Below are 120,483 nucleotides of genomic sequence, written 5' to 3'. Positions count from 1 at the left end.
CTTATCAAAAGGCACTCTTCCATTATGAGAATGTGCTTATAACCCCATCAGGATTGTTAATTTTCCTCTGTGTAATATGTAATTTTCATCGAAATATTGGGCCCGGAATCGTGTATACAAAATCTAAAGGGAACATCATATCAGGGCGAGATGGAACTACAGCTCCTTTTTCTGTGAACGATTGTCGAACGTACATTACGTAAGTTACTGAATGGCGATCGTTTCTTTGTCGTTTCAGATCAGCTGCATATCATCTAATTCGTCAACAGTGACGAATTCTAGTTCTTCTTCTTCTTCTTCTTCTTCTTCTTCTCCTCCTCCTCCTCCTCCTTCTTCTTCTCCTCCTCCTCCTCCTCCCCTCCTCCTCTTTCATCTCCTCCTCCTCCTTCTTCTTCTTCTCCTCCTCCTCCTCCTCATCCTCCTTCTCCTCCTTCTTCTTCTCCTCCTCCTCCTCCTCCTCCCCTCCTCCTCTTTCATCTTCTTCTTCATCTTATTATTATTGCCAATATCATATATTTAGGTCCCATGCAGTGATACCTCATTTGAAGAAGGTGTCTGGTTTGATCAACACTATATTTCCGAACTATCAGGCAAAAATTGGGGTCTTTTTGATACATGTGGTTTTGACCAGTTAACACATATCATGGCGAGCCGAACAATAAAATTGACCGATTTGTGTGACTGAAGATTAGAAAATTCAAATACATACAGAAATAAAGAGAGAGAGAGAGAGAGAGAGAGGGGAGAGAGAGGAGAGAGAGAGAGAGAGAGCGAGCGAGGGCGGAGGTAGAGAAAGGGGAAAGAGGACATTTGAAAGAGGAAGAACGAGAGGAGAATACTCTCGAGTCATGTCACCACTTTCTCCTAAATGCCGCCATCGACATCTCTACCACCATCACCACCACCCCACTAATATACCCCTCGATCCACTTTCTCCTTTAAAGATCTAGACCGGTATAGTGGTAAAATTGCGGTTCAAGGGTTTGGGGTGCAAAATATCCATTAAATATTGTTTAAATATTGCCTTCAGAGGTTTAGATGGCAATACTTCAACCTAAATTCGCAAAAAAGCTGAAATTATGCCAAGTGTTCAATGTTGAAGTGTATTCGCGATATCTATCCAGCCGGATCGATATGATAATTTACCAAATATATCAATTAGTAGGCGGTTTCCCGGCAAATTTTGTATCATCACGTATTAGTCAAAACATATTCTTTCATAAGATTGGTAATAAGAGGTTTCATTTCGTTTTTGAGGGGTGAGGGGGGGGGGGGGCGTTTCGAATAATGGTGTATACATTCAACCTTTATCCTACCCTGATCTGTTCTTAGTGATCCCCCCCCCAAAAAAAAGAGAAGAAAACAAGCTCAGCAGCTCCACCACCGCAACCACCACCACCACCACCGACACGACACCGACGACGATGATGACCACCACATACTCAAGTTCGCAGGAAATCACACGAATCTCGTCCTACCTCGGGCCGGGAACGGAATTCACACGAATCTCGTTTTACCTCGGGTCAGGAACGGTATTCACATGAATCTCGTTCTACCTCGAGCCAGGAACGGTATTCACACGAATCTCGTTCTACCTCCAGCCAGGAACGGCACGAATCTCGTCATACTTCAGGCCAGGAACGGATCTCACAAAAAAGGTTTTGACACATCAAAGTGTTATTGACGCACTTCAATCACGCACGCTCGATCCTCACTACAATAAAAAACAATTGAAAGGCGCCAAAGAGGAGAAGGGGGAAGCAACATATGGTTGGTTTTACAAGATGAGTGTGTATAGAGATACACAGAATCTATTGTGAGAGCCTATTGTGAATATAAAACATCTGTCATCCGTAAATAGAATAAAATATTTTCAGATGATGACAAAAATAATTGTGTTATGCAATGGAAGTGGGTTGATGATAAGGTGTTGAATTGCTCTTAGTTGTATGGGGGAAACCTTAGACACTAGCATACCTCCTTACCCCAGAAAGATTTTTTAATACAAATTATTTAATTGAGTTACTAAAGTTTATAATTATTCTTCATCTTTAACAAAAATTAAGGTATTGATATTCTGAGAGAATGGGAATATAGTGTCACAGGCTCCACGTATGCTTTCGCTGTCAACGAATGGAAACAAAACAAATGAAGTTAATACAAAACTTGATAAAAGATTAAAATCAAGTCTAAAATAAATGAAAAGTCTCTTGTAACACTTTATTCATTTCAATTCGAAATAGTTTATTAGACTGGTTTTGCGGGTTCTCTATGCTTTCTCATTGAGGTCAAATTTACAACATGAATCTGACAATATTTTTTGTTTAAACAGCAGTGAATTGAATTGAACTTCATAAAGGTATAGTACATGCAGTATGTATTATAAACACAAGGGACCACAAACGCCATATCCATCTAAGCTTACATGTACAACAAATATCCAAACAAAAATTAGAGCTAGCCGACCCGTTGTAAGCGCCCACTTCCCAATCAGGACTTGGATCAATAGGCCTAGAGGTTACATCGGTAAAATAATATTGACCGCCCCGCCCCTTTTCCCATCCTAACTCCAAACAATAGATGCGTCATTCGCTTGTGAGACGACAGACTGTTATAACTTAAGATCTACCTTAGATGTATATAGAACCAGCTTAGGAATATTCTATGGATTATGATTCCCTTTTCTTAGACGCTCGATATCCATGCTGTGTCAAAAAAGTTTGTAAGGAAATTGCAACCAGATCTGAACTTAAATATCCGCATGTGTGTATCTGGACATTTTTTTTTTGCGTAACACTCTGTGTACAGTTTGACAAACGCACGATATAGAGGTCAAAAGAGACGGGGCACGTTATCGAATAAAAAATGGTAGGGTGAGAGTGAGGTAGAGAGAGGGAGAAAGAAAAGGCGGGAAGACAAAAAGAGGGGCTTAGAGAGAAGAGAGAGAGAGAGAGAGAGAAAAGAGAGAGAGAGGGAGAAACGGAGGAAGGGAAGTTAAATAAGTTAAGAGAAAAAGAGAGATTTTTTCTGTTAATAAAGAGAAAAATTGAAAATAATGGAAAGAGAGAGATAGACAAAATACGAGAAAGTAGGGAGAGGGGAGAGAAAGGGGCAAGAGAGAGAGAGAGAGAGAGGGAGGGGGGGGGGCAAGAGGGGAACATATGAGAAGAAGAGAGAAAAGAAAGAGTAGGAGAGTGAGACTGAAAGAGGTAGCGAAGAAGGGGGAGGGAGAGAGAGAGTGAGAGAGGCATACAGAGACAGAGAGAACAACATGGAGAGAGACAGAGAGAGAGAGATAGAAAGAGAAAAAGAAAGAAAGAGAGAGAGAGAGAGTTTGTGTGTCGGTGTATGCGTGCATGATATGCATATAGGCAGAGAAAGACCGGAAGAAAGGGAAAGATAGGTAGGATAATAAAACAAAAGGGCTATGAACCTCATTTGGCAGAAAGAACTATTAGATTGCAATATATTATGATTCATTTGTTTTTCACTAGATTCATCCATTCAAATGATTTTTAATTGGGCCGTGGCATAATTCCAAACCATCTGTTGTTATACCTTCCCTATAAAGATTGTCCTACATCCATATAACAGCTGATCAATAAAGATAATAATGGCAACGCTTAAAATAATAATATTGGCGACTCAGAGGCGCTAAAAAAACGACGAGTAATATAGACCAAACAGGATGGAAAGAAAGATTGAAAGACCATGGAGAGATAAGGAAATGCAAAAAAAGATACCAAAGGAGTTGAATGTAAATAAATTAACTGCGGAAGTATGTTTCTAAAGGTCTCTTGAAAGTGACGAGACAATTTATTTCTTTGATATAAGTGAGGAAAGATAAAGCATTGTCAGTTTAGGCTCATATGGGCCACTGTTTTATAAAGAGTTGCGATTGATCCAACCTAATCGCAAGTCCTCCAATCAGTCAAAAATTTGCCGTCTGCTATATCTCCTATGTACATAGTTGCGATTGAATGCAATAGGTAATAAGTTGCGATTAATATAAACTCTTTACAAGACGGGCACATAGAAATGATCTGGCGTTTTCAAGTGCCTATAAGACACATTGGATTCATTATTATGCTGTAGATAATAGTTAACAACTAAATGAATCATAGCCTAACCAAGTTTTGTAATTTGTTCAGTATGTGAAAATATGATTTGTCCTGACTTATTTTTCTTGAGAATGTGACATATTAAAGCTTACAAAGGCCCTAATTCAACCAGTTCATCTTTCATTCTTGAGTTACGAAAAACACAAAAACCCTTAGATTCACAAGGGGTATAAACAATTTAGTTGCTAACTGTAAATGGTTTTGGTTTAGTTTAACTTGATAGAAATCACTTTTCACTGAAGAAACGTCCTGCATTGCCTGACACGTGGTCGATCAGGGGCCAGTTCCTCGAAACCGCCATAAGTCCAAGTTCGTGGACATCACATAGAAACGCGTGTTAGTTCTATGACACGCATTTCAATGGGATGTCTAAGAAGTTGGACTTAGGACGGTTTCGAGAAACGGCCCCCTTGACGACTACGTGTAGCTTAGTTATTATTAAAAAAATATTCTCTTTCTTTGCGCATTTCTCAGCTAATAAACATTTTCTACCAAAATCGTTTTTCAGATAACATTTGATTGTACTACTGCCAGACTTTGGGGTAAGAATGGTTTGGAATCTATGAGATACTATTTTTCCATCAGTACCAAAACTTGAGACTGCTTTAGAAAGTGTAAAAACGTTTGAAGAATCATAACACACACATAGACTACACACACATACATACAGTATATAAAGATAGACAAGAATGTGTAAGGTAAATTGCATTTATTACATGAAAGAACATTAATCTGGATAAAAAGATACATACATGTTAAGACAACATAGTTTACACACATAAATGACAACTTCTCTTTTTTGATTCTCGATTCCACATACTTATTTAGCAAAACACAATATACAACAAAACACTTTTCATTGATTTCTGTTTGATTCACACAGACAATTGATAAAAATCTTTGCTTCTGATAAAATATTTCCAGTAAATGCTGATTAAAAGAATGGAACAAAGATGCTTTGTGAAAATAATGCTTGTAGATGTAACATTCATATAATCTGTGTAATATGATATAGAGTGATTCTTTTAATTAACACACTCTTTAATTTAAGTTTAAAACATCATTTAAGACAAGGAACACATGCATGATATGACAAGTAAAAGATAAATATTGAAATATTTGAACATGGATACAAGGAACAATAAAATGAACAAAATAAAATAAACAACCAAGAATTTACAGAATATTCGATTTTAGAAGAAATACTGTTTATCAAATGTAATCATCTGTGTGACACGCAACTTAAAGGCATGATGCACTCTAGACCATATATAAAATTCTTCCAAATGAATACTAACAAAATTAAAATTCAACAAACTTGAACAATTCATCACTTTTAAAATCTCAATGAGACGATTGAAAGACAGTTATGAAAGACACAGATATACAGTATATTTTTCAAGATAAATTCAAAAGACAGCCTTTGGATAAGCAGTATTTTTCCATAAATGCATAGATTAATCCATTCCCTTGCAAATTCAGCCTCGTTTAGTTACTGCAAATGAATATTTTTAGGCTACATTATAATGAAATGTATTTGGTGAATATTCTATAAATGAACTGTATGATTCCCTTAATGCTATGACAAGTGTATTGTATATTCTTGTATGTACATATAGGTCAGGCAATGCAACAAAAACTCATGTTACATTTTAAGACAACTTCCTCACTCATATTACATCATCCAGGTGTATAATTTATTTGGAGCAATAAGGGTGTTACATCATAAACTTCAACACAGAGTTGTGGCTTCAAACAGACAATATATTCATATGTGTTCAAAGTAATTTGTGAACTTTGATGCTCAAGTCAAAGAAGTAAATCTTTAAAATATTGGATGTGAATATATTATCTAAATATAGACATACATAAATGAAAAGAGAAGAAGAGAAGGGGTAAAAGTACAGTGAATTAAACGTGAAAGACATTATATTCAGCCTTAAAAGAATGAGATATGGAAGAACTTGATTTTGGTCTACTTTTTGTTTCTTTACTAAAAAGGTACACATTTTTGGCATAATATTGCAAATATACAAAAATACGCTGTACAGTAGTTATTTCAGAACAAGAGATACAGGTATGTACTAAGGATGCACATTCTAAAAAGATTAATGCATGCAGCTTCTTATTTTTGCATAACTTGTGTAAATAAAAATTCTTAAAAGTATTTTGTATAATTAATCGACTTCATGACAATGCAATTTCATCCAAATGGTATGGAACATACACATACAGTGTATATTACGATAACTGCCCCATCTGTATTATTTATGGATCATATATAAACAGGTTGTTAAGATCCATTTCCATGTTTTGGTCTTGGTTTTAACAAATGTGATTGTGGATTCAAGGCATACAGATTATCTATATCCTGTCTGTTTATTAACTTCACTATACCATCGCACTATTTTCAATTTTAATAAAGCAGATTGCTGCAGTTGATGTAACTACATTTATCATCATTTTTTTTATGATTGGACTTTGCATCCTAAAATTCTTGTTGACAGTGACACATGACGAGTAGCTCAAAGTAAAATAAATGCAAGATAATATAAATGAGTTAATATAAAAAACAAGAAAATTATATGACACTTCTTGTAGTATTTACAGATAATCTGTTTCTTTGGAGTATTTACAAGTACAATCTTACAAAGTAAGAATAATAGAGTACTGTTCATTTCTTTACAAGTTTGTACATCACATTTAAATCTATATAGCATCCCCCTGCAAATAGGTGCATGTTTATCACAGTCTTGTCTTCATTTTATATAAATATAAGTCTCATCATGCCCAGGATTTAACAATATATCATGCTGTAAATTGTTGTGTATCTTGCCACCCCTCATTGTCCAATAATTTGTAAACACTAGCAAATTTTTGACCTTCAATCCTAAAATCTATTTAATCTAACAACTCCTTTTCCCTGTTTGACAAAGTGAGCAAGTACAGTGTATCGCAGTTTTATCACAATACCATCTTCCATGAAAATCAATAAAACGTGTGTGAGAAACTCTCATAATAGACAAGGCAACGTGGCCACCTGTCATACAAATGCAGCATCAGATATACAGTAAAAAGCATCACAGTGAAATCCTTCATTTTCACAATAAAAATTCATCATTGCCATACCCAAAATGCTTCAAATTGGCAATGATCGTATGCACCCCTCAATAACAGATATTTATGCAGTTCTCTTTACTTTGCATGAAGTCAATTTACTAGACAACAATTGAGTTAGAAAACTTTTAAAATTCTTCTATGAATATAATGTTAGTCGGATATCGTGCTAATGACAATACCTTTATTTCCTCATGTTTGGGTTAAACACTACCCCCTATTTTAACTAGCCCGATCTCAAATTAGCCAGCTAATTTGCGGCTTCATCAACCCGCAGTTGCCATCAGCCAGTTATTTGGTCGAGAAAATATCCTGAGAAATTTGGTCTTGTTTTATACAAAATAGCTCGCTATTTCCCAAATAGCGGGCTAATTTGCGCCCATCTTCATCTAGTTTGTAATGAGCGTATCGGTCTGGTGGGGATGCAATTTCAAGCTTGGGGAAAATATCCCGAGTCTGAAAATAGTGGGTTATTTTGCAACTTTGGTCTGATGAAAACAGACCTTTTGATAAAAGACGTAATCTTACAAGCGCTCCACAAGCACTCCATGGCCTTAAGATGTTGGTTGATGAACTTCTCTTTACTTAGAAATAGGAAGATGGCACTGATCAGAGATGAGCTGATGCAAGGCTTAGATCGACATCCATATATGATTCTTAGCCTTGTCCATGCATAGCAACTCCATGATGAGAAACATGATGGGACCTTACAAACCCCAGTCCATTCTCATATTGGTGCTAGGTTGAATCAAATTCAAATGCATTACCAGATCCCAAGTGCCACCTCTTTCGACAACGTAACTCAGCCTTTGGTCAAGCCCATACAGTAAGGGTTTAACAAGTATTTATCATGGAGACAAGTTGGTTTCATCAAAGGGGCATCAATCTAGGCATATGGGATCCCCATTTGATCCTATGTGTAACAATGTGGAGTTTGAAAAAGCCTTTAATGAAAGGGTGATGGGGGCCTGAAAATGTCTAAAGCCTACAAATTGGCATCACTGATTTCATAAGCCATGGTAATCAAATGACTCCCTATAGCACCATACGTCCTCCACATGATCAACTCTCCATTTAGTTCTGTCAGATCTATGTAGACAACCATTGCAGGACCCACTGTCATATTTCACATTGCAAGACTACAACGGACCCATCTGTATCTCTCACCTCATCAATGTCATGTTTCACAATGCAAGATTTCGATACACACATCCTTGTCTCTTTAAACTGAGGTCAGCTCATCGTCTTCATTGGTGGCATCATTGAGCATCGGGGTGTCATCGTTCACCGTGTCTTCAGAACCGTCTGCGGAGCTGCTGTGGACGTCGGGCGTAACCCGCCTGTGCACGGCCGCATACAGCGGTTCATCAGAGTCCATCCCGGATACAGGCGATGAGGAAGCATCGCTGGAGTCCATCCCGGTTGCGAAAGGGGACGACGTATCGTTAGACGCCCTCGTCAGCTTCAGGACCTTAAGGATACGCTTCTGAAGATCGCGAGGAAGCTCGGAGACGACACCACTGCCTGTGGGGGTAAACAAGATATAGTTGGGTTTCATGATGAAGTGATCCGACATTTTGCTCTGGCGACAACTGATCTGGGATTTCTTTTCCCTCAAATTTTATAAGGTTGAGGGTGGTCAAGAATTTGAAGATAAGAATTAATTTTATTATGGAAAATCAACGGCAAAGCATTTGTCACGCGAGCATGCCTTGTACAACCCTTGACCCTTTAGTCCCTGAACAGCCCACAACCATCCTTATCAATTGATCCGTAAACCATCTGTGTCTGCCCCTCACCTAAGAAAAAGTTGAAAGGTTTCAAATAATACACCAGGTATTTTTCTACACTTACATGTTCAATTCTTTTAAAGGAATTAATAAATACCAAAAGTGAAAAGAATTGTGCATCCCTCGATTTTCACTGCCAAACGTGTATTCTCTGACATATCTTTCTTATCACTCAAGGGTTGGAATAAGATGACAAAATTGCTATATTCCTACAAATGGAAAGGAAATAAAAGGAAAAACTCTCTTACCATCCCACTCCATAACAGAGTCTTTTATGATGCTCATCATTTCAGCTTCATTATCCTGAAATCAAGAGAAAGATTGAAAAATAAACATTGTGAAGAAAAGTCTGGTTTAAGCTGCAAATATTTCATAGCTCCATGTGCATGTGATTAAATAAGAGCAAAATATATTTTCTTTACCAGGACAAAAATTCACAAGCAGTCTTTCTTGCTAGTTCAGTTAAATCTAAGATAAGCTTATGAGCTGTTAGGTATTGTTGTATATGAAATTTTGGGGAAAACATGATGCATACCTTTTATAAATATGTAATGAACATTCAATGGTAGTGATATCAATTTGTAGCTTTTTAGAACATCCATTTAAATTTCATGCATTATGATCACAGTTTTCAAACACACCACTTATATTATAATACAGATCCTTATTAACCTACATGTTGTGAAGAATGTACAATTTCATATTATCTGGAGCAATTTTAAATGTTAAACTAAAGCATATAAATTGCTTTGATAAAATACACTAAACCATTCCAATAGCTACAGTACTTTCTATACAAAATCCAGATAAATCCAAATCAGGTATATTTCACAACTGCAGAAAAAACCATTTCAAACAAAAACAGAATACTGTTGTAAATATTAGCTAAAATTTAGAATCAAAATAATATGAAGGGAAACAAAATTCTTACCTGAATACTTTGATTGTGCCTGAATGTCTCAAATAGGACTGTTAACATAACAGCTATTGCCTGGAGGAAATAGGGAGAAAAAGAGAAATATAGTCATATATGTTTATATATCTCACTATTAGATCAACTTCTCTACATTCCTCTGTTTCTTCTCTTCATCAGTCTATCTGTCTTTCTTCTCTGATCGTCCTCCTCATCTCTTTCCTTCTTTCCTTCTCTCTCTCCCTTCTCTGATTGTCCTCCTATCTCTTTTCTTCTCTCTCTATCTCTCTCTTTCACCCTCTCAACTCTCTTTCTCTTCACTCACTCGCCTTTTCTCTCTCTCCCTCTCTCTCTCTACACTTCTCTCCAAAAATAAATGTCTTTGTATTTCTTAAACACAATGTTACACAACCTGACTGTGTGTTGATTACTGTCTAAATATAATCATTAAAATGCTTTTGCAGCCTCAATCGATGCAACCACAAAAAAATACAGCCAAAATACTGAACAAATTACAAATTGTCAGTTTGGAACCCAAAGCATACCTGCCAACATTTGAAAATGAGAATTAAGAATTTTTAGCACGGTATGTCTTCGAAAATAAGAAATCTGTACCCTTAACAGGCGTTCGCACATGCAGCGGCAGCGTAACTGGCAATATGCAGTAAATCTGTGCAAAAAAGCGAACACAAATTCACTGCTCAATCATGCAGCCCTTCAATGCACGCAATACGCGAACTCTCACATCGCGGCATATGATAAAACGAGCTTAATTTGGCTTAAGCAACACACAAAAAAAAAAAAAAAAAAAAAAAGGTATGCCAAAGGATATGCCAAAGGATATCAAATCTGTGTTTAAGTATGTGAGGTTTAGCCCTTCTGACTCCCATGGCTGGGGGGGGGGGGGGGGGGGTGTTTCATAAAGCTGTGCATAAAGTTATGAATGACTTTACAAAGGACTTGAATATGAAGAGCCAAATGGGATGCCCAAAGTTTTTTCTGACATTTTAACAAGGTGTGTCTGTATTTCCCATAATCTCAATTAAAATTGTAGTCAAAAATACACTTTGCATTAAAATGTTTTGTTAATAATGATAAGGTTAATCTACATCTGCATATTTCAACTTTAGCTTATGCAATTAAAAGGATTTGAGAATCACGTTTAGCTCTTCATATTCAAGTCATTCGTAAAGTCATGCGCAACTTAAAGCACAGCTTTATGAAACACCCCCCAGATGGAATATATCCTTTCATCTTCCTGCCTCAAGAACAGTTCCTCACCTCTTTTTCATCTGAGTTGTTTGTCTCCCGCCGATCCGTGAGGAGGGTGTCTAGGAGTGCCTTGAGGGACCCGTTGGTGGGCGTGGCCCTACCGAGGGGTGTGGTGCTCTCGTCCAGCCAGGGGTCCAGAGCAGCGGGGGCTGACGGCCCCTGGAGGGCAGTGGATAGGACATCGGCAAGATGGAACTGGAAGGGGAAGAGTTCTTCTCTGCTGGGTGCTGAGATCTGCGCAAATATGGAGATAATAATTGTCTTTGCTTTATTTTAGACATGACAAATGATATTTCTATCATTTGGATTGATAAATGATATTTGTGCCATTCAGAAGTGACAAATATATTTCTTTCAGTTAGTTTCTACCCAAACAGGCAACAAAGTTCTAAATTTGAGCAGCATTCACTCTCTGTATTTAAACCAGAAACTGATTTGTGCAGACTCACTCCCAAGCTTTGAATGAAAACGAGTAATTACATCAACAAAATATTATAAAATAACAAAAATGATTAGATCACGGAATGAAAATGCAAATTTCAAAGGCCTTTTTTCTTCTTTTCTATATAGTTACTGGAATCATGATTTTTAAAGGATGAAGAAGTTCAAATTTGATACACTTTAACTCCAGGCATTTGGGGTGGGTTCAAATATGTCCCAAAGTTGGACGACTTTTAAGAATATGGTACAATGAGGTTAATAGTTCTCAAGGCAGTGCAATTACCTTAAGACCCTTGGGTAGTGCTTCTAAGACAAGCTTGCTGTAAGGGAACTCGGCCTCTCCTACCATCAGATGGGCAAGGGCTTCGGCTGCTTCCTTCTTCACCTGCATGAAAGTCATAAAGTTTGTGAAACTGGAGGTTTGTTTACAGCAAAAGTATGTTTTTGATTTGTTACAGCCAGCCTTACATTATTCTACATACATTCTTTTGTCATGTGTAAAATTTGCAATGTTTTGTTTGTTATATATTTGTAAAACTGCAAAAGAAAAAGAAAATCAAACAGAAATAAATAAATCAAATCAAATAAAACTGATGAAATGACAAGCCATCACATTTCCTTACCTCAAGCACGTAAAGCACAGAGTCTCTGGTGAATATATCTGTCAGTCTCTGCACGAGACTCAGCTTGGTGGGTCCGGTAGCACCGTTCTTGCTCCTGACCGAGCCTTCCGAGCTGCCTTTGGTGGTTGATCGTCCATTGGTCTTACCTCCCTTGGGCAGAGGGATGGGGCCGTTGCGCCCGATCTCCGCTATTGCTGTACAGGCCGCCTTGACTATGGTGGGATTGCTGCTCTCCAGTTTGGCAACTGTGAATTGACAGAAGAAAAAAAATCAGTCAGCTGAATTTTTTCAATGCCGATCACTTTTTATCGCAATGGCAGGTTTTGTTGTGGTTTATGCTTGATATTATCATTATTTGGTTACTTTTTAGGCTAAGGGGAATGATGTAAAATTTACAAAATGCTCAAAGTCAGTGGAGTCATTATTTACCAATGATAAATAAATTATTAAAGGCTTGGATTCAGGTTGTTATCGGGGACCATAAAATGCTGTCTCTTTTCTTTTTTAATTCATTTATCAAGAAACACATATGTAACATAAAAAAGTTTAAAAAACGTGTATATATAGAAATTACAGAACATCATGAGAACTCGACCCATGACTAATATTCAAATTAGATTATATTAAGCAACATAAGCAAAGTAAATTCAGGTACATAAAAAAAGAAAATCCAGTTTCATGCACCATACTGTGCTAAGCTGGCTATACTAACAGAAAGCTTCAGTATAGTGCACAACATAGCTTACATACTATTTAAATTCTCTTCCAACTGTACAACCTATTTTTATTCCATGTTGGAGGGGGGGGGGGAGTCATTTTAACAAATGGGCCCTGCTACGTCACCTTACGTTTTCTCGAAACCCTCTTAATGTCAAGCCCTCCTCACATACCTATTGCTTCGGTGGCTCTCCTGTAGATATTTTCTCCCAGGTTGTGGGTGTCGGTCAGTCTAGAGAATGTGTCCTTGTTGGCTTGTATCTCCTTCTGCATCTGTCTTCCGATGGTGAAGCCCAGAACCCAGAGCATAGCTTGGCAGCTCTCGATTGACTGCATGAACAAAAGGAAAAGTTTGATGTACGTATGACATAAAGAATTACTTGATTTGGTTCTCTCTACTTTGATGGCTAACTTGAAACAATCATTTTTTTTTGTTACAGATAAATCTTAAAATGTCAAAAGGGGATGAAAATTTCCATATATTTCCTTAGCAACAACTACCTGTACAGGAAGACCTCCTATACCGTGTATATTTAAACAAGTATACCCAAACTTGGTTAACTCCCATTAAAAAGTTAAAACATGTGTGACCTTCACTTATATTTCATTTTAAAGAGTCACTAATATTCTGTCTAATGATACCATATTTATAACTCTGAAGAATGAGCAGCAGCCTTTTCAAAAAGTGTTGTCAAAATCCTCTTGTACCAAGTTTGGGCTGAAGCAATGAATTTTGATCAAAAGCCCTTATGCATAGTTATTTTAGTCCTAAAACAATTGCTGATTTATTCACATTTATTTTGTTTCCAAGTAAACACGTTTTAAAGGAACCTGTAATTAAAGATCACCTGCCTAAAAAGACTGCTTTTCTTGTCTAGTAGTTTTTCATTCACAGATTTAAATTTACTATCCACAGGAACATTTTACAGAAGTATTAGGGTTGAATTTCGACCAGAACTGAATTTGAATACCAATGCCAATACCAATCAAACAGCAAGAATGATTGAGGGATGATTGAGTCTCCACAAGACTTGATCTGTATCACTATCTGGATCATTCAGTGGCATAAGTGTGGTAAGACTAAAAGAAGGGAGGGTTTGGGAGAGTGAGGAGGGGGGGGGGGGGTACTTACATCTGAGTCCAGTCTTGAGGTGAAGGACATGATGGTATCGACCACCAGTGTAGGTGGGGCGTAACAGAGGACCACGCCCAAAAGCTGAGCTGCGTAGAGGCGCACTGCTTCCTCATCAGAATACAGCAACATCTGAGGGTAAAGTGTATTATTGAATATTATGACATGAATTATAAATGAATTGTCAACTCTGAATGAATCAGTGATTGAAATAGGGTGAATATGAAATTCAAGAAATTCTTAGTCGTTTAACGTAATGTCATAGTTCAGTTCAGTCTATTCAGTCTATTCTGCCTGTATTCTGTATTCCTTGGTGTCTGTCTTGTCAGTGTAGTGGGGTATGAAATTGTCAGAGATATTGATAAACAGGTACATCGACAGACAAAGACATTGTAATGAAAGGGGGTAAAAATAGAAACATCAAAATGTGTGTATGTACCTTCAGACTATCTGTCTTCTTCACAAACTGTGGCGCCAGTTTATCCGGCGCCATAGCAACGACCTCCAGGAGAGAGAACAAGCCCCTCCCACCTCCGATGGCCGACACGTACTGCCTCAGGAGACCGGTGTAGGTGGAAACGGGGGCGCCCGAATCTCCTGCGTACATCTCCACGAGGTCGTTGACGTAGCGACTGAGGGCCGGACCTTGTTTCTTCATCTCGCTTGTCTTGAAGACGTTGGGCGATACCTCTGCAGAGTAGGCCAAGCACATCCGCAAGTAGACGCCGATCTGGGAGAGAGGGATGGTACAAGAAGTGGTGATAACAGGCATAGCACAACTATTACCCCCTATACTTCTGAGGGAATGTGAACCTTTAAGAGATGGCCTACAGCATAAGCTTGACAAACTGCAATGTCATGCAGGAAAACATCTCCATTTTCCCTTGAAATTGAAGGCTCTACATATAAATTTCAAAAAATTAAAAAACATATTTTATGAGAAAAAAATCGTAATTTGGAGAAAAAAACAGAACAATTCCGGGATAAACGTAATGGTTGGCAGCTCTGGAAATGCCTTGTGAATTGATGGGCTTACCTTTTCATAGACGAGGGCTTTGAATGGTATCGTGAAGACTCCAAGAGGTCCCTGTGACTTCTGACTAGAGTGTGGCAAGTTATCAAAGGCCTGTTCAAAGTGGATATAAGTTTGAAAATCAACAGAAAATAAGCATGGTAAACTGGGCAAGTACACTCTATTTTGTTTCTTTAGTTACCGACCATATCTCAGATTGATAGTATATGGTCACTGTATTCAGTTAATAGCCCTACAAGAGGTTTGGACTACTAGACCAAATATGAAGTGTATGGGCATATTTGATGTCAATTTATGTTTAGAACTCTACACTAAAATAAATGAATACTTTGAACTTTCCCAAATTCATTAGATATACAAGTATTAAATAATAAGCAGCCTATTTCATCCTCATAGGATCTGTTTAACATTACAATAGGACCCTATAACTTGAGAGAGAGAGAGCGAGAGAGAGAGAGAGAGAGAGAGAGAGAGAGAGAGAGTCAGTAAAGATATGATAATGTGGATCACATTTACATGACACACAGAGAATACTGAAGATAGTCCCCCCCCCCCCCCCCATCCCATCCGACCCCACCCACCCTAGCATAGAGTACTGACGATATCCTACCTTTGTTCTGATTTGGTTAATTATCAGAGGGAAGGCTGGGAGCATCTTCCCCAAGGGTGTGTCTGATTCTAAATCAATCACAGCTACCCTACCCTACCACGCTCACCACGCCCAATCCCATCGACCCCACCCACCCTAACATAGAGTACTGACGATATCCTACCTTTGTTCTGATCTGGTAAATCATCAGAGGGAAGGCTGAGAGCATCTTCCCCGAGGGCGTGTCTGATTCCATGTCCATCTCAGCTACCCTACCCTACCACGCCCACCACTCCCCATCCCATCGACCCGACCCACCCTAACATAGAGTACTGACGATATCCTACCTTTGTTCTGATTTGGTTAATCATGAGAGGGAAGGCTGGGAGCATCTTCCCTGAGGGTGTGTCCGAGTCCATATCCATCTCTGCAATCTTAGCCTGCATCTTGATAATGTTGTTGGCTTCTGTCCTCACAACTTCAATCCTGTTGTAGGAACAACAACAAATGGTTTAAAATTAATGGACAGTTGTATATTTCAATAGTGAAGGATTGTGCTTCAAACATTGTGCTTCTCCTGTCAAGCAAACATTTGATGGCATTTCTTGTTGCTATTTCAGACAAGTCTTTGAGGTGATGGATAGAATCAAACTATAATCGAAAATGTATGGCTTCTCTGTTGAGTCTAATAAAAGATTCAATATGATTGCAAGAGTCTGAACATGATATTTGCTCTTTGAGTAGCCAAGTACATTACTCTCATAATCCACGATTTGTTATAACTTACAAATGTAGCCCTTGATTAAATATACACATAAGTCTCATATGGATGGTGATATTAATTGATTATGATTTTTTATTATCATTCGAGGGATCAGCATTCAAAACACATAGAACTCAGATATCTACATAAAGTGTATGAAGACTGATAAAAGTTTAGAACTCACTCGTCTCCACAAGCTGAGAGTAACGTGTACTTGGAAGCAACGTGACTGCCAGGGAACGCCGTGGCAGCATACTGGACAGCCATTAGCCTAGCCTGGGCTAACTCCTGTTGGTAGAAAGAGAGACAGAATGAGAGACAGATGGAAATAGGAAAGATGTTTTCAGAGGTGCATGTACAGTTAATTCTGCATCAGTCGTATCTATTAGGACTGCAAAAATATAGTTTGACTTACGCAAAATTATGTCAAAAATATTGGTTTGACTGTGTGAAGAATCACCTTGAGAAAGTCCACAGGTCTGGAGTGGATGAAAATTTGCCTACGAAATATTAAGGTTGGTAGAAGCCTAAACTACATGATACAAATATATGGTTACCTGCAAAATGTATCTATTCTAAAGACATGCTCTGAGTCCTTTCCTTATTTCATCCAACGAGGTATTTCTAAAGTCCTGGGCGGCGTTTCACAAAACTTGTCATCAGTGACAAATGACAGTTGTTGTATAAGCTACTGAAATCCTTGCTTCTGATTGGTTATCAGGAGATTTGTCACTGATCTTTGGCATTTGTCATTGGAAAAATGTTTTGTGAAACGGGTCCCAGATGAACTTATGGGGGGCATTTCACAAAACTTGTCATCAGTGACAAATGACAGTTTTTGTTATAAGCTACTAAAATCCTTGCTTCTGATTGGTTATCAGTAGATTTGTCGTTGGAAAAATGCTTTGTGAAACAGGTACCATATGAGCCCTTACCTTATCTATATTCCCATTGACAAGCATCTCCATACTCCTGATCTGAGGTGGGCTCATGTTGTCATGGTTATCACTCAACTGGGCGAGGGATTGGAACACCTCAGCTCTCGTCTCTTTGTCCTGAAAGAGAAGAAAGAGAAGGATTTAAATCAGATGACACATACCGGTAGTATATACTTGTACCTTAAATAATCTTGCCAAAGTCTGTGAATTAAATTTTCTCTGTTACAAAAATGCAGCAAGAAATCATGTTCTTTTCAATAACTGAAATATCATAGATATCATCTCAAGAAGCACAAACAAATGTTTCACACATTAAAACCTACTGAAGAACTACTTCTGCAACAGAAGAAAATATACAATGTACATGAACTAGACACTCATTCCAAAGCAGAAAAGTACATGTAAATGTACAGTAGGCTTGCGGGTGCACCATGTGAGAGAGAGGGAGAATTGAGGAGTCTTGAGAAGGACTCTCTGTAATTTTTCTTGAGGGTTTGTAGTCCTGAAAATGACTGTTTGGTATAGTCTTGAAAAAGACTGTTGGTTATCTTTCTTAGCTTATAGTTCTAAGGAGAACTATAGCGCTTGGAGAGGATGAGTGGCGGCAGTGGTTCGATGTTTCGAACAGGTTGACTATCCATAAATCAATGAAGTTTAATAAATACAATACAAAATACATGTACAATGACTCTTAATCCCTCAATTGACATTTTGTGCATGACCAAAAGTCGCGCAATCATACTCTACAAAAGACTAAGGGGAATATCCTTTTCACATTACCTGTAACTTGATGCTCTGGTATCTCCTTACTAGTCTAGCAACCAGACTCCTCAGATTCGGTCTCTCGTCGGGTTCTAGTCTCAGACAGTTCTGGATGATTTCATATCTTCATAAGATTTGTAGAAAATGGAAAATTAAAATAATGTCACAGATTTGAATTTTTTTTTTAATGTCTGCAAGGATTTTCAAAACATATGTTTGAAGTCGAATATTGATGAAAGAATACAACATTTAAGTTTTCTGCATACAACAGAAAACCCAAATTATTTTTTCTTTATTAATATTTGTCTTTAAACATATTTTCAGCGTTAAATCTTTGCAGAAGTGTGTCTTAAACGTCATCCTCTTTCACATCATGTATTTAAGTGAAATTCGCCATCAAATTTGTTTGCGAATTTGGGGCTCGCAACACTTTCAGGTTGACCTCTTATAGCAAAAGCTCAAGGGAAATGATAATTAAACTACTTTATGATACAGTAATAACTATATAAGAAATAGTATACAAAACAAAACTGCAATGAGGATAATTGCAACAAACAACAAACTAGAAGTCATGTCTGGTGCCTCAATGCATTTATGATTTGTAGAAAAGAAATATATCTCAATATATATATGGCAATATGGCGTAAGAATTGTGATAATTAAAGCTAAATTTAATTTTTAAAATCAATAGAAAATTCAAACTTGATATAATATAAATGTAAATGTAATAGGCTATAAAAATAATCATCCAAAGAAAAGCTTATAGTTGCCGAACATTATGAAAGGATGACAGCAATCACGTATGATAAGCCTTACTTTAACATAATCCTCCATTACACAATACCAGTTTTTAAATTTTGTTAAGACTGGAATAATAATAAAAAAATTAAAATTCCAAAATCAAAAGACATATAATGTAAGCTTACATGTCGTCTAAGCATCCATCTGGTTGGTTCAACGTGTAGCCTTCTGTCAGTTTTCTGCTCAGCTCATCGACAGGGTAACCATTGAAGGGCTCAGAACCTGATAATGCAAAACAATTCACATTTGAAATCGACTACTGAACACTGGTTGAGCCATGAAATATTAATTTCAAATAAAATGGGAGACAAAATTGTTATATGTATATCGGGCGATAATTTGTAGAATTAGTTTTTAACAGTTCATCCAATATTTAATTAATTACAAAAAATCCCATGAAATAAAAAAGTCTGGACAGTCAACTTTAGAAAAGTTCCAAATTTACAAGCATGCTTCATTTAGCTTGAACAAATATCACTTTTTTTAAAACAAAAGTATCAAAGTGGGGGAGGACATCGTGCCAAATGACATCCTTTTGAAAAAGAATCATGTTTAAATAGAAATAAACATGAGGAAAATTTACTGTGATTAGAAAACAGTCTTTTGTGACTTTAAAACCAAGAAATGAGTTATTCAAAACATTTTGAATGTTATACAGTAGGCTTGCGGATGCACCATGTGAGAGAGAGAGAGAGGGTTGAGGAGTCCAGGAAAGGACTCTGACTCGGTAATCTTTTGTGGGGGTGTGTAGTCCTGAAAAGGACTGTTTGTTATCTTTCTTTGCTTATAGTTCTAAGGAAAACTATAGCGCTTGGAGAGAATGAATGTTGAATATTATAATAAACCAATAAGCAGTCTGAGGAAAGAGAAAAAGAACATGTATACTCACCAAATGACATGATTTCCCAGATTATAACACCAAGAGACCATCTAAAGAGAGTAGAAAAACATTGGATTATTCTCTTGATCAGACCTAAAATCATATCTCGATCTAGCAGATGATTAGCAACAATTTTAAAATCAATACCATTGTGCAAGTTTGAATACATACATGCTCCACAAGAGACAACCAGCATATGTCTTCAAAAAGGAAATTCTATCTACTTATTTAGGAAAAATGCTTTTCAATTTGTATCTTAATTTTTTGTTTACAATTTTTATTTAGAAAAAACAATCTCAGGCTTTTCAATAGAGGTTTTGATTCATAACATTTGAATTATTACCTATATCAACCAATCAACAGTGACAGCTCATGCTACAACTGATAAGTTATGAATTCTACTTTGTTTGCTTCAACATGTACTTGTGTATTCAGGCTTACCCATTACAAGCTTTGCTTATCAAGATTCATGCCTTATTCCTTGTAATACCAGTTCTTTAATTATATTTATGTTCCTAAGTATAAAGTGTATTGTTTGAACAGATGTCAAATACGTCGTCAAATTGAATGGAAGAAAAGAAATGTTCATTTGAATTTGAATTTGGGCTTGATAAAATGGTGAGCTCAATATTTCATCATAATACTTACACATTACTCTTTTCTGTACATGTGCTGAATACCAGTGTCTCGTAGGCCATCCATCTTGCACTAGATGGGAATGATGATTGCTGTAATATTAACAAAAATACATGTTTGTGAAAATATAAAATAGCATTGGAGAAAAAGAGTATGACAATTAATGGCTGCATAAGGGGTCATGATTTTCGTTTTCTATAAGATTATATAATAACTCTGAAAACTCCTAGTCCTCTATAATAAAATAGATTTCCATTAAATTTCAATCATTATACTATTCAATTTCTTACATTTTTCATCCTCTTCAGTTATTTTTTCTCCCTCGTTATATATATATATCTCTCATCTATTTCTCCTGCTCCCTCCCCCACCCCCTCTCTCCTTCCCCTTCTCTCCTTCTCCCCTCCCAGCAATCAACACAAATAATTCATATTACCCCAGTCAAGTCCATAATTATTCCCCACATTTCTCTGCTCTCATTCTTGTTTGTACAATTCTGTAATTCTTTCCTCTCTCTCCCTTGTCTTTCTCCCTCCCCTCTCTCTCTCTCTCTTTCTCTTCCTCTTTCTCTCACTCCCTCTCCCTCCTTTCCACCCTCCCTCCATCTTCCTCCATCCCTCGCCCCCTCCATCTCTCTCCTCTATCTACCTCCACCTCTCTCTCTCTCTCTCTCTTATTCCCCCCTCTTCCCCCCCCCCCTCTCTCTCTCTCTCTCTCTCTTATTCCTGTCTACATTACAATAAATTTCCTCTCTACTTACCGAATCTCCGTTCACAGCTCGTCCCGTGTTCTGAGTCTCATCTTTGATGGCGAAATCGGTTACCTTGGCAACGAGATCGGCAGTCAGTGCAATATTCCTCACCCCTAGATTGTGCTGCACGATCTGTAACAACAAACATCCAAGGCCACATCATTAATATCTATCCTGCATGAGAATGAACCATATTTTTATCACGTGTATTTTAATATCGCGTTTGAAATATATTGCCTGGCCCTTCTTCTTTTTTCCGTACATGAAAGTCTACATTGTATCTAATCTATTTCCCCCCACTTCAAAAGGAATATCTCATCCATCACAGTTGGGTTTTTGACCTGTGCTGTCATTGTCTATGTAAAACCATTTTTTCTATAATTCTACCTATTCACCTTTTCCAACTTCCTCTCATGACATGTACTATAAGTTATTTATTTCAAATTCAGAATTTAATCCTCTACAAGTGACTCTTGAAAGCACTGAAAAGACAAAAATTCAACTGAAACACTTTTCAAACAAACTGATTATTCATGGGGAAGGTTACATTGAGGCTATATATCTTATATCATTTCTATCTTTGCATGAATTTTCATAACAAAATATTAACATTAACAAAGTTTAACATCTATTTAGTCAGAAAACAGAGGGGTGGAGAAAATAAATACTTTGTATTTACTATTCTCAATCTAAATTACAGTGAAATTGTCTTCCATCTGTAAATATCATGATAAAATATCATATTTTCTATACAGATGTGGTGAAACAACAATCAATCCATCCTTGACATTTTGATGGAGAAGGATATACATGTATGTGTAGCAACAATTACTACGGCGCCATTGAATACAAGTCTTTTGTCAGTAATTGAATATAGCATAATTGAAACATAACATAAGAACAAATTCATGTAAACTTTGACTTTAAGTGATTTATGTCTGCTGTTTCATGTATTAAAACCATTATATTTTCAATGTTTGCATTTAATTATAACATTGGTATGATTCCTGTTAACAATATTACATGAAAATGGCCTTGAGTAGGATACAAGGGTATCGCACACGCTAATGGAATATTTTATGAGGCGGCACGACAAGCCCAAATTTGATGTATGTGTAATATGTACCGGTATTGTGTGAAACGGTGCAGTAATTGTGATTTATTAACATAATGCACAGTAAATTGAACCAAGTGTAATGGAGTAATAAAAAGGAACCACATATTTCATGTAATAAGAAAGAAATAGCCTTCAAAAAGCATTCACCCACACAATGTTCTAATCATTCACATTTCCGTTTTCACCTAAATTTCTTTCAGATTGTGATAGAAATTTTCCTTCATTTTTCCACTTCAAAGGAACAAACACTGATCAATGCAGGAGACAGCTCCAGACATTGCGCAGGAAATCAAAAGAATGCTCCCCACTCCCATGCATAAACATACCCCCAAGAGGGCTTTACAGGTTAAACCACAACAATATTACTTTGTGATCGGATGTTAGACCACAAAAATAAATGTTCTATCGCAATATGTCGATGAACTATATATCTCAGTTCAATGTCTCCCAGACAAGTCTCCATTCTATCAAAGGTCCAGGAATAGGAAAAACCGCATTAAAGGGTAGTCAACTATTTTTCTTTGTCGTCTTTATTTGCAATTTACACCACAATGATAATTGTTGTCTATGCATCTACATACCTCTCTACTGTAAAAAGAGATGTACATGAATACACCTACGCAAGAGCCCAACATGATATTAGCAAACTACTTATTTTTTCTGGAAGGAAAAATTGCTTGAGGCTTGTATTAGTAAGATTTTTCACCCAATTACATTTAACTAGATATCATTGTAAGATTATCTGTTTTGCATGAAATACATGTACTTTTCTCTATTAAATGGGAAGAGATGAGGGAACATTAAATACTTTGCTCTGCATAAACAAAATAACAACCCCTACCCAATACCCCCCCCCCCCCAACTTCCAAAGATACAGCCTTGTCTGAATATGTTAGTATTTTCCTAAAGAAGAGTCTTTACTTCAGACATGCAAAATGAGTTCATACATTAAAATTTTTTTTTTTGGTCAATTTTTCAGAATTTCCTATCTAATGCTAAAGGACATTTTTGCACAGGTAATTTTAGGTTCCTTGGCCAATTGGTGGTATCAGATTTTGTCACCTAGCTCATCAATCTTTTTTGATATTGACTGAAAAGTTTGGTCATGCATGAAATATTGACACAAAGAGAGACAATTTCTCTTTTAACAACCTAAACAATCATATTCATGCAAACTTCTTTAAAAGAAAAACTTGGTCAGGCAGTTCGGGATAGTTATACATGCACTATTTCACCATTTCCTATCTATATCAAAACATTTTCCAAGTTCATTCATGAGCTATTCTTACCCTCTTTGAAGCAAGGTGTGAGAGACCCGCTGCGATGTCCGCTGCAAACTTGAGGAGCAGGGGCATGAGGGGCGTGGTGATGTTGAAGTCCGGAACATGCATGGTGACCGGCTTGTGGACATCTTGGACGGTCCTCAGGAAAAAGTCCAGTCTGACCGGTTCCATACTCTCAAATGCAAGATAGACTGGACCTGAAGGTGATAATTAAGAGAAGGGTTTAGTGTGTGATGATGCAAATATTATTTGGTTGAAAAGCATGAAGGGACCTGTTAACCACTGACAAATACTTGACAAAAGTGGAAAGTTAAGAGACCTGTAAAAATAAGTATATATGAATTGTATTTTATTTTTTTGATTTTATTTCTGCATTTTTCCAAATATAGCATTACTGAATAACAAAGAACATATAAATGTAAGGTACAATACAACATATACAAACAATAATTTCTTCATGTCAAAATGTTTTTTTTTACATAATACATGTAGACATAATAACGAAACTTAATATTTCCACGACGTATAATCATAAGTTTAAAGTATTATCCAAACTATTCTGTTGAGCTGTACATTGTGCACATGCAGCTTCTTTATGTTTCCTTGTGGCAGGTATCACTTTAACTCATAGATTAATCCATTAATTAAGTGATTGATTGTAATTAATTTGTTTTTCAATTTATTCATCCATCTATTCATCTATTCATTCAGTCAGTCTTGCATCTATCCATAATTCATGCATCAATCAATCATCTATCCATCTATAAATTCATTTATTCATTCATCCATATTTCCATCTATAAATTCAATCAATCATTCATTGATAACACTGACTGCACTAGCTAGCATGACCTGCCTGCATATGGAAAGCGCTAATTAAACCATTGCCTATGAGAACCTGGGCCTCATTTCACAAAATCATCATCAGTACAAGTTCGCCGACATCACATTGAAATGCATGTAAATATTAATATATAAGTTTCAATGGGTTGTCGGCGAACTTGTACTTACAATGGTTTTGTGAAACGATGCCCAGGTGGCAAAACCTATAATGAGACAATCCAGTATTTAATGGGTTCATATCCATAACCTACAGGTTTTCCTCCTCCACCAAGCTATAGCACAACCAGCATAGAGACATATCAGCAAGTAATAAAATTACACGTATTGTCAAGGTGTTTTAAGGTGAAAAATATGGTTGCTATGACTACTGTCTTTAATTTGTCTTTTAGTATAATTATATATCCGTAAAGTGTCAGATATACCACAGACAAACATGATGCAATTACCATCACACCCTCTTATAATCTCATCAATTTAACCTGATCAATCACCAGGTATCATCAATAAATTAGGTTTTTCACTTAGCTTGATAGTAATTAAAGGCCTGGCCGACACCTTCTGCAGGCCCTACATTTATATGTATAAAATGTATTCATTGCCTCTTCAATACCACCACTGCTGTTTTCATTTATATTTTAATGCTTAGTATTTAGGTTCAGTGAACACAGTTTGTAACACAGTGTATTCTATTACTAAATAAATACATCAAGATAGGCCATATCAGAAAGAGATAATTTTATTTTTAAAAAGACACCTTTGATTAAGCAATACCTAGTAGCAAGCTGAACTTTGTATGTTGTAGCGATTATACATGTTCATGCACTTGGGTGTAAGTTTTATATAAGTTAGCTTTTAAAGTAAGTTTTTTTCTTAAATATCTTGAATTAAATTTTGAAAATGGCCGATCGCAAGGCCATGAAATCCCATTTCAAACACTAAATTACTACTGAGCGTCACATACATGTTCATGCATTTGGGTTTGTAAAAATATATCTTGAATTAAATGAATTAAATTTGCAAATTTTGAAAATGGCTGATCGCAAGGCCATGAAATCCCATTTCAAACACTACATTACTACTGAGCGTCACATACATGTTCATGCATTTGGGTTTGTAAAAAAATATCTTGAATTAAATGAATTAAATTTGCAAATTTTGAAAATGGCTGATCGCAAGGCCATGAAATCCCATTTCAAACACTACATTACTACTGAGCGTCACATACATGTTCATGCATTTGGGTTTGTAAAAAAATATCTTGAATTAAATGAATTAAATTTGCAAATTTTGAAAATGGCTGATCGCAAGGCCATGAAATCCCATTCCAAACATTACTACTGAGCGTCACATCCGCCATTCCAACACTTCATTCAGGCAACTGGATCATGAACTTTGAATGACACTCGGAAGCAAAAAGTGTTCTAGAATACACAATCACACTTTTAAATCTTCTTGAATGATGTATAACGACATATCATTGTATAAATTAAATGACGTATCGACAACCCACACCCTGTCATACTCAGATGAACGTGCATTCCAGAGCTATTCAAGAACTGATCAATGTATATTTGCTTTATCTGATTTGTTATGAAACTCATCATACCACAAACTGGACATGCATGCGTACGTTTGCTTTCCAAAGAAGAGGCTTCAATAAATATCTTAAACTAAGACCAGTGCAAACACAATTTTGTGTGAGATCAGGAGAAGAAAAGGAAAAAGAAAAAATGAAATTCTTATCATCACTCTGATCCTCTATTCAAATATAATGGGACACAAGGGGAGATAGAAAATAGGGCAAGAATTGCAAATAGTAGAACAAATACCACAAATGTTTGTCAAGATACAACATTACACTGGAACTTTCTCATGGCATATTTTTGACTGAATTTGACATGTACATACACCCAGGCCTTGAGTTTTGAGTCAGCTATCCAAGTAATATGTTATTTATGTAAATCTAACTATTCTTATTAATAGGCCACCTTTCAATATATACCAATGCAATTTCAATACCAGGTTTACACAAAAATTAAATCAAGCATGAGCAGACCTTTTATCCTCCATTGTGCCAAGAAAGGAAACCAATTAAAGAAAATGCAGTGTTTACACATACATCATGCAAAAATGTTATACAGCATCAAATTTCAATGACTAACGTCAGCACAGTACAATAAGTATTGTTCAAAAGAATTTCAATAAATAAAAGCAGTAAAATGACCTTCGCTTGATCGAAATCTACAGGCTTGTGCATGAGAAAAGTGGCAGAAATGGCAACTTGGGGAGTATTAAACGCTCTTGGCGGGGGAGTTGTACCTTATAAGGCTATTAATTCAGACCTTTTCCGCTTCTCAAAAGTACACTGTCCGCCTTAAATGCCCTTCTAATACAATATCAACCTCCTACCGTGTCATGGGGTTTGCCCTTAACAAAATGTTTACATAAATGTGAATCATGCTTTCTATTTTTAAACACTTTAATGAGGTACATCTCCTTAACCACACCTAACAGCTTCTTAACAAAATGTTGAGTAAGCGAAATTGGGGAAATGAATATTGTAAGATTCTTTACAAAATATTATATTTTCTGAATAAATGTTGATACTATAGTCAAATTAAATTGAGTATACAGTACTTTGGGTTCCTTATTTTTTTTACTATTAAATATCCTGTACTTGCAAAATCTGGATTTTCCTCAGAAATAATAAAAGTATGTTGCTGTTTCTTTGATATCTTAAATGCCTGGTTCAAGCTTAAAAAACATTGGTCATCACATACAGTCTTGCTGGTGGTAATTTAACATAACCTTGTTTGTTGGACACAAGCAAAGCAAGCTTTAAGAAACTTTTAAACATTTCAAAAGGTAAAGCAAGGTTGAAAGAGAGAGAGAGAGAGAGAGAGAGAGGGAGAGAAAGAGAGAGAGAAGAAAAATAAAGTTAGATAGATGGGAGACAGAGAGAGAGCAAGAGAGAGAGGGGAAAGAGAGGGGGGAAGAGAGAGAGAGAGAGAGAAAAAAAGTTAGATAGATGGGAGACAGAGAGAGAGCAAGAGAGAGAGAGCAAGAGAGAGAGAGAGAGAGCAAGAGAGAGAGAGGGAGAGAGAGAGAGGGGAGAGAGAGGGGAGAGAGAGGGGAAAGAGAGAGAGAGAGACAGAGAAGGAAAAAAATTATAGAGAGGGGAGAGAAAGAGAGTAAGAGAGAAAGAGCAAGAGAGAGAGAGAGCAAGAGAGAGAGAGAGATAGAGAGAGAGTGAGAGCAAGAGTGAGCAAGAGAAAGAGAGAGTGGGAGAGAGGGAGAAGGAGAATAAGATCCAATGTGGTATTTACACAAGCAATCAGACTCCAACTGTGTAATCAGGCCGACTACGGTATGCTTGTCCTTGAGCACTGTTCACTTTAACCTACTTTTAAATATCATTTATCGCTGATATTTTATATATACTTTCAATATACCACAATACAATTCCCCAAAGTTGGTAAGGTATGGACATACGGTGTTCCTTGGGCTCGCCCCCAAACATTAGACATGGGTAACAGAACTCAATGCAGACATGCCCCAACAGCCCATTTGAGTAGGTTAATTTGAATGGTGTTATCCAACAGCTTTACAAGTAAAGCTTCTTATCCCCTTTATAAAGTGCTTACATGCATGCATGCTTACTATTTCCAAGCCTTTAAAGTCAGTATAGGCAGTTAGATAAAGCCTATTGTAAGTTGGATCATACATGTACGACCCCACTTGATTGATAGGTTTTGTAAGTCAAGTTGATCATTTAACCGTAGCTTTGTATGTCAATTCCACGATCTTGCAATCCAAGGAGTACAAATCAATACTTTCGATAACTCTGCTTCGAAAAGAGCTTAAATGCTTTGGCTACTCCCAGAAAATCAAAGGGCATTACATCTAACTCTCTGCAAAATAGTGAGAGGTATACTGTACTGGACCTCAGCATACCATACAAACAACATGTAGGTGTCTATCAACTTTTTTTTGTTTTTTTTAGCCAAAAGGGCATTAAACTCTGAGGCCCATATTCTACCAAAAAGTTAAACCAGACGCTAGGATTGCACTTTTGTTCATTATTGGGTTTCAACAAGGAAGAGCAGTTTTCCTAAGCCTTCCTTTGGTAAATGTGATCTAGCTAACACCAAGACTAAAACTAAGACTAAGACTAAGAGCTAGGATCAGGTTCAACTAAATGAGTAGAATACAATCCATATGACACAAATTTAAAGGCTAAGTCCATTCCAAAAACAATTTGATTTTAATAGGTGCAGAAACAGAGCCAAAAAAAAAATTGAGTAAATTTGATTGGTTTGTCTGATTTGTCTGCTTCTATTAAAAATAAGATATTTTTGGAGTGGACTTAGCCTTTAATGCCCTTCTGTCTCTTCACAGATGATTTATAATTGTTGGGGACCATTTACTTACCGGCCGTTTTGGTACAAGCCCCAACAAGATTGAGAACGTTGGCGTGGCGACCAACATGACTAAGAACAGACAGCTCTGCTAGCATCTTCTTCTTATCCAGAGGAGTATTACCTAAAATAGATAGGAAGAGAGAGAGAGAGAGACAGAGACAGACAGACAGAGAGACAGAGAGAGACAGAGAGAGATAGAGAGAGACGGAGAGGGGGGAGAGAGAGAGAGAGAGAGAGTGAGAGACAGAGAGAGGGAGAGAGAGATAGAGAGAGAGAGAGAGAGAGAGAGAGAGAGAGAGAGAGAGATTTTGTACAACGTTTGAGTTATCCTGCATCACACTCAACAATTTATCTTTCAAGATGAACAAATGACTTGATTGCATGCTCCTGATGACAAGCTACCAAGGGACCTACAGCTATGTGTCTGTACGTGCCAATTAGTACACTGTACGAGGTACATGTGTATGTGTAATGAAGCTTCTTGCATACAAATTGTGATCAAATTTTCAAAACTTTACAAATCAAACACAGCTAACTTTCCACCAATAAGACCAAGGTATTATATTTGTATTGCGGCCGGGGCATGCATTTAGCCATAACATTTTTAACCAAGGAGAATTGATGCCTAGAATAATGCTGAAGTAGTAGTCACAAAAAGGAGATTATGATGACATTTACATGTTGTTGGTGGTGTTGTTGTCTTTTTTAACTTTATTTCATCTTACATGAAATACATCATGCGGATACAACCATTGAATGATAGTAGGGACAGCAAAATCACCATTAGTCTATGGCCATATCATGAGAATTTTCATTTTTTGATGAAAAAAAAATGGCTAAAGTCAAATGCCGTCCAGGACATATTGCAATGAATTGCTTTAATATTGACTGTGACAGGGTTTGCTTATTAGCTCCAAATATCCTTTCAGCTTGTTATTCACAGGCATTCCTTAATCCAAGGATATTTGGCAAGCTGTCCTTTCTTTTTTAATCTGTATGTTTTGGGTGCCATGTGGGTACCCTATTATAAAAATAACAGCTTTGAATAAACATCTGAAAAATACTGAAAGCTTGAATGTCAAAACTGCCTCCTCAATAAATCACTAATCTTTTGTAGATCGACTCATCAACAGTGAACACACTAATGTACCCTACAGTGTAGCTTGCACTAAATTTAACAATTATGGAAATAACTCTGAATTAATTTCATTAATGTAAACATTTGTTTTATTGTTATGGCTTTGGATCATAAACTATTATGGTATGGAAACTAATAATAAACATTATTTGGGTGTGTGTGGTTAACTACTTCTTTTTAAAGAACATTGTAAACAAATGATTACCGGTAACAACTCAAGAATGCAGAAAAAATATGGCTCATGTCTTTTTCAAATAAAAGATGCTTGAATTAGACAAATGAAAACCAAAAAAAACAACACTGGTATTACTCATCTACCATCACACACCCAAAAATGTCGGCATATTTCTCACATCATCAAATGTTTTGTCAACGATTGTTCCTTTGAAGCTACCCACACTGCTTGTAATTGTACAAAGAAAAGATTCAATCAGGCAGCATGCTTGAAAAATATCTCCAGAAATATTTTTCACAATTTCCTGTTTTTGAAGGAGTTCTAAAGAGCATTTATGTTTGTAATATGATCTATTCAGAGCCAGACGAATGTTAACTCATGTTGAATTATGTGAGTAAGCACCCTTCTGGCTCTTAACAGATAATGTAACCAGGGGGGTGTTTCACAAAGATTCTAAGTCAAACTTAACTCTAAGTTGGTCTTAAATATTATGGAGAGCCATTTGTAGCCTTAAAATAAAATATATTCAAAAGCAAAAATTCAAATATTTTAGACTTTTTATAAATTCCACATCAAGAACATGAAATCTCCCATGATAATAGGAAATATGAAAGATTTGAATCAACATTGTATGCCTTTTTAAACAACTTTTACAAAATATTTTCAAAGATGCTAATGGCTTGCCATAATTGTTAAGTCTTACTTAGAGATAAGTTCAACTTAGGATCTTTGTGAAACACCACCCAGAAATAGTTAATTGTTAAAATTACTACAATCAAACTTAATGTTAGTGGCAGTGTCACCTATTTTTGTTTGTGATTTCACAGTTTCAAAGATTTCTATTTTCTATTTTCAACTTCTATGTTAGACCATTTTATGTCCTTCATTTTTCTAAATCAAGCATTCTTTATTTAAAGAAGAAATTAGGCATTTTTGTTCTGCATTCTTGAGTCAGGGTAAAAGATTATAACAAAAATACAAAAAGGCACCTCCAAGTCGAATGAAGCCAAAGATATTCTTTTATGCTTTATTATGTTTAACCCCTCTGCCATTTCTGCCTGACAATAGCATGGATTTAAAATTTAAAAAGTCAGAATGGTTGCCAATTCAATACTGAAAATATCTTGATCTTACATCCTGTTATCTGTTAATGCCTTGGATTTCTGCAATTACATTTTATTTATCTTCAGAGCCTGAATACCGATAAGTCTTTCAATAGAGCAAATATTTTTCTTTAGTACAATCGTCACATTCCGGTGAGCAGGAATCCTTTGTAAAAAGTGACAAAGATTTGCTCTCTGAAATGCTTTGGAGGAAAAAAACTCAAATTCGTATCCAAATTCGTATCCTTATTCGGTGTCTTTGAAATGAGGAAATTACAACTAAATATACAAGATTCACATAAATTGGACACAAGTACAGTTTTCTAATGAACAGTTTGATTGCACAAAATGGCGCAATCAAAAATGGAACTTTTGAATAGCATACATTGAATTCATTAACAACTGATAAAATGCAAGAATATATGACAGCAAAAGAAGTATGGCATTCCTTTGAAACAACTCTACAAGCTAAAATACATATACACTGTACTTATTACAAATAAAATAGATATCTTAATCTTACCAACAAAAAATATTGATTTATGTCCTTATTTAAAAATATAAGCTTTTTCTAGGTTTAAGGTGTTCTAGTTTGCATTCTAACATTATTAAATAATTTCACAACTATGTCAAATATATGCAATAGTTAAGTGCTTACAAGTCAGGTAATGCACTAGTTCTTGTTTTGTACAAATATTATGCAATTTATTGGAAGCATATTATTTGCTATACTTTAGTGTTTAATCTTATCATTTAAGAGAAACAGAATGTCACTCATTTGGAAAATAAAGGCATGAATTTTGTTTTGAAAATATAATGATTTGCTCACCTCTTTGTTTCTTCACATCACTAGGCAGGCTTTGATTTCCGATTAGAACCTTTCCAAAGTAAATCTCTCCAAATCGTCCATACTGTTTCCTATTGCCGACAACCAGTCTATCTCTGGGGATCTCCCAGAAAGCGGTGCTTGGTCTTCCACTCCTATCAGATCCTAGAGCCATGGCAGAGACTGACGGAGGGGAAGGTGGTCCACCCTGGATCTCAAAGTCATAGGCCACATTATCCTGCGAACGAGATTTAGTATTAGAGTAAGACGGGGGTAACTTGTGCTTGGACTTGCGCCCAAAGACTTTCGAGAGAGACCCGCTCTTCATGGGTAAGCGTCGGAAAATATTGAGGCTCTGCAGAGAGGAACTGCGCTTCATGGTGCCGTTGCCATTGCCGTTGCCATTCATCGTAGGATGGGTTCCATTGCTGGTTCCGTTACTGGGCAAAGCAGAGTCATCAACGCTCATCTGCACATCGAATGACTGGCGCCAGACCCCATTTTGTTTCTTGGAGGATCGGCGAGACATGGTGTTGAGCTCACCTTTTGTCACACTCCAGACTCTTGAGCTGAGTTACACACCTTCAAAACTTTCGGGAAGTGTACACACTTAACCTTCTTAATTTAAAACATCCATGAGCGTGAGAACTGACGATTAAAAGTGCACCCTGATCAACCTGGAACCACACTCAATCTAACCGATTGTCAACAAACAGTAGCAACAACTTCCTATTTTCTTCAGGATGATGTTATATGACTTCACTCTGCTCATAAATCAAACTTTCCATTAACACCAATCCGTGTTTAATACCTGCCATCAAGTTTATATCACACACCCATGCTAAATATACCCCGCAAAATGGCCTGAGTTCCGTAAGCCTGTCATTCGGAGAGAGATTTTGCACCCTAATAACAACAGAGTTGTCGTTGTATGGAGGAGAAAAGCTGTAGCCTGAAGCAGTTACCGTAGTGGATATTAGACGAGATCGTCATGGATAAGTGAACATCGCTTCTGCAGCGTACTGTGCTGAGTTAATTTACATATGCCTCTGCTACCCCTCTCTCCCTCAGTCTCTCTCTCTCTCTCTTTCTCTCTCTCTTTCTCTAGCTCCCTTTCTCCGGTTTCTTTTCTCTCTCTCTCTGCATGATCTCTCCTGAAGGCAGCAATTGTTCTTAAACAATAGAGGCTCTAGCTGAGACACAGTTTGCACTGGAGGAATGGCAGGAGAGGAAAAAGTCAACACAGAAGGCAGACATTATGACGTCATAATCTTGCCGTAGATGCTTCGTGGGCTACAAATGTTATAATATTAAGACAGTTAAAGGCTGATCGAAACACCGATTAGCGGTTTTAAGGATTCTTTTAAGGATTCTTTGGACAATATCAGACATTATTATCAGATCACATGAAGTAGATCATCAAGTATACATGTGTATGTACCTGGACAGACTATCACAGCTATATGTCAAAGAAATTTGGAGTACCGGTAATGATTTTATCACTTAAGTCTTTATCTGAAGATCGAAAGCCAAAAGGGAGTGAATAGGAGTTAACACCCTTTTGGCTTTGAGCAATCAGTAACTATAATTATTTTCAAAGTCTTCTCACTTAGAAATGTATGTATTTTAGAAAGAGCTGGTAGTAACAAAACAAACAAAAAATCTAATTTTATTTACAAAACTTGTACAATACAAAGGGTCAGGTCAAATTAAAGATAAGGAAAGCGGACAGACATCTTTTTTTTTTTAATTGCGTGTTCATGCTTCAGAATATCACCTTTTTGTGATGTAAGATCATTGCCTCTGAATTTGCAATACTTTATAAAATGTTCTACACACATTAAAAAGTGATGCTTTCCTTAGTAAATACATGTTATACAGTAGATACTTACAGTCATCTGCATCATTAAACTATGAATTAACTCCGTTTGTAACAATTAAAACAAGTCTCAAATATGGATCTGAAATACACATTAGTTGTACAAAGGTTTCCTTGTAATCTTTTCATAATCATTTGAGCACATTTAAATTGAAGTGCCATTAATTGCTGGGTGGCATATTATACAGAATACACGTGCATCATACCCTTTAACAAGTGAGGCATTGAAAGTGGTCTATTCACACGGCAGATTAAGTTGGGATTAGAGATTTCTATTAATGTATACCTCAAGGACCTAGAGATAAAGCTCCTTTTCTGTAACACCCACTTGGCTACAAGCGAGTACATGATTGTTCCGTTTGAGCACCTTTGAAGACCTTGGCAAGTTTTTTTCTCTCGGATGTGCCGAGATATATGTGTGTATGTGGAGAAATGTGAGAGAATAACTGTAGAAATATTGATTGTCATCATCATGTAAAATGTAACTAAAAAGGGCATGACAATTGTTTACACAGGGAAAAATACAAATAATAATACAAGTAACTTCATTATAATTGAAATCGTTTGTAGTTTTTCATTTTCTGCGCTAATGCATTTGTGCAGTTGTCATGAAATTTCATGTATTAAAAAATAAGAAACCTTACTATCAAAGGAATAACGACAAACAAGCTGATAAAGAGTCATGAATGTGAATGAGTTAGGTTTAGAGCAAAACTCCTTTCTCAAGTTAAGACATGTAACATATTCCTTGTGGAGTTACCCAACTGTTTAAAGGTAAAGACCAATTTGGGAAACGCCCCCCCCCCTCTCAAAAAACAAAATGGAAGCTCTTATTACCAATCATGTGAAAGAATGTTTTGACTATTAATATGTGATCATACAAATTTTGCAGAGAAACCGCCTGCTAATTGATATTTGGTAAATTATTATATCTATTTGGACCTCATAGATATAACGCACATGTCGCGCACGTGTCGCAAAGTCCCATATACACTTTTTTGTGTACAGTGCTTGTAACTTTACCAAGACTTGGCCAAATTTCTTATCATTTTGATGATTCCAGAACCTTGCAATACACACAAATACTTATATGCTAGATGATCAACCTTTTCTGATCGATTCCACATCGTTTCTATCACAATGCAATCGCATGACCATAACTCAACTTTATCTTTAAACTGCTCAGTGCCTAAAATCTACTTCCTAAAATGCTATTTTGAGTACATTTTTGGGCAGAGATGTGCTTGATCTGCATCAGCTGTCCTTGAACCAGTGAATCCGTTATTATGAATCCAAACCTCTCAATATGATGGACAAACATATCCCGCTGGCTTTTGCTTTTGAATTACTCGCTTATTATACCAGTGAGCTGATTCATAAACATTCCATATGCCTATATATAGAAATATGTGGAAATCTGAATTGAATTTGAGAGATGCAGCGTTGTTGTTAACTTTTTAACATGAAGTTGCTTAGAACTATAGTTCTTTACTAATTTCAAAAGTGAGAAGAACAGAAAGAGAAGATTTAACTATAAGGAGATTTAAACAAAAATCTGAACTGAAAGAATAGAAAAATCCAAGTGAGAGGAGAATTGTTTTATCGATGTCAGCAGTGGGATATGTTTCACTGCATCTCTAGATAATGCATCCATGTCCAATCAAACTTGACAACATAATAAATTCCGCTTGTAGTTTTCACACAAATATTCAGGATAATTAAGGTCATTTACTTCTCTGAGCATTGTCTCTCTTTAGGGATATCGGTCAACCGAGATAGCCTAGCCCTATATTAAATCAATAGTACCTTCAATGAACTGGGGCTTTAAAAAAATTCAAATGGGGTTGTGTTTCGCAGCTCTCAGAGCAAGTCATGCCACACAGACTATCACAAAGAGGACAGTCCCACACAGAAGTTTATCAGCAATCATCTGTGACATGCTTCCAACGCTAAATTCCTTTCTTTTTGTCAAAAGAGGTGCAGGGGATACTCATCAAATAGTTTTAATACTGTTTATCATCGAGATCTCACAGGTCATTGGTTTAATTGTGAGTTGAATTTAACGGCATTTACAGGGTCGTACAATTTGAATGAATACCATAATCTTTTCTAATGCTTCATTTATATAGGAGTCTATAATGAAATGGACCTTCAATTTGAATAGAATCAGCTACATAAAACTTAACAATGATTGATTTATGATTATTTACTACCTGTAAACATGATTCTCTTCTCACGCCTGTTGAACATGCTCTCATAAACAAGGCAATAATGATCCATTTTTAGGTTTATTGCATCTTTCATTATTTATTTCAATCAGCTATAAGAATAGAGTATAAAGTTTTAAGAGTAAAAAAATAGGATGGGAGCTGGAGAGAGCTTTGAGCAATTAGCATTGGAGTAATGACACCAATTGAAAAGAAAAGAAAAGCAAAGCATACATTTCTACCAAATGTTGCAAGTACAGCACCATTCATCACAATTAACACACTCTATATTTGAGTCCTTAATAGACATTCCTGTTTCTAATTCCATTATTAACAATTTGGCATATATCCTAACCCATTGACTACCAAATGTTATCATTCTCATAAGCCATCCAGTTCCAATAGGAAATGGTTAATTTTTCTTACCTCTTCCTTAAATATTCATCTGGATTGAGGGGTTAAATAATGGCCACTTCGCTGTTTTCATATCAATCTTTGAAAGAGTTGAGCTAAGTAGGGGAAATTCCGAGAATGTATGAGCGCATTATCACAGTAGATACCGTACGGTAGGTAAAAGCTGAGTAATGATGTGATTCCAGGGCTCTTCGTGGACAGAATAGTATTAATACCCTGGGTTACCCTGGGTAAACAAGACATATTATTATCATCATATCATTAAAGACCATATCCAAACTGAAAGATGAAATCCATGAATTATATCAACAGAAAGCCTATAAGCCATACATTACATTAATATTATATGCCATTTTAGTGTCACTCAGAATAGTATCAGCTCTCTTAAAGGTAATACAAAGTTTTGGGAAATTTATAAATTGGGTGGATAGTGATTCTTTACCATTTTAATATATTTGGATGCCCCTGTGGATGTATTATAAGCACTAGAAAAATTACCCCCTTAAACACTTCTGCTTTCGAGAAAAATTGAATATAAAAATTTACCGGTGTTCCCGGTAAATTTTGATAAATTACCATTGGCGCCTATATGCCCGTACAATGTTAGCTGCGATCATGAAAATCTCAGAATATGTAGTTGTGATATATAATTTCCAAACAGGAAGAGCTAATCGGTCGATTTTAGTCAAGAAACATTGTTTTATAGCTTAATTAATTTCTTGACCTTGAGAGGGAGCTATACAACATACAGAGTTTATTATTTACAATTTCAAAACTTTAGACTCGTTTTCAACCGCAACAACGATCACTTAATATTGTAGAATCGCATTTGCTTCCATTTTGTTCATTTGAACCAAATTCATGACCACATACCAAAACTTTGTATTACCTTTAAAACTCAAAATCCAAAGCTTTGAAAATCGGAAGTTGTCGACCTAAAAACTTGCTATCGTCTTGATGACATCATATTATATGGAGTACACATATTCACAATGACTTTGCCTTAATTAAGCACGGCTCATCGCCTCAGCTATATAGGTGAACCGATGGGGTCAACATATTAACTTTGGCAAATTTGACCCCTCTTGACAATTGGACAGGTGCCTCAAATGAGGTTTTAATTTGGTTTTGTGAAATAATGAAAGGGTAAATACTTTTTATTCCTTTTTTATCGTATTCTACATTCATACAGTTTTCCATTTGAATAGAGTTGTATTTTCAATGGATAGGGTCTTTAAGATAAATTTTCTTCAGGCATTTTTTATATTTCTATTTTCCTTCCTTGAAAATACCTAGGGTTATTTTTTGTGTTAATTTTCAGTGACTGTTAACAAACAAAATGCTGGAAAATGCTATTCAAAATAAATCAGGAATTCAATTTATATAATCTCCATCACTAAACTTCACTTACCTTTACAGAGTACTACAGTAGAGTTAGTTTTTAATAGACTCCATCGTGGATACAGCCAACAAAAAGAACGATATACAAGCAAACCAGACTATTGTTAGTGGCTTTCATTATAGCGGGCTGCTGCGATATATTGATACATTTGTTTAAATCACAATTAGCTGAATAGCTTTTGTGATAGGGTGCATCAATTCAATAGCTTGGCTATTATACCATCTCCCTGACATCAGTGACTTTGCACAGTATTCGTGACCTAGAAAATGGTATGAACTAACGACTGGTGGATAGCAATCAATATCAGAGTCTGCTAAGTGTATGCATGGTGCATTCATTTCACACATGAAATTCTATTCATACATTGAATTGTATAGACTTATTGTTCGATCGTGACAACATACAGTGTATTAGAGTTGAAACACTGATAGAATCCAGAATTAACTTCTGATTGTTGTGTATGCCATTGCTAGGCAATATGGAAAGCTTCATAAATATGCACAAAACCTCTCAGATATCCACCAATATAAATTGCATTATTATTGCCGGTACCTGTTGCAAGTTTCCAGATAATGCAATTCCCCGACTACAATATAAATATATTTATATTAAATGTAATGGACAAATTTATTTCTAGATATTTCAATAATTATAACCACATTTCTCTGAAAATAACTCTAAAGAGAACCATTTCTTTTGCCGAAATCTGCACATATTTCTTTATGCTACATGCAAAACACTTTACTGAAGAAATTAAGTGTTGTTGATGCAACATATTTCATATTGATCAAAGGAAAATAGAGAGCAGGAAAATAGAGAGCAGGAAAATAGAGAGCAGAACTTCTCACACGTGTGAAGAACATTTGATTTACAATAATTAAATCCCCCAAGAGCAAAATATATACCTGAATTCTTTACTAAATTCTTCAGTTTCAATCCATCCATCATTGATATGTGAATAATTGCACAGGTTATTAGTATTCATTCCTCATCAGACTATTTTCTGAAGAGTTACATGCAGGCAGATACATTTTACAAAAATTACTCTTACCCTTACCAAGTTTTGTAATTTGTTAAGTACTAACTATGTAAAAAACTGATTTGTCCCAATTTCAGTTTCTTGAGAATGTGACATATAAAAGCTTACATCTAAAAGTATTCATCAAAGGTCTTATTCTACCCAGTCAACCTTTCATTCTTGATTTCTGAAAAATACCAACAACATCAAAATCAAATTTACAAGGGGTATGAATAATTTAGTTATCAACTATATACTTAATTGATGTATCATAATCTACATAGTCCCAACCTGATTAAAAGTACCTCCATTAATGTGAAACCAACTACATTTATCAGTCTATTTTAGGGGGTGGGGGAATTGGACAAATGATCTTATGTCTGAGAGACAACAATTCACTAAATTGGCAATTCATCATAATTTAATATCCTAAGAGTGATAAGGGAATTTGATCTACCGGTACATGAAATCACATGAGTAAAAGCAATTAGGTTCTTGGCAGCCGATAAAGCGTTTCATTGAATGGTGAAACAAGAACTAATGGGTATCAAAAGAGATCTGCTCACTTTTAGGAGGATAAAAAACGAAATTTGTCATTTTTAAAAATCTGAGGCTGTATGACTAATAATACAGAGTACATTTGTTATTTATGAGCATCTAATCATTCTAAGATAATGCTTTTAATTAAAAAAATATGCTGTATTAATATTCCATATTCCCTAAACAGTACAACCGTGAAATATGTCAATCCAGACTCTACAAATCAAAGGCAGGTCAAAGTATTTATGGGTGCAGTAGAAAACAGGTCATCGTCACTGCAAACAAATGTATCACAATCCTAGCAAACTAAAGAGATCGAGCCATATCTCAAAAGCAACAATAACAACAAAAATGGTGGAATTCACCAACCGCAACTTCCAACTGCCTTGCTATTGGAATAGGGTGTGGTTCATGATCATTCAAATTATTCATATTCTGCCTACATAAAGCTATTATAGGTGAGGGGTGTGTGTGTGAGTGTGTGGGGGTTGGCAACAAAAGGGTTGACCCCTTGTGCCCTCTAAGCGAATATTGTCACAGTGTTTGAAGAACCAACAATAAGGGAAACTCTAATTCCACTCAATCTACTCATCACAGGTAGGTATGTCCCGTTTCACATGTAAAAAATGGTTTCAGTTTCAAAAAAGTATGATTCAGAAGGTTCTGATATTGCTTACTCCTCATTATTTTAAGTATTACCACTGTAATATATATCTTGTTATTGGTTTAATGCATACACAATTATATTGAAAATATGACAAAGAGAAGTATATATCTCTCTCTATTTAAAGGTAAAGACCAGTATTGGAAACGCCCCAATTTCAAAAAATGAAATGGAAGCTCTTATTACCAATCATGTGAAAGAATATGTTTTGACTAATACATGATGATAAACAATTTTGGCGGGAAACCGCCTACTATAATTGATATATTTGGTAAATTAGTTTATTGGTATGTGAGAGATAAACGCACGTGTCGCGCACGTGTGCGTATTCCAATATTCATCTTTCTGTGTACAGTGCTTGTAACTTTACGAAGACTGGGCCAAATTTCTTATCATTTTGATGATTCCAGAATCTTGCAGTACAAACCAATACTTATGTGTTAGATGATCAACCTTTTCTGATCGATTCCACAACGTTTCTTTCACAATGCAATCGCATGACCATAACTTAAAGTAAAATATCAAAAATTGTAACGTTTTTACATCATGCACATGTACTTAAAATATCCTAAAACATTTATAAATCATAACAATTCTGACACCTACATTTTATTGCCAGGCTGTGAATTATTATCTTGAATTCTTTCGATTAAAATTTGTCGTAAATCATATTCAAATGGACATTTCATACCATTACATTGTACATGAACATGAAGAAATACATAACATTTGTTTGAAAATGTGTATCATTGCAGAGAAAATATGGAGTTTTTTTGTACTAAATCCTCTTAGAAGTGCTATTTTTAGATTAAAACCCAATAAAGGCAGATGTGTCTAATCTTTCAAATGTGAATGGGGAGCAGGCCAGGTTTGCATTCTCACTATTCACATGGTTGTTTGTCTCAAACAGACAAAAGCTGTGGGATGAATAGCATTGATCCTCCCACAGTAGATAGACAAATAAAACGAGAACAAAACCAGATACTGGTATGTTTAGACCTTTGCACACAGCCAGGGCTTCCATGTTTGAAGGGGAGAGAATTATGTCAAAGTTGTACAAAGGTTTCCTTGTAATCTCCTTATAATCATTTGAGCACATGTACATTTAAGTGTTAATGCTGGGTAGCATATTATGAATATGTGGTTATGTGAATGAAGTGTTTTAACTCATTTGCATTCTTGCAAGGAATTTGTTATGAAAGACAGAGAAAGAACAATATTTCATGATATTTTTCTTCGTTTCAAAATGTATCTCTTAAATTTACGTCTACATCATTGTCTTCAAACAAGGGCCCTTGAGTATTTTTATTAAAACAATGAAAAATGGAACATGTTGCCAATACAGTCAAGCAACAGTCAGAATTTTATCATAATTTTCTCTTGTATTGTAAAATAATCGTTCCATTACAAATCAGAATGGCTAGAATTTGTAAAAAAGTCATCTTTTCACAGTTTCATCTATAGTATGACATATGCATCATTTATCCACTCTTTGAATAATACATTGTTTAATCATTGATTCAATAAAATTGGATGAACTTTCCCACGATAGCTAAACATGAGCAAGGTCTCTGTACTATGTACATGTAGGCCCAGTGACTTTTCAGAAAATGGATTCTAAACGAAAGGATTTTCAGACTCCCATTACATAATGAGGCCAATAATGCCCTTAGGCTCAACATTATGTGAGGTAATTCTAAACATGTTTTACAGACCATTGGTCAAGATGCTAATCTTTATCACTTTTTGTTCCGATCTCCTCCCCACCTATTTTTGTTCGTTAGCAGTGAGCTCAAATGAAACTGGGAAGCACTCATTTGGCTTCATCCTGAGGTAATTCACAGGTTTCAGGCCTGGTCAGACCTTGCAAATAACGATAAAAAGATGCTACATGCTATATATTGTACACCTGGATAACGATATGCATATTATAATGATAAAGATAGAGTTGGTCCGACCTCATTGATTTTTCCAATGATGAAGTCATTGAATCTGTCAATCAAACACTATGGAAAATGCCTCTATCCATATTTCGGCCACTCCTTCAATATGACGTCAGTGGCCGAAATATGGATAAATACTAAAGATTTAAAGGACATAACTTTTGACAGTTTGAAAAGGTAAAAGGTTTAAATATTTAGTAGAATTAGAATTTACTAAACCAAACTGAGAACATGTATATGCTTACAATGAATATGAATATTGGTATTTTTCAATTTTAGTAGTTTAAAAGTACGACAGACTGAGAGTTATAACCTCAACTAAAAACATCACTAGATGGTAAAGAAAAGAACACATTTTCAAAATATATCTTATAAGTTCTTTTGCTATTTGAGATTGCATTAATGTACAGGTTTCAAAGTCTAGGTGCATGTTCTATTAGTATGACTAACTGTGTGACATACAACAATCGTTTCTTGCTTCTGAAATGCCACTGAACCCCCCCCCCCCCCCCAACTTTTGAGGATTTTTTGTTGTATTTACAAAACTTGCTTCATTCTGTACATTTCATAGCATAATCTGACACTTTTAATGTCCGTAGAAAATCAGTCCATGTGTTGCATTTTCCTTTGAATCAATTACCATTTCCAATTTCTTATTCCTTACAAAAATGAAATTGCATGTTAGAGAAATTGTTATATATTGTTACAAAGCATTATAGAAATTGATTTACAAGTCGATGGTAAAAAATAGGGGAAGTTGCTGTTCAAATGTTTAGTTTTTGAATCCAAGCTCATATCTTTTATTCCATGCACAGTGACACAAATGTTGTGCAAGATAATGATGAGCAGACATGCTGTATTTCAGTAAGTCCTCCCATATAGTGTACTCTTCTCCATGTTAAATGTGTGTCTCCATTACTCTGTCATAAAAAGATGTGTACATTTTGAAAACTCTGCACACATCAGTACATTTGAAGATCACACCCTGTTTGTATACATATCACGAGTCAAACCAGTGATATGTACATGAAGAAACAGTTCATTGGGGAAGCTCCTCCCTAAATATAATGTTGAGTCATGCATATGAAAGGAAAATGAAATATTAAGAGGGGACACCCCCCCCCCCCCCCAAGGAAAAAAAAAAAAAAAAAAAAAAAAGAGGGGAAAGATTGAGATAAGGAGTGAGGCATGCCAATGATTCAGTACATAAAGAGAAACGGTTATTTCATATCAGGGCTGGCATAGAACATTTACTTGGAGTTAGCATCCATGCAGGTGCATGCAGGTATAGTATTCAGCTATGTTTTTTTATAAGTCAATTAAAGCCCCACTGTACTACTTATAGCTACTTGCGCCCTCTATATAGCAAACAATGCCTAATCGGTGACCATTGGTCCCCCATGATCTTCTTTTTCTTATGTTAATTGAAAGCTGATGAGATACAGTGTATATAACCACCTGCCAGTGACCATGCTGGGAGGTCTAATCCCTCCTGGCCAACTTGTGCATGCAGTGGGCCGCTTTAAGGATTACAGAACATACATGTAAATGAAATAGTCGATGTCAAGGCCGGCATGGAACATTAACTTGGAGTTAATACCAGTGCAGGTGCATGCATGTACAGAGTCCAGCCAGGCCTGTCACAGGTTTTTCATAACTTAATATAGAGTGTATATATGCTCATTCTGTACAGAAGTACTCTTGAATAACATAAGTATAATGGCTCGAAACCCAAACAATGAAATAAAGTACTATCGCTTTGTCAGGGCACAGCCAAGTATTATTAATCTGGGACCCGTTTCACAAAGCCTTTTTTCAATGACAAATGACAAATATCAGTGACAAATTTGCTGATAACCAATCAGAAGCAAGGATTTCAGTAGCTTAGAACATAGCCTGCCATTTGTCACTGATGACAAGTTTTGTGAAACGGGCCCCTGATCCTATAACATGAGGGTATTCGGTTTTGAGATTATACTTCATGAACTTGGAAGGTGTGTCAAAACTCATAGATCATTACTCCTTTATAATTTCATTTTCGACAATTTTTTTCCCTGAATACCGTTTTATGTTTACCACATTCCATCATGCACCAGGCTTTAGAAATGGGAAGAATGTTGGTGCACTTTTGCATGAAGAAAAAAAATCATATTATGACGTAGTCATTTTTCAAACTTTTGAAAAGAATATTTGGAACGAGGAATTTAAGACATACTTTCATTTGTTCATGTATTAGTTCACTGTTAGCCCACTTCCTTCTGAAAAAGTGTCGTAATGACAAAGATTCCCTTCTACCCACCCCACATTTTTACACATATCTCAGAGTAGCTAGAGCATACTGCTTGATGAAAGCCAGAAGGGCATTCATTTTTTTATTTTAATTAACACAGACAATATCCAAAAAGTCAGTGAATTATTGTGGTAACAAGCTCCTTGGGGCCACAGAAACTTATAGTTTTTGCCCAAAATAAGTTTGTCACGACATTGTTCTTCACATCAAGGTTTAACATTTTGCTTGCTTTCTTCACTTCTCTGCATGGTTGTTTCTTTGCAACATGCATGCATTTTTGCACAAAAATTGAGGGAAGGATTACTTTTTGTAACACAATGATTTTGCAAAATAACTCAAAATCCGGTCTTAATTAGCACCATGAATATCCTTTTACCTCTAGTATAAATTAATATTGCGGTGGGAACAGTTCACTCACCTTGAAGCCTTTGGTGTTTCTATATCCCATGATAAATACTTTGTGGCATCGGGAGATTATTTGTGTGGCATATAAAGATTTAAGTGTAAAAATCCCTGTATTATCAATTAAAGTAGATTATTTGTTGGTGACCTCAAGGTCATTTCATACACATATCTCTCTCTCTCTCTCTCTCTCTACCTCTCTCTATACCCCTATCTCTCTCTCTCTCTCTCTACCTCTATTACTCTCTGTCTCTCTCATTCCCTCTTAAATGTATTTAAAAAAATTATACTGTATCCTGTTGCAACAAAATATATGCAGACTTCCTATGCTGGTATCTCTTTGCTATTACTACACAAACAATAGGAAAACCACATTTTTACATTAATAATAAACAGAAAATCAGGTTTGGGGGCAAATAATTTTTTTTTTTAATGGGTCAAACCAGCATCGAATGAACATTGAATACCTTTTTTCTTAATCACCTCTGAAAAACATTCCCAGAACTCAATACTTTTATGATGGGAAATAATGACAAATTTACCTATTCTGGTTTTAACAACTTTCTTAAAATCCTAAATGACTTAATTCTCTTTGCTTGAACATCAGGACACTTTAACCCAAAAACCATCCAGCAATTGTTACAATCCGGAATACATAAAATAATCTTTAGAACACAGACGATGCCTGTAAACTTAATGATACGTACCCAGAAATATTTGTACATCTCAACTTCTTGAATCCCTTCCAACTTCAAACAACCAATTCCATATTACTTTGATAAAAGAACAACTTCCAAATTTATAGACTTTCTTACTGGAGTATAGAAAGCTAAATGGTGAGTAAATATTCAAGTGTGTCAGGCTGTTACAATCAATTTGCAGCATGTATATTTTGTTTCAGAAGTGCATTTTTGTTCCATTCATTCGTTTAGTCATGGGCTATTTCTTATTGTATTATAGCTGGCTCACAAAAGTAGCGGATTATTTGCCCATGGGCGGTTTCTCTTTACTCTTTCTTCAACGCGATTGTTCAAAGCTCCATACAACGAATATTTACACAATTGGTAAAAACTTAGTCACTGCATGTATCAAAGTTTTTGAGTTATTTTCACTCTTTTGAGGTTTAGTCAAAGTCTGCCCTCTAGTGGCCATTAGTCAGCAGACTACACACTAAATCATAATCTAGTTACTGGTATGCATTTTTGCAGTACCAAGGTTTATGCCCAACGGTAGTAAGCCCTCTTGTGGCAAATAGAAGTAATTATAGAACTATTTTTTTTTAAAGATATGGTTGCAAAATACAGAGCAAAAGAATCAGAGAACACAATATGGACGTTCCTTTATGATAAATATTGAAAATGAATAAATCCATGGTAAAATGATAGTATTTAAGGTCTTCAAACAAATTATGATATTGCGTAAAAGCTAAACAGAAAGTAATCATGTTTGAATTGACTTTGCTGCTTCATTTACTCAATGACTGACTTCTCTCATTCTACAAAACCCAATACAGGAATCATCCAAATCCTGTAGACGATGTCAACATGTTTTAGAACACCTAGAGATTACAAGAGGTAACAATTAATCCCCATAACAAAACAACAAAATAATAAGCAACAAATTTCTGAACACAAACTCATCATTATTACCTTCAGAAAGGCCTTTAAAATACATTTTTTTTGGCAGTTTGTAGTTGTTTTTCTTATTATATGTATTTGTGTAATTTTTATTTTCATTCACTGTGAATTTTGGGCCTTAAAGGTAATACAAAGTTTTGGGAAATTGTAAAATTTGGCTGGATAGTGATTCTTTACAACTTTGATATATTTGGATGCCCCTGTGGATGTGTCATAAGCACTAGAAAAGTTAACCCCTAAAACACTTTTGCTTTTGAGATAAATTGAATATAAAACTTTACCGGTGCTCCCGGTAAATTTAGTTGAATTTCAAATAGGGCCTATGGCCTTACAATTTGCAGCTGTGACCATGTAAATCTCAGAATATGTAGTTGTGATATATAATTTCCAAACGGGAATAACCAATCGGTCGATTTTAGTCAAGAAACATTGTTTTATAGCTAAATTAATATATTGACCTTTAGAGGGAGCTATACAACATAAACAGTTTATTATTACAATTTCATCACTTTAGACTCGATTTCAACCGCGCAAACGATCACTGAATATTGTAGGATCGCATATGCTTCCAATATGTTCATATGAACCAAATTCATAACCCCATACCAAAACTTTGTATTACCTTTAAATGAAAAGCGCGGTATAAGTAATAATAACAATAATAATAATAATTTAAAAAGCAAAGAAGGGTAACCATCTTGCACTTACCCTAACTCCGACTGCAAAGCGCCCCTTGAAGTCCCTGAAGGGTAAGGTCACAGAGTCATGACGACGTCGATAGACCATCACGACCACGAAGATGAAGAGAACAAAAGCAATGAGGGCGACAACCACAAGAATCCAGATGAGAACGGAACTGGAATACCCCTGGGGTGTGATGGATTGACCGGTGTCTGGAACATTGTCCGCTGTATGATGGAAAATGAGAAAATCATCTCACTGATAAAACGGATGCATGTAATAATAATAGTAATAATAATAATAATATTCAGCTTTTATATAATGCTCAACACCTGGGTGGAGAGTAGCAAGTGTAGGTTAATATCTTGCCAAAAGATATTAGTGCCTTGTCATATGACTTACAGGTGCAATGTGACATATCCTCTGTTACTGTCTGTATGATGGAAAATGAGAATATTATCTCACTGATAAAAAGGATGCATGTTTCAATATTGTTTAAGGCAATTACTTCATTACTATATGACATTCAGGTGCAATGTGATGTATCCTCTATTATTACAGTCTATATTCTGTTAACGTCTGTATAATGCTGCTATATATACATGTACAGTCAAACCTGCTTTAGTGACCACCTGTCTACAATGACCACATTTTTTGTTTCCGTTAAAAAAGGTTTCTTATTGAAACATGTACTAAAGGAACATGTCTAAAAAGACCACTTTTTGTGTATTCCTTGGGCGGTTGCTATAGACAGGTTTGACTGTATCCTAAAAAAAATAACGATCAACTATCATCATCCCATCAGTGATTACTTTAAGAAGCTAGACAAATTTTGTTTATTTCATGAACATCCTATGTAGTTTTCTTTCAATCTCCTTATTGCTATTTTGCATGCACCTCACAAAAGAGTTATTTACTGGTTCTTATCATGATGTATACAAAGTCCTTTAAAAGTACATGGATAAGTTAAATCACACTATGATACAGTATGAGGTAGAAAAGAAAAGAATATCATTATTATTCATATCTCATTATATTTGATGTTTCTAGCGCTTTCTCACCTTCAGTTGTTATAAAGGCCTTCTGAAAAGAGATCACCTTGGTTTCCTCGGTGAAAAATCCAAGAAGTCGGACAAAGTACAGCGTGCTTGGATCCAGGCCGGAGATGGTGTACTCTCTCTCTGATTTGCTGATGAGGGTGGACAACGTCCACGAGTCTTCCTCGGATCTCCTGTACTCAAGGACGAAGGCAACCAAGTTGTCTGCATCAAGAAAGTACCAAGCCAGGTCGACCATGGTGTCACTCGTGTCAATGACGTCCAAGACGATGAGGAACTCTGCATGGGCGAGAAGGATATTTCAATGGATAGATTGATAAAAGATGTTTGAGACTTAAGCTTTGTTCAATAGACTAGTTTACTAACATATCCAAATTGTATACATACTGTTTAAAGAAAAGTTGTTCCTGACAACCCAAAGCTTGCCCGAGGCTACCCCTACATAGCAACAAGTGATATATGCAAACTGATTTCCAAGTATTGTAGTTCATTCATTAATAAACAGAATAATGGAATACCTCGTCCCTAGGTCCCCAGGAAAGAAACATCCATCAATTTGAATATGTAGGTAAAACGGTCTATTTACAAACTGCATATTAAACATAAATACAAACCATCGACTGGAATGAATATAACTTTTAATCACTCTATTCTCACTCACTTTAGTCAACCAAAGGGACTAAGAAAGGACTGCTACAGTTAATTTGCCACACAATCTACTTGATATGGATCATGTAATTGAAAGAATGTGGCAGTCTAAAGATTCAATACGTAGCACATAGAGTTCACAGTATCATGGACAGGTGTAAAAACTTTAGTCAGGGTTAAATTCTTAGCAAAAAAGTATCCATACTTCCTCCAAATTGGGTAAACTAGCATAGCAGCTTTCCATTGAAATGGTTTAGAATATCTAAAGCATTTATCACCATCCTTGTCAGGGAGAATTTACAAATGGTAATTTCGCTTTCTGATGTCCCCAAACTTGGAAAATACACCAAATATGTTGTGCACTTTTGGGAACCCTTGTACAGTCAAACCTGCTTTAGAGATCACCTGTCTACAAAGACCACCTGTCTACAAAGGCCACATTTGTTTTTTCCCTTAAAAATGGTTTCTCATTGAATCATGTACTAAAGGAACCAGTCTACGAAGACCACCTGTCTACAAAGGCCACTACAGAGGCCACTTGTTTGCTAAGAACCCTGTCGCTTTAGACAGGTTTTACTGTATAACCCTCTTCAACAATATAAGTTAAAAATTGAAAAATCTCACCATTTTCACACGTATCACCCGACCATCCATCAGGACACCTGCATAGACATAAAGATGAGTAAATCATTGGTATCGTTTAACAATGTTAAATCTGAGATGCACGGCCCGACGTCTTATCAGTGTCTGTGATATGGTGTAATATTGAAGCCCTAAAAAATTGCGCTTCAAAATTATCAAGAAGTGCCTCAAAAAAGTAAAAATCTTTGAGTGACCGGTTTTACCATATTGTTTTCCCCAATAGACTGTATTGTTATGAAAACCGTTAGGAAAACGCAAAATTTAGTTTCGATTTCCAATCATAAATATCTTGATAATCAGACAGGCGATCGGCTTGTAAAAGTCATGGGGTTCCTGACTGACCTAAAGGTTTATAATTATGATTGCAGCATGAGCTAAATCCAGGATTTTGTTTCAGAATCTGAGACATTAAAGTTACCGGATCCTGAGATATATGATCTAAGGTAGATGATTAGGACTCTGGGTCTCCATCGAGGAGGCGCGGTAGCTCAGTTGGTAGAGCAGTGGTCTCGTAATCCGGTGACCCGGGTTCGATGCGCTAGTGCCCTTTGGTAAGGCATTAATCCTCATTAGCAGGTCCCTCGGAGAGGACCTAAAGCCCTTGGCCATCTGGTTGCTTACTAACAAGCATTTACGCTTTCTTAGCAAACAGATAAAATAACCACCACCACCACCCTACTCAACAGTTTGCTTTCAAGGACACCGACACTCAGAAAATATCATGAACGGGAAACAACAAAATCATTATATATACAATACATAAAAGGTGCATAAAATCAGTACAATGATGATTAATAGATCACCAGTATCTAAAGTTAGGCTCATAAATATATCGGGTAGCAGTACTTTTGCTCACCATTTTTGATTATGAGCCCCCCTCCCCCCAAATACAAGGAGGTAGCAATAGTTTTCCTTTTTTATTAATTAATTAAAACCAGTATATACATGTACCTCCTACTGACTGCCACAGTTAACAATCTGGCTTGGCTGACATAGCAAAATATAAAATAATTGATTTCTAAATACCACTTTTACAGAAAAAAATAAGACAAAGAGATTTTGACATTGGTGTATATATTACTAACATGGTTGCCTACATTATGTTTGTTCAATAGGACACTAGGACCAGTGATTTTTCACCCATTCCTCTACAGTAACCAGTACTCATGTACAAGTAGTGACCATTTGATTACTTACAGACACATGAATGAATTGTAGCCAAGTCCACGACAAGTCCCTCCATTGAGACAGGGTGTCTCTAGCCCACATACATCTACACCTGGAAATATAATAATAAAATATATATAAATAATAACGCTTGATGTAAATAAACAAAACAGTTTCTTGTGATGTGAGGTAATTGTGAGGTAATTGTCTTAACATGCATTATTACAAAATTCTGGCCAACATGCATTTACAATGATGAACATGCGACTGTACAAAATAGCACACTGTAACAATATGCAAAGATCCAGGACAGTTTTATAGCACACGTTCTTCCCCCCACAAGTTTCCCCTTTTGATATCTACATCCCAATAGATTTGTGTCACCATTATCTTCTTTTCCCTAATACACTGGCAAAGAAAACACACTGTACAATAAGCCAGTTCACGGTTGTAGTCTGAGCATGAGCAGATAAAGGTCATTGCAGAACAAATTTTGAAATACACAGAGACGAAATACTGGATACGTGTTCATGAAAGTTATGTATTCATTATTCATTCATGCACATTCAGTGCACTCCATGATACATAGGTGGAAGTATTCTTTGAAAAGGGGAAACAAAGGCTATTTATGTAGCACCTCTATCGCTATAGGAGTGATTATTTCACAATGTACAAAGTGGGACCTCTTCATGTTTTGAAGATCTGTGGATATTCGGGGTCATTGCAGAGTAATGTGCTAACCATGAACTGGTCTATTAGGTATACATGTACAAATATGGATGAGAAGCCTTGTATAAGGATATAATATACAGCATTTGTTATGCGCCATCGATCTAGTAAACTATTCTGAGGCACAGAGGGATCCCAATTATTACCCTGGCTTTAGCACGGTTGCCATTACGGTGCTCTAGCATTTCAAGGAATTAATTCCTGCCAGGTGCCCATGTACATCGCCTGGGTAGAATGTGGCAAATGTAGATCAATGTTTTGCCAAAGGACATTATAGTGCTGCGACGGGACTAGAACCGCGGACTTGTGATCGACAGTCCGGCGACGTATCCACTAGACCACAACATCTCTATTCTCCAGCCTGATCTTGAGTGAAAGCTGAGAGACTGACTCCCTAAACGACAGTGCCTCCAGCAATCTATCATACCATTCAATAATTTGAGAGTACCGTATGTTTGTCTTTCATCACCAGTTAATCTATGAGAGCATGTCTACGCCATCTATTTGAACTTGAAATGTTTGTCAAAACAGTTTTATAAATATCAAGTCATTCAATTTGGATGACTTTCAAAAGCGATTTTTTTTTTTTATGTTTGATGTCAATTGGCAATACAGAAACCAAGAAAAGTAATAAGTAATATCAAGATGTATCTTTCGTAGTTGAGCCTTTAACGCATTTTTATTCATGCCGTGATCTTTCTCTTCCACTTTCTTTTTTTCTATCTATTTAATTTTATCAGTCTGTTGATCAAACTCTATATGCAATGTTGTAAAAATGATATAAAGTAATAAAATGCCTTGTATGAGGTAAAGAGAGAAGAAAAAAAAGAAGAAAAAACCATCAATGCTACATTGTTAACTCACCGTCCACCAAGAAGCGTGCAAATGTAAAGACATTCCTGCTCCTCGAGTCGATCAGAAACGCTTCGGACATGAACTGGGCATTGAAGATGTTTTCTGCAGTGACTAGCGCCCCCTCCTGATTGACGTCTGTCACGTTGAACTCTACGGATGCGATAATGCTGCCATTCACTAGGTTCGTAACACTGCACTGGATGCCGTTTGTATCGAAGGACAAGTCTTGGAAGTATTCGAACAGCTGGAGACAGAAAGAATCATGGATGAGACATGGATAATAACGATGTTGATGCTCTGTTTTTCACTTGAGAGCTACCATACATGTAGAGTCGCAATGCATGCACTTTCATGAATGAATTCCTAACTTCTTGACTCTACACAATGCATGTACGTGTACATTACTCTTAACCTAACCTAAAACAAAATAGCAGCCCAAGTTCCAACCCTATATCTGTGACCAAAAAATGCCCTCAGCAAATATCAATGGATGAGATGTATAATCATCTGAGTCACATCGTAAGAGATATAAGAGAATCTGTCCTGGTAAAAGGAAGGCAGTATTTCAACATAGGTTTGAATGTTGAATTAGAAACATTCTTCGAGCGAAGCAATAGAAGACATCTCTATAGAGAGGAAGTTACTGTAGCAAATTTGCTTTTTACAGGTCAGTAACCAGAGGACTTTAATATCCAGGTGATCCCAATAATATCCCCTATTATGCAGAGCAATATTTTGTTCAGTATTTGATTTGTCCATAACTCCTGAGCAGAATTTGCATCATTATATTTTAAATACTGAATAATAATTCTAAATCTTGTCTGAAACGCAAACATAGATGAAAACAAGATATTGTTTTTTGTTCAATTCCTGTTTTTGTGACTTACTGCATTGCAGAGGGCCGCTTGGAAGTTGAGGAAGACTGGGTTTGTAGGGTCTTGAAGTGGCACCGAAAGAAAGGCTTCATCCCCATTCAATTCCAGAATTGTAGCCGTAGCTCTTACCACCTCGGTATCTGCAAATCGATGGCGAAAGATGGAAGAGAAAATAATGAGGTAAAGCATAAAGCGTAAAGCACATTAAGAACCCACTGCACTATTCATTTAAGAGTAGGGGAAACCCCTGTGAATTTTTAATTCTAGTACTCTGTTGGTTGTCTATTATATGTTTTGAATCTTTGAAATTTTTCATCAATATTGAATCTTTAGATAGATATCTACGTACATGCAAATTTCACCAATCAAGATATACTAGGTATAAAGACAAATCGTGCTAACAATAAAAAGAATGATTTTATAAACACTTATTGGTGGCGGTTAAAATATGAAGTGGCAATCCCTGCAGAACTTTCAATATGATTGCTGGCACTGACATGACTCCTTTTAATTTATGCGTTATAACAATACTTCAGAATAGTATATTGCAACAAGTGTCAAACAAGAGTTGTTCAATGAACACACCTTTTGTAGTGCCTGTTGTATATCTAACTTAGACAATTCCCTTGCAATCTCCTTCATGATTAGAGGAGAACCAATATTTCTTTTATCATAAGATACAGAAAATAATCACAGACTTACATGGCACAGGTATTGGACTTGTTATGTTTGTCATATTCATCGTCTGTGAAGTGGTGAAGGAGGGAGAAGATGTTGTTGTTACATCTGATTCACTGATAGTTCTGGATTGTGGACTGGTTGTTGCTTGGTGATCTCTAGTGGTTCCTGAGGAAGCTTTTGTGGATCCTGCTGGACTGTCAGTTGCAGGTTTTGTTTGTCTGGTTGTAACCATTTCTTTGGTGGTACCACTTTCATCTTGGGTGGTTCCTTTAGGTTCCTGTGTAGTGGTAACAACTATTGTGGTAGCTACAGTAGCTTCTGTGGAACCTACTGGTCTCTCAGTGACAGAGGTCGTTTGTCTGGCTGTAGCCATTTCTCTGGTAGTACCACTTTCACCTTGGGTGGTTCCTTTAGGTTCCTGTGTAGTAGCAACAACTATTGTGGTAGCTACATTAGCTTCTGTAGAACCTACTGGACTGTCAGTTGCAGGTTTTGTTTGACTGGTTGTAGTCATTTTTTTGGTGGTACCACTTTCAAATTGGGTGGTTCCTTTAAGTTCCTGCGTAGTATCAACAACTATTGTGGTAGCTACAGTAGCTTCTGTAGAACCTATTGGTCTCTCAGTGACAGAGGTCGTTTGTTTGGCTGTAGCCATTTCTTTGGTGGTACCACTTTCATCTTGGGTGGTTCCTTTAGGTTCCTGTGTAGTGGTAACAACTATTGTGGTAGCTACAGTAGCTTCTGTAGAACCTTCTGGTCTCTCAGTGATAGGGGTTGTTTGTCTGGCTGTAGCCATTTCATTGGTGGTTTCACTTTCACCTTGGGTGGTTCCTTCAGGTTCCTGTGTAGTAGCAACAACTATTGTGGTAGCTACAGTAGCTTCTGTAGAACCTACTGGTCTCTCAGTGACAGAGGTTGTTTGTTTGGCTGTAGCCATGTCTTTGGTGGTAACATTTTCACCTTGGGTGGTTCCTTCAGGTTCCTGTGTAGTAGCAACAACTATTGTGGTAGCTACAGTAGCTTCTGTAGAACCTACTGGTCTCTCAGTGACAGAGGTTGTTTGTTTGGCTGTAGCCATTTCATTGGTGGTTCCACTTTCACCTTCGGTGGTTCCTTCAGGTTCCTGTGTAGTAGCAACAACTATTGTGGTAGCTACAGTAGCTTCTGTAGAACCTACTGGTCTCTCAGTGACAGAGGTCGTTTGTTTGGCTGTAGCCATGTCTTTGGTGGTAACATTTTCACCTTGGGTGGTTCCTTCAGGTTCCTGTGTAGTAGCAACAACTATTGTGGTAGCTACAGTAGCTTCTGTAGAACCTACTGGACTGTCAGTTGCAGGTTTTGTTTGACTGGTTGTAGTCATTTTTTTGGTGGTACCACTTTCAAATTGGGTGGTTCCTTTAAGTTCCTGCGTAGTATCAACAACTATTGTGGTAGCTACAGTAGCTTCTGTAGAACCTACTGGTCTCTCAGTGACAGAGGTCGTTTGTTTGGCTGTAGCCATGTCTTTGGTGGTAACATTTTCACCTTGGGTGGTTCCTTCAGGTTCCTGTGTAGTAGCAACAACTATTGTGGTAGCTACAGTAGCTTTTGTAGAACCTACTGGTCTCTCGGTGGCAGAGGTCGTTTGTCTGGCTGTAGCCATTTCTTTGGTTGTAACACTTTCACCTTGGGTGGTTCCTACAGGTTTCTGTGTAGTAGCAACATGTTCTGTAGAAGCTGCAGTAACTATTGTAGATCCGAATGGTCCCTCAGTGCCGGGGTTAGTTTGTCTGGCTGTAGCCATTTCATTGGTAGTACCACTTTCACCTTGGGTGGTTCCTTCAGGTTCCTGTGTAGAAGCAACGTTGTCTGTAGAAGCTGCAGTAACTTTTGTAGATCCCACTGGTCCCTCAGATGAAGGAGCTTCTGTAGAACCTGCTGGTTCCTCAGTGGCAGGGTTTGTTTGTCTAGTTGTAGCTGTTCCTTTGGTCGTAGTACCTTCACTTTGAGTGGTTCCTTTAGCTACAACTGTAGAAGCAACACCACCTGTAGAAGTTACAGGAGATTCTGTAGATCCTTCTGGTCTGTCAGTTGAAGGGTTTGTTTGTCTAGTTGTGCCCGTTTCCTTGGTGGTAGCACTTTCAAAGTCAGTGGTGCTTGTAGATTCTGCTGTAGAGACAGCACCTCTTGTGGTAGCTAAAGGAACATTGGTAGATCCTAGTGGTACCTCAGATGAAAGGCTTACTTGTACTGTTGTAACTGTTTCCTCTGTAGTAGCACCTTCACCTTGAGTGGTGGTTACATCCTCTTCAGTAGAAGCAACTATTCTTGTAGTAACAACTACTACATCTGTAGATGCTCCTGGTCCCTCAGATGAAGGATTTATTTTTACTGTTGTAACTGTTCCCTTGGTAGAGGTACTTTCACCTTGAGTTGTCTTTTCAGCTTCCATCGTAGAGGCAAGACTACCTGTAGATGCTACAGGAGCTTCTGTTGAGCCTGATGGTCCTCGCGATGATGGATTTACATCTACTGTTGTAACAATTTCCTCAGTAGTAATTTTGTCACCCTGAGTGGTACTTGTCATAATTCCTACTGGATTTGTTGTTACTTCCTCAAAAACAGTAGTACTCTTTGCTGCTCCAGTAACTTCCACTTCACTAGTTGAATATTGCGAAGTTACTTCTTTCTCAAGCGGTGTACTCCTTACTTCTTCAGTAGACTGCTCTGTTGTAGACTGGAATGGTGATTTTGTTACCAACTCTGTAGCTGCCTCAACACTTGTTGATTCTGTAAATTCAGTAGACATTTTATCAGACTCTGTTGTTACTTCAACAAGGCTTGTTGTTATCACTGATCCTGTAGCTTCTTCTGTGTTAACACCCGTTGTCTCTGTAAATTCAGTCGTCATATCATCAGACTCTGTTGTTACATCAACAAGGCTTGTTGTTCTCACTGGTTCTGTAGCTTCTTCTGTGTTAACACCCATTGTCTCTGTAAATTCAGTCGTCATATCATCAGACTCTGTTGTTACTTTAACAAGGCTTGTTGTTCTTACTGGTTCTGTAGCTTCTTCAGTTTCAACACCAGGTGTCTCTGTTAATTCAGTTGTCGTTTTCTCAGACTCTGTTGTTACTTCAACAAGACCTGTGGTTCTTACTGGTTCTGTAGCTTCTTCAGTTTCAACACCAGGTGTCTTTGTAAATTCAGTTGTCATTTTCTCAGAATCTGTTGTTACATCAACAAGGCTCGTTGTTCTCACTGGTTCTGTAGCTTCTTCAGTTTCAACACCAGGCGTTTCTGTAAATTCAGTTGCCATTTCCTCAGAACCTGTTGTTACTTCAACAAGACCTGTGGTTCTTACTGGCTCTGTAGCTTCTTCAGTTTCAACACCAGGTGTCTCTGTAAATTCAGTTGTCATTTTCTCAGAATCTGTTGTTACATCAACAAGGCTCGTTGTTCTCACTGGTTCTGTAGCTTCTTCTGTGTCAACACTTGTTGCCTCTGTAAATTCAGTCGTCATATCATCAGACTCTGTTGTTACATAAACAAGGATTGTTGTTCTCACTGGTTCTGTAGCTTCTTCTGTGTCAACACTTGTTGATTTTGTAAATTCAGTTGTCAATTCCTCAGAATCTGTTGTTACTTCAACAAGATCTGTGGTCCTCACTGGTTCTGTAGCTTCTTCTGTGTTAACACCCGTTGTCTCTATAAATTCAGTTGTCGTTTTCTCAGACTCTGTTGTTACTTCAACAAGGCTTGTTCTCCTTTCTGGTTCTGTAGCTTCTTCTGTGTCAACACTTGTTGTCTCTGTAAATTCAATTGTCATTTCCTCAGAATCTGTGGTTACATCAACAAGGCTTGTTGTTCTCACTGGTTCTGTAGCTTCTTCAGTTTCAACACCAGGTGTCTCTGTAAATTCAGTTGTCGTTTTCTCAGACTCTGTTGTTACATCAACAAGGCTTGTTGTTCTTACTGGTTCAGTAGCTTCTTCTGTGTCAACACTTGTTGTCTCTGGAAATTCAGTTGTCGTTTTCTCAGACTCTGTCGTTACTTCAACAAGGCTTGTTGTTCTTTCTGGTTCTGTAGCTTCTTCTGTGTCAACACTTGTTGTCTCTGGAAATTCAGTTGTCATTTCCTCAGAATCTGTTGTTACATCAACAAGGCTTGTTGTTCTTACTGGTTCAGTAGCTTCTTCTGTGTCAACACTTGTTGTCTCTGGAAATTCAGTTGTCATTTTCTCAGAATCTGTTGTTACATCAACAAGGCTCGTTGTTCTCACTGGTTCTGTAGCTTCTTCAGTTTCAACACCAGGCGTTTCTGTAAATTCAGTTGCCATTTCCTCAGAACCTGTTGTTACTTCAACAAGACCTGTGGTTCTTACTGGCTCTGTAGCTTCTTCAGTTTCAACACCAGGTGTCTCTGTAAATTCAGTTTTCATTTTCTCAGAATCTGTTGTTACATCAACAAGGCTCGTTGTTCTCACTGGTTCTGTAGCTTCTTCTGTGTCAACACTTGTTGCCTCTGTAAATTCAGTCGTCATATCATCAGACTCTGTTGTTACATAAACAAGGATTGTTGTTCTCACTGGTTCTGTAGCTTCTTCTGTGTCAACACTTGTTGATTTTGTAAATTCAGTTGTCAATTCCTCAGAATCTGTTGTTACTTCAACAAGATCTGTGGTCCTCACTGGTTCTGTAGCTTCTTCTGTGTTAACACCCGTTGTCTCTGTAAATTCAGTTGTCGTTTTCTCAGACTCTGTTGTTACTTCAACAAGGCTTGTTGTTCTTTCTGGTTCTGTAGCTTCTTCTGTGTCAACACTTGTTGTCTCTGTAAATTCAATTGTCATTTCCTCAGAATCTGTGGTTACATCAACAAGGCTTGTTGTTCTCACTGGTTCTGTAGCTTCTTCAGTTTCAACACTTGTTGTCTCCGTAAATTCAGTCGTCATATCACCAGACTCTGTTGTTACATCAACAAGGATTGTTGTTCTCACTTGTTCTGTAGCTTCTTCTGTGTCAACACTTGTTGATTTTGTAAATTCAGTTGTCAATTCCTCAGAATCTGTTGTTACTTCAACAAGACCTGTGGTCCTTACTGGTTCTGTAGCTTCTTCTGTGTTAACACCCGTTGTCTCTGTAAATTCAGTTGTCGTTTTCTCAGACTCTGTCGTTACTTCAAGAAGGCTTGTTGTTCTTTCTGTTTCTGTAGCTTCTTCTGTGTCAACACTTGTTGTCTCTGTCAATTCAGTTGTCAATTCCTCAGAATCTGTTGTTACTTCAACAAGACCTGTGGTCCTTACTGGTTCTGTAGCTTCTTCTGTGTTAACACCCGTTGTCTCTGTAAATTCAGTTGTCGTTTTCTCAGACTCTGTCGTTACTTCAACAAGGCTTGTTGTTCTTTCTGGTTCTGTAGCTTCTTCTGTGTCAACACTTGTTGTCTCTGTAAATTCAGTTGTCATTTCCTCAGAATCTGTGGTTACATCAACAAGGCTTGTTGTTCTCACTGGTTCTGTAGCTTCTTCAGTTTCAACACCAGGTGTCTCCGTAAATTCAGTTGTCATTTCCTCAGAATCTGTTGTTACATCAACAAGGCTTGTTGTTCTTACTGGTTCTGTAGCTTCTTCAGTTTCAACACCAGGTGTTTCTGTAAATTCAGTTGCCATTTCCTCAGAACCTGTTGTTACTTCAACAAGACCTGTGGTTCTTACTGGTTCTGTAGCTTCTTCAGTTTCAACACCAGGTGTCTCTGTAAATTCAGTTGTCATTTTCTCAGAATCTGTTGTTACATCAACAAGGCTCGTTGTTCTAACTGGTTCTGTAGCTTCTTCTGTGTCAACACTTGTTGCCTCTGTAAATTCAGTCGTCATATCATCAGACTCTGTTGTTACATCAACAAGGATTGTTGTTCTCACTGGTTCTGTAGCTTCTTCTGTGTCAACACTTGTTGATTTTGTAAATTCAGTTGTCAATTCCTCAGAATCTGTTGTTACTTCAACAAGATCTGTGGTCCTTACTGGTTCTGTAGCTTCTTCTGTGTTAACACTTGTTGTCTCCGTAAATTCAGTTGTCATTTCCTCAGAATCTGTGGTTACATCAACAAGGCTTGTTGTTCTCACTGGTTCTGTAGCTTTTTCAGTTTCAACACCAGGTGTCTCTGTAAATTCAGTTGTCGTTTTCTCAGACTCTGTTGTTACATCAACAAGGCTTGTTGTTCTTACTGGTTCAGTAGCTTCTTCTCTGTCAACATTTGTTGTCTCTGGAAATTCAGTTGTCGTTTTCTCAGACTCTGTCGTTACTTCAACAAGGCTTGTTGTTCTTTCTGGTTCTGTAGCTTCTTCTGTGTCAACACTTGTTGTCTCTGGAAATTCAGTTGTCATTTCCTCAGAATCTGTTGTTACATCAACAAGGCTTGTTGTTCTTACTGGTTCAGTAGCTTCTTCTGTGTCAACACTTGTTGTCCCTGGAAATTCAGTTGTCATTTTCTCAGAATCTGTTGTTACATCAACAAGGCTCGTTGTTCTCACTGGTTCTGTAGCTTCTTCTGTGTCAACACTTGTTGTCTCTGTAAATTCAGTCGTCATATCATCAGACTCTGTTGTTACTTCAACAAGGATTGTTGTTCTCACTGGTTCTGTAGCTTCTTCTGTGTCAACACTTGTTGATTTTGTAAATTCAGTTGTCAATTCCTCAGAATCTGTTGTTACTTCAACAAGATCTGTGGTCCTTACTGGTTCTGTAGCTTCTTCTGTGTTAACACTTGTTGTCTCTGTAAATTCAGTTGTCATTTCCTCAGAATCTGTGGTTACATCAACAAGGCTTGTTGTTCTCACTGGTTCTGTAGCTTTTTCAGTTTCAACACCAGGTGTCTCTGTAAATTCAGTTGTCGTTTTCTCAGACTCTGTTGTTACATCAACAAGGCTTGTTGTTCTTACTGGTTCAGTAGCTTCTTCTCTGTCAACATTTGTTGTCTCTGGAAATTCAGTTGTCGTTTTCTCAGACTCTGTCGTTACTTCAACAAGGCTTGTTGTTCTTTCTGGTTCTGTAGCTTCTTCTGTGTCAACACTTGTTGTCTCTGGAAATTCAGTTGTCATTTCCTCAGAATCTGTTGTTACATCAACAAGGCTTGTTGTTCTTACTGGTTCAGTAGCTTCTTCTGTGTCAACACTTGTTGTCCCTGGAAATTCAGTTGTCATATCATCAGACTCTGTTGTTACATCAACAAGGATTGTTGTTCTCACTGGTTCTGTAGCTTCTTCTGTGTCAACACTTGTTGATTTTGTAAATTCAGTTGTCAATTCCTCAGAATCTGTTGTTACTTCAACAAGATCTGTGGTCCTTACTGGTTCTGTAGCTTCTTCTGTGTTAACACTTGTTGTCTCCGTAAATTCAGTTGTCATTTCCTCAGAATCTGTGGTTACATCAACAAGGCTTGTTGTTCTCACTGGTTCTGTAGCTTTTTCAGTTTCAACACCAGGTGTCTCTGTAAATTCAGTTGTCGTTTTCTCAGACTCTGTTGTTACATCAACAAGGCTTGTTGTTCTTACTGGTTCAGTAGCTTCTTCTCTGTCAACATTTGTTGTCTCTGGAAATTCAGTTGTCGTTTTCTCAGACTCTGTCGTTACTTCAACAAGGCTTGTTGTTCTTTCTGGTTCTGTAGCTTCTTCTGTGTCAACACTTGTTGTCTCTGGAAATTCAGTTGTCATTTCCTCAGAAAATGTTGTTACTTCAACAAGACCTGTGGTTTTTACTGGTTCTGTAGGTTCTTCTGTGTCAACACCAGGTGTCTCTGTAAATTCAGTTGTCGTTTTCTCAGAAAATGTTGTTACTTCAACAAGACCTGTCGTTTTTACTGCTTCTGTAGCTTCTTCTGTGTCAACACTTGTTGTCTCCGTAAATTTAGTTGATATTTTATCAGACTCTGTTGTAACTTCAACCAAGCTTGTTGTTCTTACATGTTCTGTAGCTTCTTCAGTTTCGACACCAGGTGTCTCTGTAAAATCAGTTGTCATATCATCAGACTCTGTTGTTACTTCAACAAGACTTGTGGTTGTTACTGGCACTGTAGCTTGTCCTGTGCTGGAGTTCGATTGCGAAGTTTCCTCTCCCACAAAAGATGTGGTTAGGACCGAACCAGTAACTTCTTCAGTAGTAGTAGTAAACCGGTCTTGTGATGTCCCAGTTCCAACATCGGTGGTGGTAGTAAATTCAGCAGTAATTTTTTCAGATTTTGTTGTTACTTCAACCAAAGTTGTAGTTCTCACAGGTTCTGTAGTTTCCTCTGTGGTAGATTTAAATTCCGATATTACCCCTTCCTCTGTGACAACAACACCAGGTGTCACTGGTAATTGAGTTGTCATTTGTTTTGACTCTGTTGTCACTTCTTCTACAAAACCTGTGGCACTTATTGGTTCTGTAGCTTCCTCTGTGGTAGATTTGGATTGAGGTGTGACCTCAAATGGTGTACTTGCTTCAGTAACTTCTTCTGTTGTGGACTGGTATTGTGAAGTTCCAGTTCCAATATTGGGTGTCTCAATAAATTCTGTAGCCATCTCTTCAGACTTCGTTGTTACTTCATCACCAAATCTTGTGGTTCTTACAGCTTCAGTAACTTCCTCTGTTGTAGACTGGAATTGTGAAGTTCCAGGTCCAGGTGTTCCAGTAAAATTTGATGTGATATCTGCAGAACTTGGTGTTGCCTCTTCCTCAAAAAAAGGTGTAGTCCTTATTAATTCAGTAACTTCCTCTTCCCTTGTGGTAAACTGGTACTGCGATGTTAACTCTTCATCAAAATATGTAGTTCTTATTGCATCAGTATCTTCCTCTGTTGTAGAATTGTACTGTGAAGTTGCTTTACCAGCACCAGGTGTCTCAGTTAAGTCTGTTGTCATTTTTTCAGGCTCTGTAATTTCTTCTTCAAAAGGTGTAGTTCTTACTGTCTCAGTAACTCCCTTTGTTGTAGACTGGTAATGTGATGTCATTTCTTCCTCAAAAGTTGTGGGTTTAACTGCTTCAGTAAGTTCCTCTACCTCTGTGGAAGATTGGTAGGCTGATGTGGTACCTAGAGGTGTTTCAGGAATCCCAGTTGTGCTATATACCAGTCTTGATGTTACCTTTTCCTCTTCCTCTGTCGTAGACTGGTATTGAGAAGTTACCGGTGCAATGCTAAATGTCTCAGTAGAGCCAGAAGTGATATCTGTAGGACTTGATGGAATTTCTGGTGATGTCCCTTCCGTTGTTCCACTTTCTGTTGAAAGAACAGTAAATGATGTAACTGAAGCAGTAATTTCTTCCTGAGAAGTGGCTTCCTCTAATAACGTAGTTGAGTCTTTTTCTGTTGCAGGGACAAGTGTTGCATTGCTACCTGCATTTGATGTCATATCTGTTACAACACTAGCATTATCAGGTGCAAAACTTGCTGTTACTCTGGTAGACATAGTGCCTTCTACTGATGTTGAGGCTTCTGCTTCTGATGTTGTGACTTGTGCTGCTGGTGAAGTAACAGCTTCAGAAGAGACAGTATTTTCTGTTGAGGGAGTATATGTATATGTGTCTCCTTCAGGTGTGGTCGCTTCAGCATTAGTTGACACCTCATTTTCTCTGGTTGTCCCTGAAACATCTGTGGTACTGGTAGTGTCGACTGGTGTAATACTCTCTGAACCAGCAGAAACTCCTGTTTCCAAGCGTGTAAACTCTCCCAAAGTAGTTTGTATATCTCCCGATGTAGTTTGCCTTGAAGTCTCTACAGTGCTTACAGGTTGAGAGGCAGAAGTTCCACTAGATTCTACGGTTGTCTGTCCAGAAGATGTGGTGACTTCAGAGGTAACTGTTCTTACTACACTACTTGTGTTTTCCTCTTGAGAAGTGGATCCCAGGCTCGTAAGATCTTCTCCAGTTGTAGTCATCTTTCGCTTAGAAGTTACGGTAACTTCAAGAGTTGTAACTTGGGTAACCTCCAAGGTAGAAGTGTCTTCTGCCACAGATGTGATCCCTTTAGCTGATGAAGTAGCTTCCTCAGAAGTGATCTCTACTGTGGTCATCCGAACTGTAGAGGCTTCTTCAATGATCGTACTTCCCTCTACAGGTATCGTAGTTCCACTAGAAGTAGCCTGTTCAATGACTGTACTTCCTTCTTTAGATGCAGTAGTTCCACTAGATTCTGTAGTTGCTTGTCCAGCTGATGAGGTTACTTCAGCCTCTTCAATAGTGGTTAGACCAGAGGAGCCAGATGAGGTTGCTCTTGCTTCAGTACCTGTCACACCTAATGTTGAAGTGGTATCTTCATATTCAGAGGTCACTGTTCTTACTGCACTACTTGTGTTTTCTTCTTGAGAAGTGTCTGTGGCTCCCAAGCTCGTAAGATCTTCTCCAGTTGTGGCCATCTCTCTCTTAGAAGTTAATGCAGCTTCCAGAGTTGTGACAATGGTTCCTCCTAATGTGGTAGTGCCTTCTACAACAGATGTGGTGCTTTCTACAACAGATGTGGTCCCTCCAGATGGTGAAGTACCTTCCTCAGATGTGATCTCCATTGGGGTCCCTCCAACTGTAGTGGCTTCCCCAGTCAATGTAATTCTTTCTTCAGATGCAGTAGTTGCACTAGAAGTAGCCTGCTCAATGGCTGTACTTCCTTGTTTAGATGCAGTACTTCCACTAGATTCTGTAGTTGCCTGTCCAGCTGATGAGGTGACCTCTTGAATAGTGGTTAAACCAGAGGAGCCAGACGAAGTTGCTCTTGCTTCAGTACCTGTCACACCTAATGTTGAAGTGGTATCTTCATATTCGGAGGTCACTGTTCTTACTGCACTACTTGTGCTGCCCTTTTGAGAAGTGACTGTGGCTCCCAAGCTCGTAAGATCTTCTCCAGTTGTGGCCATCTCTCTCTTGGAAGTTAATTCAGCTTCCAGAGTTGTGACAATGGTTTCTCTTAATGTGGTAGTTCCTTCTACAACAGATGTGGTCCCTGAAGATGGTGAAGTAGCTTTCTCAGAAGTGATCTCTACTGGGGTTACTACAACTGTAGTGGCTTCCCCAGTCACTGTACTTCCCTCTTCAGATGCTGTAGTTCCACTAGACCTTGTGGTTGCCTGTCCAGTTGATGAGGTGACTTCAGCCTCTTGAATAGTGGTTCGACCAGAAGACCCAGATGAGGTTGCTCTTGATTCCGTACCTGTTAATACTGTACTACTTGTGCTGCCCACTTGAGAAGTGACTTTAAATTCCATACTTGTAAGATTTTCTCCAGTTGTGGCCATCTCTCTCTTGGAAGTTAATTCAGCTTCCAGAGTTGTGACAATGGTTTCTCTGAATGTGGTAGTGCCTTCTACAACAGAAGTGGTCCCTTCAGATGGTGAAGTAGCTTTCTCAGAAGTGATCTCAACTGGGGTCACTCCAACTGTAGTGGCTTCCCCAGGCACTGTACTTCCTTCTTCAGATGCTGTACTTTCATTAGATCCTGTAGTTGCCTGTCCAGCTGATGAGGTGACTTCAGCCTCTTGAATAGTGGTTAGACCAGAAGAGCCAGATGGGGTTGCTCTTGCTTCAGTACCTGTCACACCTAATGCTGAAGTGGTATCTTCATCTTCAGAGGTAACTGTTCTTACTGCACTACTTATGGTTTCCTCTTGAGAAGTGACTGTGGCTCCCAAGCTCGTAAGATTTTCTCCAGTTGTGGCCATCTCTCTCTTGGAAGTTAATTCAGCTTCCAGAGTTGTGACAATGGTTTCTCTGAATGTGGTAGTGCCTTCTACAACAGATTTGGTCACTTCAGATGGTGAAGTAGCTTTCTCAGAAGTGATCTCAACTGGGGTCACTCCAACTGTAGTGGCTTCTCCAGATAATGTACTTCCTTCTTTAGATGCAGTAGTTCCACTAGATTCTGTAGTTGCCTGTCTAGGTGATGAGGTGACTTCAGCCTCTTGAATAGTGGTTACACCAGAGGAGCCAGACGAAGTTGCTCTTGCTTCAGTACCTGTCACACCTAATGCTGAAGTGGTATTTTCATCTTCAGAGGTAACTGTTCTTACTGCACTACTTGTGCTGCCCTTTTGAGAAGTGATTGTGGCTTCCATGCTTGTAAGACTATTATCTCCAGTTGAGGTATACTCTGAGCCAGATGATGTTGCTCTTGCTTCAGTACTGGTCACGTCGGATGCTGAAGTGGTAGCTTGATCTTCAGAGGTCACAGTTCTAACTGCAGTGACTGTGTTAACCTCTTGAGAAGTGGTAGATCCTCCTGCTGCCTCAGATGTTCTCATCAATTTTGTCGATGTACTACCTCTAGAAAGTAATGTTGTGGTTTCAGGTCCACTTATTCCTCCTGATGAAGATACCTCTAACCCTGATGTTACATTAGTAACACCAAGAGTATTAAGAGTGGTGGCCTCTTCAGAAACTGTAGCGCTGTCATCTCCCCGAGTGGTTGCCATCCCTTGTTCTGTTGTACTTTCATCAGCTTTAGTAGTTCCTCCAGCTGCCAAAGTAGTCACTTCAGCAACAGTGGTAAATGTTCCAGTCACAGCAAATGATGACATTTCTGCTTCCTCTAATGTAGTAAAGATTGGAAAAAACTGAGTGGTGATTTCTGAGAAGTCGGTAGTTAATCCTCCAGTTGCAGCTGTTGATAACATTGTCCTTATAGTTGATACTAGCTGTTGTTGCTCTGTAGTTTGAGATATGGTCGATTGATCACCAAGGGTTGTTGCTCCTTGGGGACCGTCACTGACAACAGTGGTCTGACTCTGAAAAGTTGTACCAAGATTTCCTGCCTCAGTTGTTTCCATGACGCTGGAAGTTGTAACTGAAGTTGGCAGAAAACTGGTCTGTTCTGCAGTATCTGGTGACCCTGTTCCACCACCTTTGGTTGAAAAAGAGTGCGATGTTTGTCCCAATGTGGACCCAACCTCTGATTCAGTTCTCTCTGTTTGTATTGCACTTGATCCTGACTCATCAGTTGTTCTTGCTGATGACAAATCAGTAGATGCTGTGTTTCCACTTGCTGTACTACCTGCCTCTGTAACAACTGTGCTTTGTGGATTGGGTGTTATTTCACCAGTAGAAGATGGCTCTGTGCCTACAACAGTTGGACTTGTTGCAGGATCACCTGTGGATATTGAGGTGGGCTTAGAGGCCCCTTGAGTACTAGGTCTACCCTCTGGAGAGGTCTCCGGAACACTTTCTGTTGTCACTATAGTAGTCGCTGATGAGGTAGACATAAGACGAGTAGTTGTAGAGCTGGCAGGCACATTTTGAGTAGTGGACATTGATATTGTGGTAGCTCTTGCTGAAGTCGTGGCAGGTTCTGTATTTGGTAGCGTTGTGGAAGTATCAGGCATTTGGGTGGTAGTTACTGGTAGTGTCGTTGTACTTGGGGGTTGAGTGGTAGTTGCTGGTTCTGAAGTGGTACCTGCTGATTGAGTGGTAGTTGCTGATTGGGTGGTGGTACGTTCTGGTTGAATGGTTGTTGCTTGTTGAGTGGTGGTACCTAGCGATTGAGTGGTAGCTGATGGCTGTGTGGTGGTACCTTCAGGTTGAATGGTAGTTGCTGGTTGTGTTGTGGTACCTGGAGGTTGAGTGGTAGCTGCTGGCTGTGTGGTGGTACCTTCAGGTTGAATGGTAGTTGCTGAATGTGTTGTGGTACCTGGAGGTTGAGTGGTAGCTGATGGCTGTGTGGTGGTACCTTGAGGTTGAATGGTAGTTGCTGGTTGTGTTGTGGTAAATGGAGGTTGAGTGGTAGCTGCTGGCTGTGTGGTGGTACCTTCAGGTTGAATGGTAGTTGCTGGTTGTGTTGTGGTACCTGGAGGTTGAGTGGTAGCTGCTGGCTGTGTGGTGGTACCTTGAGGTTGAATGGTAGTTGCTGGTTGTGTTGTGGTACCTGGAGGTTGAGTGGTAGCTGCTGGCTGTGTGGTGGTACCTTCAGGTTGAATGGTAGTTGCTGGTTGTGTTGTGGTACCTGGAGGTTGAGTGGTAGCTGCTGGCTGTGTGGTGGTACCTTGAGGTTGAATGGTAGTTGCTGGTTGTGTTGTGGTACCTGGAGGTTGAGTGGTAGCTGCTGGCTGTGTGGTGGTACCTTCAGGTTGAATGGTAGTTGCTGGTTGTGTTGTGGTACCTGGAGGTTGAGTGGTAGCTGCTGGCTGTGTGGTGGTACCTTGAGGTTGAATGGTAGTTGATGGTTGTGTTGTGGTACCTGGAGGTTGAGTAGTAGTTGTTGGTTGTGTGGTGGCATCTGGAGGTTTAGTGGTGGTACTTGGCGGTTGTGCAGTGGTACTTGGTGCTTGAGTTGTGGTTGATGGAGGAGTTGGTGCTGCAGTCGTAGGCCCTGGAATCAGATCAAAATAGTCAATCAATTCACAGTTCTTTGACATGTCATATTTTCAAGTACACATTAAAAGGAAGAAGTGTGGGACAATGTTAAATAATTGAAATATCAAGAATCATCCCACTCTATATATTGTCAATTTACAGCCACAAAAGCATTTCCGTTTAACAGTGGCTCCAAATAGACAATAGAAGAAGTTTTTCAGCTTGCATTTGTAAAGAAAATCAACTAGGTCTTTGGAAAATTCTGAAACTTGCCAGGTCAAAGGGGGTTGGTTCAACTACTTCAACAGAAATTCATTTTGCCAATTTTAGTGCTGCACTAATCAAGTGCCAATTATTTTATAAATTCAAACATAACAGAAACGGCCCCTTCATCACATGTATCTTCCCACTGTTTTTTACAATGAATCAAAAACTTACCAATTTGACATATGACACCACTGTAGCCAGGAGGGCAGAGGCAGAAGCCAAAGGTCTGGAAGTCCACACAAGTACCTCCATTGAGACAAGGAATAACTGCACAAACATCCCAAGCTGTAAGCAAAAATTCAAAATGTCATCTATGTGCTACAAAAGAATGTCTAAATTCTTATCATCATTATCATTATTTTTATTACTATTATTAATGTTATTATTGTTATTATCATTATTATCATTATTATCTGAAATTATAAACGGCGCTTTGCAAGTAAGTCGCTTTGCAAGTAAGTAAATAAAAAATGTGGAAACAATATATGCGTATTGTCATGGTGGTGACAATGGTTTCAGAATCTTTGAAAGGCATTTACATAGACACAGTTATACTAAGTTATAAATATTATCAAATGATGAAGGTATCAGCAAAGATGCTTTTCACATTTTCCCTCTTGAATGATACTTTTTGTTTCACTGCTTTATGATGAAAATACATTTGCATTCGATATCTTCAAGTAGCTATTACAAAGCACATGGTAGTACAGACACGATTACATCTGCCCCCACCACCAGGGAAACTTCACCCATTTGAAATTTAGTAAATGAAACAAGAAAATGTTGAAATTGCAAAATGTCTCATAACATTATTCATCACTTCAATCATGAAGATGATATTTGTTTTAATTAAAGTAGTCACCCAAAGAATCAAAAGTGCTTTGAATCAATGCAAAATTCAGATCATTGCGAAGGGGAAGCCAGCATTACTGATCAAATATAACAACTTCCCTCTTCAAAATATGTCATTTCTCAAAAATGCTAATTTTGAGATCCAGATTGTCTGCCTTCAGCGATCCTCTCTAGAGCGTCAAGATTCATGACGTCACATGCAAGACACAGCTAGCAGATTCGTTCATAATTATCGGTTGTCGTGAATTTTCTTCGGGTGACTATCGTACTTTAGCATATCTATTGCAAGAAACTTGTTTTTCTTCATTTTTTTCTTTTTAAATATTTTTTTTAATCAGATAGCAGAAAGATGGTATAGCGTGCAGTGGGCTCTAGACAGTCCTCATCATTGAGGAGATAAAGGTGTGACTTACGTGTTTCACAGTTAAGGCCCGTCCACCCTCTGTCACACTGGCAGTCATAGGAACCATTGGTATTCATACATGTCCCTCCATTTAAACACGGAGCACTAGCACACTCGTCGATGTCTACAAAGCAAGCAGGAAAGAAATATACAAGATATCTGTCACCATGAGAAGCAAAGAAGATGCACAGAAAATGCCCAGATAGTGCAGATTACAAACAGCAATGTACAAAAATGGTATGGTTATTACGAAACTGGTTCAATGTAATGCCATATTCATTCCGACAACAAATGTTGAGTTCTTGTAATAAAACAACTGTTTGAGAGAAAGTTGCTACATATACAAATAATTGGAAGTAGTATCATCTCAGAATTGACAAAAAACTTAACTCTGTTTCATTGACAATCAGCTATGCATGAAGTCTTTCGTCTATGGCTGATCTTCAATGAAACAGAGTTAAGTCTTTTGTCACTTCCGTTTGTTGCTACTGCAGGCAGCCAATGAAAATGAATTTGTTTAATCAAATTATGGAAATGCAAGCACTACTTTAAACAAACAGAATTTTGTAAATCCTAGCTCATTTTTCCTGATTAAGGTGTCATATAAAAGGGCAGAAACTGAACTTTCAAGAAATTTGATTTTCTCTTTGAAATTCAGATACCGTCCGCCAAATGATTTATGGGTTTCCTGTCTTCAAATTAATTTTACATCACATGAGTTGCATCACATGAAAGAGGAGGATCTAAGCTTTACAAACATGTGTCATTTATTAATTATCATTGTGATTAAGTTATGATAAAACATCAATAATTCTCAGTTTCGTTTTTTCTGGGACGCACTGTATAGGACTTGGATATCCATTATCATTACCTGCGTCACAGAGAGTACCAGACCATCCTGTAGTACACTCACATCTGAATCCATCAATCTCATCCACACACTGTGCTCCATTCTGACAAGGGCTGCTGGAGCACTCATTCACATCTGATAGATAACAATTAGAATTAATGTAAAAACGCATGGCAGCTAAGAAAAAAATAAATTTCATGAAAAAAAAGTTTGATTAAGACATCAAAAAGTTTGATTTTGATATATGTAAAGCTACAGTCCCATATACGTCCCGGACCGTCCCGGACCATCCCGGACCCCATCCGGGGTGATCCGGGATTCGGTCCGTGTTGACACCGTGTTGGCACCGGGTGGTCCTGGATGGTCCTGGATGGTCCTGGATGGTCCTGGATGGTCCTGGGCGGTCCGGGAGTCGACCCCGGATGTTTTTGACGGTCAAAAACTGCCGGGGTGGTCCGGGACGGTCCGGGACAATAGTTTGATCCGGGGTGATCCGTGTAGCCACCGTGCTGGGTCCGGGGTCATCCGTAGTGGCGCCGGGGCGGTCCGTGTTGATCCGTGGCAGTCCGGGAGTGAGTTATTGACCGCCCAGGACCATCCAGGACCATCCAGGACCACCCCGGTGCCAACACGGTGTCAACACGGACCGAATCCCGGATCACCCCGGATGGGGTCCGGGATGGTCCGGGACGGTCCGGGACGTATATGGGACTGTAGCTTAAAAGCATCACACTTTTTTGAACAAAACATCCCGGACCATCCCGGATCACCCCAGACCATGGTCCGGGATGGTCCGGAGTGGTCCGTGCTCGTCCGTGCTGGTCCGGCTTTATATGGGACTGGGGCTTAACAGTTGATAGAAACACTATGAACATCTATGCCCCGATAAACTGTTGCTAGGTAGGACAAACATTATGGATTGCTCTACCTAACAACACGTAATGAATGCAATTTGCTTTCTCACTACCAGTATTGAAATGGCAGTTAACAAAGATTTGTGCAATAAATTTGATTACATTATGAAATGGCCAATTTGGCAAGAGCTGCTGGTGCACTCATTCATGCCTGTAGAAGAATAATTATCATGCGTGTCATGCGTGTCAAAACATAAATCATCTAGTACTCTTTTTTTTATTAAAGAACATAATGGTTGGTTAAGCTCTGGAAATTGTTTTGAAAGGATATCTAAAAAGAGGACCTAGGACTTTAAGTCCTCTCTAAGGGACTTGGTATGAAACCTAGGACCTTCCAGTTACAAGACCCATAGTCTCCAACTGAGCGAATCCCTCAATTGTTGGAAATGAAATTTAAGGTCATGATGTCCTATAGTTATGATATTTGTATTTACTTATTTATTTTTAATCTTTTGTTTATAAACACAAATAAGTTGAATCTAGAATTATTAATAAATCCATCTATTGCAAGTTAGGTAGTAAGTTCAGGGCTATGAGGGCTATAGATTACACATTCCGTATACTGTCAAATAGAACATCTGGGTGAATGAAAGCAGAAAAAAATTAGAAAAGCAAAACATTTTACATGTAACTCTTCCTCATTCCACACGATGCAGACACCAATAATTACTTCTTTCATTTTGACAAAATCATGTGAAAACGATTTTTTAATGTCTGTTCCTATTCATCCTGTTTTACATTAGCACTAATGAGCATCCACCATTGTGTAGATTTTGGTTTGTTAGCTCATATGGCTGATCAGCTAATACCAGGGTAAGAACAATTAAGTACAGCCATTAGAAACATAAGTATCAAGTGATATTACTGCTTTATAAATGTTACTACTATTACAATATATTATTTTTGTTAAAATTGCATTTGTCATACTCAAATATGTGCAAGACTGTGCCATTCAAACCCAACGCTCACAGCAGAATGCAGTCAATTACCTGATTCACAGGTGGTCCCAGCATATCCAAGAGGGCAGATGCATTCAAAGGTTTGACCAGTCGCGTCCTCGGTGCAGGCGCCTCCATTCTGACATGGGTCACTGCTACAAGGTCTCACATCTATAGGAAGAGATTTTTACAAATGTAGAGAATCACTTTCAAATACTACTTGTGATGATGCAAAAGGGTAATGGCACTTGTATTTTGCAAGGGAATTCTTATTTTATATAACTATTATGACTCGGTTATAAAACAGTGGCCCAATGGCAAATGAAGCCTGCAAAATGATTTGATAGGCCTAATAAAAAAATTGAGTAAAAATCAAAACATGAGAAGTTGATAAACTCCATTTTTATGCCAGCAGTAGATACATAATACACTATCACTACCATATATGAATAAAAGTCTGAATTTTACTCGCACCCTTTGCTCGCTTACAAGCAGCCACTCATTATCTCTCATCAAATTCTACAATTTATGATTTGAATAACAATATTACTGGCAATAAGGAACACAGAAAGATGAAAGTTTTCAGTTAATAAAGTAGAACCCAAGAGGGGATGGGTGATTAGTCATTTTTCCGCCACACCTAAATGGGCAGTTGGTGTGTATTTGTAATACTCAATGGCCCCTAAGATCCCTTACTATTAATTATAAGTTATTATCGAAACATTTATGTACTGCCCGACAAACTTTTGAAAAGCCCCAGTATTGTGAATTCCCTAGTTCCTTTCATCTGGCACATGCTGAGATGAGATACTCACTGGAAGGAGGTGTAAAGGCCTTGCTGTATTTGTCCAATTTTTTACTCTAATAGCAAAATGCATATGCCTGAATACACACAACTTGTCCTCACCGGTCAATTATCCTAACTTTATCACCTGGGTTTGTGTATAGTATGGAAGCCATGGGATTAAATGCATTATGCCAGTCTTTTCAGGTGTACAAAATGTCAGATAACAAGACTATCAATTGGGAAGAGAGTCTAGGAGGGATTCCAAACTTTTTCTCTTTATTGTATTCATGTTGGCACTGCTAAGAACTGATAGAGACAATCAATTCTAAATGTTAACATATTTCAATATATAAACAATAACTTAAAAACAAATTACAGCTCCATGCAGGCACCATGTAATGACCACTGCTTAATTCTTTAGTGCCTAGCTTTATGTAAATCAAGGTTATGCTTTGAATGAAACTGTAGACTGTATGCAACAAAGTAATCTCTTTCTATAGTTATTCAAAAGTTATTATCTTTATTTGATCTGCATCATCAGTTAGAGAAAATCTGTTTTCTTGACTATTCAATTGCAAAGTCCTTTGAAAACCGGAATGCAAATAAATTGCTTCAAAGTTTTGACAGTCTTCAAACATCTACTGTTACAGTATTGAAACTGTCTGAAAGGTCCCACTTCTAAGATGTTCTCTTTCAAAAGTGTTGTCTTTGAAAATTTTGAACACTGTCTTCCTGATGCTACAAAGTTTAATAAATCAAGTTAAAATCAACCATTAAACAAGGCTTGCTGTGTTTCGTACAAATCAAATTAACTTGACTCAGGTGACCTTTGTTCACCCTAGTCCTGGTGCATAAAGAAATGAATTTCAACAGAACTCCAAAAACTAAATAGAGTTCGATTCTGACCGAAAAATAAACTGCATTAACGTTCTTTACTTTGTTTTGTTCAAAATACAAAGGGCTAATGATCTAAGTTAGTCGAACACAAGATCCTTGAATCTATTGATCAGAACAGTTTGCGTTCAATCATAGCTCTATGCCCTCAAGGTTTGGATGTCTCTCTATTCATTAACTGGAACATTCTCATGAATCTCTACAGGGTTCAGGAATTCCAGAATGATATAGGGATCTACAAAGAGTAGACATAAATATATTATAGGAACTATTACCAACTCAAAGTAATGACTAATGACTAGGTACCAAGTATACACTGCAAGTACAAAGAAGGTAGCGAGTTGGCTCAGTCGGTAAAGCGTCTGCCTGTCGAACCAATGATCTCGGGTTCGAATCCCACCCAGGCGGATGACTGAAGCCTGTGTTGTGTGTAAATGTGCCCCTCCCCTTGTTTAATAGACGCGGGCTATGTTAACTTGAAAACACCCCGTCCCTCGGATAGGATGTTAAATGGAGGGCCCCGTTTACAGAAGAGTCACCCCCCTTGCATGTTAAGAACCCACTGCACTTTTTGTTTAAGAGTAGGGGAAAAACCCCTGTGTAGTGGTCCACCTGCACACCCCAATTTGGCCAAGTATACAGCATCTGCAAGAATCTTCAGTATTGAAGAAGGCAGATTATCTTGAAGAAGAAGGTTCAACTACAAGTGACAATACAGGATATGAATATGAAGGAATAGTATAAAGAGGGAATGTATTAATGCAAGTCTTTAAAATTCTTTTTGCTTATTTTCTTTTTCCAGTCTGGTACAGTTTGCATATTACCGTTCCTCATACTTATCAGGTACCAAGTATACAGTGCAAGTACAAAAAGTTTGAATTCCGACACGGCACTAATATCCTTTGGCAAGATATTAACCTGCACTTGCTACTCTCCACCTATGTGTTAAATGGGTACCCGATAGGATGTGACCGTTATTGTTGGTCAAACAGTTTTTGAGCATCAAGTAATGCCTGGTTGAAATGCCCCCCAGGGAGTGGAGATTGTGCATAGTGTGTGCAGGCAAGTATTGAATCCAATGACCGGGGTAATAGTATATATCTGTAAAGCGCTTAGAGACATCGTAGATGTATTAAGCGCAATATAAAAGTGAAACATTATCAACAAATGACAGATATCACAAGAAAATTGAGTGTGTTTCATCTACCGTTTGAGAGCTAAAATATTAATTTATTCACTTACCTATTTCACATCGAGATCCACTGTAGCCTGCAGCGCACAAGCAGAAGTAGAAGTTTGGGAAATCGAAGCAGGATGCACCGTTCAAGCAAGGGTCACTGGCACACTCGTCGATATCTGCAAGAACAGGTGAATATAGCCAGAGAAACAGTATTACCAGGACACTGCTGGGATGGGTTAGTAGTAGTCTACATGATCTGTTCCTTAAGTCCCTAGACATACTAATGGCACCACCAATCACTTCCATTGGTGACCTACACCCGCTTCAAGGTATGGTAAGGGTCAGAACGTGGGTCATGTTGGGTCACTTTCGCCGTGATGACCTCTACAGTAAACAGTGTACTTGCTGCTTTACGCAATACTAGTAGCAGTACACTCCCACAATAGAGTAGTGTTATACTGTGCAAAGTCAGCGTGGATATGCAGGGCCAGGGGCGGCGTCATTGTAACCATCACTACTCAATGCGCATGAATGGGTGAGAAGAGTAAAGCTGGAAGCTGTGGGAAAACTTCCATTGTAGGAATCCCCCCTTGTGTTGACAAATCACGGTTGGATGATCGCATAGTACCCCTGACTGAAAGGGGACTTTGACAGCAGAATTATACATGAATGCTTCTTTTTTATCACTTTTTTGACAAAATTGAATTGTGTTCAGCTTTGCAGAAGTCGTGGGAATGCTTTCAAAATGTATGTCATGCCCTAACCGAGAGAGAGAGATTCTCTTTTAAGCTTGAATACCGGTACATTACTTTTTTCCAGCCTTAGACTTCAATTCATGCACAGTTTGACATCAGTGTCACTGACCTGAATTTAACTAAAGAAATCATGGATTCTTGTCAAACAATAAACATTGTTACTTTTTGTTTGTTGGATACACATATGAAGGTAAAGCATATCCTCTAAACAAAAACACTGAACTTTTTTCTTTCTTTTGTAGCTATCATAGCTTCAATCATGTACATTTGTCCCCAAAAACTGCTTCTTGATTTGATTTGATTTTAATTTGGATAACTACCGATAGAGTTGGATCAGGAACTCATGGTGTTTTCTAAATGGCAAATAAAGTTCTTGGTGGTTTTAATTTAGAGAGTCTCTATATATCTATTTACACCTCTCCCCCCTCTAGAGTCCCAAGGATTTCCACGGGTACTGCTACATGTTTATATTTCCTTTAAATTCTGTATCCCTATATTGCATCCAAAGTTCCACTATTAGAACACAGTATGTTAGGATGCACAAGCTGATAGATATATTATCCAGCTCTAACAAACAGTATTGCACTTTACCTTTTACAGTGCACAATCTACTTCATACTTCATAGCAAGAACGTGACACACAGAAAGTGCTGTACAGATCCTTCTAAGATGGTTTTTGTTGCTTTTGTTTCGCTTTGTTTTTTTTTTCTTCTCTTTTGCTTTCCATATCATTTTAATTCATGAAAGAAAAAAGGGGAAATCAAAGTTAGTCTAGGTTACTTGTTATCCAGAACAATGTACAAGACCATACCAAATTTTAAATGAGGAAGTGCATAGCATGAAAATCACCTTATTTTGCATCATCATTCATCAATTTAATTGTATGATTTTTCCTTATGTCTCTTCCCCTTTTCCAAAGAACAATGAGACTTAACCTTGTATAGTTTGGTACACTAGACATAAATGGTGATTTTCTATTCCATGCAAGTTTCCACGAGGATTAATTGCCTTAAATGGGATTCCCCTCTACATATGATAGCGTTGGAATTAACAGCGTGTCCAATGGAGCATCCAATAAATACATCTACCCACTACCCCCCCCCCCCCCCCTCCATTGATAAGTCATAGAACATGGGCAAGTGATTTCCTTTATTTGGCGACAATAAAGTCAATGAATTTTCACCTGATTTCATGAGAACTGGATGTAAGGATTGCAAAGTTTCGCTTCATCCATTCACATGCTATTGTAATCATGGACATTATACTATTGCGCAATAGTGTGCCATGCGTGTCTTGATTTTGTAAAGGATACTGGATAAACTCGGGATTGCAATTATTTCTCACTAGTTCCATGAATGAATTTTACATTTCAGTACAGGCTGAGCTGATCGGCTGGATGGGCAGGATTAAAACTTGGCACTCATGTTCAGCAAACTCGATCCAAATTTAACTTTAATACAATACAATACAATAGAGTCATTTATGTAGCGCTCTTTCAAACTAACTGTTGTTTCACAGCGCTTTACATAAAAATTATCAAAGAATACGTTGTTGATCATGGTCAAAGAGGAGAGTTTCGAGACTTTTTTGGAAGACATCTAGAAAAGGTGATAAACGAATAAAACGTTAAAACTGTCATTTAAGAAATGGAAATGGTCTTTGACTGAAATGTGTTTTTCTTGGCACATCTTGATGATCTGAGACAAAATTTGTCCTGCTAGATAAGATACACTGAACATCTTCCTTAATTCCAATGTGCCAATTACTTTAACTGATGTTCTATTAACATTAAAAAAAAAACTCATGAGAAACGTAAGTTCTATTGTGATGGCTAATGTTAAACACTCATGAATGTACACATTAAAATGAAAAAAATGAAGAAATATATTTTCTCTTTAGTTTTGACCCCTGAAGTTTTCAAACAGTGTGACTTTCTATGGAAATGAATGCATGTCTAGTCTACAGAGTAGGTCTACAGGATAACAAAAGGTTTATTAAGGGAGTGTTATCAAGTCTTGGCAACTACACTACAGTCTATAGCCCATGTCCCTTGGGCTATTGTTTCTCAAGGAAATAGGTAACTGCAGTCTTTCAACTGACCCCACAGATTCAACTAGATCTAAGTAGATTTTGTCAGGACTCAGGCCTTGTAATTTGTTTAGATTAGTCTTTTTTAATTTATCAAATTTAAATTTAAACTTTCAACCAAAGCACAGATATTGATCATTGGTATATCAGCATTGGTTCCGCTTTACCTGATCTTGGATTCATGCACAGAGACCATTGATTACTTTAAAGGTTCAGTAGACCCTATACTATATAGTCTAGGCCTACACACAAAACATTTCTGGGCTTTGCTGACTGAGCTGGGAGCCTTGGAAAGAGTCAAGGAAATTCCATGAATCTTCCCACCCCAAATATGGAACATTCAGTACCTATAAGTACTATTTGTGGTACCACAAATATTCCATAACAATCTTAAAATGGTAATACAATGTTATTAAAGATAATTAATCACCCTGTAGATCTATCTGTATGCGTAGAAATTAAAACAAATTGAGAGCTGTATGGATCAGTAACATAGAATTTAACAAGTGGGACTGAACATAGGCATTTGCAATGTGGACAACGCTAGAAATGTTACGTAGAAACATTTCACACCTTCCATTGATCATTAAAGAGATTATAGCATATAATAGTTGTTTAAACAACCTTTTGGCAAACCCGGACTTTAGTGCCCCAGCTGAAAATCTCAGTTTATTATGGATTTAATATCAATAATATTAATTATGCTAATATATGCAAATATAAACATACCAAAACTTGATGATTTTTAATCATTTGACGTCATAAAAAGCAATTTTAAGCCAAAAATAGCAGCGAAGTAGGGGATCTCCTCTTTGCTTGATGCGAGATACTAGCGAACTGAAATAACCGAATAAAAACTATGGTGAACTAAAAAAAGAAAAGAAAAAATCAAACCACCTCTGAAATTACCTTTGAAATGTTTATTAATTTTTTCTTCCGATATGCGCACATGATAGGGGCAGGTTGGGATGGGATGGGGGGGGGGTGCTCAATAGTCGCCAAATTTGGGGTAAAGGGCAACTGGCCTTGGGGGCAGAATAAAGAAAAGAGCCACCCCGGAAAAAATTAGAAAAATGATTACAAAGAAAAATAAGTAAATAATAAATTTAGCCCCCCCCCCCCCAAGGCCAGTTGCCCTTTTACCCCAAATTTGGCGACTATTGAGCAACCCCCCCCCCCCATCCCATCCCAACCTGCCCCTATCATGTGCGCATATCGGAAGAAAAAATTAATAAACATTTCAAAGGTAATTTCAGAGGTGGTTTGATTTTTTCTTTTCTTTTTTAGTTCACCATAGTTTTTATTCGGTTATTTCAGTTCGCTAGTATCTCGCATCAAGCAAAGAGGAGATCCCCTACTTCGCTGCTATTTTTGGCTTAAAATGCTTTTTATGACGTCAAATGATTAAAAATCATCAAGTTTTGGTATGTTTATATTTGCATATATTAGCATAATTAATATTATTGATATTAAATCCATAATAAACTGAGATTTTCAGCTGGGGCACTAAAGTCCGGGTTTGCCAACCTTTTAATACTTAACAACATAATGAGGAATACGTTGGCTATAGTCAACTAACAAATTTTTTTTTTTTAAATCAACGATAACTCACTCTCACTGCAACAAATTTTGCCTGTACCGAAGACTACAATAATACACCTGTTTCTTCATTAGCTTGTGCGCTTGCGTGGCTGGCAAAACTTTCAACCAATCACAAGAGCTTTGTTTGAACTAATTGTAGCATCGAAATTTCACCAGAAAAATTATATATTAGGTATGGTATTTTCTTACCGGTTTCGCAGTTGGCTCCAGTATAACCAGGCGGGCAGATGCACACGTAAGATGTACCGTCGATCCAGGGGAAGCAGACGGCGTCATTTTGGCACGGGTTGCTCAGACAGGGAGATGCACCGTCTGCAAAAAGCAGAAAGCAGATGAAGAATGAACAATGACTGAGAAAATATGAATTTTAATCTGGTATTCTGGATCTATTCCACCTACTGATTTTTTTTCTTTCTACCCCGTCCTTACCAGGACATCGCCCCTAGTGTTTGTTTGTTTGCTCGTGCATTCACGATTTGTTTTTTTTTTTTTCAGGACAAACAGCTGGAAACATCCTCCTATATAATGATAACATTGCCTTCATGTATAAGTTTAAAAAATAAAATAAAAATAAAATAAAAACACACTTTGGAAATGAGAGTAAGGACGTTTGTAGGAAGGTGTGGACAGAAATAAATCAAACTTTGCATGTCTCGACTATACGTTCAAGTAAAATGTCATTTTCGATAACTTAAATAGTTTTAATGGTAGCACGTTATTAGCACCTACTAGCATTTTTTTTAATTCATTATGTTTCCTAAATAATAAAGTATAAACAAGTCTTTCTCTGCTTCCACGCATCTCTACCATATGCAAAGTATCGATAAAAATAATAAAAACATCGAATATCCACTTTTCAAACGAGTGCAAAAATAATGAATAAATAAACAGCGAGCTACCCGTGAAATTCCAGGCCAGGAGGGCCATTGGATAGTCAACGACCGATATCACTGTATGTTTTGGGGGCACAACCTACTCTGCCCCTTTAAAGCCAGCACGGCTTTAGCTAACAAATCTCTTCCCCTCCCTTTTTTTTAATAAAAAGGAACCTGAGAAATGTGATACTTTTCTTTTACCTGGTCTATGTTTTCGGAAATTTAACAGGGGCATTGGATATTCAACGACCGATATAACTGTCAGTGTTAGAGGCAAAACTGAGAAATGTGATACTTTTCTTTTCCTGGTCTATGATTTTTTTCGGAAATTTGACGACCCAAGTTTACTAAAACCCTGAAGCCGCCCCTTGACCTGAATATCACCTGAATAACTTGACCAATCAGGGAACTGGAAGTGTTACCAATACTGTAATGACCATCTCGCTTGAAACAGCGTTAGTGATGCGTAGATAGGCGGTAGATTAAAATCCTATTACCAGCACTAAACAGTGACGTAGCAAGACATAAATACATTTTAAAACAGGGTAATAATGTTATCTGACGGGGAGAGTGATAGACTCTCTGCGCTTACGAGGATTTTAAGTTTTTTTTTTTTCTTTCTTCTTTCTCCTTTTTTCACATTCTTTTTCTTCTTTTTCATCTCATCCTTCTTCTTTGTCGTTATATTCTTCTACTTCTATTTCTTGACCCTCAAACTGGGCGGGGCGTATACGAGGTCTAACATAGTAAAGGGAACGCAAATGCTAATAAAGGAAACACTGCTTGCACTATGTAATATTACATTATTTCCACAAGATGTCCCTTGCATACACTACTCTATTGGAATCATCATACAAACAAAACTCAAGTATTGCTAAGACATACCCCTTGTGCTCTTTCTCGAGTTGTATAATACAAACATTTGCTTGGATAGTAAAACCTATTCTCCATATTCACAATCAAATGTCAAAGCGAAACAAACGGAGCTTTCTTTATTTGACAGAGGGTTTATCGTGAGAACTTCTTCTGTGTTTCTATAATGAAAAACAAAATGCTTTCTTTTGGAATTCAGTAGGTCTTAGTGTCCCCTATTCAGCCTCGTCTATTCAAACATTGAAATAAGAGGCCTCGGAAATAGTAGGCATTGTTTGAACTACAATGGAGGGTAGCTTACTGCATGTGGTGAGGTGTACACTGATTTATTTCGGTTTAAAGACTGGTGGAAATGGATGAAGGATTTATCTTGAATTAAAAAGAGGAAAACCTATCTGTTATAAGCATCGAGAATTTAGGCCAAGTAAAAATAAATTTTTGTAGTTTCACGTCCAGATTTTTCGAAAATGAGAAGGAGGCGGTCGAATGACATTTTTTATCTGACATTTTTTTCTGATATTTTTCAAATTTAATTTATACATGCACTTCAGAGGCTGAAAACAGGGTGGAAAGGCAGTACATTGATGTTTTTCAAGATTTCCTCAGATTCTTAATTTATTTCTATTTCAGAACAAATATATCAAATAACGAAATAGATAAATAAGAGAACAGGGAAACAAGGGAACGAGAGAACGAGAAACTAGAAATTACACCTTATTTCGTCTTATTGAAAAGAGTGGTAAAAGGATCATCTGCGGATTATTTTCCTTCCTTACAACAAGAACTATCGCTCCTACTGCAAATATCATAATTACTTAGCAGTCTTAGTGACTTCGATGACGACGTCTACTACTACTGCCGCTGATACTAGTAGAAGTACTACTTCTACTACTAATGATAATAACAATTATTACAATAATTCGCTATATTGAAGATGACTGTAAAGGTCGCTTATCTTGCTAAATATGCTTTTCCCGTGTAGATACACGTGTAAATCTGTTTCTCTTTTAAACAAAACTCTCAATCTGGTACTAAGTCGACTCCCATTTAATTTCTTTTTAAGTGGCAACGGGAAGCAATAACAAAAAGATTGTTATAAAGCTCATTATAACTTGTAACGAGGGAGAAAGACATTAAGCTGTCTACGTCTTATACGGGAGTGAAAGACATCGGGGGATTGAGTGTGTTTGTAAAGGACAAAAGAGCTGGTGAGGATTTGAAAGGCGAAGTTGATTTACTTTAAAAAAGTAGTCTGTGGTGGAAATAATTTTACACTATATATACACTCCAATTTTTTTAGCTAGATTTATTTAAATTTCATGCTTATGCTTCATGCTTTGTATTTCGAACTTTTTGAAATTGCCCCGATTGTACATATCTGACGTTAATGGCCCATTGACTCAAGCTGTGTGCTAGAACTGCGAACACAGGCGCAAGGGCAATGGGGTGGGAGAGTGGCTGACGTCACTTGCCCAAATACCAAAAATGACTACTTTATCATAATAGTTACAATTGTCTGCAAAATATACGTAGAATTTAAGTTTTAAATAGACCACGTCGCTGCCTAAATATTAGGTGCAGGCTGCCTGAATGTTGGTAAAAAATAACATTTTCTAGGGCGGCAGCTCCCTTCCCCTTCCTCATACGCCTAACTGTGCATCACCTTTAATAAGGGAGTTTACAAATACAATCTGTGCATGGGCAGATAAAGGTCATTTGTACCAAAATGATAAAACCCACAAAGATGAATACTGGATATGCGCTAATGAAAGTTATGTAACATTTTTCATTTATGCACCAACGGTACATTCTATGATACGCAGTTGGAAGTATTCTTTTCGAGAGGTCAAACAAAAGGTATTCATGAAGCACTTTTAGGACTTTATTGGCAGTTATTATTCTAAGATGCTCAAAGTGGAACTTCTCCATGTGTAAAAGATCTGTGGATATTTGGGGTCATTTGTACCATGTGCTATCTGTAAACTCCCTTATCCAGTGCCACAGGAATGCGCAGTATGTCGTCTCATTATGCAGCATCAAACAAAACTTTGATTGTGCTTCCAGAAAATAAAAGGAAAGTAGGACCAACTACTGTCTGTTTATACTACTGGGGTACTTGTATTTGCCGGAGTTGTGTGCATGAAAAGAAAGATTTGCTGATCACAATGGTAAATAAAGTACCAGAATTCATTGTGTTTAGTCAACTTTTGCCGCCGATTCGATTTTATATGCGAAAACTCTACTGAAGAGATGTAATGTAAGAGCCCATGAGATGTGAGCTGCACACGTTTGCTGGTTAGATTTCAATTTCATGAAAAGGAATCAAGAAATAATAAATGTTGGAAGTATTTTGCAAAATATATACATGAACACGATTAGAACAGAAAGCACAGTTTGGTCTGATGTTGACGCCTATACTTCACGAGTAAATTGTCTCTTTGTGAAACAATCGTTATTAGGCTTATAACAAGTCTTAGTAATCATATTAATGCAATTATGCAATAACTGCCAGCTCCACATCACATTAGGCTACTCGATCATGTCGATGAGACCACTTGTAGTTAGGCGATGACATATTTAATACGTTTGTAATCATTTTACAGCATTCCGATATAATATTATGGAGTTCATATTGTATACATCATATGTTGCTGTGTTAGGCAATCATTGGGCTGGAGCTAGCTGTATATCAAAACTTCATATAACTTCCCTATAATGATGTGATTTTGTTTAATTTCATAGTAAGAATGAAGATTGCGTGCAAAATACGTTGTTGCTGCTATGATAGCCAATCCTCGGAAAACTTTAGGTTCATCAAGAAAAATGATTACGGGGGGAAATGGGTTTCATACCAGTGGAAACACACACTCAGCTAATACAATTTGCATAAAATACCTTAACATGGCTAAGGAAGAGCCATAGATTAGAATGTGAAGGTCAAAAGGAATATGTATTGTCTTCATTAGTCTACGTGTATGTTAGCGTTCATGAACGGCATTATCATTAACACTGGGGTGTTGGCCCACAGGTGTTCCATGGCCGCGTGGTTTACGGCGCTCAACTGGAGATGCGAAGGTCATGGGTTCGAATCCCGACACGGCACTAATATCCTTTGGCAAGATATTAACCTGCATCTGCTACTCTACACCCAGGATTTAAAGCTTATCTGCCGTAGTTTACAGGAGGGATTAAACCGCTCTACAAGGTCACTGGACAGGTGGTTATCTCATCAACTCAGCTCTCAGTTAACATAAGAAAAAGAGAATCATGGGGGACCAATGGTCACCGATTAGGCATTGTTTGTTATATAGAGGGCGCAAGTAGCTACCAGTAGTGCAGTGGGCCTTTAAAATGAGTACCCGGTAGGATGCTCATTTTAATACCTGTGCCCGGTAGGATGCGATTGTCATTGTTGGTCAAACAGTTTTTGAGCGTCAAGTAACACCTGGCTGGAATGATCCCCAGGGAGTGGAGATTGTACACAGTGTGTGCGGGCAATTATTGAATCCAATGACTGGGGTAATAGTATATCTGTAAAGCGCTTAGAGACATCGTAGATGTATCAAGCCCTATATAAAAGCGGAATATTATTATTATTATTATTATTATCAAGTGATTGAAGGATCAAGATCAAATGATTGAAAGATCAACATCAATTTTTACTCCAAATGGCTTTTAATATTCATTGTTCAGATTATTTAAATCTGTAGCTTCTTCCCTGTCGAGTTTATTGTATGTGGTTCCCTAAAATTTGAACAACTGTTATTGAAGTAATCTCCAAGACAATATTTATATTAGAAATATACAAGAGTCGTCGTTTGCCTGACATAGCACTCCGTCAATGATTGTCCCGGCCTTTGACGCACCACGAGAGAGTAATAACGTACAGAAATTACTGCGAATGAAAAGTGCAAGCGTTGTTTTTAATTACTGGCATGTTTTCTACTACTTTTCTTCACAGGTTTGATTAGCGCAGGCGATAGGGACTTTTAGATTTGCGTGGACTGATACGTGTGGCGTCCATTCAAGGCAGTGCATTAAAAGGACGTCGATCGTAGCAATCCACGTTGTCGTTGTGCAAATCTAAAAGTCCCTAATGACGCAAAGAGAATGACGCCTCATGGACAATAGGCTTGAGAGAGCAGTCGATTCGTGGTCTTAATTTTTTCACCCTTTCTTTTTAATTTATGTTTAAATGTATCACCCACTGAATTTCACATAATCGATTAAGACATTTTTTTGTCACATTATCTTATACTGTCATGTTATCATTATCTTGTCATGTTATATTATCTTGAAAATGGAAGAAAATATATATATATAATTTTTTTTTAAACGTGATACGAGCTTTAGGATCTCACACGTACAAGGAAAAACAAGTTTTACTCTGCAGTTTACTTAACCCGAATTATCTATATTGTAAAATCAAGACTCATTCATATTTAGTACTGCTCCAGTTTCCTTCAATGGAAAACTAAATGAATGAAAGAACTTTATGCAGCGTGTAGTGATATCCATATATTGAAGGTTGATGACTCATTCATTCGTTCTACCAAATGTAGCAAATCAATTCATTCATTCTTTAAAGAAACCGCGCCCATTTCGATCACAGTTTTACTACGACAGGGCTAATACATTCCTGCGGTCGGTCTTAAAATAAAATCGATTTCAGGAAGGGCAGGATAATCTAGCTTGGTCGCACGTGAGTGAAGGACATACAGAGGTGACAGGGGTATTGTGGAGTTCAGATTCACTGGGGTAATATGAGTTTAGAGATGATCTTCCAAAAAATTTAGGTATTCAACATGGCCGCACAAGATTGATTGGTAATTATGATAGATTGGTAATTATGAGCCCCAAATTATCCAAACTTTAAAACGAAGTAAGCCTACGTCAAAACAGAGTGAATCGTTTTCACTCATCATTTAAAACAGACTCTTACATGCATCACGCATACATAATATACCTTCCTTGGGAGAGAGGAAGAGAGAGAGAGAGAGAGAGAGAGAGAGAAGGAGAGAGAAGGAGAGAGAAAGAGAGATAGAGTAAAAGGGAATAATAATAGGAAGAGAGTTGAGGGAGTAATAGTTAGAGAGAGGGAGGGAGAGAGAACATATATGAAAAAAGAGAGGTATAGTATGAAACAGAGAGAGGGAGAGAGAGGGGGGAGTAATAAAAGAAAGAGAGAGTGAAGCAAGAGACAAAATGATGAATTTCTAAAAACCCACGGAGATGTAGACCCTATATTAAAAGTTTTGTATACTAATCTTGCCTGCAGTCCCGTGTTGACTATCTAATTTAGATGTAAAAATAACGTGGTGAGAATTCAAACATATGATTTAAACTTCAACGATATCCTGCCTCCCCCTATCTCTCTCTCTTTCTCTCTATCCCCTCTTTTTTTTCTTTCTCTCTTCCTCTCTCTGTCTTTATCTCTATCTCTTTCTCCTTTTACGGAGCAGGTCCTTATAGAGGGAAATGTTGCGATAGTAGTTTTTTTCAAAGTCAAAGTCGTGTAGCTTATAATCGGAGAAAAAAAAACATGTTTACTATTCATTAGAAGTACACGTCGCCTTTCGATGGTTCTATAGCATGTGTCTCATCGTATCAGTTTTGTATATGTAACAGACAGCCGACCTGTGTAAAGCTTTAACGCATTCAAATAGAGGGATGGATCAATACGGATCGATACAATCCAAATGACTCGGCCACTAAATACACCCATGTGGGTTCACGCTCAGTGGGACAGCGAATACATACACTTACACGTACGTTACTATACCGTGTAAATCGAAGAGGTTTTTGCTTATATCTAAATTAAGACATGTATAGCGAAATTGATGTAGCTTATTGAAGATTGAGGATTGAAGATTGAGGATTATAGAGAATGCAGTAATAATATAGTCAAACCTGTCTACAGCGACCGCCCAAGGGAAACACAAAAAGTGGTCTTTGTAGACAGGCTCCTTTAGTACATGTTTCAATGAGAAACCATTTCAGGGAAACAAAAAATGTGCTTGTTGTAGACAGGTGGTCACTAAAGCAGGTTTGACTGTATCAAGGGGACAGTCACACACACGAGATATGTTGTAGATCTTTCCAGGAATAATGTACTAATAATTTTGTTTATTCAGGTAAACCCCAAAGCCTCATCAGCATTTATCCTGTTCTTCCAGAGAACCCTGCAATTATTATTACCCATGCAATTGCCAGGTACATTCTTCCTCGGCTCTCAGTAGAGTATTTTTGAGAGGTTTCTTTTACACTATTCACGAAGTAATACCTACCATCAAGACCGGTCAAATGCAACAATGGCAATAATAGGGGGAGTTTCCGTAGTGATTCTAAAACGAAGAAAATAATCTTAATTCGCCGAGAGGTTTTTTCGATGCTTGTGTTATAGGGTTTCTGGATGTGATTAAAACATATTAGACATCTCCATTTTTTGAGCCATTAGAACGTTTTCGAAATGCTTTGAAATTAAAATTGTTTCTGTTCTGCTTGCCGAGTGAGGATGAGACGTTTTATTTTGATGTTTAATCAATTAATTTATCTTTTTTTCAATCGATAGTTAACAGGCCATTTTCGTTATGTTGCATACATTAGTTGTTGTTAGGTAGGACAAACATTATGGCTTGTCCTACCTAACAACACGTAATTATATGCAATTTGAATTCTGACTATTGGAATACAATTAATCGTAACATGTGAATGGAATCATTCGTATTGAGGCTTTTCACAAAGTTGTAAACATTATATTTGGTTACATTACGAAAATGGTTAGTTAGTGAACACGTGTTATGTAATCACGCACGTTTCTAGTATTGGGCTCATGGCGGCCCCTGGATGTGAAGCTATATGCTATTATAGACCATTCAACAAAATGTATTCAATCTTTACGTAAGCTGTAATTATCCCGTACATATCCACACATCATAAAGTTGTATGAAGTCATTCAAGCGCTGTGTCCGAGTATAGCGGTACCCCCCCACACAACTTTGAAATATATGAGTACATGGTGATCCTTTCGAAAGACGATACGTCTTTACTGTATTTCTATTATGCATTCTCATCCGAACCCTGGCCCTGATAACCAACCATCTAATTCAACTACTATACATGATGGCCTCTCTATGGAAGGATTCCCCTCTGTGTTGCTATGCCGGGATATAACATGCACCGAGCAAGCTTTTCAGTCGTCAAGAGAACCATGTATTAAAAAGTTATGAATACAATTACTAAAAAGGTTTTCGTACACCTGCTATGGATTTTTGTACTTCAATAGTCAAAATGCAGGTTATTGGTTTGATATGTCAGAACTCGCATGGAAAGCTTTATCCTGTCATTAATGTCGTTTGAACCCAGACTTGTCTTGATTCGGAATGAGGACATAATAATTGTCCTCGGAAATTCCTTTGATTTCTTGAGAACAATTTTACTGCTTTTATGTTTATAATGTAGGCCCCTATTTATTGAGAAAAAATGTGAATATCTATTGAAGGCATAACTGAAATGACTTGTGGAGAGTAAAATACACCAACGTCAAGGTCGACTGTAGTTCATCTTAAGAAAGAAGAAGAAGAAGAAGAAGAAGAAGAAGAAGAAGAGAAAAGGAAAGAAGAAAAAGAAGAAGAAAAAGAAAGAGAAAGAAGAAAGAAGAAAGAAGAAAGAAGAAAGAAGAAAGAAGAAAGAAGAAGAAAAAAGAAAAAAGAAAGAAGAAAGAAGAAAAAGAAAAAAGAAAAAAGAAAGAAGAAGAAGAAAAAAAAAGAAAAAAGAAAAAAGAAAGAAAAAGAAAAAAGAAAGAAGGAAGAAGGAAGGAGAAGAAATTATAAAACGTACCTCCTTGAGCATTAACACCAGACAGGATAACTAGAAAAATGGGTAAAGCTAACCCCCATCTGACCCAGTGCTCCGGGGGATACATCCCCTCACAGAATCCTCCTCACAGTAGCGGCCTTTAAAGAAGAATTGCACTCCGAATAAAACTTATATCATCCCTGTAAAACCATCCAAAGGGAAGCTAAAGGCATTGTCCTGGAGAGAAAGTTGATGAAATATCATATTTTGCTAAGAATCCATCTTCTGGGTGGGGTAATAAAATGCCAATGGTAGAAATGGTGGTAGCGCGTAAAGGTGTTGCACGGAACACTGCATGTCAAGAGCTTGGACTCCACCCTTTCGGTCCGTTTTGTAGGGAGGGGTGGCGATGAATGGGCGTAAACCGCTACAAATCTCCCGCGTGGTTCTAAACAAAGACAAGAGTGGGTGAGAAAAGAATCCCGTCAAATGAGTACAAGAGGGGTCTATTGTGTAATTACAGCTCCAACATCTTCGATCTAAAGGCCCTATTCTTATCACTACATGCATCTGTCGTTTTGTTCTTTCCACGGTCCAGTAGCGTCTTAGTTTCCCCCCGCATCGCGACCAGTCATACTTCATTCATGGAAGGATTTGGCTGAAGAAGGAGAAGAACGGGTGCATTGCTTCGGAGGAGGGTAGGCGAGGGCAACAATTGAATCTTGGACCAGGTTGCTGTTCATAGGCTTCTGAAAGTGCTTTTTACATCTTCCGATTGTTTCCATTTAAATGCGTCTATATAACGCAAAACAAACCAGGATCACTCAGGCATTGGTGATTAAACTCATCAGCTTTAGTCAAGACTGGTGGCGGTTTTGAGGAGATCAGGAGGAGGTATTATCTAAACCTGTACCCCCGTTTATCCTGGTGATGATGATCCTTTTAGGGTAAGATAAAGGAGAGAGTCCAACTCCACTCTGAACGCTCTTCAGAAGCTTCGCGACCATAGTGTATATACACATTCAAGCATAACCCACGGGTTTTTTTTCCACATATTCAAGTACCTCAAACACTTAGGTACTCAAATCACTCCTACCAACATTGAGACTGTTTAAAATTAATTTGCCATCACAAAAGCATCTTTGTTTAAGGCTAGGAATAAGTCAAAATCCAGAATAAAGAAAAGCTATTCTGCTTCTTCATCGCCTCTCTGCCGAGCGTCTAGTAGGTACCGGAATAAAACACATGTCGAGATGCTAATTGCATACTTACAACAATATGTATAGATGGGACTGCCCGACGCTTTGCATCAAATATCAATACTGTTAGGTTACTCCTTTTCATCTTGGGTAGATGTCAACATGGCCGTCTGTGATCATAATATTCCCTTGAGTAAAAATTACATTCGACTATCATCGATTACTATGAGACTATGTCCTTCAAGCGAAACACATTTCACAGGAATATGCATTTCACATAAGTACAATTTCACCTCCACTAAATCCATGGTAGTTTTATCGTCTTGTTTCCTCATTTTATAAAGGAAAATAATTATGATATCGGAATGTAAAGATAGTTTACAGTGCATGAGCCAAATGTATTTTTTTTATGATTAGGGCCGTTAACATTGGCTAAAAAATATATTCAGTCACACAATACACTTTCGCACTTAGCGATGTATTTTTTAAAAATCCATTCATGGTCAATATCGTTCACTTGCAATCGAATATTTCTTGTTAAATTACTATATAATTATAATTGTATATACTTCATAATTAATTACGAGCGTTAAAAAGACTAATGACCGTGAGCTGATGATAAAGTCATCTCAGTCATATTAAACGCACCCGGCACGCACCGCCTGTATCGAATCGGTGAATGGAAGCGTGCGGCATACATGTACATATTAGATCAAAATGATTACATGCGTTCCCATGACTACCGCGTAGCTCCGGTCAATGGCACATCCCATATTTATATTAGTCTTCATTATCAGCGATCAATGTCGGCTGATTTAATCGTTTTCCATTACGGAAACTGGAAAAAAAGGAATGAATTAGTCGCTACATCGACGATAATAAATACTAAATAGTTATTGTATTGTATATTTTTCCTGAGATCATTGGATCATCTTAACGCTGTAAAATGACTGTTTGGATATTAGCCACATTATCAACATTTGTACATTAACCGAATCATAGCAGACGACATGAAATTGGGCTACCGATAGTTTGCCGATATGATCGTGGGCGAGATATATTTTCAACAGTAGCTGGCGCTAAAGAGTTAGTATCTTTCAGATTTATCAACCGCAACTGTAAGTCATCTTATCGATTAAATGGTTCGACGAGCAGACATGTTATTTCGATGGGATGGAATGAGGGCGATACGTAGTAAAAGAGAAAGGCAGATTGAATATAATTTAAGAGGAGGGGGTGGGGTATATTTAAAAATAAAAGGATAAACTTAAAGTGGTTGGAAGATAGAGATCAGTGGCGTATCCATCAATTAAAAGGGCGGACCCGGCATTAACCTATTGCGTCCCCCTCCAAAGTAGGGTGCAGAATTGCACTCTAGAGGGAGCATACGTGTACTAATATAGGGATTAAGACATTTTCTACAAAATCAGCACCCCATAGCTACTTTGGGGTGCAAATTTGCCCTCTAGGGAGAGCAGATGTGCACTATAAGTGTACACGTCGAGTCCGCTTGCGTCTTTTTTAACCTTTTTTTAAATGCGAAAAATTGAACAGCGCAGATTTTTTTCCCTTCTTTCTTCTGCTTCCATTCAATCTTGTTTAATGCAACTTAAATTCGGCGTAAATATTCATAAATGAATGATACACGCCAATAAAACTAAAACAAGAGCCCATATTTTTTTTAAATTTTGGTCCAGGATTTGATGAAAAATTTCGCCACGACTCAGCCAGCCGCTGAATAAAGCTGGGAGGGGGGGGGGGGGGGGGGGAGAGCACATTCACTGCATCTAAACTCTATCATAGTGTTCTCGATTTGATTGAATTGTCAAAATTAATTAGAATCATCGAGATCTTTATAGCCAAAGAAGGGACAAATTCACCCAAATCGTATTTCCAGCTTTCACGAAGAGAAAATTCACATTTATCGCTGTTGAAAGCACGAGATAAAAACAGTTCTTGAGCGCTCGATGGGCGAAATAACGCGACAGTGGAAATTTAGTTTGTACGAAGAGACAATACAGTGCAATATGGATTTGCCTTTATAACAACGCGTGTGTGGAATTTTAGTTTTACAAAAAGACAAATCTCCAAGGAGATGAATTGTTCCATCATTCTGTAATTGGTACTTTTTATATGTTTAAAGGGCTCAACTTACTATCATTTTTTTTAAATGTCAACGTGTGCTCTAAATTATGCAAAATCTTTATTTAAAAAAGTGACATACTAAATCTCGACTTTCTCAAATCTACTGTTCAACGCTCCTTGGCAACATTGTCCCTTTTTTTGTTAATTCTGCTTCGTAATTATATTAACATAATCGCATTGTAGAAAGTTTTACTTCATTTTCTTGTCACATCTCCCATGCCTTCCCTGCTTGCCTTGAAGCACATGGCTGATGTTTAAGCGTTCGGTTGGCTTACTTTCTTCTCATTATATTGTACTTTATCTTATGTTTGTGTGCAGCTATACATTAACCATCACACCCTGATCAGTGAAGTTACATTTTGTCAGCATCGTTATCTGCGGGTACCCACTCAATTCGCCGCTGGAGATATCAGTGGTGGAAATACTACCATTTGAAGATCCACCAGGCGGTTTGTGAAGCCAACAGGGTATAACAACAGGTGTGTTTTCGATCAAGCAGGGGCGTACGCAGGATTTTTTCAAGGGGGGGGGGGGGGGTTTAAAATCTGGCCCAAAATATTTGCTCCGAAAATTTGAAAATCGCGCCGGCCGAAAGGTCGCTCAGTGGGGGGGGGGGGGGGGGGGGGGGGGGGGGGGGGGGGTAAGCGGGACACTTTTTTTTTTTTTTGGTCTCGAAATTTGAAAATTTGACATTTTTTTCGTTTGGTCTCGAAATTTGAAAATTTGACATTTTTTTCGTTGGGGGGGGGGGGGGGTAAGGTCACTTTACGTTAGCCGTGGGCATAATTTTTTTTTTTTTTTTTTTTAATTAAAAAAAAACAAAAAAAACAAAAAAAAAACAAAAAACAAAGGGGGGGGGGGTTAGTTTTTTTTAGGGGGGTTTACACACATAAAAATACCAAAAGGGGGGGGGGGTTTGAACCCCCCAACCCCCCCCCCCCCCCTGCGTACGCCCCTGCGATCAAATAACAACAACAAAAATCAGCAAAAATTTTTCATCATTGTTCTAACATGTTGATGTTTGTTTGAGAAGAGGTAGAAATTTCTCCACATATCGTCGCAGAACTACAAAAGCCCATTAGTGCCACCATACGAAATAAAATTTAAGAGTAATTATCTGGCGGCCGCCAGTTAATTATTTGGCGGCCGCCAGATAATCCTCTTAAATTTTATTTCGTATGGTGGCACTAATGGGCTTCCGTAAATGAAGCTATAATATCAAGTAAAAAACAAATAACAATTACGTGTACAATATCATAATGAATTTAACAACCACTGAAATCTTTATCTAGAATCAATATAGGTCGATCAAATATATTTTGTATTTACAATTAAACTGTTACTAAATTAAATTCACGTATTTCACGAGGTATAGTACCCATAAGCAAGGAAAGTTCGCAGACACTAAGCCTGACCAGTCGCTATGTGTAACAGTGTCTGCACAGTGAAACTAGGTTAAGGGCATAATGCACAAGCACATTTAGCTGACTTGATGCAGCCAGAGACTGGCAGGGCTAGACTCCGCTCAATGCTTTAGGATTTGTGGTAAAGTGTCAAATCGGAATCTATGCGTGCAGACTGGTTTCCTTGAGTGGATTTTAATATCCATATCGTTAGGAATAACGAAAGATTCATGTGTTTAAGCACTTTACCTTTAATTTGGTTTCTTCTCTTCTTTCTTGTGGCAAAAGACTGTGACTCGCAGTCGTTTGTAGTGACCAAGATACGAGCTGGGTCTATCTTTCTTGCTTATCTTAATTTTCTTCCTTAATTTTTTTTCTTCTTCTTTTCTTCTTTCTTTTCAATTTGTGATTAATTGTAACGCCCAGTAAAATCATATGTGGCATAAAAGGATTCAACCTTTTTTACACCCAAACTTTTCCGGTGAACTTTCGTAATGTTCATTTTTCATCCCCAAAAAGCGGAATCTCATAGCTTAATAATAATAATTTAATACAGTATTGGCACAGAACATTAGAAAACATAGGATATCCTGGCTTCACAAACATCCTGATGATTTTCATGGTAGGAAACCAGCATTTCCAGTATCGTGTCGATACGCATATCAAATTAATCGTCTAGTCATGAGGATTAAAACATGTATAGTTTGATATACCTCCGGCCTTAAATGACGGTGTATGGTAAAAAAAAAAACTTTGAAGAGTCAACGCACTTTTGACTGGTGTTCAAATTCACCAAACACAGTTAACAAAGTCAGATTCTATTGATTTTAGTGTCTAATGATATGTTTTCTGGCTTGGCAAATTCAAATATGCAACTTTTAAAAGCTGAGAAGCTTACCTTGACCATAAACATTCAAACTGGCTGCCAAAATAGCTACTGATCGAGAGACTTGAATCTGGATCCTTTGCTAAAAATAACCAGTTATTCAAAAACACATTGTCCAGTGATGGTTATCCTGTTTTATTGCAGTATATCATCCTACTCAAGTGTCATATCCATCAGAATCATAGTCAGAATAACTGTTACAATCACTTGTATCTAAATCTGCGTCAGAGATAACCACCCCCAGTCAACTGCCCCTGGGAAAACTACCCCCTGGACAACTACCCCCTAGGACAACCACCCCGGACAACTACCCCCAGTTAACTATCCAAGGACAACTACCCTCGGACAACTACCACCCGGACAATAACCCCAGACAAAAAACTACCCCCTACGACAACCATCCTCCAGGACAACAAGCCCCGGACAACTATTCTAGGGGTAGTTGTTCGGGGGTAGTTGTCCTAGGGGAAGTTGTCTGGGGTAGTTGTCCGGGGGTAGTTTTCCTAGGGGTAGTTGTCCTAGGGGCAATGGTCCAGGGGTAGTTGTCCCGGGGGTAGTCGTTCTAGAGGGTGGTTGCCCTAGAGGGTAGTTGTCCTATGGGGTACATGTAGTTGACTGGGGTGGTTATCCGGGGCAGTGGCGGATCCAGGGGCCCGGCCCCCCTTGTGTGTGCTAAAGAAAGTAACCCCAAAAAGAAAGGTGTTCCTCCCATCCCCCCCCCCCCCCCCCCCAAGCCACTGAACGAAATATCTGACGACGTAATTTTCTAATTCCGGGGCCAAAAAACAAACAAAAAATTGCTCATCTGACCGTGATTAAATGCCTTAGAACCCCTGAGCTTCCGGGGACTCTGCCCCCTGGATTTCACCTAGGGCCCAAAGTCAGGCACCTGGATGCTCATCTGACGTTAATTTAATGCCTAAAACCCCTGATCTCCTGGGGGCTCCGCCCCCTGGAACCCACACCAGTTAGTGACCTACCAGTGCCACAAATAAGGTATCAAAATATGCTCAGGTTGTGTAACTTTAAAAACATATTTTAAGGAAAAAAGCATGTGTACTAACAATAATTATAAATTTTAAACATTTAGAAGGAAAAAAGCTGGATCACTGACAACATCATGAACCCCTTAACCCCCCCCCCCCAGCCGTATACCGGCTTATCGTGCTGTACGCATCAAATTCACATACACACACACACACACACACGCACACACAGGCTGACTGGCTAATCCTTGCTATAATATAGTACAGTCTGTAATAGCGGCAATCTATTTCAATCTATCTAACAGATATGATTTACACAAAAGTTTGAATCTAGTAAGAGTGGTACTGTCCTTAATGTCTGCGGGTAACTGGTTCCACTCTTTAAAGACCGTCAATATTACTGGGCCAGAGGGGATTAGACCATACAGCGAGTTCACTGACAGGTGGCTATCTCATTAACTCAGCTAACATAACATAAGAAAAGGAGGATCATGGGGGACCAACAGGCACCGATTGGGGAAGTTTTTTATATAGAGGGAGCAAGTAGCTACAAGTAGGACAGTGGGGCTTTAATACATGTGATTCGAAAGGAATCCAGTGCAACATTTGTCCTTACATGAGGTTGATGCACTAGATTACTTTGACGTGTATTGTAGTTATGTATCTGAGAGTTACAGGAAAATAGGTTTTTTAACAGGCAAGCCTGAGGACAAAACTTAAGTTTAAACACAAAAATCATACTACTGAATGACACAAGCTCATTTAAAGGCAACAATTTCATCTCAAGGAATAATGGCTTACTAGGCTGTCTGAATTTAGAGTTGGTAACAAGCCGAATAACTTTCTTTTGCAATATTTTAAGTTTATCAATATAAGTCTTAAAAGTGTTACCCCATGCAACATTGCAATACGTAAGGTAAGGGAGAACAATACTGTTATATAAAATTAACAAAAACATTCTTAGGTAGGATTAATCTTAACCTACATATGACACCAACACTTCGCGAAATCTTTATGCCTATAGCATCCAAATGGGGTTTCCAAGACAAGTACTCATCTATAATAACACCGAGGAATTTAACATGCTCACTTCTCTATACTTCTCGCTACTCCATGACCTCCTACCTCCAGAAGATCAACATTGTTTGGAATTCGTTTACCCTGGATCTGAAAATAACACAGTTTTTCTTTTAAATATTTAGCAACAACTTATTGAAGCAAAACCATGCAAACAATTTTTTGATTTCATCATTTGCGATTGCCATTAAAGTAACAATATTTGTATGGGATAAGATCAAACTAGTATCATCTGCAAATAGTGGTATGTAAATGAAATTGACGAATTGATAAATTAAAAATAGCAGAGGACCAAGCACTGGTGATTATAACAGTGATTCTGATGGATATGACACCGAGTAGGATGATGAACTGTGCAATAAATCAGGATAAGCATCATGGACAATGTTTTTCGAAATAACTTTGTTATTGTTGGCCAAGGAACCTGATTCAAGTCTCTCAGTAGCCCTTTTGGCAGCCAATTGGAATTTTCATGGTCAAGGTAAGCTTTCCTACTAATGAAAGTTGTATATTTGAATTTGCCATGCCAGAAAACATATTATTAAACACTAAAATCATTAGAATCTGACTATGTTAACTGTGTTGGTAAATTTGACCAACAGTCAAAAGTGCGTTGACCTTTCAACGTTTTTGACCCTAGCACCCTTATGTTTGATTTGATTTGATTTTCTTCTGCATTCTTGTAAACATACAGTTTTTCGATAACAATAATAATATGAAGTACAATAAGTATTATTCTGACAATGAATCATAAATAAGCAAATACATATTTTATTTAAATTTGGGAAATTGTTATTTTCAAAAACGAAATGATAAACTGTCATAAATACTAAATTTCCTCAAACATGATAAAACATTATACAATTACTTGCGAAAGAAGGTCAGAGATACATTAAACAATATTTTTTTTGTAAATCCTCATGACTAGTCAAGTACTTTGATATGCATATCGACACGATTGGAATATATTTGAATTTTGACCCCTGTTTGACCTTTGTTGACCCCTACCGGAAACGCCCAGCATTTTCAAGGGGCAGCCCAAGTCAAAATTGATCGATATTCATGAGGGAATACAAAAACACTTTCAAACCTTTGTTCCCAGAGTTTGGTCACGGTACCTACAGACTGGTCTCTTACCAATAACAAAGATTCCATTTATTTGCACCCAAACTTTTCCGGTGAACTTTCGTAATGTTTATTACATTACATGTTTAACACAGCAAGGGCACAGAACATCGGAAACGTGCGATATCCTGGCTTCACAAACATCCTGATGATTTCTTCGAAAACAATAAGGAATTAATCAAACGATTTTTTTTTTCTTCACGGAACAAGTACGTACATTCTCACGCGAAATAGAAAGGGTTTAAATTGTTCATATTTAATACCTAGTGAATATTATCTTACCAGTAACAGAGGAAAGGGAAGGGCGCAGCCCTGCATGGAGGAATGATTTGTGTTGGTCACTAGGGGAGCTGAGAGTATACCGTATGATCTGAGGAGCACAACTGACGTCCGAAAATTTCAGGTCAAGCGAAACAGAACAAACAAAAAGTGAAATTAAAACAAAGAAGAACACAAAAACCAAACAAACAAACAATGAAATATCACACCGATCTTGGGGGGGGGGGGCTGTGTAGCACCTTGGAAAAAAACACCTTCACCTCCGGCTCGCAGGCCCATGAGAAGAAGGTGGAAGGTAGCTAGGACTCTGAAACCCCAGCTCTTATCTTGGTCACTACACGACTGCGAGTCACAGTCTTTTGGCACAAGAAAAATGAAAAGAAAAAAAGGTTAATTGCTTAAACACATGAATTTTTCGTTATTCCATTATTCGACATAACAAATAACCTTGAAAGATGAAAAACGCGCATGCTCGGGTTTTCCCAAAACTTGGTCGAGTGCGGGCAAAAACCTATAATTTCCGCAACAGTCTTTCTAAAGTGAAACTAAATATCCACCTCAGCAGATATTATAACATTGGCACGGTTAGGACCTTCCATTTCCTATCATGATCGTTCTTCTGAGTAGTTCGGAGATTTCCATCAAATTTACTGTGAATTTCTTCAGGAGTTGTGGTAATTGTCATGATAAGAGGGTAATCGCCTGTGTTCAACACAACCTTGTTGTAGTTCAAGTAATTCAATACAAAGGTAAGCTGAACGGTCTGATTCTCGCTACGTACATGTATGCACAAACTGATTCACCGCGTAGAACCACATTCATAATATTTCAAAGCGAAATCTAATTTTGACAGCATCTGCAAATATTTTGCAATAGAGGATTAAGGTCACCAATATAGTATAAAAATCCTGTAGTTGTTGTAATATTTTGTTTAAAAGGGTTTTGTAAATTCAAACCAACAGATTAAATATCGGAAGATCATATGTAATTGACACACTATTGAATAAAGTAAAGATTAGTTAGAGATCACCATATTACTGTGGATTCGTTAAGATCTTTGTAAATTAACGATATTGTACTGCTAAAAAGAGGTAAATTGGAAAGCAACTTGAAAAGCGATAACACTGTGAATCAGTACCACATATTTGACATGTTCCTTCTTTGATAAGTAGCCTACTATATTTACGTTACCTTTTAGTATTTTATAATTCTTTTCTTTTTTCTCAAAGTGTTTTTCTTCGGGTTCGTTATGATATACCGCGCTGATATTTTTTTTAAATTTAATGTACAATATCTAATGAGCATGCTTGATCATCACACTTTACTGTTCAAATTATATGTTGAAAGATAATCTTTATTTTTAAAAAACTCAAAAAATGTATAACGATGGTGGTGAAAAAATGTGGCAAAAATGTAGCAAAGGTGTGGCTCGATAAATGTTACGCCTTTGTAGATTTAAACATGAGCCTCCTACAAATGGACACTGATCGGTACCATAATACATGCATGCGTCTGACTCTGTCAAAAGTATCATAATGACATTCTAAACATGCTTCCAAGCTTTGATCTCGTCACGACCGCCGCCAGTCAGGTATAAAATAAAATAAAAAACAGAACTGTGCCTGGAACTCTACAAAATGACTGCGCAAAAGAAACTGAATCGCTTAAAATGACGGAAATGCATGCGCAGTCGTAGCATATGCAAATTGACGTATATGAAGTTTTCAATAGGAAATTAGAAGTAGTTTACAAGAGAAGCGTTTAAATTTAGCTGTAACACAATGATTTTAAACTTCATTTTAAAACTTATCCTCTCCATCTCCAAGAAATAGAAGGTAATAGGACAGTAAATAATATGTATTTTTTAAAGTCCAGATGTATGTCCACCAGTGTCCACTTCTTCAATAATCAATCTAATATCACACAAATTGTCATAATTTGGGGTTCACTGCTCCTCTAACTGGTCTTACAGGACCCATGACATCAAAATACAAGTGTATTCCTGTTGGTGCGCAGTCCTGCATACATCTCATAGTTTGATATGTAAACTTCTGGATTTGTTTCAGAGATTTTTAAATATTTTTTGAAATATATTTTTCTTCAAACTTGCTAAGCTCCACCCCAAAAACCTCCAGATCTCATTCCCCTTGTGACATCATCTGTCAGTCATCAATGAGCTAACTTGAGAAAGTGGCATGTAACTTTGCCAAAGCTGACCACCTGTTACAATATTAATACCAAAAACAATAGCAACATAGAAGTTGCTATATCAGACATGTCAGACTAAACTAACATTCTAGAATAGACAATGGTATGTAATTCCCCAGCTTAGCACTCGTTCATAATAGAATTTCATGCTTCAATACATAATCAATACATCATCACTGCCTTTGTCTTCCTGGTGATGCTACAGCATGTCTGACGTAGCAACTTCTATGTTGCTATTGTATTACGTATTGTAACAGATGGTCGATTTCGGCAAAGATACATACCACTTTCTCAAGTTAGCTCATGTGATTCCGTGGACATAATCACTCGCGGTTGTGATTCCGTAGACAGAATCACTCGCGCTTGTGATTCCGTGGACAGAATTACTCGCGGTTGTGATTCCGTGGACAGAATCACTCGCGGTTGTAAGTCCGCGGACAGAATCACTCGCGCTTGTGATTCCGTGGACAGAATCACTCGCGCTTGTGATTCCGTGGTCAGAATCACTCGCGCTTGTGATTCTGTGGATAAAATCACTCGCGCTTGTGATTCCGTGGACAAAATCACTCGCGGTTGTGATTCCTGAACAGAATCACTCAAGCTTGTGATTCTGTGGATAAAATCACCCCCCGTAACGATTTTGAGCTCGGAATCAGTCTTGGGAGTGATTTCCATCAATTTGTCAGATTGCTTTCGTGACAAAATCAACTGGTGAGATTACTTTTGTGACAAAATCAAATGGTGGGATTGATTTGGTGACATAGATATTGATTTCGTGACAGAATCACATGTGTTACACTTGGCGCCACATAGTTTTCACATAGGGAAGGGACCAGGGGGTGATTCACTAACAGCTAAAAATAATCCCAAATAGCTAGGGTAAAATTGCTCTCAGGCTCAATACCACTCCTAAGAGCAATATCGCTTTTAGGAACTGATTCACCGAAGCATTTGGGATTAATGCTATGCAGAGGTGGTTTCATTGCGTGAAAATTAAAAAAGTGTAACAGATTTTGAAATTACCATTAAAAAAATGAAAACCTGGAGACTCTATGCATCAACAAGCATATTTTGTACGTTTTCTTTTACAGATTTCTGTGTCTAGTCATTGCTGCTGAGTTTTGAGAACCGCTACCTAGTGCTTCACAATTAAACTAATCACGTAACCTGCGGAAACGAAAATGGGTGGCGCAAACTCGATACCTGGAATGGAGACATGGTACCCAAACGACAAAGAACGCGACTGTAGGTGTGCAAGATGTGACATAATACTCATGTGTGAGTTGGTGGCCTTGACGGGACAGCACACGTATGCATTTATGAAGCAGGCTTTGGGAAAAGAAACCGTCACCATTTCGCAGAACGTAAGTGTGGGCGTCGGTCCGGATGGACCGACAGCCAGCGTTGGGGCGGGGGGCTCAATATCAATCGAAAAGGGCGAGTGGCTCATCACTTACCTCCGTAAATAGATTCCAAGCACATGTGCACCGATTGTTTCAGAAAACCTTTCCAAAAGAGTTCGCGGGTATTCTCCTGTCATCATGTGGAAAGGCCAAAGTGATTAATTCGCAGTACGAATGGCATAAAATGAGCTACGGAACGACGAAGTGATTCCTGAATTCGTATATCTATCATGTTGCACGTAGGCATGCATCCTTCTTTAGTTCCAAATCAAGTTGGTATACATTTTAAGGTAAAAAGTTGTCATGTCAAGTAAACGATTGTTGTTATCATGTGGGTTCATGTTTAATATGGATAATGCAATGACAATGTGATTGCTACTTTACATCGCACAACGAAAACAAACATTCTGTATCCCCTAGGAGACCATTTAAATCCACATGTGAATTACTTGATAATCATAATTGTCTTTGGAATGGGGTAGATTTTGGTGTTCAGAGTTATAAAATGGATATGCAAGAATAAAGCGCTTTTCTAATTTTGTTATGCAATGGGTTTTCGTTGTGGTGGTCTGGTTGATATGAGGTAAGATAAGCAAGTACCGGTGGTTCCTTTCAATTATTTGAATCCTTTATCTTCTGATTTGAAGGTTTTTGTATTAATATAACAAAACATTTATAATCTTAAGGTTGTTCTATCCGAGTTGGTTATAGCGAAAGTAGTATACGTTTTATGTAGCATTGTAAATATCGCACGAAACCTGATTTTATGTTATCCAAAAACTGCGTTTATTTCCATACCCTGCACGAAATACTGTAAACCCGAGTAAATGTTGAATACAGCTTAAGTGTCTATATAAATGGACTGCAAGTCAAATGCTGGGATCAGCCCCGTTGCACAAAATTTACCATTGATGGTAACTTTGGCATCAATGGTAATTGGTAACTACCATGGAAACCTAGATTTTGATTGGCTGTTGAGGCCTGTTACCATGGTAGGTAAGTGTTATGCAACGGGGCCCAGTAATTTTATTTGTATAGCCCAAGGGGTTGCTGATTGTCACTTGTTTTCGCAAAATATCAATAAATGGTTTGCGTGGTCAGGCATCTTTGGCAGCCAGCCATACGAACCCTGTATGACTGCAGCGCCCAGCCTATATAATAGATTTTTCTGGAGGGAGGGAAACCGGAGGGCCCGGGTGTTTGTAATGGACGAAAAGAGCTGATGAGGACTTGATGTGTGAAGGTGATTTACTTGAAAAGAAAGGTCCTTTGAGATAATTTTACACTATACACTTCAATTTTTTAGCTAGATTAATTTAGATATCGTGCTTATGAACTTTCAATAGCAAAATTATGGTACTTTTTTAATCAAACTATATACATGATGTTAGTAGTTACTGTAGTGAAAATATTAGCATGTGAAATAAGACAAAATATGCACACTAAATAATGAATGAAATTAACGCTTTTGGAGACTATACAGGTCCGAAAGTAAATTGGAATAAGACAGAAGTTGTTAAACTGAATATTGTAGATATATTTTGTTATGATAATGACATATTATATACGGATCAACCTGTTAAATATTTAGGAGTACATGTAGGCGAAAATAGGAAACTGTTACAAGATTTAAACTGGAACGTAAAAATATATAAAATTCGAAATTTATTAAATATGTGTAAAATTAGAGATCTTACGTTTTATGGTAGATTAATTGTTTTGAAAATGTTAGCGGCGTAACAAATTGTGCATACCGCAACTGATGTTCTAGTACCTTAACACATTTTACATCTATTGAATAGACTATTCTTTTGTTTCTTATGGAATTCCCTAGAATTACAATTTTTAACGTAATGTAATTATAAATTATATCGAAAATGGTGATTGAATATGATTTATATTGCTATAAAAATATCTTCACCTCATTTGTCATGGATATCTGTAATTGGAAAAATATGTTTAGATACTGGTCAGATAAAATAGGGGGTTTGCCATTTTGTTTACAGTTCACTTGTAATATAAAAGATATAAATGTATTATGCTCTAAACATAATTTGCCAGAATTGTATGTAGACCTTTTTTGTACTTGGTCAGAACTAAGATTCATTGATATGTTTAAAGTAAGAAATATTCCAAATGAAATTATTTGGAAAAATAGTAACATTACCTTTAAGAAAAAAAGTATTGTCTTATCGAGAATGGCAAGATGCCGGTTTATTGAACATTCATTATTTGATTATAAATGGTCTTTGGAATGACTCTTCATTAATTAATACAGATGAACGTACAACAGTTCCTATTTGAATTTAAACATAAAAATTAAAGAAAGCATTTCCGCAGTGGTGTCAATGATTTTGAAGATGAATGTGATATTTTGAATCTTAATAAAATAGAAATAGGGGATAAATTAAATGTTTTTGTTTTGAAAGTGAAAGATTACTATCGTTTGTTTATACCTACGAAGTTTAAAGAACCAATTGTCATTTATTTTTGGAGTTCCTTTCTATATTTAGGTGATGGCTTTGTTTGGAAGGATGTATTTTCATTTAAATTAAAGCAAATTCGTAATAATAAAGTTAAACAGTTTAATTTCAAGATGATTCACAGGTTTATTGCCTCAAAAGAAAATGTACATGAATGGCAAAATGTGAATAATAATTTATGCAACACTTGTTGACAATTTGTTTCACTTTATGTTATATTGCAAGGATGTGATTATGTTTTGGAAAATGATATGTAATTTGATATTTCACCTATTCCACGTAGAAATACAAATAAACCAACATATATCAGTTGTGTCTAAGGACATATAGGGCTATACTCTTCTGAATATAATTTTTGATTATGCGCAATATGCAATTTATAAATATTACGTTAAAAGGATTGTCAATGGTTCTGTTATTTACCCACATGCTTTGTTTTTTTCAATATAAGTCGTTGCAAAGATTGTCTTTAAGGTAATAAAGAATTAATACTAAGCTTAAAGAGTTGTTGAATATACTTTGATATTTAGCCAATGTTATTTTTCACTCAATCACTGACTAGTTATTAACGTAAATAATCATGTATTGAAATTATGGAAATAAAGACCATGCTTAAGGATTCATACTTATAATCTTCATTCCGTTTCTTTTTAATTTTGTATGTATATATATATATATATATATTTATATAAACTTCTACTGAGTCCTAACTTTAAAACGAAGTAGGCCTACGCCCAAACCGGGTGAATTGTTTTTACTCTTCATTCCAACAGAATCTGACATGCATTATGCATACATGACATACCTACACTGGGAGATGAAGAAAGAGAGAGAGAGACAGAGAGAGACAGAGAGAGAGACCGAGAAAGAGAGATGGGGAGGAAGATGAAGTAATAGTATGATTTGATTTGATTTGATTTGATTTATTTATTTCTGTTTGATTTTCTTTTTCTTTTGCATTTTACAAATATATAACAATAAAAACATTGCACATTTTACACATTTAAAAAGAATATAATGTCGAATAAAGTAACTAATCGAAACCATCAAACAGGAGGGTTGACAAAGTAAGCAAAGCTTGATAGCATGACTACCCTCAATGGATACATAATAATACGAATATGGTGGAACAAATATTGGTAAAAGGGGAAAGAGAGAGAGAGAGAGAGTTGAGAGAGTAATGGGAAGGGAGAGAGAGAGAGAGAGAGAGAGGAGGGGGAGAGGGAAGAAGAGAGTGAAGGGAGGAAACTATGAATTCCTAGAATCCATTGAGATGTAGGCCTATATTTATCGTTTATATACCAATCTCCCCTTTCTCTCTCTCTGTCTACCCCTTCTCTCTTTATCTTTCCATCTCTCTCTCTCTCCGGCTTCCTCTCGTTGTCTCTATATCTTTCTCATTGTATAGTACATGTCATTATAGAGGAAAAGGTTGCGATAGTGGTTTTCTCCTTTAAAACAATTGTGTAGCTTATAATTTTGAGAAAAAACCCGTAGGACGATTACCCCTTGCAAGCACCCCCCCCCGAAAACTATCCCTCGGAAAGCTAGGGGGTGATTGTTCTAGAGGGGTATTTGTCCTAGAGGGGTATGAGGGGTATTGTCCTAGGAATAATTTCCCGGGGGTAATTGTCCTCGGAGTGGTTGCCCCCCTGGTAATTGGCCGGGGGCGATTGAACAAGGGGTTAATTGTCCTACGACAAAAAAGTTTCCTACTCATTAAACCTACAAATTTCCTTCCGATAGTTTTAAAGCATGTGCCCTAAAGTGTCAGTTTTGTACATGTACATATGGCTCAGAATATTCTCATTAGACAGCGCCCCTATCGTCAGAGTCCAGCAGCCTAACATGTTAGCCTACTAGCATTTACCCCAAAAAATCGTTAAAAAATTATTTTCTTTTTTAAACGAAAAGCACATCCACCCCAAGTACGTTGACATTAGCTCTTTCATTGGAAGCCTCATGTCCCATTGACTTTTGAAAGTTCACGCACCGTAATTTGGTCAAAATAGGTCGCTAGCTCGCCACTGGCTATATAACACATGTGAAACAATTCGAACTTTGGACGCAATTTGCCACGCGATTGTAAGGTTATAGGTCAAGCACACGAAGAACAACGAGCATGAAATATCATAGATCAGTTCTGATCGGTTCTTCAGCCCCCCCCTCCCCACCGTAATTTTTCCATTTAGTATAGGCAAGCATTTTGCCGAGGTAAGCAAAAACATTATATTATCAGATATCACTGATAGTTTAAAGATATGGAAAATGTTCTTGTATTTTGTATTTAGCAAAGCAATCTCACATACAAATTAACTACCAAGTGTCGTCTAATGCGCCGATTGCCGTCTGCTATATACGTCCAGCGAGCGAAAATGAGACAACCGGAGCAATATGTATATAACAGACATCCGACTTGAATAAAGCTCTACACATTCAAATAAGAGGGATCAATACGGATCGACAAAATCCAAATAAATCTTAATTAGCAACTTACGTGACATGTATAGCGAAATTGATGTAGCTTATTGAAGATTGAGGATTGAAGATTACAGTAATTATATCAAGGGGACAGGCACACACACGAGACATGTTGTAGATCTTTTTAGGAATAATGTAATAATTATTTTGTTAACCCACTGATATTATTTAATTTTCCTATATAATTGTACATACTTCATAATTAATAACGAGCGGGAAAACAGACTAACCATCTTAGTCATAACACAACCGGGGAATGGAAGCGCGCGGTATTATGTTATAGATAGATAGATAGTTTATTGGTTTCCACAATATCTCATTTTACAAAGAGTGTAACCACATACGCCACTTTATCTCTTAAGTTCAACTGAAGGATAATTTTCTGATAGTGTGTACCGGTATTGTATACGTGCATGAACACTGTTGGTTGTAATGGTGGAATAATGATTTGTACCCAAATTTATGGAATGATTTTGACAATGATTTTTTTTCCTAATAGATCTAAATAATCATATACTTTCTCAGATTTTATTGAATAACAGTTTGCGAGAGTTTATTTTGCGTGACTACTAAAGGATATGTGTGTGTTACTATGATAATCAACTAGGGGATCTACGTCATTAAGGCATAACTGACAGAAATAAGGATAAATGCCTCACAAAAGGGCACTAATATAGCTGATCGACACGTTTTTTTAATTCTGGGGCCCCACAGTAACAAAGCCATTTCTTAGCCACTGAATCATGACTGTACGCAGCGGGGGCTAGGGTACGGGGCCGCCTCCAAAAATACACTAAAACAATGAAAATTAATGAAAATTAAGGGTCTCCAATTCCCCACACCTACCCTATAATATCTTTTTATATCCCCACCCTCTCTCTCTCTCTCTCTCGGTTTCTCGCAATTTCTTTGTTTCTCTTTCTCTCTTCTCCCTCCCTCTTTCTTTCTATCTTTCGCTCCTTTGTATTCCTCTTTCTTCCACCCCCCCCTCTCTCTCTCTTTCTATCTCTTTTCATGTTCCAAACAGGGCGGTGTAATTCCATGGAGCTATTAACTTATTTCGTTTTTCTACAGCCAAGCTTTATGAGTGCTGTTTATAATCTGGTCAGCATAATTATATAAATTCAGAAACATACGTTGACCGTTCTGAAAATGGTGACAGAAATTTGAGGATAAACAGTTACGCTTTTCACCTTCAAAGTGTTTAGTGGATTTGGAGTACCTATTGAATTTGTGCATGTAAGCCTAGTAAACACCTACAATAGAGTCTGTTATCATGATATAAATTAAGAGAAATTTTGCCATCAAATTTAGGGACTCTTAACTCTTTAAAGAAGCTTTAACTTTAGATCTACATTACTAATTTTGTATTTAAAAAATATTTTTGACAATTTTAAACACTTTTAAAAACACTTTTTTCACCCTTAAAATAAAAATAAAAGTAATAAAAACTAGATTTGTAATACTTGTTTGGAGCAAGTATAGGTGGGCTGATCCAACAAAAAATTGAGACAAAATGAAGGGTACATTTGAGATAGCTTTTTGTCTCAGCTACAACATACTCGAAGTTCAGCGTAAATGAAGCTAAAACGACGTAGATATTGCTCGCGAAAGACGGGAATGTAGAATCAAGTTTTGAGAAAAAGTCATGTCCCATAGAGAATACACGTAAAATGTGAAAAATTGACACGCCTCCTTTAATCGCAAAAATAAGCCATGATGCCTTTGTCAAAATGAAAAATCGTGGCAACTTGATTTGTAGAAAATTGTCTCAGCTAGAACATATCAAAATTTTGAAGAAAATCGATCAATTTTTACAAAGATACAATCAATTTTCCAAAAATATGCTGACGTCATAATATGCAAATTGAAATTTGAGTTCGGAGGCCATTATGATGACGTCATGAGTTAATTGAGGGTCAAATGAACATGAAATCATATCTGCGATTCAAACTTAATCAAAATATGAAAAAAAATTGGGGTTACCTTGCATCCTAAAGAGCTACAATGGATTTTGCATAGGCATGTTTTTACCCATATATGCTATGTATTACAAAAGCTCGCGCGCACGGAAATTTATGTTTAACGGTCGATCATTCCGTCATTAATAGTCATAAAGAGATAAACATACTATCAATTTGTTTGTAAAAATATGTGGAATATTATGAAAGAAAAAAAATGGCGATTCTATGTTGTGCAATAGTTTTACGCGCGAAAACGCGCACGCATGCGCGTGTGCGCGATTTTTTTATAAAATGCTTAGAATGGCCTAAAACGTATGCAAAATGATTTTAAGACGATTTTGAGCATTTCAAAATTTTACGCGTGCATTGACGCGCGGACGTACGCGCACGCGCGCGTTATTTGACCTGCCATTGACCGGACGGATATTGACCTTGATCATGATAAATATGAATGAGAAATACCTTTTGGTTATGAAGATATGATCATGAGTTAATTTTCGTAAAATTTTACAAAATGGCGCCTAGATGACGTCATCAGTCAAGGTCAAGGTTGAAAAAATTCTGTGATTTGTACATATGCCTATGCATATGTGTGCCAAATTTCAAGGCATTTGATCCAGCCATTTTCAAGTTATCTTGTCCACAAAAAAGTGGTTAGAAATAAGAAAAATATATAACTAGACATGTTATACTTGTTTGGAACAAGTATAGGTGGGCTGTTCCAACTAAAATTTTAAAAAATAGAACAAAAATGAGCGATATACTGCTAAAAAAAACAATGTCGTGTAGATTTACGATGTGAACGAAATTCACTTGCACTTATAGGCATAACACGCAAATTAAGAAATTGTTCACATGTGCCTTTTAATTGAAATTTTCACTATGATGACGTCTTCAAAATGAAAAATAATGACCATTAAGCTTGTAGAAAACTGTCAAAATTACAACATGTGAAAATCTGGAGCGAAAAAAAAATCGATTAATATTTACAGCGATACACTCAATTTTCCATAAATTTGCTGACGTCATAATATGTCAATTCGTAATTTGAGTTTGAATGCCATTATGATGACCTCAGAATATTTTGTAATGGCCAAATGAGAAATGAAATCATATCTCCGAGTACTCCGACCCATACTCTATCGAAATATAAGAACAATTGGGTGTCTAGGTGCATCCCAAATAGCTATGATGGAATTTGTGTAAGCATGTTTTTGCCGATATATGCTATGTATTACATGTGCTCGTGCGCACGGCCATTTATCTTAAACAGACGCTCATTCCGTTATGAAATATCATGAAAGAAAAAAAAAAAGCGTTTCTATGTTGTGTAATGGCGTTAAGCTCATTTTATGTTTTTTATTACCAGAAGGAAAATAGTCGGTCAGTCACTCAATAGTTTCTGATAGTAAATTCTAGAAAGTGAAGGGGTTTGCTTTATGAATTTGAGGTACTAGGAAACTGCTAACGTTTAAATTTCACAAATAGGACATAGGTGACATATGCATAATTAATGCAATGTTCTACAGAATTTTGCAATTTCAACTTTCAATTGAAAATTCCGGCATGATCCCAATATCTGATTAAACAACAAAAGACACAACTTTTATAGCCCATAGTCTCAGCTATAACATACCAAAATTCGGAAGAGAATAGAATGAGCGAGATAGTGCTGAAAGATTGATGTCATGTAGATTCATAATGTGAACGAAATTGGCACCTTCCATAGGCTTAACACGCAAATTAAGAAAATCTGCCAAGTTACCTTTAATCGCAATTTTGACTATGATGACGTCATCAAAATGAACAATAATGTGTAGTGATCTTGTAGACAATTGCTTCAACTTCAATATATCAACATTAGGAAGAGAATCGATCATTTTTTACAGAGATACAATCAATATTCCATAAATATGCTGACGTCATAATATGCAAATTCGTATTTTGAGTTCCAAGGACAATATGATGATGACAAGATATACTTAATGGCCAAATGAGACATGAAATCACATCTCCGACTCATACTCTATCCGAATATGAAAACAAATTGAGGGTTCCCGTGCATCCCAAAGAGCCATAAGGGTTTTGTATAGGCATGTTGTTGCCAAGTCAAGTAATGGACAGTCTCATGCAGATGCTCCATCTGCATGGAGTGAGTTGAATGCAATGAAACCAAAAGCTGAAAAAATGTAAGTTTCCAGCGTAATGGTCCACCTTTACGGGTGATTACTATTGGAAATCAAGTTTTGGAGTCTGTAACGTCGCTTCACCTGATTGGTGTTATCTTTCAGTCAAACCTCAAGTGGGATCTACAAGTGGAACAGGTCATCAAACTTGCATCCAGATGTCTATATATCCTGTGCAAATTGAAGAGGAATGGAGTTCCAACCAGTAATCTTGTGCTCATATACACAATGTATATCCGACCATTGATGGAATATTTTTCGGGCAAAAAGTGACTTACAACACGTGTTTTTATGTGAATTTTAACATTTTAAATTTTACTCATATGTTATATAGGAATTTTTAACGATTTGAATATACAGTAGGGTAGGTATTTTCTATTAAGAACTGGCGTACAACGCGGGTTTCTATGTGAATTTTAACATGTTTAATTTTACTCATGTGTTTTATAGGAATTTTTAACGTTTGAATATAGGAGGTATTTGGTATTAGGAACTGACCTTTAACACGTTTGTCTACGGAATTTTTATTCTTTGACTTTCTTCGTATACGTTGTGTTTGACTTTCTGAGGAATGTTTACAACACGGTTGTAGGTTGGACCAATATATATTGCTTGGTCAATTAAATAAAGGAACAAAGGGTATGAGTATTTAACAATAAATTGGGGTAAACAAAATCATTCCAACTTAATGACCAACAGTGTATTTACATTACCTCTTTTCAGCAATAAGTACCGTTGTTTTTTTATTGATCGTACATTGACTTTATTTCTGAAATGAATATAAATATGAACATCGTCAGCAGAAATGGTTACATTGGCACTGTGCAGTTGACCTTACATATCAGAGCCTTTACTCTCATGTTCGTTCTTCTGAGCAGTTCGGAGATTTCCATCAAACTAAGTCACGTTACTGTTAATTTCTTTGAGTTAAGGTTTTGTACTCGTATGTACGTCCAGAGTCGTGGTAATTTGCATGATTCGAAGGTAATCGCCTATGTTCAACACAACCTTGTGACTTGCAGTTCCAGTACCTCAAAGGTAAGCTGAACAGTCTGATTCTCGCCACGTACATGCAAGTATGCAAAAACTGATTCACCGCGTGGAACCAAATTCATAATATTTCAAAGCGAATTTTAATTTTGACAGCACCTGCAAACATTTTGCGATAGAGGATTTAGGGCGCCAACATAATATTAAAAACCTGTAGTTTTTGTTAATTCAAAACACCAGTTAAATATCGAAAGATCATGAAACGTTTAGTTGGTGTTAAACTATTTCTGTGTTGTCACACTATTGGAGAAAGTGAAGATAAGTAAGAGATCCATATATTAATGTGGATTCGTTAAGATCTTTGTAAAGTAACGATATTATACTGCTAAAATGAGGTAAATTGGAAGCAACTTGAAAAGCGATAATATTGCGAACCAATACCACATTGCACAATATGACATGAACTTGATTATAATAACTAGCCTACTATTTTTACGTTCCTTTTTAGTATTTTGTTTGGTTCAGATGTGTTTTGATAAGCCATGCTGATTTTTGTTTTATCGAACGTACAGTGATGAACATAGTTATAATTGTTTACATTTTTGCGGTATAACATATTTTTAAATTTAATTCTTTAGTTTAATTTGTTTTTATCATCATTTTTATTTCAAACTTTATTTTATTCATTATCTATATTTCATCACGATATCAGTTTTGACCATTTGTTGTTTGTGTTTAAATTCGCAATATAAAAGAAAATATCAGTAGATATCCCTTTGTTGAAGTTTATGTTCATAACTAGACTTACCCAATTAAAGTTACGTTTTATGATAATTCTTCTTCCGTTATTCAATTCTGGCCTTTAGACACAAACAAGTACACATCAACAAAGCACAATCCTAAAGAGAATGGATAAACAACTGAAGAAATCAAATAACCTCTAGAAACCCACTCAATCAATAATCTCAGAATATATTCCAAAACAAGGTATTCTCCAAACTATATTGTTTCGGGTAGTGTGAATGAGATAGTATTCCGATCTGCACTCCATAATTATAACATATCGAGGGAGAACATGTGATTCTCCCTCAAATTAAAGAGCTCAGAGCTTCTATGCACAAAAGAGGTGATCGCCTACTTCTTTTTATTGTTGTTGGTGTTAAAACTCCTCAGATCACTCGCGCAAGATAGTGGCTATATATAGCGTTTAATAAATTCAGAATCACAAGTAGGTAATAGGTAGTTTCCGGTTAAATGACCGGATTAAGGGATTTCTTACCATTCACATTGTATAGGCCAATGATTGATGGAAATATCATCAAGAGAACTTGACTAAAAAGAGAGGAAAATTGCAAAATATATTGTACAATGTATTAAAAAATCAAATGATATGTCCGGTCTTCTCATAATGTCCTCACATTTAAGTCTACCACAACTTTTATTGTTATTAGACGTTATTTTTAAAGACACGTATAAATATTTGTTTCTTGTAATGTCCAATCGTATCGACACAACATTGTAATGATAAAAAGGTAATGAAACCGACTGAGAGCAAATGAATGTTACAACTGGGTTTAGAATCGTCAGTTCCAAGCGAATGATTTATGAGAAATGAAACTAAACATAATATCTAAAACAAACGACAGAGTATTGTTATTTTTATTGACGTTATATTCATATAAGGACACACTAATATTTACGTTCTATTCAACGTCTCCTGACGTCTCATCATATAAAAGAAGTTTCAAACTGCGTGAACTAGTGTTAATCCTTTCATTGATTCATTATTAAATAGTTGACAAGAGATATCAATCGATCCCGTTTGATTTGTTATTAGACGTTCATGATTTTTTTTCTTTCAAGATGTTTTTTTTTCTTTTTGAGATGTTTCTCTTTACCTTATAGACATATGAAATAAAAGTCTCTCTCTCGTATCGTCCAAGAAAAATGTAGACACAATGTCGTGATAATGAATAAGTTATAAGATTGAGAATAACTTTGATCGTTTTCAAATATTTAGGAAAGAATATCTGCATGTGTGACTTACAATTATGTTTCACCTTCAAGTTTAGTTTCTTTGAAATTTTTGTAATTTTCCTTTTTTACATCACTTTGCCTTAATCTTTCAATTTTTCATTCAAAGACTTGATGCAAAAAAATGTTAACGCCATTGACATTTTTTTATTTTTGGTAGGTTTACTTTCTGACAAGACGTTTTTTCTTCTATACAAACACCCCACAAATTTGACTTTCGTAATAATAAACAAGTTTCGACAAGATTAAGAACGATTATCATGTGATTGCATGTTTAAGCAATTATTGTCTTTATTCATTTTTGGTAGGTTTACTTTCTGACAAGACGTTTTTTCTTCTATACAAACACCCCACAAATTTGACTTTCGTAATAATAAACAAGTTTCGACAAGATTAAGAACCATTATCATGTGATTGCATGTTTAAGCAATGTATTGTCTTTATTCATTTTTGGTAGGTTTACTTTCTGACAAGACGTTTTTTCTTCTATACAAACACCACACAAATTTGACTTTCGTAATAATAAACAAGTTTCGACAAGATTAAGAACGATTATCATGTGATTGCATGTTTAAGCAATGTATTGTCTTTATTCATTTTTGGTAGGTCTACTTTCTGACAAGACGTTTTTTCTTCTATAAAAACACCCCACAAATTTGACTTTTGTAATAATAAACAAGTTTCGACAAGATTAAGAACGATTATCATGTGATTGCATGTTTAAGCAATGTATTGTCTTTATTCATTTTTGGTAGGTCTACTTTCTGACAAGACGTTTTTTCTTCTATACAAACACCACACAAATTTGTCTCTCGTAATAATAAACAAGTTTTGACAAGATTGAGAACGATTTTTATATGATTTCATGTTTAAGCAATATATTGTCTTAAATTTTTTATTTATTTTGCTCTCTTTTGTATACAGGATGGCCCTTTTAATACCTTATCAATAATAATGTTCCACAATTTGTAAAACTTCCAATCATATCAATAATATTTTTCCATAATTTGGATAACTTCAAATGAAATCAAATTATTAATAATAATGTTATACAGTTTTACCAACTTCCAATATTACCGTATCCATATATGACTGTATAAATAGACAGTTTCTGCATTTTGATATGTATTATTGATTTCTTAATGCGTATGTTGTTATTATTATGTTCTTATATAATGTACTTTCTCTATCAATGTGTCCTATCACATCCTTCTCACTATGACTGTATAAACAGACAGTTTTCTGCATTTTGATATGTTTTATTGATTTCTTAATGCATATGTTGTTATTATTAAGTTCTTATTTAATGTACTTCCTCTATCAATGTGTTTTATCACATTCTTCTCACTTTGATTACTATGTATTTTAAATTTGTCTATAAATCGATAATAATGTCTCCCAATTTGGATAACTTTCAATCATCAATAATAATTTTCCATAATTTGGATAACTTCAAATCAAATCAACTCAAATTCATAATGTTATACAGTTTTGCTAACTTCCAATATTACCGTATCCACATGACTGTATAAACAGACAATTTTCTGCATTTATCATACATGCATAGTTTAAACAGCTCTTTTTCGAATCCTTCTTTAAAATAATCCTAACAGTATTTGATCTACATGTATATTACCGTTAGTTTTAGTTACACATTCATTTATAAATTATGTTGACCTTATCTTTATATTTTGTTTCATGTATGCACCAGCCAATGTGGAAAGCCTCTCGACAGAATTTTTTCAATTCTTTTAGGTGATCCTCAGGCATTGGCTGGTGCTAAATATCATTATGTTTACAGTATGTTCTATCATTTGTTAACCTTGTGATGTTTTGTATGTTATCATCTTGCCTGGAAATGAAATAAATAAATAAATAAATAAATAAATACCAAGTACTGTTCTTAATGCTTGGCATCATCGTTTTTGTTAAGAAACGTAGATATATTTGTCTCTTGAAACGACCAATCAGTGTAGACACAAAGGCGTTAGTGATAACAAGATAACACGACTGAGTGATAACAAATACGTGTTATAACAGGTTTTGAAATCGATAACTGTAAATTATCATTTGTTAACAAACAAAAGTAATATATAGGGCAAACGACAGAGCATTTTTATGTTTATAGACGTCAAATGATATTATTATGACACACTAAAGTTTGTTTACGTCTTGCTTAACGTCTCGTTTAACGTCTCTTGTAACGATTAATCGGTGTAGACACAAGAGTGTATTGATAACAAAATAACACTTTTTTGTCATGTTCATAGACGCTATGATATTTTTTTGACACACTAATATTTATTTAACTTTTGCCTTTTAAAGATTTGTTTTTAAACGAGAGCTTGTAAACCCCATTTGATTGATTTACATTTTGATTTTTACATCACTTTGCCTGAATCTGTCAATTTTTCATCGAAAGACTTGATGCAAAAAATATCAACGCCTAAGAACCTTTCTCTTTTTTGTTTGTTTTACTTTCTGTCAAGATGTTTTTTCTTCTATACAAACACGACACGAATTTGTCTCTCGTAATTCTAGACAAGTTTTGACAAGATTGAGAACGATTTTTATATGATTTCATGTTTAAACAATATATTGTCTTTAATTCTTTATTTATTTTGCTCTCTTTTGTATACAGGATGGCCCTTTTAATACCAAGTACTGATCTTAATGCACTATTATTTACGCTATGGGGTCATCGTTTTTCTTAAGAAACGTAGATATATTTGTCTCTTGAAACGACCAATCAGTGTAGACACAAAGGCGTTAGTGATAAAAAGCTAACACGACTGATTGATAACAAATACATGTTATAACACGTTTGGCAATCGCTAACAGCAAATTATCATTTTGTAACAAAAAAAATAATATATAGGGCAAACGACGGAGCATTTTTATGTTTATAGACGTAATGATATTATTATGACACACTAATGTATATTTACGTCTTGCTTAACGTCTCGTTTAACTTCTCTTAATTGTAACGACCAATCGGTGTAGACACAATAGTGTATTGATAACAAGATAACACGACTGAGTGATAACAAGTACATGTTATAACAGGTTTTGGAATTGCCAACTGCAAATTATCATTTTGTAACAAAAAATAATAATATATAGGGCAAACGACAGAGCATTTTATGTTTATAGACGTAATAATATTATTTTGACACACTAATGTATATTTAAGTCTTGCTTAACGTCTCGTTTAACTTCTCTTAATTGTAACGACCAATCGGTGTAGACACAAACGCGTTAGTGATAAAAAGCTGACACGACTGATTGATAACAAATACATGTTATAACATGTTTGGAATCAATAACTGCAAATTATCATTTTGTAACGAACAAAAATAATATATAGGGCACACGACAGAGCATGTTTATGTTCATAGTGGCTATGCTATTCTTGCCTTTAGAACTTTAAAAAACGGGAGCTTGTGAACCCCATTTGATTGATTTTTCATTAAATTGTTGACAACTATCTTTTATACAAATCGAAATCACTTTCTCTCCCGTAACGTCCAATAAATGTCGTGATCATGAATTAATTATAAGATTTAGAATAAATTTGATCTTTTCAAATTTTTAGGAATGAACATCTGAAAAAATGACTTGCATGTCTATTTTTCCCTTCTAGTTATGTTTCTTCTAAAGTTTCATAATTTAGAGTTTTACATCACTTTGCCAAAATCTTTCAATATTTTATTGAAAGACTAGTCGTGATGCAAAAAAATATGTACGTCTAAGAACCTTTTCTGTTTTGTTTGTTTTAATTTCTTTCAAGACGTGCTTGGTTACGAAAAAGACGCGAGTGTTTTCCAGCGCGCCGCGACCCGAGTGTTTAGTGTAGCTTGTTCTACAACTCGCTCCCTGCAGAGGTGGTTTTATTAATGATCCCGAAAAGTATGATCTCGTGACAAAAAATACATGTAATCGATTTTGAATTTGTTCGCATGAAAAATGAAAACTTTATACTCTATGCATCAACAAGCATATTTTGTACGTTTTCCTTTACAGATTCCTGTTTTCTAGTCATTGTTGCTGAGCTTTGTAAGCCGCACCCTTTCTTCACAATCAAACTAATAATGGGTCACGCAAGCTCAGTAGATGGACTGGAGACATGGGAACCAAACGACACAGAACGCGACTGTAGGTGTGGGAGTTGTCAAGTGATACTCGTCTGTGAGTTGGTGGCCAGCATGGGGCAGCACACGTACGCATTTATGAAGCAGGCTTTGGGAAAAGAAACCGTCACCACTTCGGCGAAACTTGGTGTGGGGTCCGGTCCGGACGGATCGACATCCAGTGGTGAGCTTGGGCGCTCTGTCCAAGTCGAAAAGGGCGAGTGGCTCATCACTTTCCTCCGTAAAAGCGGATCGCAGCACATGTGCACCGATTGTTTCAGGAAAGCCTTTCCAACAGATTTCGCCGGTATTCTCCTGACATCTGTTGGAAAGGCCAAAGTGATTAATTCGAAGTACCAATGGCTTGAAATGAGCTACGGAAGAGAGTGATTCCTGAATTCGTATATCTATCATGTTGGACGTAGACCTACCCTTTCTTTAATTCCGAATTAATTTGATTTATATTTCAAGATTAAACTTTGTCATGTACAGTAAACGATTCTTTTTATCATGTGGGTTTATGTCTTATATGGATAATGCAATGACAATGTGATGGCTATTTTACAGCAGACAATTAAAATGAACATTCTATAACCCTAGGAGACCATTTAAATCCACACGCGAATTACTTGATCATCATGAATGTCTTAGGAATGGGGTAGTTTTTTGTGTTTAGAGTTATAAAATGGACATGCAAAAATTAAACGTTTTTTAATTTTGTTATGCAGTGGGTTTTCGTTGTGGTTGATATTAGGTAAGATAAGCAAGTACCGGTGGTTCCTTGAAATTATTTTATTCCTTATCTTCTGATTTGAAGGTTTCTGTATTAATGCAACATTACATTTATAATCTTAAGGTTGTTCTATCCGAGTTAGTTAAAGCGAAAGTAGTATACGTTCCATGTAGTATTGTAAATATCGCATGAAACCTGATTTAATGTTATCCACAAAATGCATTTATTTCCATACCCTGCACTAAATACTGTAAAACCGAGTTACTTTTGAATACAGCTTAAGTGTCTAGGTCTATATAGATAGAATGCAAGTCAAATATTGGGATCTGCTTTAAAAACAATTATTGCCAAAGTTGCTGTTTTTCGCAAAATATCAAGAAAGATTTTGTGTGGTCAGGCAAACAGCCATACGTACGACCTCTATAATTATGAGATTAAAAGTGTTAAGATTTTTCCGGAGGGAGGAAAACCGGAGAGCCTGGGTGTTTGTAATGGACGAAAAGAGCTGGTGAGGAGTTGATGTGCGAAGGTGATTTACTTGAAAAGCGTAGTCCTTGATGGAGATAATTTTACACCATACACTAAAAATATTTTGCCTAGATTAATTTAGAATTCGTGCTTATGAGCTTTCTATTACAAAATTATTGTCCCTCTTTTTAATAATCTAACTACATACATGATGTTAGTAGTAGTGAAAATATTAGCATGTAAAATAAAACAAAATAAAAACATTAAAAGGATTAATATATTCAGTAGTGTTTTGGGTATCGATGGTTTAAAAATGTCATGCAGGTTTAACATTATATTAGTGAATTATGTTAATAACGTACAATATATTATGAATGAAATGAAAAAAGTTGAGGCTATGCAGGTCCGAAAGTAAATTGGAATAAGACAGAAGTTATGAAACTGAATATTTTAGGTATAATTTTTTATGATAATGAAATTATATATACGGATCAACCTGTTAGATATTTAGGAGTATATGTAGGCGAAAATGGGAAATTGTTACAAGATTTAAACTAGAACGTAAAAATAGATAGCATTCGAAATTTATTAAATATGTGGAAAATGAGAGATCCTACTTTTTATGGTAGAATAGCCTAATTGTAAGCGGCGTCACAAATTGTGCATACCGCAACTGTTGAACCAGTACCAAAACACATTTTACAGATATTGAATAGACTAGTTCCAAAAAATATAAAAGCAAACGTAATGTAATTATAAATGATATTGAAAATGGTGCATTAAATATGAATGATATTGCTAGTAAAATATCTTAACTCCGTTTGGCATGAATATCTGTACTGGAAAAATATGTTTCGATATACTGGTCAGATAAAATAGGGGGTTTGCTACATTGTTTACAGTTCAATTGTAGTATAAAATATATGAATTGATTATGCTCTAAACAAAATTTGCCAGAATATTATTGTAGTAGACCTTTTTTGTACTTGGTCACTGAGAACTAAGATTCATTGATATGTTTAAAGGGAGAAATAT

The 120,483-nt window shown here is 37.0% G+C and overlaps 1 protein-coding gene across 1 annotated transcript; it reads right to left on the bottom strand.

Moving 5' to 3' along the window:
- Positions 1–4,813: 4,813 nt before the first annotated feature.
- LOC578915 (mucin-19) lies at positions 4,814–89,656 on the bottom strand. The gene is made up of 36 exons (XM_030995924.1): positions 89,311–89,656; positions 79,913–80,035; positions 75,341–75,454; positions 72,469–72,588; positions 70,587–70,700; positions 69,726–69,839; positions 68,632–68,745; positions 57,227–68,209; positions 53,939–57,124; positions 53,249–53,376; positions 52,371–52,605; positions 50,808–50,889; positions 49,593–49,630; positions 48,324–48,599; positions 47,290–47,489; positions 32,189–32,423; positions 28,954–29,064; positions 23,686–23,876; positions 21,289–21,411; positions 20,541–20,620; positions 19,902–19,942; positions 19,138–19,234; positions 18,230–18,335; positions 17,447–17,566; positions 16,696–16,799; positions 16,096–16,234; positions 15,163–15,252; positions 14,566–14,856; positions 14,127–14,258; positions 13,168–13,324; positions 12,278–12,522; positions 11,938–12,039; positions 11,223–11,447; positions 9,960–10,019; positions 9,277–9,331; positions 4,814–8,762 (listed from the first exon to the last, which is right to left on the bottom strand). The coding sequence occupies exons 1-36, from the start codon at positions 89,393–89,395 to the stop codon at positions 8,461–8,463; spliced, it is 18,918 nt and encodes a 6,305-aa protein (XP_030851784.1). The 5' UTR covers positions 89,396–89,656; the 3' UTR covers positions 4,814–8,460.
- Positions 89,657–120,483: the final 30,827 nt, after the last annotated feature.

The sequence above is a fragment of the Strongylocentrotus purpuratus genome, unplaced genomic scaffold (genome assembly GCF_000002235.5).
Source record: "Strongylocentrotus purpuratus isolate Spur 01 unplaced genomic scaffold, Spur_5.0 spur5_scaffold_3, whole genome shotgun sequence".
NCBI lineage: Eukaryota > Metazoa > Echinodermata > Echinoidea > Camarodonta > Strongylocentrotidae > Strongylocentrotus > Strongylocentrotus purpuratus.
This window is presented reverse-complemented; position numbering and strand designations above follow the sequence as displayed.

Coding starts and splice junctions, on each gene's coding strand:
- LOC578915 (XM_030995924.1), bottom strand. CDS start 89,395: ATGTATCCCCCGGAGCACTGGGTCAGATGGGGGTTAGCTTTACCCATT. Junction 12,523..13,167: donor GAGAGCCACCGAAGCAATAG/GTATGTGAGGAG, acceptor GTCAATTCACAG/TTGCCAAACTGGAGAGCAGC. Junction 10,020..11,222: donor ACAACTCAGATGAAAAAGAG/GTGAGGAACTGT, acceptor TATTTCCTCCAG/GCAATAGCTGTTATGTTAAC.